This window comes from Anopheles arabiensis, chromosome 2 (genome assembly GCF_016920715.1).
Source record: "Anopheles arabiensis isolate DONGOLA chromosome 2, AaraD3, whole genome shotgun sequence".
Taxonomy (NCBI): Eukaryota; Metazoa; Arthropoda; class Insecta; order Diptera; family Culicidae; genus Anopheles; species Anopheles arabiensis.
The window spans coordinates 58,330,509-58,474,687 of NC_053517.1; the positions used below are offsets into that span (position 1 = coordinate 58,330,509).

At 42.1% G+C, this 144,179-nt stretch overlaps 5 protein-coding genes and 4 long non-coding RNA genes across 12 annotated transcripts; 5 read left to right on the forward strand and 4 right to left on the reverse strand.

The window, feature by feature from the left end:
* The first annotated feature begins 32,303 nt into the window (after positions 1-32,303).
* LOC120897846 (proline-rich receptor-like protein kinase PERK13) lies at positions 32,304-33,987 on the forward strand. Of its 3 annotated transcripts, none has more exons than XM_040302983.1 (3): positions 32,304-32,772; positions 32,849-33,228; positions 33,367-33,987. In XM_040302983.1, the coding sequence occupies exons 2-3, from the start codon at positions 32,853-32,855 to the stop codon at positions 33,978-33,980; spliced, it is 990 nt and encodes a 329-aa protein (XP_040158917.1). In that variant the 5' UTR covers positions 32,304-32,772; positions 32,849-32,852; the 3' UTR covers positions 33,981-33,987. The 3 variants fall into 3 exon arrangements, with proteins under 3 accessions (XP_040158917.1, XP_040158919.1, XP_040158918.1); XM_040302985.1 differs by having other exon boundaries at positions 33,380-33,987; XM_040302984.1 differs by lacking the exon at positions 32,304-32,772 and having other exon boundaries at positions 32,779-33,228.
* A 1,514-nt stretch (positions 33,988-35,501) lies between these two features.
* On the reverse strand, positions 35,502-37,320 carry LOC120908634. Its single transcript, XM_040319848.1, has 3 exons — positions 37,148-37,320; positions 36,215-36,434; positions 35,502-35,508 (listed from the first exon to the last, which is right to left on the reverse strand). Exons 1-3 carry the CDS (start codon positions 37,287-37,289, stop codon positions 35,502-35,504), a joined length of 369 nt encoding a protein of 122 aa, XP_040175782.1. The 5' UTR covers positions 37,290-37,320.
* Positions 37,321-43,887: 6,567 nt separating this feature from the next.
* Positions 43,888-45,543, reverse strand: LOC120897850. Its single transcript, XM_040302987.1, has 2 exons — positions 44,574-45,543; positions 43,888-44,494 (listed from the first exon to the last, which is right to left on the reverse strand). Exons 1-2 carry the CDS (start codon positions 44,748-44,750, stop codon positions 44,390-44,392), a joined length of 282 nt encoding a protein of 93 aa, XP_040158921.1. The 5' UTR covers positions 44,751-45,543; the 3' UTR covers positions 43,888-44,389.
* Positions 45,544-45,651: 108 nt separating this feature from the next.
* Positions 45,652-87,806, reverse strand: LOC120897845 (chitooligosaccharidolytic beta-N-acetylglucosaminidase). 2 transcript variants are annotated; one of them, XM_040302982.1, is made up of 6 exons: positions 87,580-87,806; positions 72,641-72,773; positions 48,819-49,118; positions 48,103-48,755; positions 47,712-48,028; positions 45,652-46,259 (listed from the first exon to the last, which is right to left on the reverse strand). In XM_040302982.1, the coding sequence occupies exons 3-6, from the start codon at positions 49,097-49,099 to the stop codon at positions 45,693-45,695; spliced, it is 1,818 nt and encodes a 605-aa protein (XP_040158916.1). In that variant the 5' UTR covers positions 49,100-49,118; positions 72,641-72,773; positions 87,580-87,806; the 3' UTR covers positions 45,652-45,692. The 2 variants fall into 2 exon arrangements, with proteins under 2 accessions (XP_040158916.1, XP_040158915.1); XM_040302981.1 differs by lacking the exon at positions 72,641-72,773.
* Positions 52,490-53,055, forward strand: LOC120897855. Its single transcript, XR_005738586.1, has 3 exons — positions 52,490-52,612; positions 52,679-52,776; positions 52,855-53,055. It is a non-coding gene; the product is annotated as an uncharacterized LOC120897855 (long non-coding RNA).
* LOC120897856 lies at positions 59,355-60,153 on the forward strand. Its single transcript, XR_005738587.1, has 3 exons — positions 59,355-59,635; positions 59,702-59,799; positions 59,878-60,153. It is a non-coding gene; the product is annotated as an uncharacterized LOC120897856 (long non-coding RNA).
* A 37,803-nt stretch (positions 87,807-125,609) lies between the features above and the next one.
* Positions 125,610-126,168, forward strand: LOC120908641. The gene is made up of 2 exons (XM_040319861.1): positions 125,610-125,793; positions 125,896-126,168. The coding sequence occupies exons 1-2, from the start codon at positions 125,755-125,757 to the stop codon at positions 126,166-126,168; spliced, it is 312 nt and encodes a 103-aa protein (XP_040175795.1). The 5' UTR covers positions 125,610-125,754.
* Positions 126,169-136,301: 10,133 nt separating this feature from the next.
* On the forward strand, positions 136,302-138,525 carry LOC120897852. Its single transcript, XR_005738582.1, has 5 exons — positions 136,302-136,738; positions 136,805-136,902; positions 136,981-137,926; positions 137,993-138,090; positions 138,169-138,525. It is a non-coding gene; the product is annotated as an uncharacterized LOC120897852 (long non-coding RNA).
* A 274-nt stretch (positions 138,526-138,799) lies between these two features.
* Positions 138,800-139,499, reverse strand: LOC120897854. The gene is made up of 3 exons (XR_005738585.1): positions 139,268-139,499; positions 139,104-139,201; positions 138,800-139,025 (listed from the first exon to the last, which is right to left on the reverse strand). It is a non-coding gene; the product is annotated as an uncharacterized LOC120897854 (long non-coding RNA).
* Positions 139,500-144,179: the final 4,680 nt, after the last annotated feature.

Here is a 144,179-nt window from a genome sequence, read left to right on the forward strand (position 1 = left end):
CTTATGGCAACTAGACTTATTTATGTATTTGTTTCGTTTTTAATTATCACTTTGATTAAATTTTAGCTGCATCCAATCTTTTAATGTTTATCCGAGCAATTGCCTCCTAATTCTTGTATAACTAGTACTATATTGTTATATTTACACAAAGGTATTTTATCTCCTACTTTTGCTCTTCCTGTCCACGAACATAGCAACAAAATGTTAGGCCCTAGGATAAGTGAAGAGCGTCACAAGCACGTTGTTTATAATCGCCTAATCTAGTGAACAATACAATCAAACAATACACATCAGGACGAAGGAGTAAATTAACGGCAACTAACTTACATTTAATAGACTTAAGGTCAAGTGTCACCATAGTAGATGGTGAATAAAATTTAGTTTATGAATGTTCAGTTCACTAGACTGTATCTCTAAAGTCTCTACTAGACTGTACTCCAACTACCTGTCATAAACGGGACGTTTTAAAACGAGCGACCAGTACACGAACAAGGCATGAAGCGTAACAGGAAAAAAGCGTTAAAAAGGGCCGCAAGATAGGAACGAGCCCTTTTCTAAACCAATCGCGGAAAAACGGACACATTTTTTTGGCGCATAATAAGATAATAAATCCTTTTTTTGGCAAGAGATTTCATCCACTTTGGTTTTAGTTCCCAACATTCCAAAAAATTTGGTTCGATAAATCCAAACACATGTTGGTTCGATAAATCCAAAATAAATTGGATTTGGAAATTCGTCAAACGATTTCGTGTACGGCATTCCTCGTTCGTCGTGTAGTTTCGCGAGTCGAAAAAATAAATCACGCGCGGTGTGTGTCGAAGTGCCTGTGACCAAAAAGTGCAATGGAGCAGCAGCAATTGCGTGGTATGCCAAGGGCAGAGCCGGCTACCGCAGGGACTGTCCAAGGGACAGAACGTGTCAACGTTTACACTAGCCCCGCGGAGCATCGTCCACCCCAGGAGCATTGCGTGAGACTCTCTCCCCGTCGGAAGGTTCCACTGTGGAATATGTGTACGAGTGGGCAGCGAGTAAGGCGGAAAAATTGCAGCAGTACCAGCCAACCTCGTTCGAAGATGACGCCCGGAGGCGCGTTCCTCAAGAAGGAAGTAAGACCCCTCAACAAGGAGCGTCGAGTAAGACAGGTGAGGCAAGTGGTAACGGTCCGACAAATCCAGATCGCGACGAGGAAGAGACGCTGTCAGCGTTAGAAAGTGCACGATGGGAAAGTGAGGAGCGGCACAGACGGCGTATTGTGCTTGAACGCGAGCTGCTAAAGCTCGATATTGCGGAAGCGCAAACTGGCGAGACCGCCATCGCGCAGCCCCCGAACACTTTGGGACGAAAAGAGAAAGAATTTCAAGAGTGGGTCCGCGACATGGAGAATTCCATGCGCCAGCCCATTCGCGACAAGGATGGCCGTTCGCGGGGTCAACATCCTGTGGTTCAACACCCCGACGCGAGAATCACACGCAAATCCTCACACGATACAATATGGCCACGGCATGTACGCAACACAACAGGATGCAGGGTACGCGACACACATGCAGCACCCAACCGGCATTATCGCGCGATTTTTATGTGTATCTATCATTTTTCTCATTCTAACATTCAGAAAAATTTTCGTTCTGCCTCTCTCTTCTGGGTGTTGGTCTGGTTTTGCTTGCAACTTTTCTGTGTCACATCAAACATTCTCATGTTTCATATGGCTCTTCTCTTTCCATCGTTAGAGAGAAACTCTTGCGTCTCGCTTTTCTGGGACTTATCCAATTTCGCTTCCTACACCAATCGTTCACGCAAGCGTTCTCTCTCCCGCTCTTTGTATCATTGTACAGGTACTCCCCGATATACGCTATCAATGCGGACCGGAGGCAATAGCGTATCTCGAGTATTATCGAAAGTCAAATTTCGAGGTTTTCAGTCAAATTATAGCTTATTTTCGTATAATTTTGCATGAAGTGGTAGGTTTTAGCCACTAAATTAGTTATTTGATCTGATTTCAACTGAAGATTACAATGTTATACCTTTTGAAATGGTTTTTAATATTCAACCAAAGGGAATTTATTTTCCATTTCACATTCCATTTCTCAAATTAGTACAATTTGCTCAAAGAACTGTCAAATTAAAAAAAAAGCGTATAGCGAAATCACGTATTTCGAGTCTGGCGTATATCGAGGAATACCTGTATATCCACACGAGGAAGGCGCTGCTTCGCGTTCTCATGAAAAAGTGGTAGTGTGAAATCAAGTTTGCAAGCAGAAGAACCGCTTGAAATCAAGTTTGCCAGTCGATGCGTGGTCGTTTTTTCTCTCGCGAAACCACTACGAAAAAACTATTTGGTAAATACAGCCTTTAAGTAAGAGTTACATCAATCTTTATCAAACTAAATGGTATTAATAATTGTGATATCAAATAATATTCGTTTTCTATAGAAATCCACGAAATTCTATAGAACACACGCACGAACGTAAGTGAGCACGGACCACGATAGAAACAATATTCAATTGATTGGTAAGTATTGCGCTTCGCGTGAAGTCGGAACAGCTGTTGGCAAAATATTTAATATTTCCCTCTATCCCTAGGAGTGCCGAAAACAACAAAACAAGAGAGGAAAGAAGGCAGGAACGATCCTCCAACGTGCTAGCGCCTGGTAGAGGAGAAGCGGCAGGAAGGTAGAGGCGATCATCCAGCGCGCTAGAGCAGCATGTGAGAGCAGCGAGAGGGATTCAAGCAGGAAGAATTTTTAACGTGTGGACACCATTCGACGAAGACAACGCTGGATTAAAGGAAGAACGAGGGCAGGCAAGACGGGTACGTGTGTATCTCGCACGGGTTTTCGGCAGTGTGAATTGTGTGAGTATTGAAAAGTGTATGTGTGAGTAGAGGTAAAGAGGTAAAATAAAGAGCGAATGTGTAGAACGGAAAAATGAGAGAGAGTCTGTGTTTGTTTTGGGAGAGAGGAGAGAATGAAAGAAATTGAACAATAATGTAGCATACAGAAACTACATGTATGATACACGCTGTCGCACCGTTGCAGAAACGTGCTCTTTAGTGCTGCTAATGAGCACGATTTGAGAACATTTGAGCCCGTTTTTTCTTATACAAAATTTTTAAATGTCGCGCGATAATGTCGGTTGGGCATGCAGGATACGCGACGCATCCGCGAGATATTGCATCGTACGAGACACAACCGAATGCGACACAGTACGGGTACACTACGCATCAAGCGTACGCGAACCGCCCGGAAAACTCACTGCACTTTGGGAATACGGAGCACTTGGGTCACACAACACTGCAACACCCCACGACCACAGATACACGGCACTTTCTTAAGCCAGAGCCAGGTAGCAGCACGCCAACCTGTACCTCGAGATTTGCCACCCTTCTCTGGGAATGTGGATGATTGGGCGGTTTTTATCACCGCGTATGAACGTACTACCGCTGCTTGTGGCTATACGGATGATGAGAACGTAATCCGGCTGCAACACGCGTTAAAAGGGCCCGCGTTGGAGGCGGTTGGACACCTCTTATCCTTCCCGGACGGGTTGAACGAAGCGATCGAGACCCTCAAGTCTCGCTATCGAAGGCCCGACTTGATTGTTGAGTCCGTCATACGGAAAATAAGGTGTATGGCTGCTCCCAAAATGAACGATTTGCCCAGCTTGTTGGAGTTTGGGTTTGCTGTGAAACGTTTGCTCGGAGCAGTTAGGGCGTCGGGGCTGCATGCCTATATGTACGACGTAACGTTGTTGAAGGAACTTGTGAAGAAGCTGCCACCAGTCACCTATATCGATTGGGCGAGGACCACAAGAAGGATGTGTGAGGTAACGTTGATGGAGTTTGGACGGTGGATTGGTGAGCTGGCGAGCGATTTGTGCCGTGTCATTGATATGACGCCCGTCCTGGGGGGGACACGATGCGGCACCTCGACATCCTGACCCGCTCCCGAAACGACAGCAGTTCCAACCCCAACCGTTCCAGAATCGTCGAAGTCCGCCTGATCGATTCCAGCCCTCTCGACCAATCCAGATGGAATCGAACGGCACGGGGCGAGCACATCCGGCCTACTGCAACGTGACAGTCCTGCAAGAGATGAACGTTAGTGACCGGACGCCAGAGATCGACATACCTGTGTCGATGCCAGCGTGCGTCGTCTGCGGTGAGAGCTGCGGATCGCTGTTACAGTGCGAGAAGTTCCTGGGAACTACAGTAGCAGCAAGGAGAGCATTTGTGAACGAGCGAAGGATGTGCAGGAAATGCCTCGGTTACCACGCTGGCAATGCGGTGCTCCACCGTGTGGAGTAGATGGATGCAGCGTTCAACATCACGAGCTGTTGCACGGGGAGGACACATCATCCGGTATCAGCCGCCACCAGGATCAACAAACTGAGCCAACAGGTAACAACCCGGGGTCTTTCGCTAACGTTCTAACCCATGCAGGAACAAATGATGGGGCGATCCTCAAATATGTGCCGGTGTCTCTTCATGGACCAGCTGGACGTGTAGATACGTACGCCTTTCTTGATGATGGGTCTACATCGAAACTCATGGATGAAGGACTGAGGGACGAACTTGGTCTAACTGGCACACCTCATGCGCTGAGTCTAAAATGGACGGGAGGAGTGACCAGAGAAGAGGATGATTCGGAGAGGCTGCAAATACGTCTGTGCGGCTACGACGAGTCACCGACGGATGAATTGACACACGTGCACACCGTGAAGCAACTCGCGCTACCAGGACAGTCAGTCGACGTGGTTCAACTGGCCGACAAGTACCCCCACCTGAGGGACCTACCTGAATAAATAAATGCATTTTCAGTAATTTGTTTTACAAATATTCAGTGAAACTACAAAACCATGTATTACTCAATAGCTTTCAGTACAAAATGTAACTGCAGCAAACTTAGAAAATTTGCAGTGCATGATTTCACACCATTTCACAACCACCCCCGTCACCTCCCCTCCCCCCCTCCCGTCGATGGATTTGGTAAAGGGGCCCCGTCTACCGTTACGCCTAGGGCCTCGGAGAGGCTTGACCCGCCACTGATTTGGACTTATTACTACATTTTAACGACAATGCCAATCTTTAAAACAAATTATCCAATCAACCTGTGATCCATAAGTAGTGTAAGATCCACGACAGTTATAACTTAAATTTTAGAACAGTTGATTGATCGTATGGTATCTTTTGATCATTCCGTACAAACACTAATCTCCAACATCTATTTTTTTATCTAATACTGCTCAACGTGTTTCGCATCCCATACGAGGATACATCGAGGAAAAGCTATCCCCTTACGTAACACAACACGACGTGACTGCGCTTAATATGGCATTTCTTCCAGTCTCAACAGTTCCGCTTGTTTTTTTAGATAAGAAGTAAGTTAACATTTATTGTTTCATTTCTACAATTTATTTCAATTACTATATATTTAGTAATAATGCAATCTTATCACTTTTTTTTACAGCTCTTTCGAACATTGCTCAAAGCAATTTTAAGCTCCCACTAATTTTAAGAACTATAATCTAATTATCTTCTACTATTTACACACTAATTGATCTCGGCTTATGGCAACTAGACTTATTTATGTATTTGTTTCGTTTTTAATTATCACTTTGATTAAATTTTAGCTGCATCCAATCTTTTAATGTTTATCCGAGCAATTACCTCCTAATTCTTGTATAACTAGTACTATATTGTTATATTTACACAAAGGTATTTTATCTCCTACTTTTGCTCTTCCTGTCCACGAACATAGCAACAAAATGTTAGGCCCTAGGATAAGTGAAGAGCGTCACAAGCACGTTGTTTATAATCGCCTAATCTAGTGAACAATACAATCAAACAATACACATCAGGACGAAGGAGTAAATTAACGGCAACTAACTTACATTTAATAGACTTAAGGTCAAGTGTCACCATAGTAGATGGTGAATAAAATTTAGTTTATGAATGTTCAGTTCACTAGACTGTATCTCTAAAGTCTCTACTAGACTGTACTCCAACTACCTGTCATAAACGGGACGTTTTAAAACGAGCGACCAGTACACGAACAAGGCACGAAGCGTAACAGGAAAAAAGCGTTAAAAAGGGCCGCAAGATAGGAACGAGCCCTTTTCTAAACCAATCGCGGAAAAACGGACACATTTTTGGCGCATAATAAGATAATAAATCCTTTTTGGCAAGAGATTTCATCCACTTTGGTTTTAGTTCCCAACATTCCAAAAATTTGGTTCGATAAATCCAAACACATGTTGGTTCGATAAATCCAAAATAAATTGGATTTGGAAATTCGTCAAACGATTTCGTGTACGGCATTCCTCGTTCGTCGTGTAGTTTCGCGAGTCGAAAAAATAAATCACGCGCGGTGTGTGTCGAAGTGCCTGTGACCAAAAAGTGCAATGGAGCAGCAGCAATTGCGTGGTATGCCAAGGGCAGAGCCGGCTACCGCAGGGACTGTCCAAGGGACAGAACGTGTCAACGTTTACACTAGCCCCGCGGAGCATCGTCCACCCCAGGAGCATTGCGTGAGACTCTCTCCCCGTCGGAAGGTTCCACTGTGGAATATGTGTACGAGTGGGCAGCGAGTAAGGCGGAAAAATTGCAGCAGTACCAGCCAACCTCGTTCGAAGATGACGCCCGGAGGCGCGTTCCTCAAGAAGGAAGTAAGACCCCTCAACAAGGAGCGTCGAGTAAGACAGGTGAGGCAAGTGGTAACGGTCCGACAAATCCAGATCGCGACGAGGAAGAGACGCTGTCAGCGTTAGAAAGTGCACGATGGGAAAGTGAGGAGCGGCACAGACGGCGTATTGTGCTTGAACGCGAGCTGCTAAAGCTCGATATTGCGGAAGCGCAAACTGGCGAGACCGCCATCGCGCAGCCCCCGAACACTTTGGGACGAAAAGAGAAAGAATTTCAAGAGTGGGTCCGCGACATGGAGAATTCCATGCGCCAGCCCATTCGCGACAAGGATGGCCGTTCGCGGGGTCAACATCCTGTGGTTCAACACCCCGACGCGAGAATCACACGCAAATCCTCACACGATACAATATGGCCACGGCATGTACGCAACACAACAGGATGCAGGGTACGCGACACACATGCAGCACCCAACCGGCATTATCGCGCGATTTTTATGTGTATCTATCATTTTTCTCATTCTAACATTCAGAAAAATTTTCGTTCTGCCTCGCTCTTCTGGGTGTTGGTCTGGTTTTGCTTGCAACTTTTCTGTGTCACATCAAACATTCTCATGTTTCATATGGCTCTTCTCTTTCCATCGTTAGAGAGAAACTCTTGCGTCTCGCTTTTCTGGGACTTATCCAATTTCGCTTCCTACACCAATCGTTCACGCAAGCGTTCTCTCTCCCGCTCTTTGTATCATTGTACAGGTACTCCCCGATATACGCTATCAATGCGGACCGGAGGCAATAGCGTATCTCGAGTATTATCGAAAGTCAAATTTCGAGGTTTTCAGTCAAATTATAGCTTATTTTCGTATAATTTTGCATGAAGTGGTAGGTTTTAGCCACTAAATTAGTTATTTGATCTGATTTCAACTGAAGATTACAATGTTATACCTTTTGAAATGGTTTTAATATTCAACCAAAGGGAATTTATTTTCCATTTCACATTCCATTTCTCAAATTAGTACAATTTGCTCAAAGAACTGTCAAATTAAAAAAAAAGCGTATAGCGAAATCACGTATTTCGAGTCTGGCGTATATCGAGGAATACCTGTATATCCACACGAGGAAGGCGCTGCTTCGCGTTCTCATGAAAAAGTGGTAGTGTGAAATCAAGTTTGCAAGCAGAAGAACCGCTTGAAATCAAGTTTGCCAGTCGATGCGTGGTCGTTTTTTCTCTCGCGAAACCACTACGAAAAAACTATTTGGTAAATACAGCCTTTAAGTAAGAGTTACATCAATCTTTATCAAACTAAATGGTATTAATAATTGTGATATCAAATAATATTCGTTTTCTATAGAAATCCACGAAATTCTATAGAACACACGCACGAACGTAAGTGAGCACGGACCACGATAGAAACAATATTCAATTGATTGGTAAGTATTGCGCTTCGCGTGAAGTCGGAACAGCTGTTGGCAAAATATTTAATATTTCCCTCTATCCCTAGGAGTGCCGAAAACAACAAAACAAGAGAGGAAAGAAGGCAGGAACGATCCTCCAACGTGCTAGCGCCTGGTAGAGGAGAAGCGGCAGGAAGGTAGAGGCGATCATCCAGCGCGCTAGCGCAGCATGTGAGAGCAGCGAGAGGGATTCAAGCAGGAAGAATTTTTAACGTGTGGACACCATTCGACGAAGACAACGCTGGATTAAAGGAAGAACGAGGGCAGGCAAGACGGGTACGTGTGTATCTCGCACGGGTTTTCGGCAGTGTGAATTGTGTGAGTATTGAAAAGTGTATGTGTGAGTAGAGGTAAAGAGGTAAAATAAAGAGCGAATGTGTAGAACGGAAAAATGAGAGAGAGTCTGTGTTTGTTTTGGGAGAGAGGAGAGAATGAAAGAAATTGAACAATAATGTAGCATACAGAAACTACATGTATGATACACGCTGTCGCACCGTTGCAGAAACGTGCTCTTTAGTGCTGCTAATGAGCACGATTTGAGAACATTTGAGCCCGTTTTTTCTTATACAAAATTTTTAAATGTCGCGCGATAATGTCGGTTGGGCATGCAGGATACGCGACGCATCCGCGAGATATTGCATCGTACGAGACACAACTGAATGCGACACAGTACGGGTACACTACGCATCAAGCGTACGCGAACCGCCCGGAAAACTCACTGCACTTTGGGAATACGGAGCACTTGGGTCACACAACACTGCAACACCCCACGACCACAGATACACGGCACTTTCTTAAGCCAGAGCCAGGTAGCAGCACGCCAACCTGTACCTCGAGATTTGCCACCCTTCTCTGGGAATGTGGATGATTGGGCGGTTTTTATCACCGCGTATGAACGTACTACCGCTGCTTGTGGCTATACGGATGATGAGAACGTAATCCGGCTGCAACACGCGTTAAAAGGGCCCGCGTTGGAGGCGGTTGGACACCTCTTATCCTTCCCGGACGGGTTGAACGAAGCGATCGAGACCCTCAAGTCTCGCTATCGAAGGCCCGACTTGATTGTTGAGTCCGTCATACGGAAAATAAGGTGTATGGCTGCTCCCAAAATGAACGATTTGCCCAGCTTGTTGGAGTTTGGGTTTGCTGTGAAACGTTTGCTCGGAGCAGTTAGGGCGTCGGGGCTGCATGCCTATATGTACGACGTAACGTTGTTGAAGGAACTTGTGAAGAAGCTGCCACCAGTCACCTATATCGATTGGGCGAGGACCACAAGAAGGATGTGTGAGGTAACGTTGATGGAGTTTGGACGGTGGATTGGTTAGCTGGCGAGCGATTTGTGCCGTGTCATTGATATGACGCCCGTCCTGGGGGGACACGATGCGGCACCTCGACATCCTGACCCGCTCCCGAAACGACAGCAGTTCCAACCCCAACCGTTCCAGAATCGTCGAAGTCCGCCTGATCGATTCCAGCCCTCTCGACCAATCCAGATGGAATCGAACGGCACGGGGCGAGCACATCCGGCCTACTGCAACGTGACAGTCCTGCAAGAGATGAACGTTAGTGACCGGACGCCAGAGATCGACATACCTGTGTCGATGCCAGCGTGCGTCGTCTGCGGTGAGAGCTGCGGATCGCTGTTACAGTGCGAGAAGTTCCTGGGAACTACAGTAGCAGCAAGGAGAGCATTTGTGAACGAGCGAAGGATGTGCAGGAAATGCCTCGGTTACCACGCTGGCAATGCGGTGCTCCACCGTGTGGAGTAGATGGATGCAGCGTTCAACATCACGAGCTGTTGCACGGGGAGGACACATCATCCGGTATCAGCCGCCACCAGGATCAACAAACTGAGCCAACAGGTAACAACCCGGGGTCTTTCGCTAACGTTCTAACCCATGCAGGAACAAATGATGGGGCGATCCTCAAATATGTGCCGGTGTCTCTTCATGGACCAGCTGGACGTGTAGATACGTACGCCTTTCTTGATGATGGGTCTACATCGAAACTCATGGATGAAGGACTGAGGGACGAACTTGGTCTAACTGGCACACCTCATGCGCTGAGTCTAAAATGGACGGGAGGAGTGACCAGAGAAGAGGATGATTCGGAGAGGCTGCAAATACGTCTGTGCGGCTACGACGAGTCACCGACGGATGAATTGACACACGTGCACACCGTGAAGCAACTCGCGCTACCAGGACAGTCAGTCGACGTGGTTCAACTGGCCGACAAGTACCCCCACCTGAGGGACCTACCTGAATAAATAAATGCATTTTCAGTAATTTGTTTTACAAATATTCAGTGAAACTACAAAACCATGTATTACTCAATAGCTTTCAGTACAAAATGTAACTGCAGCAAACTTAGAAAATTTGCAGTGCATGATTTCACACCATTTCACAACCACCCCCGTCACCTCCCCTCCCCCCCCTCCCGTCGATGGATTTGGTAAAGGGGCCCCGTCTACCGTTACGCCTAGGGCCTCGGAGAGGCTTGACCCGCCACTGATTTGGACTTATTACTACATTTTAACGACAATGCCAATCTTTAAAACAAATTATCCAATCAACCTGTGATCCATAAGTAGTGTAAGATCCACGACAGTTATAACTTAAATTTTAGAACAGTTGATTGATCGTATGGTATCTTTTGATCATTCCGTACAAACACTAATCTCCAACATCTATTTTTTTATCTAATACTGCTCAACGTGTTTCGCATCCCATACGAGGATACATCGAGGAAAAGCTATCCCCTTACGTAACACAACACGACGTGACTGCGCTTAATATGGCATTTCTTCCAGTCTCAACAGTTCCGCTTGTTTTTTAGATAAGAAGTAAGTTAACATTTATTGTTTCATTTCTACAATTTATTTCAATTACTATATATTTAGTAATAATGCAATCTTATCACTTTTTTTTACAGCTCTTTCGAACATTGCTCAAAGCAATTTTAAGCTCCCACTAATTTTAAGAACTATAATCTAATTATCTTCTACTATTTACACACTAATTGATCTCGGCTTATGGCAACTAGACTTATTTATGTATTTGTTTCGTTTTTAATTATCACTTTGATTAAATTTTAGCTGCATCCAATCTTTTAATGTTTATCCGAGCAATTGCCTCCTAATTCTTGTATAACTAGTACTATATTGTTATATTTACACAAAGGTATTTTATCTCCTACTTTTGCTCTTCCTGTCCACGAACATAGCAACAAAATGTTAGGCCCTAGGATAAGTGAAGAGCGTCACAAGCACGTTGTTTATAATCGCCTAATCTAGTGAACAATACAATCAAACAATACACATCAGGACGAAGGAGTAAATTAACGGCAACTAACTTACATTTAATAGACTTAAGGTCAAGTGTCACCATAGTAGATGGTGAATAAAATTTAGTTTATGAATGTTCAGTTCACTAGACTGTATCTCTAAAGTCTCTACTAGACTGTACTCCAACTACCTGTCATAAACGGGACGTTTTAAAACGAGCGACCAGTACACGAACAAGGCACGAAGCGTAACAGGAAAAAAGCGTTAAAAAGGGCCGCAAGATAGGAACGAGCCCTTTTCTAAACCAATCGCGGAAAAACGGACACATTTTTTGGCGCATAATAAGATAATAAATCATTTTTTGGCAAGAGATTTCATCCACTTTGGTTTTAGTTCCCAACATTCCAAAAAATTTGGTTCGATAAATCCAAACACATGTTGGTTCGATAAATCCAAAATAAAATGGATTTGGAAATTCGTCACACGATTTCGTGTACGGCATTCCTCGTTCGTCGTGTAGTTTCGCGAGTCGAAAAAATAAATCACGCGCGGTGTGTGTCGAAGTGCCTGTGACCAAAAAGTGCAATGGAGCAGCAGCAATTGCGTGGTATGCCAAGGGCAGAGCCGGCTACCGCAGGGACTGTCCAAGGGACAGAACGTGTCAACGTTTACACTAGCCCCCGCGGAGCATCGTCCACCCCAGGAGCATTGCGTGAGACTCTCTCCCCGTCGGAAGGTTCCACTGTGGAATATGTGTACGAGTGGGCAGCGAGTAAGGCGGAAAAATTGCAGCAGTACCAGCCAACCTCGTTCGAAGATGACGCCCGGAGGCGCGTTCCTCAAGAAGGAAGTAAGACCCCTCAACAAGGAGCGTCGAGTAAGACAGGTGAGGCAAGTGGTAACGGTCCGACAAATCCAGATCGCGACGAGGAAGAGACGCTGTCAGCGTTAGAAAGTGCACGATGGGAAAGTGAGGAGCGGCACAGACGGCGTATTGTGCTTGAACGCGAGCTGCTAAAGCTCGATATTGCGGAAGCGCAAACTGGCGAGACCGCCATCGCGCAGCCCCCGAACACTTTGGGACGAAAAGAGAAAGAATTTCAAGAGTGGGTCCGCGACATGGAGAATTCCATGCGCCAGCCCATTCGCGACAAGGATGGCCGTTCGCGGGGTCAACATCCTGTGGTTCAACACCCCGACGCGAGAATCACACGCAAATCCTCACACGATACAATATGGCCACGGCATGTACGCAACACAACAGGATGCAGGGTACGCGACACACATGCAGCACCCAACCGGCATTATCGCGCGATTTTTATGTGTATCTATCATTTTTCTCATTCTAACATTCAGAAAAATTTTCGTTCTGCCTCGCTCTTCTGGGTGTTGGTCTGGTTTTGCTTGCAACTTTTCTGTGTCACATCAAACATTCTCATGTTTCATATGGCTCTTCTCTTTCCATCGTTAGAGAGAAACTCTTGCGTCTCGCTTTTCTGGGACTTATCCAATTTCGCTTCCTACACCAATCGTTCACGCAAGCGTTCTCTCTCCCGCTCTTTGTATCATTGTACGGTACTCCCCGATATACGCTATCAATGCGGACCGGAGGCAATAGCGTATCTCGAGTATTATCGAAAGTCAAATTTCGAGGTTTTCAGTCAAATTATAGCTTATTTTCGTATAATTTTGCATGAAGTGGTAGGTTTTAGCCACTAAATTAGTTATTTGATCTGATTTCAACTGAAGATTACAATGTTATACCTTTTGAAATGGTTTTTAATATTCAACCAAAGGGAATTTATTTTCCATTTCACATTCCATTTCTCAAATTAGTACAATTTGCTCAAAGAACTGTCAAATTAAAAAAGCGTATAGCGAAATCACGTATTTCGAGTCTGGCGTATATCGAGGAATACCTGTATATCCACACGAGGAAGGCGCTGCTTCGCGTTCTCATGAAAAAGTGGTAGTGTGAAATCAAGTTTGCAAGCAGAAGAACCGCTTGAAATCAAGTTTGCCAGTCGATGCGTGGTCGTTTTTTCTCTCGCGAAACCACTACGAAAAAACTATTTGGTAAATACAGCCTTTAAGTAAGAGTTACATCAATCTTTATCAAACTAAATGGTATTAATAATTGTGATATCAAATAATATTCGTTTTCTATAGAAATCCACGAAATTCTATAGAACACACGCACGAACGTAAGTGAGCACGGACCACGATAGAAACAATATTCAATTGATTGGTAAGTATTGCGCTTCGCGTGAAGTCGGAACAGCTGTTGGCAAAATATTTAATATTTCCCTCTATCCCTAGGAGTGCCGAAAACAACAAAACAAGAGAGGAAAGAAGGCAGGAACGATCCTCCAACGTGCTAGCGCCTGGTAGAGGAGAAGCGGCAGGAAGGTAGAGGCGATCATCCAGCGCGCTAGAGCAGCATGTGAGAGCAGCGAGAGGGATTCAAGCAGGAAGAATTTTTAACGTGTGGACACCATTCGACGAAGACAACGCTGGATTAAAGGAAGAACGAGGGCAGGCAAGACGGGTACGTGTGTATCTCGCACGGGTTTTCGGCAGTGTGAATTGTGTGAGTATTGAAAAGTGTATGTGTGAGTAGAGGTAAAGAGGTAAAATAAAGAGCGAATGTGTAGAACGGAAAAATGAGAGAGAGTCTGTGTTTGTTTTGGGAGAGAGGAGAGAATGAAAGAAATTGAACAATAATGTAGCATACAGAAACTACATGTATGATACACGCTGTCGCACCGTTGCAGAAACGTGCTCTTTAGTGCTGCTAATGAGCACGATTTGAGAACATTTGAGCCCGTTTTTTCTTATACAAAATTTTTAAATGTCGCGCGATAATGTCGGTTGGGCATGCAGGATACGCGACGCATCCGCGAGATATTGCATCGTACGAGACACAACCGAATGCGACACAGTACGGGTACACTACGCATCAAGCGTACGCGAACCGCCCGGAAAACTCACTGCACTTTGGGAATACGGAGCACTTGGGTCACACAACACTGCAACACCCCACGACCACAGATACACGGCACTTTCTTAAGCCAGAGCCAGGTAGCAGCACGCCAACCTGTACCTCGAGATTTGCCACCCTTCTCTGGGAATGTGGATGATTGGGCGGTTTTTATCACCGCGTATGAACGTACTACCGCTGCTTGTGGCTATACGGATGATGAGAACGTAATCCGGCTGCAACACGCGTTAAAAGGGCCCGCGTTGGAGGCGGTTGGACACCTCTTATCCTTCCCGGACGGGTTGAACGAAGCGATCGAGACCCTCAAGTCTCGCTATCGAAGGCCCGACTTGATTGTTGAGTCCGTCATACGGAAAATAAGGTGTATGGCTGCTCCCAAAATGAACGATTTGCCCAGCTTGTTGGAGTTTGGGTTTGCTGTGAAACGTTTGCTCGGAGCAGTTAGGGCGTCGGGGCTGCATGCCTATATGTACGACGTAACGTTGTTGAAGGAACTTGTGAAGAAGCTGCCACCAGTCACCTATATCGATTGGGCGAGGACCACAAGAAGGATGCGTGAGGTAACGTTGATGGAGTTTGGACGGTGGATTGGTGAGCTGGCGAGCGATTTGTGCCGTGTCATTGATATGACGCCCGTCCTGGGGGGACACGATGCGGCACCTCGACATCCTGACCCGCTCCCGAAACGACAGCAGTTCCAACCCCAACCGTTCCAGAATCGTCGAAGTCCGCCTGATCGATTCCAGCCCTCTCGACCAATCCAGATGGAATCGAACGGCACGGGGCGAGCACATCCGGCCTACTGCAACGTGACAGTCCTGCAAGAGATGAACGTTAGTGACCGGACGCCAGAGATCGACATACCTGTGTCGATGCCAGCGTGCGTCGTCTGCGGTGAGAGCTGCGGATCGCTGTTACAGTGCGAGAAGTTCCTGGGAACTACAGTAGCAGCAAGGAGAGCATTTGTGAACGAGCGAAGGATGTGCAGGAAATGCCTCGGTTACCACGCTGGCAAATGCGGTGCTCCACCGTGTGGAGTAGATGGATGCAGCGTTCAACATCACGAGCTGTTGCACGGGGAGGACACATCATCCGGTATCAGCCGCCACCAGGATCAACAAACTGAGCCAACAGGTAACAACCCGGGGTCTTTCGCTAACGTTCTAACCCATGCAGGAACAAATGATGGGGCGATCCTCAAATACGTGCCGGTGTCTCTTCATGGACCAGCTGGACGTGTAGATACGTACGCCTTTCTTGATGATGGGTCTACATCGAAACTCATGGATGAAGGACTGAGGGACGAACTTGGTCTAACTGGCACACCTCATGCGCTGAGTCTAAAATGGACGGGAGGAGTGACCAGAGAAGAGGATGATTCGGAGAGGCTGCAAATACGTCTGTGCGGCTACGACGAGTCACCGACGGATGAATTGACACACGTGCATACCGTGAAGCAACTCGCGCTACCAGCACAGTCAGTCGACGTGGTTCAACTGGCCGACAAGTACCCCCACCTGAGGGACCTACCTGAATAAATAAATGCATTTTCAGTAATTTGTTTTACAAATATTCAGTGAAACTACAAAACCATGTATTACTCAATAGCTTTCAGTACAAAATGTAACTGCAGCAAACTTAGAAAATTTGCAGTGCATGATTTCACACCATTTCACAACCACCCCCGTCACCTCCCCTCCCCCCCCTCCCGTCGATGGATTTGGTAAAGGGGCCCCGTCTACCGTTACGCCTAGGGCCTCGGAGAGGCTTGACCCGCCACTGATTTGGACTTATTACTACATTTTAACGACAATGCCAATCTTTAAAACAAATTATCCAATCAACCTGTGATCCATAAGTAGTGTAAGATCCACGACAGTTATAACTTAAATTTTAGAACAGTTGATTGATCGTATGGTATCTTTTGATCATTCCGTACAAACACTAATCTCCAACATCTATTTTTTATCTAATACTGCTCAACGTGTTTCGCATCCCATACGAGGATACATCGAGGAAAAGCTATCCCCTTACGTAACACAACACGACGTGACTGCGCTTAATATGGCATTTCTTCCAGTCTCAACAGTTCCGCTTGTTTTTTAGATAAGAAGTAAGTTAACATTTATTGTTTCATTTCTACAATTTATTTCAATTACTATATATTCAGTAATAATGCAATCTTATCACTTTTTTTACAGCTCTTTCGAACATTGCTCAAAGCAATTTTAAGCTCCCACTAATTTTAAGAACTATAATCTAATTATCTTCTACTATTTACACACTAATTGATCTCGGCTTATGGTAACTAGACTTATTTATGTATTTGTTTCGTTTTTAATTATCACTTTGATTAAATTTTAGCTGCATCCAATCTTTTAATGTTTATCCGAGCAATTACCTCCTAATTCTTGTATAACTAGTACTATATTGTTATATTTACACAAAGGTATTTTATCTCCTACTTTTGCTCTTCCTGTCCACGAACATAGCAACAAAATGTTAGGCCCTAGGATAAGTGAAGAGCGTCACAAGCACGTTGTTTATAATCGCCTAATCTAGTGAACAATACAATCAAACAATACACATCAGGACGAAGGAGTAAATTAACGGCAACTAACTTACATTTAATAGACTTAAGGTCAAGTGTCACCATAGTAGATGGTGAATAAAATTTAGTTTATGAATGTTCAGTTCACTAGACTGTATCTCTACAAAAGATACTGTTGGAATCTCGCGTTCCAACTACCTGTCATAAACGGGACGTTTTAAAACGAGCGACCAGTACACGAACAAGGCACGAAGCGTAACAGGAAAAAAGCGTTAAAAAGGGCCGCAAGATAGGAACGAGCCCTTTTCTAAACCAATCGCGGAAAAACGGACACATTTTTTGGCGCATAATAAGATAATAAATCCTTTTTTGGCAAGAGATTTCATCCACTTTGGTTTTAGTTCCCAACATTCCAAAAAATTTGGTTCGATAAATCCAAACACATGTTGGTTCGATAAATCCAAAATAAATTGGATTTGGAAATTCGTCAAACGATTTCGTGTACGGCATTCCTCGTTCGTCGTGTAGTTTCGCGAGTCGAAAAAATAAATCACGCGCGGTGTGTGTCGAAGTGCCTGTGACCAAAAAGTGCAATGGAGCAGCAGCAATTGCGTGGTATGCCAAGGGCAGAGCCGGCTACCGCAGGGACTGTCCAAGGGACAGAACGTGTCAACGTTTACACTAGCCCCCGCGGAGCATCGTCCACCCCAGGAGCATTGCGTGAGACTCTCTCCCCGTCGGAAGGTTCCACTGTGGAATATGTGTACGAGTGGGCAGCAAGTAAGGCGGAAAAATTGCAGCAGTACCAGCCAACCTCATTCGAAGATGACGCCCGGAGGCGTGTTCCTCAAGAAGGAAGTAAGACCCCTCAACAAGGAGCGTCGAGTAAGACAGGTGAGGCAAGTGGTAACGGTCCGACAAATCCAGATCGCGACGAGGAAGAGACGCTGTCAGCGTTAGAAAGTGCACGATGGGAAAGTGAGGAGCGGCACAGACGGCGTATTGTGCTTGAACGCGAGCTGCTAAAGCTCGATATTGCGGAAGCGCAAACTGGCGAGACCGCCATCGCGCAGCCCCCGAACACTTTGGGACGAAAAGAGAAAGAATTTCAAGAGTGGGTCCGCGACATGGAGAATTCCATGCGCCAGCCCATTCGCGACAAGGATGGCCGTTCGCGGGGTCAACATCCTGTGGTTCAACACCCCGACGCGAGAATCACACGCAAATCCTCACACGATACAATATGACCACGGCATGTACGCAACACAACATGATGCAGGGTACGCGACACACATGCAGCACCCAACCGGCATTATCGCGCGATTTTTATGTGTATCTATCATTTTTCTCATTCTAACATTCAGAAAAATTTTCGTTCTGCCTCGCTCTTCTGGGTGTTGGTCTGGTTTTGCTTGCAACTTTTCTGTGTCACATCAAACATTCTCATGTTTCATATGGCTCTTCTCTTTCCATCGTTAGAGAGAAACTCTTGCGTCTCGCTTTTCTGGGACTTATCCAATTTCGCTTCCTACACCAATCGTTCACGCAAGCGTTCTCTCTCCCGCTCTTTGTATCATTGTACAGGTACTCCCCGATATACGCTATCAATGCGGACCGGAGGCAATAGCGTATCTCGAGTATTATCGAAAGTCAAATTTCGAGGTTTTCAGTCAAATTATAGCTTATTTTCGTATAATTTTGCATGAAGTGGTAGGTTTTAGCCACTAAATTAGTTATTTGATCTGATTTCAACTGAAGATTACAATGTTATACCTTTTGAAATGGTTTTTAATATTCAACCAAAGGGAATTTATTTTCCATTTCACATTCCATTTCTCAAATTAGTACAATTTGCTCAAAGAACTGTCAAATTAAAAAAAAAGCGTATAGCGAAATCACGTATTTCGAGTCTGGCGTATATCGAGGAATACCTGTATATCCACACGAGGAAGGCGCTGCTTCGCGTTCTCATGAAAAAGTGGTAGTGTGAAATCAAGTTTGCAAGCAGAAGAACCGCTTGAAATCAAGTTTGCCAGTCGATGCGTGGTCGTTTTTTCTCTCGCGAAACCACTACGAAAAAACTATTTGGTAAATACAGCCTTTAAGTAAGAGTTACATCAATCTTTATCAAACTAAATGGTATTAATAATTGTGATATCAAATAATATTCGTTTTCTATAGAAATCCACGAAATTCTATAGAACACACGCACGAACGGAAGTGAGCACGGACCACGATAGAAACAATATTCAATTGATTGGTAAGTATTGCGCTTCGCGTGAAGTCGGAACAGCTGTTGGCAAAATATTTAATATTTCCCTCTATCCCTAGGAGTGCCGAAAACAACAAAACAAGAGAGGAAAGAAGGCAGGAACGATCCTCCAACGTGCTAGCGCCTGGTAGAGGAGAAGCGGCAGGAAGGTAGAGGCGATCATCCAGCGCGCTAGCGCAGCATGTGGAGCAGCGAGAGGGAGGCAAGCAGGAAGAATTTTTAACGTGTGGACACCATTCAACGAAGACAACGCTGGATTAAAGGAAGAACGAGGGCAGGTAAGACGGGTACGTGTGTATCTCGCACGGGTGTTCGGCAGTGTGAATTGTGTGAGTATTGAAAAGTGTATGTGTGAGTAGAGGTAAAGAGGTAAAATAAAGAGCGAATGTGTAGAACGGAAAAATGAGAGAGAGTCTGTGTTTGTTTTGGGAGAGAGGAGAGAATGAAAGATCGCGATTTAGTTTTAAGCGTCGATGTGTTCCAAACTAATTTTTTGGAATGTTAGAAACTGGCGCTCTAACCAAAAAAAAGAGAACAAAGTGAATTTGTTAGGTAAGCACTGAGGGTGCACCAAAAAATTAGTTTTTTTTCTTTATTCTCTGTTATCTTCGCTCTTGGGTGTTTTTATCGCAATTGATCGTTTCCGCGGTTTTTCTGCCTTTTTAACTGCTTGCGCACACACAAAACATCGCCTTAGCTGACAGTTTGTTGGAACCTTATAACAGTTTCCAACATGAAGAGAAGGGGACATGGGACATGGCGAGAGGGGGGGGGGGTGATGGGCATGTGTGGTATGAATGTGTGAAAGCGATTGACCTTTGATTCGCCCCGACTTGAACTCGTTGCACCAACGGATCGGAGTCGCTAATGCTATCTGATGCTAATGCTAAAGGGCGGTTATATTTGCAATATATGCTTGCACTGTGCGAAGTGTGCTCGCACAGTAAGAAGTGTGCTCGCACTGTGCGTTGTGCGAAAAGTGCCCGCACTGTGCGAAGTGTGCGTAAAGTGCGGAAAGCACACGCACTGTGCGAAAAGTGCGCGCACCATGCGGAGTGTGCTCGCACTGTGCGAAAAGTGCGAATTGCGCGCACTGTGCGAAGTGCGCGCACTGTGTGAAGTGCGCGCACTGTGTGAAGTGCGCGCACTGTGTGAAGTGCGCGCACTGTGCGAAGTGCGCGCACTGTGCGAAGTGCGGGCACAGTGCGGAGTGCGCGCACAGTGCGGAGAACGCGCACAGTGCGAAATGTGCACCGCACACTAAGATGTGCGTGCGTGTACGCACAGCACACTCAATTGTGCTATTTTACCCAACACTAGTTGGAACCTTACAACAGCAAAATAGGATGGTTCCAACGACCTGTCAACATATGTGTTAAGAATTGGTGAGAGAAGAAAAGAGATGGGAAAAGTGAAAATAGTTGTAAGGAAATAGGATAAAAAGACTCGACTCTTGAGTGGTGTACGAATCATACACCGCAAATTTTCTAAGATTGCTTCAGTAATGTTTTTTTTACTGAAAGCTACCTTAGAGTGATATTATCGTAAAGATACTGCCGTCCTTCTCAAACCTGTGTTGGGGTAAGAGGCGGGACTTATCATAATCATGAAAGCTATTGAGTAATAGATAGTTTTGCTGAATTAAACATATTGCAGTACAGCAAATTTTACTGAAATTCAGCTATGTAGTGTCAAATTTGTCGTTTCACTAAATATGAGTAAAACAAATTACTCAAAATGTAGCTATTCATTCTGTCAAAACGACATGTCAGTCAGTCTGAGCAATAAAAGAAAACATATTGCAGTGCCAGCTTGCTCGGGATGAACAAAAAGTTGATTTGGTAAGCGCTTACAGACACCTCCATAAAATTTTAGGTGAGAATTCGGCTTGCGGGATTAATGTAAAATAATGTTTTGGTTGAGAAAAATCTTCACACCACTGCGTTGTTCTTGCTGAAATTTCGTGGTAACTGTTGGAATCTCGCGTTCCAACTACCTGTCATAAACGGGACGTTTTAAAACGAGCGACCAGTACACGAACAAGGCACGAAGCGTAACAGGAAAAAAGCGTTAAAAAGGGCCGCAAGATAGGAACGAGCCCTTTTCTAAACCAATCGCGGAAAAACGGACAAATTTTTTGGCGCGTAATAAGATAATAAATCGTTCTTGGCAAGAGATTTCATCCGCTTTGGTTTTAGTTCCCAACAGATACATTATCTTTAAATGTAGCTGTAAAATAATTTTCCTTATTATCATACTTGATTCCAATGATAACCAACGAATTCTGCGGAGAGATTTCTGCTCTCAAAAATTTCACAATACCATTTGATTTTTGTTAAAAACCATTGATCCCGAAATTTTGGTTTTAAAACAAAGCTTTCAGTTACATGCACTCCACAGCCATCTATAGTCAAACAGGGATATTTCTTTTCTTTGAGATCATGATGCACATTAATTGAGGCATATAACTTGCATCTGCCCGCTACTTGTTCCACACATTTTGAACCTGTCTTAACATCTCGTTTAATAAACTGTAAAAAGTTTTCATAATCATAAGAAGACCAATCGTCCAATGGACCAAGTTCTTCAACGTCATCAAATACGTGGAGAAGATTGTGTACATTACTGCTCATATGGGTGCGACCATAGCACAGTGGGAAATCAACAACAAATTTTTGAAGCAATCTTTTTGCAAGCGGGTTTAAATGTTTATATACTGACGAAGAGAAAATAGTTATGCCACAAAAGTGGAGCAAATAATGGTTAAAGCCCTCACTGTGCATAAAATCTTTATGTATAACAGGGCTAATATAGTGTAGAAAAGACCTAAATTCATTTGCTTTCCAATACTGAAGAGTGTCAAGAGATCGAAATGGTCGATCTATTTCAGAAGGCAGTTTCGTTTTCATCAAAAAGTGAGAGGCATTTTTCTTGTGTTTACTAGACCATATTACAAAACTTAGAAATTTATGATGAAAAAGGCCGTACAAAAATTTACGAGTGTTGCCAATATCAATAAGATGAAGTCGATCAGAAGTGGGAAAACTTTTGATCATATCTAATCCACCAAACTCTTCTAAAGGAGATCGAATTTGTGTATGATGCTCTATATCGTGTCTTTGTCGAAAACTTTCATCTGTACGTGGCGGAGCAGGTTGTGGTGAACAAAATATTACTTTGCGCTCCGGTTTTAAATACTCTCCAACGAGAGTACACTTCGTGCACCCATGTTTTGCCGGAAAGTACATTACCGATTTTATAAAGGCCCGCGCAGGGGTATCGTTGACAAAAGCTTTGGCAAATTTTTTGCTTTCCTCCAAACAGCATGCCTATTACTTGCAAGTTGTTTAATTCATCTACGAGCTGTTGCAATTAAGGCTCTAAGTCGGTAGGTTTTTTCTAACCACAAAATACACCTGCGATCATTACCGGGCAATCCGGAATTTATTTTACTTTAAAAAGAATTGGCCAAAATTGTGTTGCACTACTTTTGAAGAGAGGAAACCCATCAATAAAAATACGTAACGAAAACTGATTTTCCTCTGGAACATAATTCCTAAAATAATTTCGAAGGCCAACTTCTATCCCTGAGTACCACATTTGTCCACCTGCTATATGCTGAATCTCTTGGCTAACTTTAGGAATTTTTAGTAAAGTACGACCATCTTTAGGAAGTCCAGGATGACCCAATTTTATTAAAATTGCAAGAAGCAAGTTGAGAAAGTTGCGAGAAAGATGACCCATTATTGCCAAATATCTCAAAGCTTCTTTTAAACTTTGAAAATCATTCAAATAGTTATAAGCATCATACAAATCTTCAGCACATTCTTCCAGTTCATTTTCTATATCATCCAAATTATTTTCGTCAACAGTTGCAGCGCTGTCATTGTTAGTATTGTTAGTATCTACATCTATGCTAAAGCTACACTCTACATTCCCACCTAAGTTGCTATCAGTACTATGCAATTCGTCTGTAAAGAAACAAAAGAGAAAACCATAGCATTAATTAAATTAAAAACATATATATGACACAAATAGTCAGTTAACAATAAAATGAAATTAGCACCTTCCGTCAGCGACTGGCATTAACACGGAGACACGACCTTTCATCTGGCCCTGGCACAGGCTTAAACAGGTCTGGACAGGGTTTTTTTTTACGAGGTAGCTCGTTGTTTTGATATTGTTTGGTGCATCTAATATGATATCGTGCCAACAAGGCTCGAATAGAAATGACAGTGCCCAATTGAGGGTTTACGTCGCCCGAAAAAAGTATTTACGGCGACCGATAATGCTTTGACGATGCCGGATTGGCTAGGTAAACCCTGTATAGATTAATACACTTCTGCTTTATTTTTCAAACACCGGCTCCTTTACACTTGTCTATCCTTTGCCGACGAACTTGCAATGTCAACCAATACATGCATACATTTGTAAGCCACTGTGTATATACATGGTAGCTGTGTTTATACTTCATGATATGGAGTGAAAATCGTTGTTGGTACCTGTCGTGATCTGGCCAAGCCACCATCCTTTAAAGCAACCTTTCGGATTCAAGAAATTAAGGAACACACGGTGTCATGCTCTTCCGTTGATTAATCCAACACGACTGACGTTTATTCGCATTTCCTGTCATCTCGAATGATCTTTCACGCTCGTCCTATCTCTCTCTATCTATCACTTCCTTGTCTATCCTAAACCCTACAATCTACTTCTTCCGTACTCTCAACAGTGCAATAAATTCAAAAATGTATCTTAAGTAATAAAATAATTTTACTAATAACTATCACTGCATATATTTAATTGAGTTTGAAAAAAAATATTAATATGTATAAGGAAAGAAATTGTGGCACCTAATACATCTCCATGTCGTCCCACCAAGCAGGTTTACAACGATTTCTCTGTGGTCTTGATGAGGCAGCAGATGTACTTGTTGCGTTAGGGGCCTGAGTATCATTATCTGTCGCTTCATTGTGATTGTTTACATTACTGGGGTATAACTTGAAATCTTGTATATTCCTAGCAAATTGATTCCCGTTTTCACCACGAACAACAATCTTTGCTCCTTCTCTTGTTAAAACAGTAAAGGTCTCTTCAGAGAATAATCGATCAGTTTTAGTCCTTTGGGGTACAGCTACTACCACTTTATCTCCTACGTTTATACTGCTTTCCTTCGCGCCTCGTCTATCATCAGCATATTTTTTGCTAATTAATTTAGCATGTGCATTGTCTTCTCTTATGTCCATTCTATCTACACCGGTTTTTCTCTCCCACAAACCAGGAAACGTCCCTCTATAACGCCATCCAACAAGAAGCTCAAATGGAGTCGCGTTTAACCTAGAGTGATGTTTACGCGTGTTATGTATCTGTACGTATTCCTGAAGCGCTTCATTCCAATTCTTTTTTTCTACTTTCGCCGCTGAAACTGCCTTTATTATTCCCTGGTTCTGACGTTCGACGGCCCCGTTAGATTGTGCACTTAACGGAATCGACTTATGTATTTTAACTCCTTTTTTGTTCCCAAAACTCTATGAATTCTTTGCTTTTGAATGGTGGCCCATTATCGCTTTGAATCACACTAGGTAATCCCCATTGCTTAAATATATTACAAAGCGCTATATTAGTTGACTTGGCATCAGTGGATTTCAAATGTACGACATGTAAGAATCTAGAGTAGGTACACTGGTGGACATAAAAATAGGAACTTTTTTTCTGTGACCGAAAGACATAGTTCTTGTCAGAAATATTTGGTAGCCCTGAAAAGGACTGTTTAAGTGGTTGTTGGGAGGAGGTGTTGCGGTGTTCCACTGAGCGAAAACACATTCTAACGGTCAATCTGGTGACCGTTATTCGCTATCACTTCCTGACAGCGTTTGGCCATATCGCCGATGAGATTACGGCATTCGCTTCTGTCTATGCGTTCCCACATAAACTTGCAGCGTGTCCATAGATCATCGGCTGAACGTGCAGGCTGGTTCTTAAGCTGACGCTTGAGAGTTGACCACAGATTTTCAATCGGGTTGAGGTCAGGACTCAACGCAGGCCACGGTAGAACTTGCACATCCTGGTTTGCCAAATAACATTTAACTGTTCGCGATGTGTGCTTAGAGTCGTTATCATGCTGAAAGATGTAATGCTCTTCGTCTCCGAATTGTTGTCGGGCGTATGGCAACATCTCACGACTAAGTATTTTTCTATACCCTTCCGAGTTCAGTGTCCCGTTGATACGGAACAAAGGACCCGTGCCGTGCCAGGAGAAGCAACCCCACACCATTACGTGGCCGCCTCCGTGACTAAGGGTTTTTATCGTATTTTTCGGATGATACGCCTGATTAGGAAAGCGCCAGACGTATTTAATGCCGTCCGAACCATCCAGATTGATTCTGGACTCATCCGAAAAAAATATTTTGCTCCACCAAAAGATGGATGCAGCTAAATGTTCTTCGGCAAACCGAATGCGCGCTTCTACGTGGTGCGGCTGCAGCTTACGAACCTTCCTCGGTCTCCGGGCACAGAACCCAGCGGCGTGTAAACGGCGAGACACCGTTTTCGCCGAAACTTGCAAACCAAGCTCCTGCTTGATACGAGTGCAAGTTTTGAAAGGATCCGCCCTGATCATCTCAACAATCCGCGCGTCAACGTCGGCCGTTGTTTTTCGCGGACGACCTGTCGATTTACCCGTAGCCTCGCTACGAATGGCGTTGTCCACAAACGTCCGCGAACGGCCGAACGCCTTGCAGATTGTCTTGATTGGCACGTTCTCACGATACAGCCCCTGAATGTGTTTTCGCTCCTCTGGTGTGCAGTGCTTTCCGCGACCCATGATGATTTTGTGGAATTTTTAAACAGCAACCTTTCACCTTGACCACTGATGGAAGAATGAAGCACAACACGGTTTGGCTCTCCTTTTATACTGCCGCAAAACGCTGCCGGCACTCAAAACTCAGATAAGTAGCGCACCAAAAATGAGAGTATAAAAGGCAAAATTCGGCTATTACAAATTCAGTACGCCTCGAACTGTTGGCGATGACACACCTAGTGTATGCAAAAAAAAACACACAAATTTTTTTTTCCTATTTTAATGTCCACCAGTGTATCTACACAGACCAAGAAATGTTCCGAACCACATCCTTGTAAAGATAAAAAATCGATTTGTAATTTCTCCCATGGCCCTTCTGGAAGCTCTCGACTGGATAAAGGAACAGGAGGATTTCTTTTGGAAATTGCTAGACAAGTAGCACAATTACTGACGAATTCTTGGGCCTCTTTAGACATATTGGGCCACCAGAAATGTTCGCGTAAAATTCTTTTAGTAGCTCCACATCCAACATGTCCTTCGTGAGATGTTTCGATTGCCCTTTTCCGGAGATATTTAGGTAATACAATCAAGTTGTTTTTGAAAACTAGAGCATCAAGACTTCTCAATTGTTTTTCAAGACATTCGTACCTTCTTAGATGACGAGGCAAATGACCTGTTTGAATTGCCAAACGCACTTCAGCTAACTCCTTGTCTCCTTCTGAAGCCAGTTGGATTTCTGACCATGTCATACTCATGTTAAATGCATCAACCGTGTATAATATGTGCTTATCATCGTTTTCATCGAAGGGTTCATCCGCTTGACAATTGCTAATCAATCGTGAAACAACGTCTGCAATATTCTGATCACCAGGAACACATCGGGTTTCAAAGTTAAATGGTTGTAACCGCAGAGCCCACGACTCGGCACGAGTAATAGATCTTTTTCCGGATCGATATTGTCCGCCGAAGATAAACATATTCGCCACCGAGTCGGTCCAAACGGTAAAGTTAATGCTCGTTAAGTAGTATTTGAACCGTTCAACTGACCATACTATGGCTAAGGCCTCTTTTTGGGTATGAGGGTATCGTTGTTCTGTTACCGTCAATGATTTGGAAATACATGCTATTACACGAGGTACACCTGCAGAATTGAATTGGGCAAGAACTGCTCCGAGACCGAATGGTGACGCATCCACGAATAATTCTGTTCTGTCCTTGTGATCAAAATAACCCAATTTGTCGATTGAATTTATAGCTGCGTTCTTTATATCAATGAACTCAAATTCTTCTAATTCAGTCCAATAAAATGATGATGAATTTGCAAGAGCTCTTAAATGTTTAGTTCTCTCTGCTCTATGAAGAGTGAATCTTTCGAGGAAATTAATGAGGCCTAAGAAGCTCTTTACTTCTGATAATGTTTCTGGCCGTCAAAACCCATCAATGGCTTTTCTCTTGTCTTCGTCGACTCGCCACCCATCGTGAGAAAGTAAGAAACCTAAGAATTTAACCGTTTGTTTACCGAAAACGCATTTACTGGAGTTTAATAACACGTTGTGTTTCTGTAGACGTGAAAGTGTATAGCGAAGATTATCGTCGTGTTCTTCCTTCGTATTGCCGAATACAAGGATATCATCAAGATAGTTTACCGTTCCGGGGCAATCTGCAAGTACAACTGTCTGAAGTATTTCTTGAAAGATATCAGGTGCATTGCATAATCCAAAGGGTAATCGAATGAAGCGGTAAGTATTGTTACCTGAGAAGAAATTGGTTAAATGTCTGCATGATTCATCTAGCACAATATGGTAGAATGCATTAGTCAGATCTATAGTAGAGAACCAACTAGCTCCATTAAGTTTTGATAGAATTTCTTCCAACGTAGGCATTCTAAATGGGGTCCTCATTATACATTTGTTCGGGCCCCGTAAATCGACTACCAAATGAATGTCTTGTTTACCTTTCGGAACAACTAACAGCGATGAGCAAAAAGTTTTATCCATGCCGCTAGTCACCTTTTCAATTATATTAGATGATAGAAGTCGATTTTCAACTTCGGTTATGAATGCGGGGGGAATATTTGTATATACCTTTCTAGATGGTGGCAAGCTTTTATCATAAAAAAGCATAACTGGAGGTACATTGAATTTTGAAAAATGTTTCAACACACCTACAGCATTTACATCTCCCGACTCTAATTTGTGTCCTGTCCTATGATATTCAAATGATACAATGGGAACGCTTAAGCCAAGCTGTAATACACTATATCTTGTCGCAGTCGAACGTCCTAAAAGTGGTTTTGCTCCTGGTATGACATAAAAATTTTCAATGGCGGAAGGCCGATCAGGGGAAATAAACAGTTCAGCGAGGAATGTAGCGATAACTGAAATAGGTTTACTTGTAGCATATGCCCTCAACGGTTTATCCGTGCCGTTTTTCAATTCATAAATTGGATGAGAAATGGTATCTCTCATTATTTGATCAAAAATATTATCACCGACAGTATTCACTTCGGCCCCAGAATCTATCAAAAACTTAACCTCAACACCCGCTACTGTACATGTAATTGATCCTGTGCTTTCTATTCCCTTGAAATTCAAGGAACACATCACGTACGAATCCAACCCGCACATTGATACCTTTGTTGGGCTGACGAAAATATTTGGCTCCGATAGCTTACTTGAGCTAGTTGGTATTGAAGAATTGCTCGTACGCATGTTGATATTATAAACTGCTGGAATTAGTTGAAGAGTTGTCTAAAATGATAAAAAAATGCCGATTAATGTCTTATTCAAATCCATCAAGTTAAAAGTTTATTAATTTCTTCTGTGCACCACTACTATGTCATTAATTCATTTCTTTGATCAAAACTTACAGCTTCCTCTTCTTGGTCGTTGGACGCAACTGCTGCAATTTTCCTAATTTTAGAAGCGGGCGAACCATCTCGATCTCTACCGGTTTCACGTTTAGCACGAGATGACGTACATGCTCTTTGAATATGCCCTTTAGCTCGGCACAAATGGCAAAACTTCGCAATGGCAAAACAGTGATCCGGTTGATGACCTGTGCTCGTACAACGCCAGCACGGTTTAGATGAAGACGAAACGGGTCCACTCATGCGTGAATATCCTCCGCGGCTACGCGGAAAATATCCTCTGCCTCTGTAGCCGAATGTTGATGTTCGAATCTCTCCTCGGCTCGAACCCGGAACACCATACGACACCGCCAATACATTTGAAGCTTCTTCCGTAGGATACTTCTTGCTAAAATTTTCCTCTGCTTGTTGTTCAATCTCGAGCGTACGCACACGGTCCAATAACTCTTGTAAAGAGTTCCCTTTACGGGCAGCTTTTCGGGCTACTTCGCGGACTTTACGGTTTCTGGCATGGTTCTGTAAAACATCTGCTACAGTCTCGACAAGTTGGTCATGAACATAACCGCAAAGTTTGGCAATAGTTGACACACGACGCACATATTTTAGGTCAGATTCGTCCTTATTCTGCGGCAACGATCGAAGTTTCTGCCGCTGGAATAGCAAATAATTCCTTGAACCAAAATACTCCTCAAGGCGTAAATTGCACTGGAATATGGCTGGGTAAGTGCATCAGGCCCGCCTTTATTAGATGTGTTGTCCAAGATGTCAAGCAATTTTGAGCCCGCTTTCATTTTAAAAATGTTTGCCTTCGTCGACTCTTCCTTTATTCCTGCTAATGCCATACCCGATTCGAGGATCTCACGCCATCTATTGAAGGAAATTTTGTCAATTTTCTCCTCTCCGTCTAAGGCTTTGCATTCCCCAACTTGTAGCGTAGAAAATGAAAGCGAGGGAAATGCTGAAGCTTCCTCTATTCCTGGTTTGAACGAACACACACTATGCTCGTCGTCATCCTCCACCGTCCACCCGGAATCCCGCAAGTTTCTTGGCATGATTGTAACTTTATAAATGTTATCTGCGTAGTTTAATTGACAAGCCGTAATTAAACAATATGCAAGTAGATTAACAACACGACTTTTGTGTAATCAGGAACCTTTGTTCAGTTAACACGTTGATTCACGTTTCCGCCATTTCATCGCGTCGCTTGACATTACTCACACAAACAAGTGTGATCTCCCTTCAGAAACGGTGAAAACTGCTGAACCGGTTCGCTGATGATAAACTTAACCCTTACCACCGTGTGTAACATGAACGTGGGCTAACCCTACACATTGTAACGATCATCATTATTTGATTATTTATTATTATAATTATAAACTGAAGTATTACTTATTTTTGTTGTATATATATATGTATATATATATATATATATATATATATATATATATATATATATATATATATATATATATATATATATATATATATATATATTTATATTTATTAATTCCTATTGGAATGTGTCTTAATATTTACGATTGCATCAATCCTATTGAAGGATATGCTTTAACACTTATAACACTGTTGCATCGATTTTCGTTGAAATGTGCATTAATGTGGTCTATTCCATCGATCCTCACGAAGGATTGCTTCGATACGTATACTGCCATTTTTTTTTTTTTTAATTTGCATCGATTCTTGTTGGAATGTGCTTTAATGTGGTCTATTGCATCGATCCTCATGGAGGATGTGCCTTAACATTTAATTTCATTTTTTTTTTTTTTTGTGTAACATCAATTCCTGGTGGAATGTGCTTTAATGTGGTCTATTGCATCGGTCCTCTTGAAGGATGTGCTTTAACTCTTCATCTCTGATTATTAATATTATTCTTATTATTATTATTTTTTTTTTTTTGTAACATCGATTCCTGGTGGAATGTGCTTTAATGTGGTCTATTGCATCGATTCTCTTGGAGGATGTGCCTTAACATTTAATTTCATTTTTTTTTTGTAACATCAATTCCTGGTGGAATGTGCTTTAATGTGGTCTATTGCATCGGTCCTCTTGAAGGATGTGCCTTAACTCTTCATCTCTGATTATTAATATTATTATTATTATAATTTTTTTTTTGTTACATCGATTCCTGGTGGAATGTGCTTTAATGTGGTCTATTGCATCAATTCATACAAGTATGACCGTTTTATAAGTAAGATTATGCGTCAGCACTATAAGGCACTGAGTAGGAAAATTATTATGTAAATGACTTTATTAATTTAATTGTTTAAATTATGCATGTTATTATTATTAATAATAAGTTAACTTATTGATTGATTTATTTATTTATAAATTTATTATTTAATTCATTTTATTATATTTTGTTTATTTCATATCGTTTTATTTATTTTATTTCTTATAAACATTTTAAGAAATAATTTATTATTTTATTTATGAAGTATTATTTTTTTTTGTTTTATTTTGTTCATTGTTCCTAATTTATGTCTTGTTTTACTATGATAGTAAATACTACTTGTATTTAATGCTCATTAATCACTTACAACGTGTTCCTCAAGTAACTTTTTTTTTATTCTTTTATTTTTTTTTTTTTGTAACAGACCCCTTCAGGAACGTCGGTAAAAACCCAATTCCGCGCTGTAAATAAACCAGTGACAGTTCGAACATGCGACCTGGGCACTGTGGGCCGCTCCACACTCTTTTTGTCAGTTTAAATTGGTGTTGTTTTCATTTATGGCGGTTTGTTTACAGTTCGTTGCGGTTATCATCAGGTTCCCGTGGTTCGATATTCGGTCGAGTTTTCTTTTCGTCAACCTTATCGTGACGATCGTGGTGCTCGGTGGACTGCTGGCAACCAGTGTTGCGAACGGTGACGTTCATCGACATAAAATTGTAAACATTCATTCGATTTGAAGCTTCCCATTCCCATCTCTCTCTGTCATTTGACATTCCCGTCAAAAAATGTCATTTGACATGAAGACATTTTCAAGATACATTCATTTGACATTCGCCAACTTGTATGAATCGTGAACTGTGTCGTATTGCAAACGGCCGTATTCATGTCAAACTACAACAGAGCGTGCGGTGCAAAGGCTTTCATTTCACTAGTTTTTGCTATTTCACTAGAATCCCCATATTCAGCGTCGATACACTTCATAATCCTCCGATCGTATCGATTTGTGTTGTTCAAAAATGTCAAATGACATTCAGACTACATTGTTTACATTTCATGTCATTGCATCAGCCCTGACGGTAGCAACACGAATGAATTTCGTTTAATGACAGTCGTGTCGTGGAAGCATTGAATGTCATCAGCCAAAAATTATTTTGACCGGCTGTTTACGGTGACTGTCATGAAAAATGTCAACAGTTAACAACACTGCTGGCAACGATCGAAAAGCATCTGCCGACTGCCATCCGGCAGACCCGAGCCGCAATGATGGGTGATTTTTGACAGCTCTACGGTGACATCCCCCGAAATGCTATTTCGCGGGGGAACTCAGTGGTACTCAAGTTGAAGCCATCTTGGGCACTCAATTTCCATCATGGCTGCCGCTAGTTCCAAAAAACGACAGTTGGTATAAAAAAATGCTCTAGTGCAAAAAAACATAGTCCTACCTACCCCCCATCTTTTTGCACTTTTGCTTTTGTACGTTGCATATGTGCTTTATCTCTTTCACACAAGTAGGCACACATAGGCCCCACCGTGACGTCATATTCACCCCATCAAGCATGACCTGTCTATATGTGCCGACTGTTAATTCTGCATTGTTCTGTTCTACCGCATTTGAATTCTGTGAATAGAGGAAATTTTGTTAAGGTATTTTTTTATCAAGAGGCATACTTACGAAAACTCCACTCCGTACCGGCTTTGTGACTGTCCAGAAGCTTATACGCTCAGGTAAGTTGATGAGATGCTTTCAATCATGTTAGAATCTAATATTAATCAAACGCCAACGTAACAATTATCTTTTTAGGAAAATGCAAAACATTTATCATGATCATCGATATGCAACATTCGCATCACAGCCGATTCTGGAAACCGAAATGATGGAAATTAGCACCTCCAATCCATCGGATTTATCTGCTCCACCGTCTGTTCTATCGGTCGTCCCCGCTGTTATTCTTGATTCGACATTCTTGGCTGTCTCATCGTCACCACCACCTATATTCGTTTCGTCAGATATGTTGACCATCCCATCGTCACCGCCACCCATCACTGATGTTTCCGGTACAGTTCTTTTCGGTGGATCTATGCCCAGTTCGTCAGGTGGATCCATGCCGGGACAGCGATCCTCCTCCGGACCGTCATTGTTGACCATCTCATCGTCACCGCCACCCATCTGTGATGTTTCCGGTAAGTTTCTTTTCGATGGAACTATGCCCGGTTCGTCAGCCATACCGGGACAGAAATCCTCTTCCGGACCGTCATTGTTGACCATCCCATCGTCACCGCCACCCATCACTGATGTTCTCGGTACATTTCTTTTCAAAGGATCTCTGCCCAGTTCGTCAGCCATGCCGGGACAGCGATCCTCTTCCGGACCGTCATCCTCACCCAGTCTGACATCTGTACCTGGTTCATCTTCATCATCCGGCGCGTATAATAATTCACTTGATAAAAAAGTGGACATTCTTATAAAACTATCGAAGCAGACTGCGGCTGAGGTCAAAATTATGTTTAATGCAATGAATCCGAGAGCTGGGACAACCTCACGCAATACAGTCATCACTGCCATTGAAACAAAAGAAGAGTTAGAAGCCTTTAATGCTAACTTAGAGGTTCATACGTATATGGCTGAGATGTTATGCTCGCTTTTGTATGCAATTGACCATATAAAATATGTTAAAGAAAGACTTGACAAAATAATAGATCTATTGTTTACTAGGGAATTTCTTTCAAAATGTAGTTGGTCAGGGATTGGTCGTCCCAATCAAAAAGTCGCATTTGCTGCGTTTGAAAATGTATTCGTTTTAATCAAATTTGCTGGAGGAAACAAATTTCTTCAATTGAATGACGACTACGTGAAGAAGATTTTAGTGAGTAAAATAGATCATGGGAAGGGAAGAAATGAAACAAAAACGTTGCGGGAAATCGTTTCACTTTAGAAGCTTAGAATATTATAAGTAAATTTGTAAAGATTCACAGAAATACAAAAAATGTAAACAATTATTAATCAATGAAATCAAGTAATACATTTATTTATGAACCAAATTTAGTAACATATAAAAAGTTCCTCCATCCCTATTAGTTAATAATTGTGAAGCAATACATCTGCATTCTTCAATTATAATCCAGCTAGCACCACGAGGAGGTTGGGATAGGAGTTAAAGATACGCATGAAGTATCTTAGCATTTGCTAGCCAGCTGAAAAAGAAAAATAATACAAACAAAATTTTTAATATTGAAAAAAGCTCCTCTTTGCCTATTTCTATTGCACTATCTAACTAGCTAGCTACTCTTGAGACGTGTGCGTTAAAGGACTAAAATGAAAAGATACTCCTCCATCTAACGATATCGCTACAAACTTACATTTAACATCCCTAACATTTATCCTAACTATTTCAGATGATAAATCATCTACGCTAGCTATGTAATTAAATATTACTTCTGAACTACATGGATACGTGAAAGCTGCCCTTTTCTTTAAAATCTGGTGCCCCTCAATAACGAACGTTCCTGATAATTCGGTTGCCCTGATGTAACGAACTATTTCATTATTTCTTGTTAAAAACCATGCGTTTCTATTTCCCTGTCTTAAAACAAAATCTGACCTCACGTGTAAAATTGCCTCTTCCTGTCTTAATTTTATATATGGATAAGTTAATTTTGTTTTCTGTGTACTTGTTTCAATTCTACTAAGTTCGCCTATCCTACCTACGACTTGGCTCAAGCAATTATTCCCTGTCCTGACAAATCTTTTAATTTGCTGATATTTGTTTTCGGCTGGGAACGTTGAAGTTGTTGGAAGGGGTCCTATATTTTCTACATCTTCTTGTACATGCAATAGAGTATGAACATTGTAAGTCATAAACTTACGGTCATAAATTGAACTTAATTCTGAAACAAATTGATCTAATAATGACCCTGCGTACTTCCAATAGTCTTGATAAATTTTAGAGGAAAACATTGTAATACCTACAACCAACAGTTTAAAATGGTGATATGCCCTGTCACTTATTCTGCCTTTTAGAAGAGGAACGCTGATGTGATGTAGGAAGGTTCGGTATTCGGACGCCTTCCAAAATTTTAAACATTTAAGGGACCTTACTGCTCTCTGAAATTCTGCTGGTAATTTAATTTGAACTAGAAGCCCTGAAATTTCATCCTGCTCATCTAAATTCCATTTCTCGTTTACAAAACATCCTGTCGTAAAACCTATCACTAATTTCCTCAACACTCCATAATATACTAAATGTAAATCGTCCGAAGTAGGTAGTCTTAATACTATGTTTAAGTGTTTAATATCTAACAACGGCGATGGGCGTATCTGATGTCCTATGGAGTAATCTCAATTTCTAAATTCTTCGTTCGTTCGTGCTTCTACTGTTCCCTCGAAGATCATCCTTCCCATGTAGCTTCTACCCAAAATTTTGCATTTATGGCATCCTTGTATGCCATTGTGGATTTTAACACCTAAAATCGATGGAATACAATGTTAATGTGTTAGATATCTTTCCTTTTCATGAAATCGTACAATCGTGAATACTTACATTTGATGAACGCTATAGCAGGGGCGTCTGCAAGTATCGCTCTTAGTGAGATGGAAATACGTTTTCCATTTATAACTACTCCGATGTCCTGGACATCATTTATTTCTGTTACCAGACGGCGCAGATAATCCTCTGCATTATCCGGTTTAGAAGTTCCACAAAATATTCCAACAGTCATTATTGGAACGTCAGGAATACCATGCAGCTGCATCAAAATGGGCCAGAACTGGGTAGTTCCGCTATTATGTAGAGGAATACCATCCATAGAAATATTCAATTCAAATGAATCTACAGGTGGCGGAGTAGTGCTGAAATAAACAAAAACATTAATGGCTAGTAAAATAAGGTAACAGTTGAATTGATGTTACTACCGAAACTGTTCTTTCAGAGATTTATCTATTCCTTTGTACCACATTTGTCCACCAGCCAAATTTTCAATTTCTTTTCCCACGCCTACAGGAGTCTTCAGAAATCTCCTGGAATCTTTAGAAACATAAAAATCAGTTGTTTTTAGTATTGCTTCTAAGAAATCATTAATAGCGGCATGCGTGATTTGATGTTTCAGAGCCCACAATCGCATCGTTTCAACAAATACTTGATTCTTGTGGGCTCTATCAAATTCACTATACTCATCCTGATCTTCAATGTCACTTTCGTCCGACATTTGGTGGCAGCTGTGACCGTCCTCTTCTTCTTCCAACCATTCAACAAATTGTTCCTCATCATGGGAGTCATTCAACACATCAGGTTGAGATATGCAAAGGCGGTAGATACGGACGTCCTCATCATCTTCCAACCATTCAATTGATGGATCTTCATCAAAGCATACGTTTGATATATCCGGTTGACCTGTGTAAAGTAAACGCAATAAAATAAATATAATAAAATTTGATATATTAATTAAGTCAAGATTTAAAAAAAATATCCGAAAATTCACCCTTATATTAAGAAATTCTACTTGAATGGCTCTAATCAGACCTTCTAATTATCTGGCGAATTTTAAATTTCAGTCATGTAACAACTAAGTAAGAGAAAAGCAGGGAGGATGCTCATTTTGGTTACTTGTTTGTGCCTCTTTTATGTCAGCGGTGGGGGAAGGGTCTGAGAGGCTAAATTAATTCAAGAGGATATCATCACGCATAGGGTGCCTCTTTGATGACGGCAGCAGCTAACACTAAAATAAATTAACATACTTTCTCCGAGGTCTCCTTATTCTATTTGGCGAAACGTCCTACGCGGACATACCGGGCTTTTCAGGTTCTCGAGACTTATTCACTACCAAGCAAACGGATTGTCATTCCGTGGGATGGGGGGTCAAATGAGGCTTAAAATCACAACGGGCATGCTGTTAAGTTGTGCAGGCTGACGATCTTCCCCGTGACCCCTAAATTCCCCTTGGAAAGCATTGAGCATCGTTCTAATAAAGTAGTTTTCTCTATTGGTTGGTGGATTGCACCGTCCCACACACTACACATTTGTGCAATTAACTATCGTATGATAGCTTGCACAATTCACTACTTTCACTGCACTATATTAAAAACTATAGCACCAAATGTACTCACCATGAACTTCCTGGCTTGAAGTCGATATAGAAGCTGTTGCTAAATTGTTTTCTGCTTCCCATTCCTGTTCCAAACGCGTCCATATTGCTTTGCCGGTTGTATATTTTTTCCGAATGGTATGTACTTGTTGGGCCTTATCCATGATGATAATAACCTAAAAATAAACAAATAAAACAAAATTGTGCCGCAAAATCACGAATTGTGCTTGCAACGCAAGGAAAATTGGGTTGTATTTCTTTATTGGTCAAATAAAGAAGGGTTTTCAATGCGTTTTTGGCAGTAATGCGTGCTGATGCGTTAAGAGTGATTATAAAAATCGGTTTGTTTTGGCGCTTTTCTATTTTGTTTACTTTTTCTCACGTCACATACGAATTTGGCAACCATTCTTCCACCCCGCATCCAGGCGCTTCATACGTCTCGGCCTGTTGTCTGCCAAAATGACATTCGAAGCAGGCTCATGTGCTATCTCTTTCCCTCATTTCCTTCAGAAGTCGCTCAGCTCTGCGGCTCGGGTCGTGCAAGCCGATCGCTATGATCTAGAATTACTTACCGCAGGGGAAAACCCCCGATAAAAAAAATCGATGTTTTCAACTGCGCTGCCTTAAAATCTTAGAAAGGGATTTGTTTTAAAATTTAATTTCTTTTTTTTTTTACAAGGAGGAAATGTAGAATGCACCTTAGCAAGGTGCCATCAAAACCTCCTCCTTGGGTCCGTTTCGCAGCTAAGCTTCTCTGGACCAAATGAGAATCTGCTTTGAGTGTACCTGCTTAAAAAAGAAAACTAATTATTAAAAATGTTCGATTTGGTTCCCCAAGGCATCTATCAAGGCGACAAACACATCATCATTGCATTTCCGGAAGATATGCTCAGCAAAATATTTGTCCATGTTGCTTTTAATATTAGTGCCTAGTTTTCTCAAAAATGCCTTCAACCATCTCCAAACATTCTCAATCCGTTGTGTGTTGATATTGTTATCATCTGGATTGAGGAAATTTCTGGAGTGGTTGACACATTCGTGGGGATATCCAAGCTCCTCCAGCCCATTATAACCTTTCCAGAGATCGGTCATAATTTTCGTTCCGGGTTCAACATGCCGAACCACCAGATCGCTCAAAACGGCAAGCGAGCGTTTCGGGACACGCTCCAGGAAAATGGCCTTATTTTCCCGGCATATCCCACCCACAAGCCACTGAGGACCGGAACTACCGACCCGGCCGACGTTGTACTTTCGACGAGTGATGACAGTTTCGTCGATTTCCACCGTCATGCCAGGGCCTTCTCTCGTGTACGATCGAATGTTTCCCAAAGAAAACTTCGGATCGTATCGTACCACGAGAGAACCGTGTTGTGGGAGAGGCCAGTCTCCAACGCACAACGAGTTGAGTTGGCCCATTGGCCTCAACAACACGCACAAGGCTCCTAAGCGAAGCCTTGTGGTTGGCAAATATGGACCTGGCCCGATGCTGCTGGTCCCGCCGCATTTGTAGTCGGGACATACATACCTGTAGCCGTCGATGCTTTTGTAGGGAGTTAGCTTCATTTCCTTTGGACATCTCGGGCACAATTGAACCGGCTGCAGAAGAGCCCGCTTTTGCATCCACTCGATCGCTTGTTCACGGTCCTGAAAAATATCAGAAAGCATATCAGTATTGTAAGCCATTTTCAATTGCCTCTTTGCGCTTTGCAAAATATGCACAAGTGGCGCCAAATATTGTGTATGTGTGCGGTATATCGATGGGGATACAAACCAGGGTTAAGATATGGGTGAACAACGGTAGCACTGCTTAAATTTGCAAATGTAGGAGCTGGTTTAAAATATAATATTTATTGCGGATACACATTGAAAGGGATTCATAATTAATGCAGAACATAAATGTATTTACTCAAATATACTTTCGTTATATTTTTATTTATGAGTTTTCAAATATTTTCATTTCATGAACACTGTCCGTCCCACAGTTACCTTTGCAATTACCGTTATTTTTAAAAATTCACATACGCACGCAGGCAATCAATGATATCGTAGTTAGTGATGGGTAAAGTTGACAAAAATTCGGAGTCGACTCCGATCCGACTCCGATAAATTCGGAATAGACTCCGGAAGGTAGGTCCGCGCTGCAATATCCGGAGTCGTTCGAAGTCGTCCGGAGTCGTCCGGAGTTGCCCGGAGTCGCCCGGAGTCGGAGTCGTTCGGAGTCGTTTGGAGTCGACCGGAGTCGTCCGGAGTCGTCCGGAGTCGTCCGGAGTTGCCCGGAGTCGCCCGGAGTCGGAGTCGTTCGAAGTCGTCCGGAGTCGTCCGGAGTTGCCCGGAGTCGCCCGGAGTCGGAGTCGTTCGGAGTCGTCGTCCGGAGTCGACGACTCCGAACGACTCCGACCCGAACGACTCCGAACGACTCCGGACGACTCCGAATGACTCCGAACGACTCCGAATGACTCCGAACGACTTCGAACGACTCCGAACGACTTCGAACGACTCCGACTCCGGGCGACTCCGGGCAACTCCGGACGACTCCGGACGATTCCGAATGACTCCGAACGACTCCCAACGACTCCGGATGACTCCGGATGACTCCGAACGACTTCGAACGACTCCGACTCCGGGCGACTCCGGGCAACTCCGGACGACTCCGGACGACTCCGGACGACTCCGGTCGACTCCAAACGACTCCGAACGACTCCGACTCCGGGCGACTCCGGGCAACTCCGGACGACTCCGGACGACTTCGAACGACTCCGGATATTGCAGCGCGGACCTACCTTCCGGAGTCTATTCCGAATTTATCGGAGTCGGATCGGAGTCGACTCCGAATTTTTGTCAACTTTACCCATCACTAACTACGATATCATTGATTGCCTGCGTGCGTATGTGAATTTTTAAAAATAACGGTAATTGCAAAGGTAACTGTGGGACGGACAGTGTTCATGAAATGAAAATATTTGAAAACTCATAAATAAAAATATAACGAAAGTATATTTGAGTAAATACATTTATGTTCTGCATTAATTATGAATCCCTTTCAATGTGTATCCGCAATAAATATTATATTTTAAACCAGCTCCTACATTTGCAAATTTAAGCAGTGCTACCGTTGTTCACCCATATCTTAACCCTGGTTTGTATCCCCATCGATATACCGCACACATACACAATATTTGGCGCCACTTGTGCATATTTTGCAAAGCGCAAAGAGGCAATTGAAAATGGCTTACAATACTGATATGCTTTCTGATATTTTTCAGGACCGTGAACAAGCGATCGAGTGGATGCAAAAGCGGGCTCTTCTGCAGCCGGTTCAATTGTGCCCGAGATGTCCAAAGGAAATGAAGCTAACTCCCTACAAAAGCATCGACGGCTACAGGTATGTATGTCCCGACTACAAATGCGGCGGGACCAGCAGCATCCGGGCCAGGTCCATATTTGCCAACCACAAGGCTTCGCTTAGGAGCCTTGTGCGTTGTTGTTACGAGTGGGCCAATGGGGCCAACTCAACTCGTTGTGCGTTGGAGACTGGCCTCTCCCACAACACGGTTCTCTCGTGGTACGATACGATCCGAAGTTTTCTTTGGGAAACATTCGATCGTACACGAGAGAAGATTGGGGGCCCTGGCATGACGGTGGAAATCGACGAAACTGTCATCACTCGTCGAAAGTACAACGTCGGCCGGGTCGGTAGTTCCGGTCCTCAGTGGCTTGTGGGTGGGATATGCCGGGAAAATAAGGCCATTTTCCTGGAGCGTGTCCCGAAACGCTCGCTTGCCGTTTTGAGCGATCTGGTGGTTCGGCATGTTGAACCCGGAACGAAAATTATGACCGATCTCTGGAAAGGTTATAATGGGCTGGAGGAGCTTGGATATCCCCACGAATGTGTCAACCACTCCAGAAATTTCCTCAATCCAGATGATAACAATATCAACACACAACGGATTGAGAATGTTTGGAGATGGTTGAAGGCATTTTTGAGAAAACTAGGCACTAATATTAAAAGCAACATGGACAAATATTTTGCTGAGCATATCTTCCGGAAATGCAATGATGATGTGTTTGTCGCCTTGATAGATGCCTTGGGGAACCAAATCGAACATTTTTAATAATTAGTTTTCTTTTTTTTAAGCAGGTACACTCAAAGCAGATTCTCATTTGGTCCAGAGAAGCTTAGCTGCGAAACGGACCCAAGGAGGAGGTTTTGATGGCACCTTGCTAAGGTGCATTCTACATTTCCCCTCCTTGTAAAAAAAAAAGAAATTAAATTTTAAAACAAATCCCTTTCTAAGATTTTAAGGCAGCGCAGTTGAAAACATCGATTTTTTTTATCGGGGGTTTTCCCCTGCGGTAAGTAATTCTAGATCATAGCGATCGGCTTGCACGAGATGATAACACAATTTCCTTCCTTTCCTAACACTTTCTATTTGCATGCCTCCTGCCGTACGAGCTCGCCGACATACGCGTCGATCCGGTTTTAAGTGGCAAGCGGGACCGATTTCCGCAATCGGTACCACACCTCACTAGTCGAGGGGGTTTCCCCTGCGGTAAGTATTGATACATCATAGCGATCGGTTTGCAAGAGACAATGTAGGCAGTTTATTAATATTTTTTTTTTATTTTTCTTCCTATTTGCATGCCTCTTGCCGCACGAGCTCGCCGACCTACGCGTCGATCCGGATTTAAGTGGCAGCGGGAAAAGGAATCTACAACGCCAACCATCCGACAGTGTTCACGATAAGAAAGGAAACGTCTCTTATCGTGGGGTTTCCCCTGCGGTAAGTTATTTCACATCACCAGTACAAGACGGTAACAAAATTTGTAAACTTAAATGTTTCTTTTTTTTTTTGCATGTTCCCTACCGCATGAGTTCGTGCTACATGTTGGAATTACACGCGAAATGATATAGAATCGTTTTTCAGTACACATGCCACAACACACTATCGGTAAGTAACCACATGCTCATTTACTTTTTACTGTATCTCTTATGTTTTTTTTAAACGTTATTTTGTTTGTTTTACATTCTTTTTCATTTTCTAAGGTATTCGTTTTCCTTCATCTAACTGTAAGAAACAGTCACTGCACAACATCCTACGATAGCCAAGCATATAGACGAAACATTAATGTTGTATTATGCTAACCCGTGACAGGCACGTGACTCAGTAACTCACGCACGTCCGCATGCACACATCATGAAACATCTGGTGAATGAGATTGCTGAGCAAAACACTCACCAAACGGAATAGAATGGCTGAGTTTATTTTATGCATCATGTACCTCCCTTTTTGCCTTGTAATGTGACCAGTGCCTTATTTTTTTTGTTTTACGTTAGCATAGGATTAGTATTAGTATTAGTTTGGTTTAATTAGATATAAGATTTTATTGTGCTAATATACGCATGGACTATTGAAACATATAATTATGTGTTTGTTGAGCAACACCATTTGGGTAGAAAAAAAAAAATACGTGTACTCGTGAGGAAGCACGCACTTTGAGAAATAATTAACATCAGATTTGCTAATCATAAAACCAAACGTTGTGTTAGAGCGTATGTGAGGCCGTTGTTTGTTACGCTCGTTGTGTTGGCTGCGGTTCTCGGGTCGAACAAAATGCGGACAAGACAATTGGTTATAGACAATCGATCCTAGCACTTGCCGCAGGTGCGTAATCCATAGAACAGTATTTCTTCTTGGTCGCGATCGTCCGATGTTCTCCGCTTGTTCAGCGGATCAATGGTTAATTCAAGCGGTGAGGTGAGCCTTGCGTGTCACTATGGTGCACGTAACTATATATTAACAACATCTAGGAGTATTATTAAGGGCCATGGTTCCGTTATAGTTAAAACCACGCAACAAGCATAAGGAAACTGTAATTGAAATTTGAATCAGTTAACAAATTATCTAATGGAACAGATAATGAAGCTGATTTGGAACTGTGTACACAATCATGCACACAATCGTGACACTATCGCAAGTGTTTATTGCACTATAACGTTATTTACATGTTAAAATTATTCATTATACAAACACAAATATAATTATTGCATCAAATATACTACTCATTTTTTAACTGAAATTGTATAAATATATCGCATTACTCACCAATTGATAGCCTATTTGTTTTTCTTTCGTTTGGCAATAGGGTGTAGTAGCCACATTTGGAATATGTAATGTAATCATATTTTTTATTCTACTGGGTTCGGTCGGTTCGATCGGTAACAACATAGGAAAAATAAAATAGGTACACATAATAATATGCACGCACCACTAACAAATACTTTTACTAGACCCGTTCCAAACAGAGTCCAGTGTATGTTTAGTGCACCTTGTATATTGTTCATTTGATTCTGAAAATTTGAAAAAGAAACAAAGATATTAGCATTCTTTACACTTATTAAACGTACAGAAACTATATGTATACTTGCCTTGCGTTATACTGCCGTCAAGATATACCGAGCGGGAGACCGTCACCATCCTACCCGAGCAGGATGACGTTGTACATATTCACGGCTGCGCCATAATGATTTGGTGTGGTATGGATGATACGTGGGAGCTGTGCCAAAAACATCAAACCATTCTCGCCTCCTCCTGATAAGCTTTAGCGCATTAGCTCCTTGGTGATGTCATCATCTGGTTCCTGCGGACAGTATATTCATTCCTTACAATCCAATATCCCCAGCGACTCCGGCAAACGTTGCGACCGAAAGAGCCAAATCTTCTAAACATGTTCGTAGATTTGCACTTGAAGAGGCAACTAGATTAACCAAAAGAGAACATGTATGAAAATTATTGAAAATGTGTGAACGATAAAGAGCCTCCACCTAGTCAACAAATAGCCACATGCGGGTCGCGAGCCGTACTATGCCGATCGTTGTCCTAACCGATCCGATCTGTGTCCTGCCAGCCGATTGGAACGCACCCTCCCCTTCGCTAGAGCCACCGACCGTGCGCCGATAGTCATGCCAGTTGTTGATGAAAAGGTGTCTGTGAACAAAAAAGAAACAAACATGAAGCTCAATCGCACACCCGGAACATACAGTGCATCGCACCACAATAGACGACGCAACTTAACTTCCGCTATGCTTCTAGTCGCGATGGCCGGACACACTCGGCATCGTTACACAGTTTGATCGTGCGCGTAGCGAATATATCGAACGTATGCAGCCGGCTCTTGACCGCCCTCATTCGGCGTGAATGGCTCACCGAGAACCGGCTTCGCTGCCAGCTCGGCCGCGCCGATTGCATCCTGCTACTGCCGCTCGTCAATGCGGTGCGCCTCGAGTGCATCGACGACCGGTCCGTGGAACAAGGCATTCACAGAAGATCCAGGAAAACCAGCTGAATCCCATCAGCCGGGAACCAGCAACCTAAAAAAAGCCGGACACCAACCATACCATTTTTTCGATCCTAAAAAAAGCCCAACAACCGGAACGATATTATCCGCACCCGCACCGTCGATCTCACAAAACGAACGGGACGAGTGTTTTCCTGACGAGCTTGCTTCGGATAGTTGTGAAAGTGTTCCACGTACAACTGGTGGGTGATTTTCAGCTTGCTCGAGAACACCTGCACGAACCAGGTCTTGTGGAACCGGCGCAAACACTGCAGCGTGATCAGCGTCATGGCATGCCGTCATGCCATCGTCTCGGTAGGCGTGGTGCGCACCATACGCTTGTTGGTTGCCAACGTATCGAGGAAGGCGATTACGTAGTCCCGCGCTGGCTACATCATGACGGCAAATCCGGCCACCGACCAGAGGGCAGCAAACGTCTGCCGGATGGCAGTGGGCAGATGCTTTTCGATCGTTGCCAACAGTCCACCGAGCACCACGATCGTCACGATGAGGTTGACGAAAAGAAAGCTCGACCGAATATCGAACCACGGGAACTGATGATAACCGCAACGAAATGTAAACAAACCGCCATAAATGAAAACAACACCAATTGAAACTGACACAAAGAGTGTGGAGCGACCCACAGTTCCCAGGTCGCATGTTCGAACTGTCACTGGTTTATTTACAGCGCGGTATTGGGTTTTTACCAAGAACACAAAGTAAATGGCACTATGTACAAGTGTTGATCATATGGTCAAAATAAAGTATAATGGAATTTATTTTACTTCAAATGAATTGATTTTATTCTGATTTACATTTCAACTATTGTTATCAGCCTAGTTGTTAATGTTTAAAATTTTGATGAAGTGAAAACATCATTACCAGATAAATGAAACGATAATCGACGCATCTTGACCATATCGAATTATGATCGTCTTTACACATAGTGTCATCTCTTGCGCTTCAGGGTCTCACGCTCAGAGCAAAAATTCTCCCATCTTCGCAACGGTGGGAGCGTTCAGCTGTGAAGGGCTGGAGGAGTGCGAGTGTGTGTCTCATGCACACAGCGAAATTTTGGTCAACACCTAGATGGTGGGAGCGTTTTTCCATGGGATGGGGTAGTGGAGTGCGAGTGTGTCGCATGATTCCTTCAAAACTAGGGCCAGGGGTAGCGAGAGGCATCAAAATGGGTTACTCTTTGCCAAGCGGGTATGTTTCCTTTTATTTCAACTTTAATGACATTGTTTTTCATTTTGTTCACACCATCGCGGAGCTAGAGCTTCCGGTTGTATTCCACGGATGATAAGCCGTTCGCGGTGGCAAAAAAAACGTGATTCGGCATCTATAGCTTTTGTTTCCGGATTTGACCATAGTCGCTCTGCAGCTGCTGCCGCTCTTGGCCAAGTGCGTCCGTCAATTGAATATTCATCAATATACTCAGTCCATACACAAACTTCTCCTCCTAAAATACCATTTCCTTTTGGTAACTGGTTATCATATACTTTCTTCCAGGTGTAATAGGTTGTTACTCCCCAAAACCCATGATCAAGATACCAAGCATCCTTGGTCGAAACAATAAGCTTGTAGCCTAACTTTTGTAATTCTTTAGGTATAGTACTGCTTGACGGAAGCCATGTCTGTATAACATATCGGTTTTTTGACAAAAAATTTTCAATTACCAACGGATCTGTTAAGCGACTGGACCACAAAATAACTGGACTTGAATGCTCGTTTGTAGATGCAGAACAGGCTGAGCCATTTGCTCTTCTAGCATTGTCCCAAAGATTTAAAACTTTTTTCTGAAAAGATAAAAAGCATAATTATAATTAAAGTGATTTTTAAAATTACAATACCAGCTGATTATTTTGTTGATTTTTTGTGTGTTCTCCATCACCATCTTTGCGTTTTCCTAAGCAGTCTTATGTTATTATTTTATAGTGATAATAATAAGACTACTAATAATAATATAATAATAATAATAATAATAATAATAATAATAATAATAATAATAATAATAATAATAATACAAATAATAATAATAATAATAACAACAATAATTATTATTATTATTAGTATTATTGTTATTATTATTATTATTATTATTATTATTATTATTATTATTTTATTATTATTATATTATTATTATTATTATTATTATTATTATTATTTTTGTTATTCTTATTTTTATATTATTATTATTATTATTATTATTATCATTTTTATTATTATTATTAATAATATTATTATTGTTGTTGTTATTATTATTATTATTATTATTATTATTATTATTATTATTATTATTATTATTATTATTATTATTATTATTATTATTATTATTATTATTATTATTATTATTATTATTATTGTAACGTCCGGACTAATATCGCCCACTGTGCACTCAACCCGAACCCCAAACGCAGCGGTATATACGCATTATACCTTGACCGCTGGAGCACCCGGTGTGCTAGATGAACTGTCATAGAATAAAGCTTTCTTCTTGGCGCGACATTGAACTGAACAGACGTAAGCCACTGACTTCTGCGTATAATTATTTGTGTGCTTTTCCGAATTGTGCTAAATCTTATTAAAACGGCCAATTAACCTTCCGCCAACCGTAACACGCTTGGTCGTTACAATATTAATATTATTATTGGTATTATTATTATTATTATTATTATTATTATAATTACAATAATAATAATCATCATAATAATAATAATAATAATTGTTGCGAAATGAAAACTAACGCGGTGTAAATTCTTTGCCGAAACGATTTATTTTTCTACGTTTGCCAAAAAATTAGTCTTCGATTCCCGCTTTTGATTTAGAGGCCTTCTGCGTGTCCTGTCGCCCTTTTTATCCTTTTCTTGCCGAACCGAACGCGATCGGTTGAAACCCGAACCGATTACTTATATATTTCAAAACGTGCGTTTACGACAGGTCGTTGGGTCCCTTGCGAAAAGGCTATTAATAATAATAATAATAATAATAATTATTATTATTATTATTATTATTATAACTATTATTATAATTATTATTATTATTATTATTATTATTATTATTATTATTATTATTATTATTCATGGCTTTTATATTACAATCTTATTGTAACGGAATTTCAATTTCATTTTTCCCTTTTTTCAAGCGAAATTCATTTTTAAGTGAGAAAATAGATGTAAATGCTTAATGAGGTACACTTTTCCCAAATTCCGCTAATGATTTTATTCACTAAAATCAATAAAGCTACTTACTTGAAACTTACTCCACATTGTAAGAAAATCTTGCTCAGTTCGACCTAAGTTATGATCCATCAAGTAATTTATGATTTCTGCCGTCGCATTCCAGCAACCGAAGAATACTTCATCTCCTCCCATATGAATAACACTTTCTTCCTTATTCATTTCGGCTATATCTTTATAGATTTGTTGCAGTACAGTATATAAGTTGGGATTTATAGGATTTAGTTGGCCACATGGTGGTTCTATACAAAAATTACGCCAGGGTTTCTGATTTACACAGACGGCCAAATTGCCGAGGTCCTTCTCAGGACCCCATTGCCAGCCATTACCTGAAAGGATGGAGGAAGGAGTATTATAGGATTATGTTGATGAGTTATCAACTGCCATATAAAAAAAATCTTACCCGCGTGGGCAGGAGCATCAAGCTCAAGAATGACTCGTATTCCACGATATTTCGCATACTTAATTATGCTTTTAATGTCATTTTGGCAATAAACTTCTTCTTTTGAGTAGGCGCCGTAAAAAATCATTTCAGGAACTGTATCGAACTGCATTGGAAAACTTTGTGTATCGGTAATATGCCAATGAAAAACATTTAATTTGCTAGCGGCCATTGCATCTATTTGTCTTTTTAAACATTTTATTGGTATATAATTTCTCGCAGTGTCGATTAGGAGCCCACGATGGGTGTAGATGGGTTGGTCAATAATGTTTGCCTGCGACAGTATATTTACAGAAGAATTGACTGTCGTAAACAATTGCAATAGCGTTTCGAAACCATGACGTGTACCGAATATTGTTTTTGCTTCTATTGTTGTAACTACTGTTGTTAAGTTTTCTATAGATATTTTTAATTTATAACTTTCATCCACATACCAAGATAGATTAGTTTCATTTGAAGTAATCTGAATTTTTATAATTATTGGCATCCCAGGTGTACTTTCATGTAAAATTTGGGTTTGAAATGCTTTTCGCAAATTGCGCAAAAAATACATTTTTATTTCTCTTAATATTGTTGTGCCTTCAGTTGTTTGGTTGATAAAATCTTGTTCAAATCTGCAGGATACATGAAAAAATATTCAACAAAATTTAACAAAAAAAAACCAAATCAAAACTTACCGCAGATTTAAGAGATTGACTACAGTTGTTTCTTTTCCAAGAATCACATGGCCTGTAGGTCTGGGCCACAAAGGACCATATTTTCCGCACAGTAAACGACAGTTGCTTAAAGTAGAGAAAACATGTGACTCGCTGGCACTTTTGGTATTACCGTACACTCTAACACATTGTTCTTCATTTGTGCATTTGTAAGATATGTCATTTAGGCAGCTAACAGCGTATTGAAATGCATGAAACAATACTAATACGACTATTCCATACTTTGACATTGCACAAAACATTTTCCTTTATTTCGTAGATCTGTGAATGTAACACGTAATGGATTGGTTTATATATGTATATATACAGGGTTTTGATTAATGATATTACAAATTATATGTTTGCCATAAAAAAACAATATTTAGTTATAATCATCTAAAATAATAAAACAAATAATTATAGCTAGCATACTGGAAGCCGGTCTGTATGGTACTGTCTTCAACTCTTCGTTATTGAGCTAATAGAAGAAGAAAAAGCATACTGACAACATGGTCGAAACCATCAACAGTTTCGTGCTTTTTGAAACGACTCGGCTCGTTCTCTTTCTTCTCCGACGCTCGTGCGACAAAGATAATTTTTCTGCCCAATATTTTTTGTTAGGTTGGAGACAGGTTACAATAAGTTAGATGAGATGTAGATTAAGTTAAATTAATAAATTATAATTGGCGCTGTAGACAGTTCAGAAAGTGTTTTAAACCAGTGGAAAAGAATAGGACTAATAGTCCTTCCTTAGGTGGTTCCCGCATTTTGCACCAGCATCTGAAGGATTCGCAATCCCCGGCACGACCTGTTGTCATTCCCACATATGAGTAAAACTTTTTTTTCTACAATTTTTGCTAAAGTTTAATCGATACTACCAGATAGGTGGATTTCGCTACAGTGTTTTTATATTGTTATGTTATTATGTTATTATAAACACGTGGTGTGAGACAATTTATCGAGACTCCTCTACACACACATCTAATCAATATTGCTAGATAGGTTGAGCAGTCATTGGCGTTAACAATATCACTCGTGATAGTAAATGCCGAAAATAAGTGAGTAAGAGAACGTGCATTGCAATCAACGCGCTAACTGGCGATCAACTACCGTTAGCTCGGAATCAGATTTTGATATAGACTAGTCAATTTGGCCCGATTGCAGGTTTATGCAAGATAATTTCTGGGGTATATAATAACCTAAGAATATATGCAACGGATTTCTTAACAGACAACGCAAATTAAATGTGGTTTTAATTCCAAGTGATTAAAAGAAAATGATTTATAAATCATATCCCTTCTGGGACAAATCCCAAACCCTGGGACGAATCCCGAAAATTGGGCCATTCCATTATAATCACAGAAAAACCCCATATTGTATGAAATGTGTTAATATTTTCCTGAATCCTTAGGATATCATAACGAAACTCATATTTTTGTCAACGCTTTAAATGACAACATAACAACGCAATTTTTATTGTTTTATCAATTCCTAGATGAAATGTTAATGATTTTCTAAAATCCATTACCATTTGACCATATTTTCGCATTTTTATGAGTTTTTTGCCATAGTGCCATTATAGGTACACAAAATAGGGATGTTTTTATAGTGACCATAGTTATGAAATTAGTAAAAATAGTTCATTTTAGATATTTTTTGGGATATTGTTAACATTTTGTATCTTTTTTTTTAAATAAGCAACAGAAATAAGTTGCTCCTGTAAGTAATTTACCAAAAAAGGCCAAAATTCGCATATCTAACTGAGTGAAAATTTCGCTTCGAATGAAGCACTGTTTTTAACACTTAATACTGTTTTTAGTCAATATTTTTATCTCATAAAAATAAATACATTTTTTACGGTCAAATTATGTAAGAAATCAATATTATGGATGTGATTCTTGCTATTTATACGAAAACAGCATCAAAACTAAGTTTCATATATATTATACACAGTTTTTGAGGAATCTTTCTTTACCACCATTATAGTAACACAATACGACGACTATAGGAACCATACTATTATTATAGGTACTACGAAGTCGTCACAGAAATATGCCTTTTTCGTAAATTTGTTGTGATTGATGGTAAAAATGGTTGTGATTGCAAAGATAAAACATATTCCAATTGTTATGTACTAAAATATTCGTAATTTTACCTCCCTGATAATTTAAATCTATTAAAGCACATCTGTACTCCTACAAATTGTACCACTATTGCTACATTTAGCCTACCGGTACTGAAATTGTATATATACCGGCAAAATGGCTCCAAAAAGCGTACCGGTCTTGAAATTGATACCAGAACTTACACTGAACAGGATCATGAAACAGATCTTAGTTACGGTCCCTGATACTGCTTCCTTTTATATTTCGGGACCTATGAATGTTTTCGCCACGTTTTCATACATCCGCATTTACAGTGGTGGCCACCCAGAGTATGCCACCTATCTTCTGACGTTGAGGCTTGCTGGATAGTTCTTTGAACCACTTTTTGGAAAACTTAACATACACGTCGTAGAACACATTCTTTAGCTATGCTTCGATCAAAAATTAAGCACATGTAAGGCAATATCTCGAAAGATCACGGAAAACGTTCAATTATTAAATTGTGCCTGTAATTTGTATCATTCTTCTCCATACCTTTCAAAACACTAAACACTAATTCGGCGTTGCGTTTTCTATAGTCGACCCTACGGACAAAGAGCGGGTAATTTTTATCATGGTGTGCGTAAAAACCTAGAGTTAAGCCGATGGAAGATTTCCTAGGCTTAAAAAAGGGGGCGGGAACGGTTACCACGGTTCTCTCCCGCTCCAATACAAAATACACGGTGCGCTCTCTCAATGCTCGCGCCCATGCGCGAGCATCCTTTCGTGTGCTTGTGTTTGTTTCTTTCGTGTTGCGCTGTGTGCGTTTCTTTCGTCCAGCAATCGCTCACACTCGCTGCGTATTTTTTTGTTATCTAAAGCTAAACAAAAACACAAACACTTTCATCACTTTATTGGAACATTTACATTTTAACTTTACACGATTTCACACATTTACGTAAGTTGATACACAACATTTGACTAAAATAAAATTGATCGCTCCATCGATGCAAACGTTGAAGTTGTCGAATATCTGCGTAGATCCTGTTGCACACGTTGATTACTGTAAAAAAGGTACGAAATGAAGCTGCGCGATGTACATAACATGCATTACTAATCATTCGCGCAGCTTCATTTGAATTTGCACAACACTTGAACACTTGAACACTTTACAAAATCATAACATCCAGGACTTAGGCTGACGCACGTGCGGCCGCTCGCTTCCGATCCTTGAGCTGTACTGACGATTTCGTGTGGTAGCAAGAACGACCCAAGTAGCAGAGCCGAAGTTGTTGAGAGATTTTGCTGTGTGCCAAATCGAGAGGCCCTATCTTCTCTCTCTAGATTTTGGACGGCAAACCGCCGCCCATGTAGAGGTGTGTGCGTGTGACGTATTTCATCCATAAATACGGGGGAAGCGGGGTTTGAAGTCTTTCGTTCGTCACACACACATGCATTTACCAGCGGATATCGCTGGACCGAGTCTACCCATCTCTCTCGATCTACCATGATTTTTTTTCTGCTATCGCGCTCATCCGGGTGTTAGGAATCCTCAGTCTGTCCAGAACTTTCCCTGTGGAAGGATGTACTTAAGTAAGGTGCGATTTCTTGTGCGACGTACTTTGCTCATTTACGTTTTGTGCCGGGTTCCTTCCTCAGTTATGGAATGATTTATCCTAGCAAATTGTTGAGGTAAGTTTCTTGCTGTGTGCTTGTGCAGGTACATTCAACTAACCCTTGGTGTCTAAAAAGTCACAGGTGTGTGCGCTATTTATCAACGACTACCTGCTAGCCTCGTCAACAATCTTCAAAGTGAGCGACGGAAAGAAAACGTTTTCCAGTTTTAAAATATTAAGGTAAGTTTTTATCTAATCCTATGCGCTAAACTCTCCATAGTAATACATACTACATACATTCGTTATTGCTTCATTCAGCCCCCGGTGAGGACGTCATTACTTAACAGAAGCCGGTTCAACACGCGCAGCACGGATGGTACCACGAGCGCAGTAGGAGGAAGGAAGAACGAGAGGAAGAAGAACGGTAAATTTGGAAGGGGGTAAGCGTTCTGCCGTCTACACAGCGGGAGTATCCCAAAACACATGTGGGAAGGGAGAGGGATATTATTCAATAAACACCATGCGAATGTGTGCATAAAGCAAATGTGGACAGCCTCATCATTTCTATAAGCAATCCGAAAAAGGGGGTGGAGCAAACACATTGGTATGCGTGAGCGGCTGAAGAAACCAGAACGTTTAGATGTGTGAGTGACGGATGGTTCGGGCGCCTGTGGCGAAGCTCTCGACAAGCCTGCAAACGAGAGCTTTGTGGAGAGCTTTTTAGGGAGTTCAGATTACATAGGCCGCCGTCGGTTTTTGCGTCCTTGGGGAGAGCACACAGAGGAACTTTCGGTACAGCAGTGCAAGCGAGACACCGACATCAGCACAGCGCTGCGAGCAGATCAAACTGAGCGAGCTGGCCGAAAATGAACGCACACATTTCCACATGTGTAACTGTGTTAGTGCCAAAACTGTGTCGAAACCAAAACGCGCTCTCGCCTCCGTGTATTTCACACCGATTCTTCGCTTAACTCTAGGTTTTTACACACACCATGATAAAATATCCCGCTCGTTGTTTGTAGGGGATGTGGTTGCTATTGTATGGATGTAAACTAAGCATAAAACATCCAAGCTACAGTATCGGACAGAAAGATAGAACCCTGGTGTTTTCAACGCACCATGCACCCGTTGGGCCAGGTTTATGTGTGATTTGTGTGTGTGTGTGTGTGTGTGTGTGTGTGTGTGTGTGTGTGTTTGTGTGTGTGTGTGTGTGTGTGTGTGTGTGTGTGTGTGTGTGTGTGTGTGTGTGTGTGTGTGTGTGTGTGTGTGTGTGTGTGTGTGTGTGTGTGTGTGTGTGTGTGTGTGTGTGTGTGTGTGTGTGTGTTTGCATGTGTATTGGTGTGTGTGTTTGTTTCACAAGTATGTCGTTTCGGATAGATTTGTTAGTGGTTTGTTTGTGTTTTGGGTTACTTTTTTGTTGTAATTAGCAGGACCACCGCCCTTGCGAGCAGTGATCCCTATTCAAAAATGCAATAAGCTCAGTTCTTGATCTTATTGCCGTCGCCAACAATGACATTAATCATGCGTTGACGCTTCGACATCACCAGTTTCTGGATCGTTTTTGGTGGAATTTTTCTCCACACCTTTTGCATGTGATCGAAGAGGTGATCCAGATCTTCCGGTATGTTTTTACCCAGCCTCTTCTTGAATATTGCCCAGAGGTTCTTAATGGGATTGAGATCCGGGCTAAGGGCAGGCCACTTCATTGTTTTGATATTGTTGTCAGCAAGCCAAGTTTGGACAGTCCCAGAAGTATGCTTAGAATCGTTATCTTGCATAAACATCCAAGACCGAGGAAGGTTTCTCCTAGCATGCGATAGCAAATGAGTATCAAGAATGTCTCGATAGCCAAAACGATTTAAATTACCGTGGATTCGAACCAACGGACCCATCCCATAGTAGGAGAAGCATCCCCACACCATGAGACTACCACCGCCATGCTTGAAAGTTTTGAAGCAGTACTTCGGATCAAGAGCACAATTAACAGGGCGCCGAACCAACCTGCGTCCGTCCGACCCCTGTCGATTGAATTTCGACTCGTCTGACCACAAAACCCTGCGCCAATCCTCCTCATCGAAGAACATGTGCTCAATTGCAAATACCACCCGTGCGTTTTTATGCGCAGGTGTTAAATTGGGCACTTTGCGTGGCACTCGCGCGAGTAGCCCGGCACTGACCAATCTTCGCTGAACTGTTCTCGGCGTCACCGCCAATTTCAGTCTGCCTCGGATCTCTGGTGCCGAGCTAAACGGATGTTTCTTCGATATGTTTACGATCTTACGGTCTTCCTCCGCCGTGGTCTTCCGAGGACGCCCGGGTGACTTGCGCGTTTCGGTTGTCCGAAGCGCGTTTGCCACAAACGTGCGCGATCGTTCCATCACGAACTCGATCGTTCTGCGCTTAATGCCAGCAGCCGCCATTCGCTTTATCATATGGCGCTGATAATCGGTACAATGTTTACCTCGACCCATTGTAATAAAAATTGCTTGCTAAGACCGTCTAGAACACACTGGTTAAAAACTTGGACACGACTGATGCCGTGCTCTGCCTGCATTCTGCTTTTATACGCGATGAATCACATCGTTGTCGAGCAGCAAAAAAAAGCGTATGGATAAAAACAATCAATGAGTAATCGAGCGAGCATCTACCCATTCAAAACCAGAACAGGTTACTGCCGCGCTCATGAAACAAAACACCCGTTGAAAAGAACACCTGCGCGCTTGCTCAATGCACACACAAAGTTTCCCATGCGCACACAACGTTCAACGCAGAGATGCACGCAGGCCTTTCAATGGCGTGCACTGGCGAAACACCTGTGAGGGAATGCCGAGTTCATTGGTATTGTGCGCGTTTCCATTTCGCACCGGTGTCGCATTCACATTCATGAAACAGCACACCTGCGTTCTCGTCCGAGGAACAAGCGCTGCTATCGATGCAAACTTTAGCTTTTATCCAAGTGTGAACGCACGCTGTTTCACATGATAACACACATTATCAGAATACTTTCAACGCAATATGACATCACGGCAAGCTATGTTTTTCAGACACAAACCCGCGCACTTGCAAATACACATTAAAAAGCACACTCTCTTTCTACTACTACTACTACTACTACTACTACTACTACTACTACTACTACTACTACTACTAGACCTACTACACACACACACACACACACACACACACACACACACACACACACACACACACACACACACACACACACACACACACACACACACACACACACACACACACACACACACACACACACACACACACACACACACACACACACACACACACACACACACACACACACACACACACACACACACACACACACACACACACATACACACACACACACACACACACACACACACACACACACACACACACACACACACACACACACACACACACACACACACACACACACACACACACACACACACACACACTCACACACACACATACACACACACACATACACACACACACATACACAAACACAAGTAACGTGGCAAAACAAGTGCACGGTGCGTTGAAAAAAAAGGGTCCTATCTTTCTGTCCGAAACTGTACCAATGGAAAGTAACGCTGATCAGCCTTTACTAGAATTTTATAATAAAGATAGAATTTTATAATAGAGATTCAGACAGTTCTTTAAATTCCTTAAAGGCTGGGCTACATTGATCGTACTCCCAAGTGTAACCCTATCCGCAAAAGGCGGTTTTTGCCGCGATTTCCGACCAAGCGAAAATGTTTTTTTGACGATTTGTATGGAGCGAAGACACACACCCAAATTATGGTCACAAATTATGGATGGGAAGTTTATGGTTCTGACTTCTGTTTCACTCTCGCTTACAGACGATGATCTCCCGTCGCATTCTTACAATCCCACTGGCTCTACGGTTTGTTCGTTGCTGCCCTTTCTCGCACGTGAGGGAGTTTTCTTTCTCCTTGTTTTTCCCGTTTGTGGCATTGGCTGCGAACGATCAGTATTCTCATGATCCGTTAGTTAGTTAAAGGTAAATTGTTAGAAGCAATGACTGTGGCACACCAAATTCTGCACAAATTCGTGCCCGTTTATGTGCCATGCTGTACGGAAAGCGTTTTGTGATTAGCACAACCACAAACACAGTGTCATGATGCGTGTAGATTTGGAAAACATGGTGGTAAACTTTTTATGCGGATGAGCAACAATTAAATGCCGCATATTGTATGCCCTTTAAACCAAACGGCAGAATGCTTTTAATCGTCACTCTGTTGCTCTATTCAACATGCATAGCGACTCATTTGACGCGGTCGATCATCACAACGAGACCGGTTCCTACGAGGCCATACGAGATCGATTCTCATCCGGACCATTCCCCCGATAGCAAGAACCGGCTATCCGATAGCGTGAAAAAAGAAGAAAATTTGTACGGGGAGGCAATTGGCTTGGTATGCAGATGGCAGGAAGCTGTGGGGTCTTATCGGCCACGGGCTGTAATCGACTACGTGGTTCCAAGGAGCGCTAATATGTGGTCAGCGGGGCGCCAAGTTGTTTGGAAGGTACCATTCTGGCTCGTGAGAGCAGCGATTTGGAATGGAATCGCACCTCCCAAATGATCCGGATGGTTCAGACCCGTTAGGTCGACCCGCATCCAGTGGCGTATTAGCACGAGTGGAGTGCTAAGCGGACACACGAAAGTTTACCATTCGGATGTGTCGAGCGAGAAGTTGTAAGAGGAATTCTAAAGCAGAGAAGGATTGCGAAGCACTTTAACTTCCGAGTGGGGGGGATGGGTTCCTCTCCTCGGGGAACCACGCGGCCGCTTAGTTTGCGTACTGGTTGAACCGCCCCTGCCCGCACCATACTATTGTTGGCCTCAGGCACGGCAAATATTGTTTACATTTTACATTTAGTTTACATTTACATCCTAACCCATACTAGCTTTATTGAACAGCAATACGGTCAGAAAGGAAAGAAGGGGGAAAGGAGTGAGGAAAAGGGGAGCAAACAAGAGCGGAAGGAGGAGCGGGAAGGGTGATAGTCGAAGAGGTGAGATGAGAAGATGAAGGCGTGGGTTGCGTGCAGCAGCGTGCATTGTTCTGGAGCGACAATGAGTTCTAAACAATGGAGGACGAGAGCGAAGCACGCTGAAGGGAGCATACAGGAACGGGAAGGACATACCGGAAGGGAGCAATATGCATTTTTTGTAGGTCGATGTTCTTCCTTCCAGCCATTATTTGGAAAGAAATTTCGGATAGTTAGCCCTTGCTACGAGAGATAGTCCATACGAGGATTGAACCGAAAACGACCATGTTGTTAATTCGTGCGAGTTAACTTTACCTGTTACTAATTGGTTTCCTGCGATAGCAGAATAGCCAGTCCTGAGCCACTATGACCATACGGAGCTTGAACCTAGGACGGGCATGTTGTTGTGTTATGTTCGGGCAGCACGATAACGAGCGGCCCGAAACCAGCTAAGTTTTATAGAATGCGGGGACGCGTAGAGCAGCTTGGCGCGTGGCTCCGGCTGCACCATCGGCATTTGAGGCTCCCGGGGGGCCGGTCGCCACAGCCAATCCCCGACCGCAGCCGCAGCGCTATCGACAATGCATGCAGCATAAACGTCCCTTACGCATGCTGCGTCAATGGCGAGTGCAGCGACGGGCTAGAACACAACTCTCTATGCCACCCTCCAGATAGCGATATGGCCGCGCAGCACCATCCGCAACGATGATGCGTCTTCAAAAAAGCGAGAGAAAGAACAAGCTAGGCAACGCGAGCGAGAGAAGCGTGTGCCAGCTAAGCCGAGGTGGGCCTCCCGACAGACAAAGAGAACGAAATTTTCAGGCGAGGGGTAGGTAGAAACAAGCGGTGGGGGTCCGGCCCAAGCACGGATCCGAAGTCCGTTGTTTTGGGCTCGAAATTAAAAATGGCGGATGGAGCGCTACCACGGAGAGAATGCGCTCTCTTGCTTGCCTTTAAAATACACGAGGCGCTCTCGCTGTAAAGAACGCTCGCTCGCGCTGTTTCATCGTATTTTCCTCATACCCCTTCCTTCCCGTTTCTTTCGGCTTGCGCAGCGCTGAACTGGTACCCCCTCCCACTTGATTCCAGCGAATTGCGCTGCGCTGGACTGACACCCCCTCCCGCTCGTTTCTTTCGTAGCGCGCTGTGCGCTTCCCTTCATTCGGACTTGGTGCACCCGAATCAAAAAAAAACTTGAACACATCAAACTTGGTTTACATTTTATCACATTTATTGCAAATAAAAGCACATTTAAATACATTGCTTCACACAATCTTGCTTCAAACCACACACATTCATTATATAAAAAAATCGTCGTATTTTAAATAGCCGTCTAACTGCGTACATCCCGTAGTTGATGTTCAAAACAGCAAAAAAACTTTGAAATAAAGCAGCGCAAATCACACATTTCAGTTTAATGGTGAAAGAAAAGCGCAGCTTCATTTCAATGTGCACAACACTTCAACACTTAGCGAAACTTCGATCGCCCGGGACTTAGGCTAACACGCGCGCAGCCTTTCACGGCGAACGCTTGAGCTGAACTGACGATTTCGTGTGGTGGCAAGAAGGGGAGCGCACAGAGGAACACTCGCTGCACTAGTGCGAGCGAGACACCGATACCCGCATGCCGCTGCGAGAAAACCAAACTGCCCAAGTAGCAGAGCCGAAGTTGTTGAGAGATTTTGCTGTGTGCCAAAGCGAGAGGCCCTGTCTTCTCTCTCTAGATTTTGGACGGCAAACCGCCGCCCATGTAGAGGTGTGTGCGTGTGACAAAAAATTATGGATGAAAAACGCGAGGAGCGGGGTCTGAAGTCTTTGGTTGGTCACACACACATGCATCTACCGTTGGATTGCGTTGAACCGAATCTACACATCTCTCTCGATCCACCATGATTTTTCTGCTATCGCGCTCATCCGGGTGTTAGACATCCTCAGTCTGTCCAGAACTGTCCCTATGGAAGGATGTACTGAAGTAAGGTGTGGTTTCTTGTGCGACGTTCTTTGTTCATTTACGTTTTGTGCCGGGTTCCTTCTTGCTCAGTAATGGAATGATTTATCCTAGCAAATTGTTGAGGTAAGTTTCTGGCTGTGTGCTTGTGCAGGTACATTCAACTAACCCTTGGCGTCTAAAAAGTTACAGGTGTGTGCGCTATTTATCAACGACTACCTGCTAGCCTCGTCAACAATCTTCGAAGTGAGCGACGGAAAGAAAACGTTTTCCAGTTTTAAAATATTAAGGTAAGTTTTGATCTAATCCTATGCGCTAAACTCTCCATAGTAATACATACTACATACATTCATTATTGCTTCATTCAGCCCCCGGTGAGGACATCATTACTTAACAGAAGCCGATTCAACACGCGCAGCTCCTGTTCATGACGTCATCACGAAACTGAAGCCAGCTGAACACGCGCAGCACGGATGGTACCCCGAGCGCGGTAGGAGGAAGGAAGAACGAGAGGAGGAAGAACGGTAAATTTGGAAGGGGGTAAGCGTTCTGCCGTCTACACAGCGGGAGTATCCCAAAACACATGTGGTAAGGGAGAGGGATATTATTCAATAAACAGCATGCGAATGTGTGCATAAAGCAAATGTGAACAGCCTCATCATTTCTATAAGCAATCCGAAAAAGGGGGTGGAGCAAACACATTGGTATGCGTGAGCGGCTGAAGAAACCAGAACGTTTAGATGTGTGCGTGACGGATGGTTCGGGCGCCTGTGGCGAAGCCTGAACAAGCCTGCAAAGGAGAGCTTTGTGGAGAGCTTTGTAGGGAGCTCAGATTACACAGGCCGCTGTCGGTTTTTGCGTCCTTGGGTGAGCGCGCAGGCTGAAAGTGAACGCACACATTCACACATGTGTAATTGTGTGAGTGCAAAAACTGTGTAGAAACCAAAACACGCTCGCGCCTCCGAGCAATTCCGCGAATTTCCAACCGTCTCCCCATGCTTCTACATGCCCCTCGCCTGAAAGTCGCACACTTTTTCATTCTCATTGCTAGTAGGGCTTGCTCGCTTACAGCATCTAGCGAGAGGCAGGGGAGACGTGCATTTCTCTCTTCCGGATGGGAGCCCCCGTTAATTAGGAAGAAGACGGTACAATATGGTGTTTAAATCCTTATCTGCATTCCCGATTGTGTGGGAAGGATGGAGAGGGGGGGGGGGTTTGAGGAATTGTGCATTTTTGAATAAAAACAATAAAAAATGAAAAGAAAAATGTAATCATCCCTCATTTGAATATTTGACAATTTTAAGCATTGGTTGGCTTCACATGTGTGTGCTAGTGCATTGATGATCGTCCTTTGATTGATTATTTTTTTCTCACAAGTGCAACTAATTGCACTAACAAACAATATAAAACCCGTGCGCTGCATGCGTCCGATCGATCCGGCAAATAGCTCCAACAGTAAATCTATTCATACATCCACACGACAACTTGCACGCTGATCAAATCCAGATTCGAACGACGGCTCTAGCCAACGCGCAATGCATCAAGCAGTCAAAAAAACGGGAAGAAAAAAAACAATAACCACCAAGTCAAACACACAAGGCAAGGTCAAGCATTCGCCAATAACTGCTGTGAGAGAAAGGTGGGAATGAAGGAGGTGGACGTCACTCAAAGCGAATCCACGCAAACAATGAGACCCCAAATTTTGAGTGATACAGGCCGAGGGGTATGAGGAAGCTTAAGGAAGCAAGGAGAAACGCGCTGCGATGAGAGTTCGCATTCTGTTTTACACGCGCGCTTCACTAACACCAATACAAATACCGTGCTTTGACGAGCCGTCTGTGAATGTGTGTGTGTCTTCTTTCAGCGAGCTCAACTTGGAGCTGCTCGTCACATCGTGTTGTCTCGCTTACACTACAGCATCGAACCATCGCTCCGTATGTCCCCCCCTCCTACGCGTACAAAACCACCAGTACAGCGCGACGCTTTGACGGAGATGGTTGTGCGCGTTTTGTTCTCCCGCGCGCAGTGTTTGTGCATTGATGCGCATTTCGTTATAAGTCTCGTGCGCCGGTGTGTTTTGGCGAAGTGTGCAGTGAATAAACAGTGTGCACAGACACACATGCAGTGCGTGGATCGACAGGTAAGAATTTGCTGAACAGAGGCAACGCAGATTGTCGACAAGTTTCCCGCAGCCTGGCTCGACCCGGTATGACGTCATTCGTGAGTATGAAGGATTCTAAATGTGTACTTTAGTGTGTACTTTATTTTTCAATAAAGTGTTTAATGTAATAAAAAATGACAGTTTTTGTGTTTAGTTTTAGAATAAGTGCATGAAAGAAAGAGAAAAACGAAAGAAACAACTATCTTTACATGTGTTGGTAGCATGGCTCGAAAGAACACAAACACATTGAGAACTGCAGAGCGCACCGTGCGTTACGGGTGGGGAGGGGGAGGGCTCGCGCGAGGGTGTAACTCATTCGTCGAAGGGGCACTGTATTTCGACAGCGTCACTCAAATCACTCAAAAAATACACTCATTTTGCCGGACGGGAATACGCTCTGGGTGAACGGATAAAGAAGACACCCACCGGTCACCAGCACTCAGAGATCCGCTGAGATTGAAGCTGGCTTTGAAGCTGAGTTGGCGAAATTATTCAACCGATCCGTCGGGTCCCGAAGCCGAAGCAAACCCGAAGTCGAAGCAAAACCCGAACGGGGTTCGGCACGACCCTTCGTTAAAATAGCCCCCTCCCCCTTTTTTGCCAGGATTTCTTTCCGAAATGATACAGTGCGAACCATTAACCATTATAATATAACCATTATATTATTATATTAATATGATTCGATTTATTGAATATTTTATATAACATAAATACAAAAAAAAACACAACACATGCACAATAACCACTGCACTTAATTCTAAATTAACGCACATAATTTAACAAACACTTTTTACACTCGCACAGAGAAAAATTAGCACAGCACTTTCTGCTCCACATCGCTGTCGCGCCTAGTTCTTCTCGCTGCACTGTACGGGCCACCATCTCCAACACCACGACACTGCCACAGGTTTTGTTGTCTCCGTTCGCCGTGAAACACACATGAAATGGAAGAAAAATTATATTAATTAGAAGGGGGGATGTTGGTTGATAATTTTAATCACTTTTACTTACCTTAAATTAGAATGATCTCCATTTTTACGGGGTTTATCCGCTGACCACCAAGAGCTGAAACACCACACAAGCACCAACCTCACTGGACTGAAAGTAAAGCCTACTGCGTGAATGTGTGTATGCGCTTCTGCCAAGCCAACCGCGCCGTACTGCGTGTGTAGCCAAGTACGTGTGTGTGTGTATTTGCACCACTGGACACAGAACACAAATCTCACCGCACAGCAGAGCGTGTGTCGCCAAGTGTATGCATGTGTGTATTTGCACCACTGAATTCTGAACGTCCACCACACAGCGTGTATCGCCAAGTGCGTGGCTGTGTGTAGTATCACCGTGGACTGCAGAAAACTACCTGCACTAGAACAGAGCGCTGGTGTGGCCAAATGTGTGCATGTGTGTACTTGCTCCACTGAAAGCCGGTATCGCACCAGATTTCGGGTGTCGCCTTGTGCGTGTGTGTGTGTTATTGTCACAGCACACTCGTTCGTCATTTTTTCGTTTTTTCGCTTGAGCCACTCGATTTCGTTCTTCGCTGATTTTGGCAGCGCACGAAGGGGGTTCGGTTTCAACTTCCAACAACAACAACCACACGAGGAGGCTCGGGGACACTCATCAGGGGAAAATCGCTCAAATTAGAGCGAGAGACAGATAGAAAAAACGAAAGGTCAATATAAAATCTTCGGCTTTTGACTGTTGGGTATGCAACAAAATCGAAGGCAAGGCGAAGGACGCTATTTGCGTAGTCGGAAATCCAAAAGATTCCGAAGAGATAACAATAATTTTTATTTGAAAATTTTTAGCACACTGTAGAGTACAAAGTAGACAAAACAAATTTCGTTGCTGATGCGCTGTCGTTGCTGATGCGCTGTCGTTGCCAACAAATGTCGTTGCCGGAAGGTCCAAGGCGAGGCACAAGAAAACGAAACTAATTCACACAATATTGTAGATATATAAACATCTCATTTAGCAGATACATCGGATAATTATTACGTAAAGTCAACTAATCGATCAATGAACTAGAAACATGCGAAATTTGCCACACAAATAAGTACGAACGAAAACTGTACAATATAGAAATATCACCAAGGCCAGCATCAGAAAAGCCTATTGAGAGAATGCTTTAAATCTTGTACTGGCGAGGTGGAAGGTGTTGATGGATCGAAAGGAATCGATAGTTGCCGTTTTCTTGGATCTAAAACGAGCATTTGAGACTATATCAAGACCGTTATTGCTGCAGACCTTAAGGCGTTTTGGTATTGTGGGGAAAGAGCTCAATTGGTTCGAAAATTATTTAAAAGACAGAACTCAGAGAACAGTTTTTGGAAACTCTATATCAGAGCCTATAGAAAATACCCTTGGAGTTCCGCAAGGAAGTGTTCTTGGACCAATTTTGTTTATAATGTATATCAATGACATGAAACAGGTTTTGAAGTCTTGTGAGATCAATCTTTTTGCCGATGATACTGTTTTGTTTATCTCGCACAAAGACATCAAGCAAGCAGAGTCTCTGATTAATTTCGATTTAAACGCTCTGGATGGTTGGCTTAGGTACAAAAAGCTAGCATTAAACGTTAAGAAGACTAGTTACATGGTAATGACTGCTGGTGTATTAGACAGTCCCCCATCCATCGTGATAAATAAGGAACCAATCGAAAGAGTCCGTCAGGTTAAATATCTGGGGGTTATTTTAGACGACAGATTGAAGTTCAACACTCACATAGACTGGGTCATCGCTAAAGTGGCATCAAAGTGTGGGGTTATTAGTAGGCTGGCAAAAGATCTCGATTTTTTTGGGTTAGTTAACCTCTATAAGTCACTGATTTCACCACATTTTGATTTTTGCTCGTCGATTCTGTTTCTTGGCAATAAGGGACAAATTAAAAGGCTTCAGAGATTGCAAAATCGTATTATGCGGTTAGCTTTAGGGTGTGGCCGACGTACGTCGTCTTTTGTTATGCTAGATATTCTTCAGTGGATGTCTGTAGAGCAGAGGATTGTGTATCAAACCATGACCTTTATATTTAAACTTTTGGGGGGCCTTTTGCCAGGGTATTTAGGGGAACGCATTGTTCGAGGATCTGATGTTCATCGGCACTGTACACGCAGAGCAAATGAGCCGAGGGTTCCCAACTTAATTTCACATGGTGCCAGAAACTCTTTGTTTTTCAAGGGGATTCAATTGTACAACAGATTACCCGGAGAAATCAAGAATGCGAGTAACTTGCCAGACTTCAAACGTAGGTGTGCGGCATATGTTAAACAAACTGTGTAATGTCATATTTGTGTAGAAGTCCTATGTCACTATGTTATGTACAACTGCACTTGTCATCATGAGCTTGATGATGATGATAAGATTTTTCTTGATATATGAAATCAAATTAGAAAAAATATATAAGAAAGAGACAACATAAGTTTGAGACACGCGCGCGTACAAGTGGACAATCGGATTTAGTTTGGGAGAGCTTGCTGTCTGCATGTCTGGGAGGTCACAGCGAGATTCACTCATTGATGATTGTAAGTGGCCAATTCCAGATACATTAGGTTCTCCTGCATCGGAAGGTAGTGCCCTGGTGCCATCGTTGGTACCAGCGGAACTGGCCATATGCATGTTGCAGTGTGCCCTGATAATTTCCAATACATTAGGTTCTGCTGCTTCGGAAGGTAGTGCCCTGGAGCCGGTGTGGCACCAGTGGAACTGGCCATATGCATGTCGCAGTTATGTCCTGATGTGTTCGATGGAGTTGACCCGTTTTTTCTTGATGAAACTACGTCGGTCGTCTTGGGTGTGTGTATGACTTGGTGATTTCTTTTGAATGACGTCCGATGCCACCACTTGCTCGTAAATTTTTATTTTATTCAAAAAACTACCTTAGAGTAATATTATCGTAAAGATACTTCCGTCCTTCTCAAACCTGTGTTGGGGTAAGAGGTGGGACTTATCATCATCATCAATTCATGTGGGTATCTCCTAAATTAACTCTTGCAGTTTTCTTTCGTTGGTAGACTCATTTTGAAAGTTCGCGGAAATGATTGAAATACCGACCAGCAGCGAACGAAATATTTTGGAATAATATTATTTATCTTCATCGGAAAGGATACAAACAAGTGCTCTTCGAGGTGTTATTACAATATATTCCAAACGTTAGTATTTCGTGCAATGAAGATAGCACATTTATCGGCATTATTTACGTTAGCACAATTTACAACGCTCAGCGATGCAATCTGTTCAGTGAGAAGTGTAATGCCATTTTCTCCAAGGGAGCAAATCCTACAGGCAGGGCAGAGCAACTATGCAGGGCAGAGCAATCAGTCAGGACGTAATAATACGATGCATAATTCTACAAACTATAATTCAGCCAAATTTCGTAAGCCAGTATTGCGTTCGTATAGAAATAGGAAGCACTGACTGTTAAGATCGAACCAAACCAGGAAGAGTGTTCGTAGGGCTCACGAACACTGGGGGTAATGTTAATAATAATTAACTTTAGATTCGATCTGTCGGTGTTATCTACCGTGATTCCCGACAGAGCGCGGTACAAACACGTAGTGTGGGAAGCATCCGATACCGATCGAGCCGAATATTCCCGATCGCTCAAGCGATTGATTTTTAGCATCGCAATAATAAAATAATATAAGACTGCTTAAGAAAACGCTTGTTATTTAATACGTAATACTACTACGGGCGAAAGAAAGAATGCTGTTGCAATAGTTTGCAATAAGCTTACATAGAAAAGATAAAATTTAGTGAATTACATACTAAGGGCGTTAATAGGGCAGAAACTAAGGTTATAGGTTAAGTAGGGTCTGCGGATATTATAATTAGATATGTGCAGACTTTACGCTAGAGGTTACGTGCGACCTTGCAACTCTAGAAAGGTCCTCTTTTGATACCTGGAGCTCGATAAATAAAGTCCTTAAATTACAACTTGTAATTATATATATACTATATACTAGCTGATTTACCCGGTTTCACACGGGATAAAATCAGTGTCTCGTTTCAATAAAAAATAGAAAAATTTGCAATCCAAGGAGTATAAAACAACGATTGCCAGGAGTCATAACAACAATAGGTAATTAAGATCTGCAATCATCCGCTTGGGTACTACTGAGTTTTTGGTTTACCACGGAGTTTATTGGACCCATATATACCATATGTCATATACAGGCAATCCATGTTATATGCTATTAACGCGGACTGGAGGCAATCGCGTATCTCTACAGGGTTTACCAGCATAATAAACAACTGTCCATTTGTTTATAACAATAGTCGTTTTGAATAGACACCGCTGTCTACCACTTGCTCACACGTCAGATGGTGTAAGCTACTCTGTCCAATTCAATAACACAATTTTCGCCTTAGATTAGCAACTGTCAGATTCGGCACAGTTTGTTTTGCTGGGAAAAATTTTGCAAAAACAAAACATTTTCAAACACGTTTCTTTTATTCAAGCAATATGGAGTATAAACCATACATTTCAATAAATCAAAACATTACAAAACAACATAATATGTCCAAATTGCTCAGCTTTCCCATATTCTGATATTTAATCACCTGTTTACAACATGGTTCAATTCTTACAGATAAGTGATACACGTTCCAGACCCGTGCCGCATCTGACGTGTGTTTTCGAAGACGACAATTGTGAAATTGAAATGGACTGTGTACCAAAAACGACTTGACTTGTTTGTAAGTGGTAGACAATAGTGTTTTTCAAATCGAAGATTGCTAGTAGACAGTGGACAGTTGGTGGGTTTATTTATTAATTTGTGTGTGACCTTGAGACGCTGTGGGAGAAGCTGGATTGGGATTCAATGTGTTATCGGTGTATTGATGGTTTATTTTATTTCGTGCCGCTGCTGATGAGACCATTCGATGCCCCTGCCAATTGAGGGTGAAGAAGCCTATTTAAAACAAGCGTAGGAGAACGTTTAACACTAATCTAATATTATTTAATTTGAACATGTTTGATGCTTCAACGACCTTCTAAGCATCATGTAGCACAGTGTATAGTGGCAATAATTTTTTTTTTTAATGTGCCGAATTCTGTCTCGCGTTTTCGGGTATCGTCACACACACGCACACACACAGCGCGGGGAAAGTGACCGTTCACTCTATCATGTCGCGATTCCCCACCCCGCCCGGCGCTAGGGATGAGGATGCGCTATATGATAGCTGATGATTGCGGAAGGGGAGGGGGGGTTTGGTGGAGGGTGCGTGCTTGCGTACGCGCTTTCGTAGGTGCGTTCTCGCGTGCGCGCGTTCGTAGGTGCCTTATCTCGTGCGCGCGCGCGTGTCTGTGTGTGTGTGTGTGTGTGTGTGTGTGTGTGTGTGTGTGTGTGTGTGTGTGTGTGTGTGTGTGTGTGTGTGTGTGTGTGTGTGTGTTTGTGTGTGCGTTTGGAAACCCCAAAACTATTTGATTCTGATGCGTACATTTTCTTCCGCTGCGGCTACAACGTCCATGCATTTTCGATCTCGCTACCTGAGAGACAACACAACCATTGGCATTGGCATCTTTGCGATCGGCTCTGTTGTTGGGGGTATTAAAAAGACACACGATCTAAGCAAACGTGCGTGTGATATGTTGCACATTTATTTCTAATTCAGCTAGCGGACGCTAGTGGAAACAACATTTTGAATTGATTCCATACAAAAGAGGATTCTGGATTTGTTTATTACGGTGCGCGTATGGTGCTGCACCTGTCCGTCCAGAATCTGGTGGCTTTTTGGTTTGGAGTAGGGGAAAGCGGGGCAAAATGGGCATGTGGGGCAAAATGGGCACCCTCTATTTAAGCATTATTTGACTACAAAGATACTTTCCAATGCTCAAAATGTATTCATTCTATGAACACCATGTAAGTTTCATAACCCTTACATGACAAAAAACCAAGAAAAATGCAAAATAAGGTTTAGTAGCATATTGATGTAATTTTTGCCACTGCGAAAATAAGCTTAAACCAGTGTCACAGGGATGCGTTGAAGTTGTACATGATATATTTTTAAAGTGTAAAACCTCGAATTTTACCAATTTGAATTAAACGTTCTAGTTAAAACAAAGGCACAAAATCGCAAAGTAGAAGAATAAACAGAAGGCTGAAGGTGTTGTCAGTACAACGATCCGTAAACGAATGATCTTTATTTTGACATTCAGATTATCGCACAGTTGTCACGGTGATGGTCATATTCTGATCCAGCATATTGAGACTATGGTCTTATCAGGGGACAAATCTCCAGGATATTACAGCTCGGCTATCCTGACAAACAAATTGACCTCAATTTGAGCGGCTTTACTGTAGAAATCTTCAATACTTATTGAACAGAACTGGCATGAGAATAACTCACATACTTTCAATCACAACTGCTTTTCTGACCAACATCTCCTCCGGAAGTCTTGCTGAAGTTTACGGAAGTTACAGCCAAGCATAAGGACGATGATGATATCGAAAGGTGTTGATCCGGAATGATGTCGTCATATGATGCGTGAAGTTGGGTCAATTTCAAGGTGGGTGTCAATTTCAATCACAGCTGCTTTTCTGACCAACATCTCCTCCGAAAGTCTTGCTGAAGTTTACGGAAGTTACAGCCAAGCATGAGGACGATGCTGATATCAAAAAGAACTGATCCTGAATGAAGTCGTTATGTGATGCGTTGAATCAATCTCATAGTGGGTGTAAGTACTGCTGCCGCTGATCGGCATCTCCTTGAGAAATCTTGCTGACGTTTACAGAAGTTACAGCCAAGTATAAAGACAATATCGATCAGGATGAATCTGAATACTGAACGACACCACGATGATTGTTGTTCAACAGCTCAGTAGGCTACAACCGATGCCACAGCACTCGAACATGACGCGGAGGTAGAGGGTGATAGCGGGGTCAATCCATAAAGTGGCGGAAGGTAAAGCACACGGTGAATCGGAGGTGATGACAACACGGCATGCGGTGCACATGCAATGACAGAAGTGATGCACGAAGCTTTTCCAGTATTCCAAGTATGAGCGATGATAAAAGAATAGCCAGCAGCCGTATTCATACTAAATGGCGGCGTCGTCATTGTCGTGCAACATGAACAAGATGGCGGCCACACAAAATGCAAATGCTGGATGGCTGGATGATCTATGCGGTTGCAGGGATCGAGATCGTTGCGGCTGGTGAATCTGGCCATCTAGCCATGAGGCAAATCGTGCCTAATCATCGAATTTGCTGCCTATACCGGCAAGCACACACAGAAGCTTCTCGTTTTTGCGCATCGCAATGGCAGATCGTAGTGTAGCAGATTTACTGCTAACAGTAGGTCACATCTAACTTAGCATTGCCAAAAGCCAGGTAAAAAGACGTAAACCACCAGAAGCGCAAGCGCATAGCCAGCAGCCAGGTAAAGAAACGTTAAACACCAGAAGCGTAAACGTTCTCGTGTTTTACCCCAGAACATAAATAAGGAAAACGCGCCACAGATAAGCAATTAAACTTCCGTAAAACCCAGGCATAAACAGGAAAACGTTCGCTACATCCACAATGCACGGATAGTTGATAAAACACAGGCACGCTAGGTATAATTTAAGAACACCTGTAAAAACCCAAACCCGGAAAACCAATGAAAGCTCACATTTGACAAACATCTGGTTGCCAAATGTGAAACCACTTTCACACCATCTTTCTTATAAATAAAGCTCGAATTGATGGCGAAGTCAGTTCATCTTCCATAGACACGTAGATCACTCGTGTTCTGGTGCACCTCACCAATTTGCAGATTCCGCCGAAGGCTCTGCTCAATTTGATAATCATTTTTGGTTATCAGCTGTTCAGTCAGTTGACCGATCAGCATTACCCTCATCGAAATAAAGTGCACATTTGCACTAGTTCCACCCAACTTCTCCCACGGTGTCCGATTCCGCCTCGGTCATCAACTCGACGCGCAAGGTCGATCCAGTCCGCGATTCCGCCGACGTAAGCAAGTGCTTCTTTTCGGACTTAGCGTAAGTGTGAACTTTCACTGTGCTCCGCGCATTGACTCACCGAAACGGTTTGAGAAGCGCGGCCGAACCTACCACATGGCGACCGTGACAGCGTAGCAAAAACAAAGCTACAAGAACAATAAAGTGCAGTGAAAAAGCAAAAGTGCAGTGCTGTGTAAAAACTCTTGTTGTGAGTACTTACCTTACCACATGCCTCAAAAATCTAAAAAGTAACAGTGCCAGTTAAGTGCAAATACACATTGTTGTGAAAATCTATCTCAAAATGCAAAAGTGATCAATGCCTAAATAATCAGTTTTAGACCTTTTAGAATCTATCTCAAAATGCAAAAGTGATCAATGCCTAAATAATCAGTTTTAGACCTTGAATTTCAACTCTAAATGATACATCAAAACGCTAACTTAGCAAAACAAATACAAAGTGCAACCAAGTTGAAGAAAAATGGGTAACGATGTTTCGAACCCGAAAGCAAATACGAAGGGTGATAATGACCTTTCAATTATTCAGACCCAAAATGTTCACTCAGAGCAACACGAAAGCCACGAAATGAAACTGCACATTGTGCTTATATTGCTTTCAATCATACTCAACCAAAAGATCGTAAAAGTAATCTTCAGAATAGTGAAAATACAATCTCAAAACGAGGCAATGAATAAATTACAACTGCTTAAATAGTTTGCGTTTTGACAATCAAAACATGTCTTATTGCAAGTGATACAAATTTAAAATAAAAGATAATAGAGTGGATGGAAGAACCACGAACCACGAGAGGTGGCCAGCGTGATTTTATGGAAAAGTAGTTCCCAACGTGGAAGACAAATGACCAAGGCGAGCTTACTGCCCGATCTGGAATGACAGGCGAGAATGGACAGGAGTCCCAACCCAGAAGTTACACCGAGTGATATCAACTGATGACATTGTAAGAAAATACTTCAAGCTCCGAGTTTATACCAAGCCCCGAGTATACAACATGCGCCGAAAGATGATCAGCGAGCAGCATCATCAGCAGCAACGAAAACAAATACATGTTATATATTCAAAGAAGGTATTGTAAACCATATCCTCATATCAAAATCATCATCAAAATCAAATCAGGAGTAGACTACCTTTGCCTATTAGAAACAGACAAACTATCTGAACCAACATCAAAAATAATCATTAGCACAAGTTCCATGTTTTACAACATAATTTCATTTACACCAGAAATGAGACGCTAAATGCAACCTCAAACGACTTACGAAAGCAAGTCAGACTTTAGAGTTTGCGCTGCATAAAATATGCGAAATTTCAAAATAAACATAAAAGAAACAAGAATTATCAACAACTATAATCAAATTATCTATTGCCAACAATGAAAGAATTAGTGAATATATCTATTTCCGACAAATTGTTGTAAATAATCCAACTAGATGGATTGCGTAACAGGCAAAAAGGTTTAGATTAATTCGAGATATGACTCTTTCAAACCTCTCTTTTACCATATGAGTGCAATACAGATAATACAACAAATAGAGAGACAATATTAATGACGAGAAATACTTTTTATAAGTTAACAAGAATGAATTAGAAATTTCGAAAATAAAATATCGTTCAAACTTAGAATGTAGAACGTCAAGAAAACTAATACCAAAATGAACTCTCTAGAAATTTTGAAGACGGCAACAAGCCTCATACCATCTTTCAATGGTAGAGAAGACGAAACTGAAGCCATGCTAGTAGCATTAGAAACTCTTAAAGAAGCTGTAGATGAACAACATCACCACCTTATCATGAGAATCGTTCAATCGAAATTAAAAGGACAAGGAAGAAAGATTGTAGGGAAATTGGTAAACAGCATTGACGACGTTTTGATAAGAATCAATCCACATTTTAAGAAAACTGAACTACCCGAAGACATTGTAATTGCCATCTATGCTCTGAAGCAAAAATTCACAGTGAAGGATTTTGGAGAAAAAATTCAAGACTTAGCAGAAGAACTAGAGCAGGCTTACCTAAACGAAAATGTCGCCCCAGAGTTGGCTAGCGAATAAACCAACAGGATAGCAATGAAAGCTTTTGGAAAAGGGTTAAAAAACGAGATCCATCAGGCAATAGTTCTGTCACGTATGATTCCTACCTTAGACGCTGCAATTAAGGCAATTAAAAATTAAAAAATTAAAAAATTAAAAAATTAAAAAATTAAAAAATCACATTTACAATCAAAATGGTAGAGAATATAAAAACATTGATGAAAATAACAATCAAGTGCAATTTGTACAAGATTATGTAGAGTTCAACAGCAGAACAAGTTATGAAACTAAATCTTATGAACCTATGAACGATCAAATAATTTATGAAGTAAAAAGGCCAAGTAATGACTCAGAAAGAATTATTAAAGAAAATGAAGAGATAGCTAACGAAAATCGCGAAGAACATATAAACAATCAGTATGAGAAAGAATACGAAAATTGTATGCAAACTATACTCATTAATGAAGTTATTAAGAGAAATATTGTTGAGAAACCAATGAACGACCCAACAGAGGTTATAAAACTGCTAGATAGCGTAGAAAGAAATAATGAGACGAATTGTAAAGACAGCCATGCAACTGAGCTGAATAATGCAAAGAAAAGAAAACTTAGCATCAAATCAAAGAAGAAGAAAATTGAAGTAAGTAATCAATCATATTACCAGGATATAGAGGCTGAGAAAAATAAAAAAGTCACATTTAGTGAACCAAGAAATATTGTTGCTTACGAAAAGTATCTCAAAGAACTTTTAGAACATTTGCATCATACTATCTCAATGATAACAATTAAAAAATCTATAATCGTAGAATCCTCAAGAAATGAACCTAACAAACGTATCAACGCGATATCAAACTGTTACAATCCCCATTAAACTATCAACGATATTGTATCTCTAGACAATCAATCAATGTACATAAAATATTACCCACCTTAACGATATGAAATGTCAATAAGTTTTTTCAAACAAAAATATTAAACTTACACAAAAAACGTATAAGAAAAAAAAATCAACAAAAATCGAGCAATTAAAATATGACAGAATAACTTCATTTCATTACGTTATTCTTCCGAAGGGTGGAGGTGTAGCAGATTTACTGCTAACAGTAGGTCACATCAAACTTAGCATTGCCAAAAGCCAGGTAAAAAGACGTAAACCACCAGAAGCGCAAGCGCATAGCCAGCAGCCAGGTAAAAAGACGTAAACCACCAGAAGCGCAAGCGCATAGCCAGCAGCCAGGTAAAGAAACGTTAAACACCAGAAGCGTAAACGTTCTCGTGTTTTACCCCAGAACATAAATAAGGAAAACGCGCCACAGATAAGCAATTAAACTTCCGTAAAACCCAGGCATAAACAGGAAAACGTTCGCTACATCCACAATGCACGGATAGTTGATAAAACACAGGCACGCTAGGTATAATTTAAGAACACCTGTAAAAACCCAAACCCGGAAAACCAAATGAAAGCTCACATTTGACAAACATCTGGTTGCCAAATGTGAAACCACTTTCACACCATCTTTCTTATAAATAAAGCTCGAATTGATGGCGAAGTCAGTTCATCTTCCATAGACACGTAGATCACTCGTGTTCTGGTGCACCTCACCAATTTGCAGATTCCGCCGAAGGCTCTGCTCAATTTGATAATCATTTTTGGTTATCAGCTGTTCAGTCAGTTGACCGATCAGCATTACCCTCATCGAAATAAAGTGCACATTTGCACTAGTTCCACCCAACTTCTCCCACGGTGTCCGATTCCGCCTCGGTCATCAACTCGACGCGCAAGGTCGATCCAGTCCGCGATTCCGCCGACGTAAGCAAGTGCTTCTTTTCGGACTTAGCGTAAGTGTGAACAGGTTGACGTAACCGATACGCGACAAATGTGTTTACATTTTGGTGTCGCGTTCCGTACGATCCCCTTCCTCGTCCCACACCCTTTCACTGTGCTCCGCGCATTGACTCACCGAAACGGTTTGAGAAGCGCGGCCGAACCTACCACAGTAGCGTCATCTCACACACAAACTCTTTGTTACACAATCTTGTGCCGTGCTGGATTAGACAGCAAAGTGAGTGCAGGCGATAAGATGTAGCACACTTCTGAGATGTAATGATTAGAACTAATTTGAATTAATTCAATCAACCGATGAACTCAAACTGAGCACAATCCGAAGGCAGAAGAATAAAGGCAGAAGAAATAAACCGACACAGAAGAAGACTGAAGATGTTGCCGGTACGACGATCCGTAAACGAATTATCTTTATTTTGACATTCAGATTATCGCACAGTTGTCACGGTGATGGTCATATTCTGATCCAGCATATTGAGCACTATGGTCTTATCAGGGGTCAAATCTCCAGGATATTACAAAAGATATGATTTTTCTATATAATTTGTCTGAAGAAAGCAAGGCGATTGAATGCGTATTTTTACTAATATAACAAAAAATACAAAAATGCTTCACGTGGGGCAAAATGGGCAGTTACGCTTAGGGCAACATGGGCAGATGCTTTTGACATACGGCGCTTGGTGAGGCTATGGGGTTGTATTTGTCGCCTCAATAGTGATATCAGGCATAGATTAAAAACATTGAATTTAGTAGATTTAAACGTGTAAAATCTGTTTTAATTTTGATAACATATTTTTGGAAGAATTTTAAGGGCTTTTCTGACCAGCAAAACAAAAGATAGAACGAAAATACATTTCACGAAACGTGCGCAAAACCATAGACCATTACCTAAGCGCAGTTGTTGTGGCCCATTTTGCCCCAGTGTTTTGACGTTTCACAGTTTGTTTACATATGCCCATTTTGCCCCAGGGATATGCCCATTTTACCCCGCGTGTCAAAAATGCTTCTCGTAAAACATCAACTTTTATTTTACATTATTTACATGTTTTTAAGTTGATTTCATTCTATGTGGCAATTTAAATCCATAGACAAATGGTGGAGGCATGCAATAATGAAAGAAAAATTGTGTTTTATGGCATATTCAAAGGAATATTCAGTAAACTGCTTAACATGCCCATTTTGCCCCGCTTTCCCCTAGTTATCATGACGCCGATTGACCGGCAATGCCTTGGAATGGGTTCGGATCGGTAGGTTCATGTTTTGGTCGAGTGCATTCCGTGCATTTGTCGCGCCACAGCAGTAGACCCGGCAGCACCAAAGTCAAAACAAAAACCTTCCCCGAGTGTGGACTGCTATGCTAATTTCTTCTTCTTCTTATTATTATTATTATTGGCGTAATAGCCAACGCGATCATGCCGGCCTTTTCAGGACTTGAGTACCACGTAGCCGGATAGTCACCTCTTGCTACGGCGGACGGTTCATACGCGGTTAGAACCCACGACGGGGTACTGTCACACTGTCTCCTGCTCGATGTATACGCTGCAGGCAGGGGGAAGGATGCACCTCCACGATAAAAAAACACCGTCATGAACCAGCGGCGGATCTAACGGTAGGCGGACTAGGCGGTCGCCGATTATCTCTACAAGTGGACAGAGTATTAACGACAAGGGCCCCCGGAAAGATGGTCGTTAGGGCTCCGTGGCTGGAGAAACATTTGCACCTCCCCTCCCCAATGGCGACAACAATTTTAGGGCCTGTGACTAATGATCGTAGGGGTCCCATGGCCACCCCCCTCCCCCCCATCCGCCGGCAATTTAAGTATACCGTTCAATCTTCCAACAGCTGTGTGCCAGTACCCCCTGCTCCCGGTCATCAGTTACCATTGACAGGGGCCTCAATTCGTCTTTCCGCCTTTCATGAACACCTTCCTTTCTTTGACCGATGGATCATAACATTCCGGAAGAAAACACATTTGGCGAAAGTGTTGCACACACATGCACGCTCACACCCACGCGCAGATGGCTCAGGATATCTATGTAATCTACAGCATACGAAAGCAAAAGCTTAGGGTAACAAAGTTATGCTTAATGCTTAACACGTTCAGCACGATGACATGTCCCAGGGACTACCAGTGAACTTTCCAGGATGCTGGTTTCACAATCAGCTTGCGTTCTTGATGCTGGTGGAACGGAAAGTTGATGAAAATCAGCGCCGGGCTGAACGTGTCAATGCGAATTAGGGTTCAGCGCGTTGCACAGCAAACCCTCCAACGTAAACTAGCGATTCCTTGGTCATTTTTATATTGCAGTATTTGAACTCATTGCGATTTTTTGGTTTGATTTGTGAAAATGCAACTTCATCGCCGCAATGTTTGTTAACGGCATTTTTGGCGCCACAACAGCTCGCGAGCATTGACCACACGCGAGAAAGAGATGGCGCTATGGAGGGAAAAAGCACGGACGACGGCTGACAGCGATTGGCCGTCTGACACACCAACACATCCAAACCTTCGACAGCGCGGTCAGGCGAGGGGTATGAGGCGGAGCCAGGGGCGGGTAGCTCGACGAGCTGCTCGACAAATTTGCCGTTGGAGAGAAAAGGAAGGCATGATAAAATTCTCAGAACTCCATGATTTCTTCCGTCGCTTTGCGCAGCGGAGGGGTAGATCGACGAGCTGCTTGACAAATTTGCCGTTGGAGAGAAAAGGAAGGCATGATAAAATTCTCCGAACGCCATGATTTCTTCCGTCGCTTTGCGCAGCGGGTCTTTAAGCTTCCAGCAACTCGAAAAACGCTAACAATCTGCTCGAAAATGTCATTTGGGCAATCACAGGGAAGGAGACCCCAACGACCAAAACGCGATGAATGGGTAAAACTACCCAAACGACCAAAACGCGATGAATGGGTAAAACTATCGACCTGAAATGGAGCCCTATCTCAGTACCCATACTGAGATAGGGCTCCATTTCAGGTCCATAGTACCCATACCCAAAGGCAGACAATTTTGGACTTTGAGAGAGAGCAAAAAGCTAATCCTCCTTACTCTCTCCCACTTCTCTCTCGAATTTCATTTATATGAGTTCTAGGAGAAGGAGAAAGGGGAGGAGATGTAACAAGTGAGTTAAATTGATCAGGAGAGGGGTGGACACATTCACCATTCACCGCCAATATCGAGAATTTGATATTTGCCGGTGGTGTTTGAGGTATCGGCGTTCCGTGTGGACCACGGACGCTAAATGAAAACGTTGTGTATATTTTCGTACAGTATCTCATTACCACGGAACGTGTTACTGCGCGGTTGAATCAGGAATCGCGCATCGAATCGATGGAAGAAGGGAGTACGAACGAGGGGAGGAGAAGAGGAAGGACAGAGAAAAACGATGCACATTCACTCATACATTCTTACAGCAGCAGGCAATTCGCGAGAACATGAAATCGGGAGAGTATATTTTAACGCTCGCAAATGAGAGCAAGCAGGTGCGGCATAGAAGATAAAGCAAGACAGCCGAGTTTTTGTTCAAGATAAGTCCAAAATGTCTCATTGGGTAGGGCCCACGGAAATAGTGTAAAGTGAAGTGACAATTACTTGCAACAAAATTGCGAGTGTACAAGTTTAAAAGTTGATGTTTAAGCGCACTACCAGATAGACATGACATATTGATTCGTTAAAGTTTGTGAAATTCACGTCCTTGCACTACCAGATAGACCGTGCAAGTAGCAAAGTATACATACTACTAGATAGGTGTTACTTTTACACAATTTTCGCACTAGAAGATAGACGAAATTTGTGACGTCGTAGGGTGTACTACCAGATAGGGCCCGGATACCAAAACCAAATAAAACAAAATTTGTTAAAGACAAAGTTACCCAAAAAACAAAACGCTTTAAAGAAAGCAAGGGAACTGTTCATTAGTGATGGGTAATCCGGAGTGGAGTCATGGATCAATTCCGACTCCGGTGCGCAAAATATGACTCCGACTCCGGATCATAACCGGATTTGACTCCGGATCAGTCCGGATCAATCCGGATCAATCTGGATGAGTCCTGATGGACTGATCCGGACTGATCCGGATTATCCGGATTGATCCGGACTGATCCGGACTGATCCGGACTGATCCGAACTCAGAGTCGATGAGTCCGAGGGTTTTCCCGTGCGGACCCCCCCCCCTCCCCCCTCGCTAAACAGTCCGGAGCAACTCCGAGTCCGACTCCGAGGGGTGCCAGAGGATCGATCCGACTCCGGAAAAAAATTGTATTTACCCATCACTTCTTCTTCTTCTTCTTTGGCTCAACAACCGATGTCGGTAAAGGCCTGCCTGTACCCACTTGTGGGCTTGGCTTTCAGTTACTAATTGATTCCCCCCCATAACAGGATAGTCAGTCCTACGTATGGCGGCACGGTCTATTTGGGGATTGAACCCATGACGGGCATGTTGTAAAGTCGCACGAGTTGACGACTGTAGTCCGAGACCGGATTCACATATTCCACTTAAATCCGATATTCCATGAGTCAATTCGTTGAATTTAAACGAAATGGTACTGGAATCATTGCAAAGTGAAATTCTTGCTCTGCGACAAGTTGTGCAGAATCTGCAAGATAATTAATTTGGACAAACGACAGGATAATTAAGATTGGACTTATACAAATCCCTATGCAAAATCCCTGACCCGATAAAATCATTACCGAAGTTCGACGGTATTAGAAAACCATTAGCATCATGGCTAAACACAGCCGAAAGCACCTTACAAATTTGTCATGGCATCGTGTCAGAACAACAGGAGTCAATATTTATTACAGCAGTAATAATTAAAATAGAAGGAAGAGCAAAAGATACAATTTGTCTGGCTGGAAACCCTAACACCTTTCTCGAAATAAAAGAGATTCTCTTAAACGCCTTAGGAGATCGTCAAGAGTTTACCTATTATAAAAGTTAACTTTGGCAAACTAAAATGAGTGATAATATGAGCATTCACAAATATTACAATAAAATCAATGAGATCATGCAAAGTACAAAAACCCAAGCTAAACAAAACGAAAAATATCGAAAAAAATGGGACGCTATAAATGATTGTATTGAAGAGTATGGCTTAGCAGCATTTTTAGTTGGCCTAAAACAACCTTATTTTGGTTATGAGCAAGCAGCTACTCCCAAAGATTTGGAAGTATAATTCGAAAAAGAACATTAGTATCGAATTGTGGTGTTCGCCTGTTCAAATTAAGTGAATTGGGAAGGACAGCTTTTTCTCATCACTTGAGGTCTGCGATATTAAGGGTTAATTAGGGTCTCAAGTAGACAGTTAAAGAGCTTAGAAGATAACGGGAGAGTTGGGCAGGACACGCATAATGAGCGCGAGAAATGCGTAGCCTCGCGAGAGTGCGTAGGTGCGTGAGAAAGGACAGGTGCGTGAGAAGGAATAGGCGAGCGAGCGTAAGGCGAGAGAGAGAAGGTATAAAAAGGAGCATCCGATCGGATAAGCTCTCTTTCTTAATACTCCGGTATACCGCGACAATACTGTTCTCCTTCGCACGATTAAGATAATAAAGTGAATATAATTGTAGAAACTTACAGAATCATTCTAGAAAACAACAAAGTTTTACTGCGCGATAACGAAAAGTTGACCTGCAGTACAGCTATAAAACACAAAATTATCACTAAAGATAATATGCCGACCTATATAAAATCTTACAAATATCCTCACCACTTTAAAAATGATGTAGAGGAACAAATCCAGTAAATGTTACAAACAGATGTAATTCAACCCTCATCAAGTCCATATTCTTCACCAATTTGGGTTGTACCAAAAAAAATAGACGCTTCTGGTAAAAAGAAAATTAGAGTCGTTATATATTATCGTAAACTTAACGAAAAAACTAACGCTGATAAATTTTCTATTCCACAGATCGAAGATATTTTACATAGTCTAGGAAAATCACAATATTTCACAACACTAGATATAAAATCTGGACTTCACCAAATCGAAATGGATCCAAAACACAGTGAAAAAACAGCTTTTTATGTGGACAAAGGTCATTTTGAATTTTCAAGAATGCCTTTTGGTCTTAAAAACGCTCCTGCCACATACCAAAGAGCGACGAATAATATACTTCAAGAATTTATAGCACAAATTTGTTATGTCTATTTAGATGACATAATAATCATTGGTAAAAATTAAAACATCATTTGCCAAATATTTCAATTATATTGAAACGGTTATTTGAATTTAATTTAAAAATTTAGCTTGATAAATGTGAATTCTTAAAAAAAGAAACAGATTTCTTCGGACATGTAATAACAGCAGAAGGGATAAAACCAGACCCAACTAAATTAGAAAGAAATAAAAAACTGGAAACTCTCAACCAACCAGAAATAAATAAAACAATTCCTTGGACTGACAGGATATTACAGACGTTTTATCAAAGACTTTTCAAAACTTGCCAAGCCTTTGGCACAATACCTAAAAAAGAAGAAACGCTTAATGTTAAAGATACAACATACACACAAGCATTCGAAAAACTTAAAAGCATCTTGACATCAGACCAAATACTTTCGTACCCTAACTTCAATCTACCATTTATCCTAACGACGGATGCAAGCAACTATGCATTAGGAGCAGTACTATCACAAGTCCTATATAACAAATTTTACAAAAAGGTTCTCATTTTCAATCTCTCACTATAGAGCGTTACTTTTTCACTCTATAGTGAGACGAAATTGGTTAGTGAGTTGATGTTAGGGGCGGATAGCTTGGATGATTTCTGTAGCGTGTTGGTTTTCTTGCAAACTTTGTACCGACATAGCGATTCATCGATGTAGGCGTTGGACGAAAGACAACAAGGATGTTTTCGTCAAACGAACAGACGAATATCGCCCTCACGTATGTGAAATTGTGTAATATTTATGAAGTGATCTAAACAGCATAAAGATTCAAAAGTACAGTTAAGCTTAAAATTAATTGCAGCAGCTTCCGTGGTATGTTGGTACGGATAACCAGTGGATCGCGAGCCACCGCCAGACTGATTGGCTGATCGTTATTGGCCGTATAGTGTACTGTTGATGTCTGGATGCTGAGGAAATGTCGCATTATCCTCTCTTATTGTGAACGTGAAACGTGAACCACTTTTGTGAAGATTTACACTCGCAAAATCAAGATCAGTACACCGTCGAAGACTCCGAACAGAATCAGATACTGTGAGCTTTCGAGAACCTCAAAGCGCTGGGAATCATTGATTAGTATCTGTGAGAAATGACGCCGCGGAAGGCGCTAACGATATTTCCGTCCATGCTGCATTTAGACGACTTTGTGCAAATACTGCCAGACTTTCTACAATGCGCCTTATCCGCAGCCGAAATATTTTCCGTGGTGGATGCGGAACACTCTTATGCTATCGATGAGCTGGACAACATATTAGTAAACGTGAACCGATTGAACAACGAACAATGAACGGGGTGCGATGAAATTACCGCAGTAGTGGACAGCTACGATTTGACAGAACAATCCAGAGGAGACACACAATGGACAGGTTTTTTCCTTGATTGACCTGGTGGCATCGGAAATCCGTTTATGCTCGAAACTATTCTTGCATTTAATCGAAAATTACAATCGCAGTGGCTTCGAGTGGAATTGCTACTCTGCTGCTGACCATGGAAAGAACGCTACACTCTACATTCAGGCTATCGCTCATCCTGGACGCTCACAGTTCCTATAATATCCGTGTACAGTAAAGGTCTGAAGCAGTGTATTCGGCGGAGCATGATTTGGGGCAAATTTAGGGTATTGCATTTGCGGGAAAACATGCGTGTGAAGTAGTGATGGGAATAGTTCCGAAAATTGAGGAACGGAACGAACCTGCCAATCTGGAGAAAAAGAACGGAACGCGGAACGCAGGTTCAAGATGACCTGCGATGGTTACGCTTTTTTCAGTTGCTCACTTCATATATGGTGAACTTGAAAGTAGTCATTGAATATTGTGTAATATATTTTTTGTGCAGTAATCACACCGTTTCAATTAAACAAAGCTAAATAATAGTTTACTGAATGTGTAAAACTATTATTCTACTAAAATATAAACGCTTAACTTAAGTTTTGTTGTTTTTGTTTTTACTAAAATTAATCATTATTCCCTTTTTATACTTCTAAATAAAGAAGTAAATCAGAAATTTGTTGCAATGCATATGAAATTTTGATGCAAAATCAAAAAGCTTATAAGTTTAATCGGATTTTTAAATTTCGTATGTACGGATGTACGGTGAACTACCGGTGTGAAAGTGCCCGGCAGTGCACTTTAATTGTCCATATGAATAGCGCTGTTTCATGGGGCGATAAATGGCGTTAAAGAAATTATTGCGGAAGGCTAAACGTGTCATGCACCCTCAATATTTAGTTGCACAAAGAAGATTTCAGGTAAAAATTCAAACTAGTTCATTGGACATGCATGCGCATCGAAGCAGCTTAGCACCAGACACATAGCAATTCATCGACTACCACAATGCAGTCCAAATAACGCACCTATACTGATAACATCCATATGGCAGAAGAGAAACATTTCATTCATTGCGCTTACCGCTAGTGCAGGATTGTATCTTTAAATTTTGGCGATTAGCTTCCCACCAATCACAAATCTCTATCCTTCACTGGCTTCACGGCTCAGGTGTTGTACTGTTATCTCTTTGACTGAGAGAGTATGGCTTGCACTGTTATCACTCACATAAACAGAATTTGTGTGTGTGTGTGTGTGTGTGTGTGTGTGTGTGTGTGTGTGTGTGTGTGTGTGTGTGTGTGTGTGTCCATACTAGAAAGAAGCAAAAGAGAAGAGAACGCCGTTCTTTACCGGAACGAAAAGAACGCTGAGAGAAACAGGTTCAGACTTTACCTGCTTTCTTTGTACGTACCAAATCGGCCCATCGTATGAAAGAGAGCAGATGATCGTGCGTTCCAGACTGGATCGAAAAGAACGCTGCGAGAAACAGGTTTAAATTGAACCGGCAAACCGGCTCATCAATACAAAGAGAGTAGAATGTCTTGCGTTCTAGGCCGGATCGCAATAAGCACTGAGAGCAACCGGCCCAGCACAAATAGCCGAGAACGCTGAGAGCAGCCGGTTCAGATCGGATCGATAAGATCGTTGATAACAGTCGGTTCAGGTCGGATCGCAAAGAACGGTGGGAGCAACAGGTTCAGTTTGAACCTGCTTGGGTTAAAAATAAGGATCGCGGTCCGGATGCTTGCATGCTGGAACGGATCGCACCTGGCAGGTTCGGAACGCAACGCGCATCACTAGTGTGAAGAAAGCTAGACTATTCGAGATGCTGAAGAGCGGAAAGAGTTCGTAGAATTTCTGCTCTGCATCGGCGAAAGTCATACGACATACGGCATGAGACATTCCCGGGGTTCGGTAAGGCATACCCCCAGGACAATCGCATGGCAATCGGATTGAACGCGCAACATTTTCCATACAATCCGTAGTGTTGCGTTTTCTTCGCGCCAACTTTGCCTGTATTTTCAATGAGCCAAGCGATTTTACCCCCTCCTACACGCATTGTATCCTACAGCACGCTTGACGCGGCAACGTTCACCACATACACACACACATCTCCACACTCAGGGTACGACATCTTCCCTGTTGCTGTTCTGGACTCAGACAAAATTTGTGTTTCTACACTTATTGTTCAAAAAAGTAGTAGCTCTTAGGATCTGAATTTACAAACAAATATCAAAATGTTATGTTCTGCTAATGATATTGCACTAAATTTAATTGCACTACATTAAGTTTTTACATATCTTTCGTAAAAGTTCGTCAGAGTATGAAAATGTCGATTCAATTTGTCATGAATAACTTGAATTTTAAGATTTTCGCGCATAAAATTATGACGCGCGCTGTCTGTGCGGCGGCGTAAGTCGCTACTCGTATAGCCGTCTCGCTTCTTCTTGTGTGTGCTTTACCGTTGCTCACCGCTTCAAGAACATTGCTGCTCACACACACGTCAGTCTGTGGCAAACAATTGGAGGGGGAGGATGTGTCGGTTTGCTCCAGAAATCGTGTGTGATTTTGGTGTTCTGGATTTGGTTCCATCGCTGTTTGTTTTGGTGAATTTGAAAAGGTAAGAATCATCAACCGATGTAAAAGTGTGAGAGTAAGATGATGCTGATGGTGACTGATGCTTTTCTTTGTTTCTTTTCCTGCTTTCATCCACTGATGGCGTCGAGCATCGCCGAGGATGTGATCGAATTCGGAATATTTTAAACGAGGAGCTTCATTCCGGATTTTGTTTGCAATAAGGTAAGTTATGATAACACACAAAGCATACCAAAAAAGAGTGAGTAATCTTATTCTTAACTTTCATTTCTTCAACAGCGCTGAACTCATCCTCCAGCTTACAACGAACGGTCAACGGATGATGAAGGAGAGGAGGGACGGCAAAGGTACACGCACAAACGTGCACACCTCAGCCTTGTCGGAGAACGAGAAAACGGGAGGGGGAGACCGGCAACGTAGGTTCTATACGTTCTTCATTTACGCTCCCTCGTGCGTTCGTGCGTGCGTGCACGCGCGCGTCTGTGTGTGTGTATGTGTGTGCATGCCTGCGTGCGTGGCTGTGTGTGTTTTTGCCGCTTCGCTTAACGAGATCCTACGGGATCACCTTGCGAAAAACACCAAGAGAGGGGGAGGGGTAGGTGTATGTGTGTGTATGTGTGCTTGCATGCGTACGTGGTTGTGAGTGTGTTTTTTGCTGTTTCGCGATCTCCTACGGAATCAAAAGGGGGTGGGGGGGAAACACGAGGGGGGGAGGAGTGAGGTGTGTGTTTGTGTGCTAGCCTGCATGCGTGCGTGGCTTTGTCTGTGTGTGTTTTTGCGTTCGCGTTCTCCTACGGGATCACCTTGCGAAAAACACCATGGGGAGAAGAAGGTGTGTGTGTGTGTTTTCTCTTCTTTGTCGTTTCACACTCTCCCGTGGGTCTCCTTGTGTGCGTTAGTTTTTTTGTTTTTCAAGAAGAAAAAAAAATACTTCGAAAAATACCAGTGGGGAGGGTGTGTGTATGAATGAAAGAATGTGCTTAGAAAAAGAAAGTAGAAAATAAAAAAAAATATTGAACAACGGATTCGTAAGTGTGTTTGAACTCATTGCTATCCGAAAAAAAGCGAGGGGGGGCTCTTGAAATGTAGTACACATGTATGCAACATGTATCGTGTCGCCGCGACGGTGTATCTCGCTCAATCCGTTAAGCCTGAAAAGTGCTTCTATCGGATCGTCTAATCGGGCGCCATTTAATCAATCCGTTAGCGAAAAGTCGCATGGATTTTGGTACCGGGGATGCCAAGATACCACGGAACTTTATATTACCTGGAACATCTGATCCGAAAGGTTACGTAAATTTATCGCAAACAATGTGAATTTTGATACATAAATTATGTATTTCAAGGGGTACACGATCCACAATTTATCTATATATATATAAACATCGTGTCACGGTGTTTGTTGCGAGCAACCTCCGAAACGGCTGGATCATTTTCAACGAAACTTCGCACACACCTTATGGTGGTATGAGAATAGGTTTTAAGATTTAAAAATCGTCCAGATGTTACACTAAACTTAATTTAATAATGATTTTCTAACTCCCATACAAAGAGCAGGATTGTTGTTGTGTTGTATACGGCACTTTGACACTTGGTGTGAGGTGCCTGGCGGTTTACACTCGATGATCGGATCCTGAGGGATATGGGCACGATACAACAATCCCAAGTAACAAAGCAATAATGGAATATTTTAGTTTTTTTTGGAATGATTCAGTTTGTCGGGCCAGCTAGTTAGTTAATAAAATATTAAGTAAAAGAAAATTTAAAAAAATCATGCATCAATATACTGCAATATATGTTATAAATAATATAAGCACACAAAAAAAATCTTTCACAAAGGATCCAAAAACAAAATGGTTAATTGAAGTGCAATTTTTATATGCCCTCCGATAAACGTTGCGTAGCCCTGTAACCTGGCCATTTTAACTAGTACAAGACAAAATAGAACGACCAATTGCATTAGCTAACAGATCACTAAATAAAACAGAAAATATTTATTCTACAACAGAAAAAGAAGCTTTAGTAATAATTTTAGCAGTAAATGAATACTATCCATATCTCTATGGTCTAAAATTCATATTGATAACGGATCACAAACCGTTGACATTTATCAAAACTTCCACCAAAAATTCAAAAATTCTTAGATGGAGATTGGAACTCAAAAACTTTGACTGGGATAAACAATACAAAGAAGGAAAAGCAAGCGTTGTCGAAGACGCTTTGAGTTGAAAAGATGAAACTAATAAATATATCTTGTCTTTCAGAAACAAAAAACAAGGCACCATTTGAAGAACGGAAGAACCATCTAGAAACGAAACAAATTTCATTTCAGATTCTCTACATAATAACCCACCAACATCTGAAAATGATTCAGACACAGTTCATTCAGCTGAAATTTCTGACAACTATTACATTCACTTTTTAGAAAGACCTATGAATAATTATCGTAAAAACATAATATTTAAAAATTCGAATATTGATTCAACAATTACAGAAAGTCCCTTTCCTAATTTTCGAAGAGTAGTCATCCGTAATATACTAGCCTTTCATAAATAAAACTGTGCTGTATATATACTCTATCAACAAGAAAAACTACTAACGGCACGTGAATTATTGAAATTTGTCAGTACTTTACAAATTGATTTAATACAACAATATATTACTACCACGATGCAAGAGCTTATACCGAAGCTTAGAGTCCAATGGTGTGGTTCATTTTGTCTCTTTGTTTTGATGTGTTTTTACATTTCGTGTAAGATCATTTTGCCTCATAGCAAGATCATTTTACCCCGTACAATACATTTTCACGACTTTTGACGTTGACTTCTAAAATTCATTTCAAACATGTATTTAATTGATATATTTTTGAGCGCCAAGTTAAAACATGAATAATAAATGCTTTTCTTTGTTAACCATTTGGGGCTTACTATTCTATAAGTAAGAGTTATCCCTTTTATTCTAGTGATTATTTTATTCTATGCAGTTCTATGCTGTTAATACTTACGTATTTAGCTAAAATAGTGTACACTTCATTTACGATACTAGTAACCATCCACATCACTGGTTCAAGTGCAACTGACAGCAAATTCACCACAGTAGCCGCAAGATAGTAAAACATTGTGATTATCTAACAGTATACAATTTATTTCCCTTTTTTCAAACCCCTGGTGTGCTGATAACGATAGAATGAGGTCAAACAAATAATCACAGAATGGCTGCTTCTGCGGTTTTCTACCCAACCGCTCAATTGAAACTAACCCACTTTCTTTATTGAGCACCTGCTATCCTGCAATCGGCAACAGAAAACGGGTAGTCATAATTTTACACCGACCTTAGCGTTGCCTTTGATACCGTAAATCAGGGGTCTTCAAACTTTTCAGCTCACCGCAATTGCTTCGTATATAACGTTGTTGAGGACCATTTTGACGGTACTTTTGGTAATGTGAACGTTTGAATTTCGATTTGATTTAAAAATACTTAATTAATATTTTAAATTTCTACATTTTTCGTTTATACTAACTTGCTTTTTGTCTTGGTTTAGTGCAAATAAAAAATTGATGAAAATTTTCGAAATAATATGATATTTACATAATCCTTTAAAATATCATCGCGGGCCGCATGCGACCCGCGGGCCGTAGTTTGGAGACCCCTGCCGTAAATCACTCAATGCTAATCTCAAAACTATCAAGCTACGGAGTAAATGGGGCGTTAGTTCAATGGTTCTTCTGTTATTTAAGTGATAGGCGCATTACAGTCAATATTTCCTCTTGTCTATCTACAACATTCATCAAAACGTCCGGGGTTCAATAAAGCAATATTCTCGGCCCTTTTCTTTTTAACATTTTCATAAATGTTATTATATACGCCATAGCAGATTACGTTGTTTATCATAGATGATATCAAAATTTTACTTAACCGGTCAAACCAGTTGCTTAACTCTCTAAAACTATTTGACAGTTTTACAAATCGATTTAACTCGTTGTGTAATTTCAATAGTATGCGTCTAAGCATATCAAAATGCTCTGTTATATCGTTCACTAGGAAAAGATTCAACCCATTATTGGGGGCCTTTCCGTTTTAAGCTCGTAGGCTGAAATTTCAGCCTGTCAGCTGTTTGCATTGTATATCAGTTTTCGAGTAGCTATCTTATTGAGTATAATATACAGGTGGGCTTATCCCAAGGTGTATGAATTTTGAAGACTGATTTTTATCGCTTCTGTTGCTGAATGAAGATTTTAAGAGTGTTTTGTGTATTCGTCATGCCTTCAGAAAGCTTGTTTGAACAAAAGTTTTACCCATCCTGTCAAAAGTGATATTCAAATTTGGTTATAAAACATGCTATGAGACCACCTGGGCTACATACACTTTGATTCTGGATTCCACCACGTGATCTCTTTAATGCACCTTGGGATAAATGTAAACAAACCTGTGTTTTCGAGCAGGTACTCGAATCTAATTCTAGCTTTGTGGCTAGAATAATCTAGACTGAAAATTGCAGGCTAGTTTTTTGTGTGGTTTTGTATGGAGTGTTTACATGATTTCAGCCTCCAACTGTCAAACTCCATACAAAAAACTAACTAGAATCGTGAAGGCCCCCATTTACGGTAAAAATTGATGATGGATCAGTGCCGCGTACAAATTAATTCCGCGATTAAAGCGTTCATTTGCATAGCAGACTAAAGTTTTAGAACCTCTATGAAGCAATATTATCAAAAGCTTTCCATTTATTAGGCTTCGTTTTGCGTGTTGCGAAATACTTCAAGCTTCCATCTAGTGTAAAATCTCTACAGGAAAAGTAACAACTGTGTTCAAATTAGGAAATTTATGTTTCTTTGAACGACGCATCCGGACCATCTTTGGCGGTGTGTTCGAGCATAGAGCGTGGAGGAGAAGGATGAACCACTGTAGAATGCATCTTCTCGAGTAAGCCGTTACTTTCCGATGATGATGTATAATTTAAATCTTTGCACAATGTACACAAGAAGTTCTTAAGTTGTATTGACTTAAATGTTGTTTCATGGTCAGTGATTACCCTTTAAACATTGCGAGGGATGCAATTGGTGTCATCTGCTCCAAATTTTAAGGTTTTTAAAATAATATTTCCTGTAAATTCACAGTAAAAAAATGACGTCCTTTAATGCTGCTTATCGTTAATTTTGCTAAACTTCTTCTGTAGTGTTTCAAAAATAACTTTGAATTTAATAATGAAGATAAAAAAACGTACTCTTAACGACAACCAAAATAATTTTCCAAAACTGTTGTACGAAAATTATTTTTGAAAAATATGCTTTAGAACTATTCTAGTTTCATTCCCACACTTAGCGTTGCCCGAAACAGACGTGTTTTTTTTGTTTGCGGAGCTCGAGTGGCGTATACAAATCGTTCAGAGTTGTAACAGTGCTAGTGTCCGTGCAGAACAAGGCACTACATTGCCGAGCTTTAAAAACAAATCGCTCACCCGATCCATCGTCATGGATTGTGGTAAAAAGCGACGTGGAAGACCACCAAAAGCATCAACAATACGTCACAATATTGGCAACAACAATGTGACGGTAGAAACCAGAAATTCGTTCGAGTTACTAAGTGATAGTGAAGATCTTCCTCTCTCCTCGTACAATGCGAGAGCAAGTGTGCGTAAAACCGAACGTGTACCTCCAATCGTCGTGACCCGCACATCTGTAGGCGATGTCCATCGTAAAATAACTGGTGTTGGTGTAGTTAATTACACAACAAATACTACCGTGAAAGGTATCGTAGTGCATGCTACAAACACGAGTGATTTTCGTAAAATAATCGAGGAATTCAAAAAAAACTTCGACGCACTTCTACACACATCAGCTTAATGACGAAAAAACCACAAAAATTGTCATCTTTGGCCTCCCAGATTATCGTTTGGAAGAAATCAAAACAGCACTGGAAGAAGTGCATGTAAAACCAACGGCGATAAAAAATTGCAGATTTGTAGAAAGAAATTCGACGATCAGATGATGTATCTATTACATTTTGTGAAGGGTTCAATAACCCTTAGTGAACTCAAAAATATTCGAGCAGTGAACCACTATCGCGTATTTTTTGAATATTATACATCTGCAAGCGGGCCAATGCAGTGTAAAAATTGCCAGCGTTATGGTCACGGTAACGCAAACTGCCACCGCCCACCTGTGTGCGTGAAATGCGCTGGTTCACACGCATCCAAATCCTGTCCGCTTAGCGTAATTACTACTAGCCCAGACGGTAAAATAGCGCCGACAAAGCTGCGCTGCGCTAATTGCGGTGACCACCACACAGCCAATTATTCAGGCTGTCCTACACGTGTAAGCGTAACTAAAACAACTAAAGCGCCACCTAAGACGAAAGAATTCAAATACAACGAAAACAGTTTCCCCTCAATAGGAAATCCGCCCAAGCTATGCCAAGTGCCGATTAACTATTCAAATGTGTTCAATTCAAAGAAAAACACTTCTACAGGAGATTTCGACATAAATTTTGAAGAAATAGGCCAAATTGTCGAAGACGTATTTACACATTTAAGCGAATGTCGCAACAAAAAAAGATTTAATTTCCGTAATAGTACAGATAACAGCTAAATATTGTTTCTCCAATGGCAAATAAAAAGGGTTTAAAAATCATGTATTGGAATGCCAATGGCATAGCCAGCAAACAACATGAATTTTTCAACTTCATGGATGCAAATAAGATACAAATAGCAGCTCTTAATGAAACATTCCTTAAATGTAATATGCGTTTTTCACATTGCAATTATATTATACATAGACTAGATAGAGAAACTACAACAAAAGGTGGTGTAGCTATAGTAGTCAGTCAAAATATCACCCATAAATTACTTCCTTCATTCAAATTAAAATCACTAGAAGCCATAGGCATACAGTTACAAACTGATAGAGGAAAAATAAGTATAATATCAGTATATAATCCTGGAGCAAACAGAGATTGTGAGAGTTTTAAAGCAGACGTTAACCTATTGAGTGCTATCCCAAACAGTTATTTCCTTTGTGGCGACTTTAACGCTAGGCACAGGCTATGGAATTGCCAAAGTGCAAATCGGATGGGAAAAACCCTTTTTTGAAACTTTACAAAGAGGAAATTTTTCGATTCACCATCCACAAAACCCTACATACTTTCCCAGTGATGAAAATCGAAACCCATCCACTATTGATCTCGTTCTCACAAACAATTTACACCAGATAACATCACCACGAACAATAACCGAATTTACATCCGACCATCTTCCGGTTATCTTTGAAATTTCCTTAACCAATAGCTTTAAACCATGTGGCAACAGTATTCCAAACTACTCCAAAGCAAATTGGACAGGGTATCTGTTGGGAGCCACCCTGTACAAGCCTTGACAGAGTTCGTCATGCGCCCGATGTTAGGCGACCGTATGCGTGAAAGCACGATCGACGCTCTTCGGGATAGAGAGATCGTTCTCTTCTCTCCCGACCGGCTAAGGCAAAGGACGTATCGTTTGGTCCGTGTGTAAAATATTACATTATATTAATAAAAGTTATTGTTGTAGATCGAAGATACAAAAGTGGCGACGAGAATAATTCTGGCGAGCTGTTTCCCGTGATTTTATCGATTTTGATTTCTATTTTACCCGTTTTCTGTGTAAACGGAGGATCCGTGTCTTTGACCTGATGGAACGAAAGCTTCAATTGGATCGCGACAACCTGTGGGAAATGAACACATTATTGATGCTCTAGCAAAACACATACAAGAGTTCCACTATGATCCGGAGGATGCTGTTACATTCAGTGCTTGGTTTGCGCGATACGAAGATCTCTTCGAAAGGGATGCGGAACGTCTGGACGATGTCGCGCGAGTGCGTCTTTTGTTGCGGAAGCTGGGTGCAGCGGAACACGAGCGATATGTAAGTCACATTCTTCCAGCTAAACTAAATGATTTCGATTTTAGATCGACGACTGGCAAGCTGAGAAAATTATTCGGTTCTCCTGAATCCGTCATCGCCAAACGGTACCGATGCTTGCAGATGTGTAAATTGCAGGAAGAAGACTACATGACTTACTCGTGCCGCGTGAACAAGGCTGTTATAGAATCCGAGCTGGGAAAGTTATCCGAAGAGGAACTAAAATGTCTAATTTTTGTATGTGGTCTGAAAGACGACAGTTATTCCGAGATTCGCATAAGGCTCCTAAATCGACTAGAGAAGAAAAAGCGATAAAACGGTAACGGATATGGCCAGTGGCGTATTTAACGGTAAGCAAAGTAAGCAATTGTGGGGGCCCCGTCAATGAGGGGCCCCGGAATCTTTAGTCCATTATCCATAACAGTTGATAGAATATGGCACTGTAGTAGCAAGGAGGGCCCCGTGGGTGATGGACGTTGGGGCCCCGCGCTAGACGAACCCTAAGCACCCCCCCCCCCCCCCGGCAGCAAGCAAATTTAAGTTGAAATGTTACATAATCAAAGACAGATGCCGAGTACCCCCCCAGTAATCATGTACAAAGGGGCCTCAACGCTTCTTACTGCTTAGGGCCCCCGACACTGTAAACCCGCTGCTGGATATGGCAGAAGAGTGTAAACGGATGGTGAACTTGAAGCGTGATACGGCAATGATAGGCGAGGGAGAGAAGAGTGTGAGCATCGTTCGTGGATCCCGTGAAAAATACCCTAAGAAGGAGCACCAAGCGTGGAAACAGCCGAATAAGCTAAATGCAATAAAATGCTGGCTGTGTGGCGAAGGGCACCATGCGCGAAAGTGTTTCCACAAGTCCTATAAGTGCAATAATTGCCATAGATACGGACACAAGGAAGGGTACTGCGAGTCAGCTTTGAGATGGGCCAATAGAAAGAAGCGATGCGTGAAATCGGTGATCGTGAATAGGGTGAATAGTGCTAGCCGTGGCCGTGTAAATTTATTTTTGAATAACACCCAGATCCCGATGATGGTAGATACCGGAGCCGATATAAGCATAATTTCGAGCAAGCAGTGGCACGCAATCGGTAGCCCTGCATTAATTCCTGCAAGCGTGAAAGCGAGGACGGCGTCTGGTGATCCTTTACACATTTTGGGCGAGTTCCAATGTGATATAACAATTGGCCAGCAGTGCAAGTGTTGTACAATACGGGTGACAGAAGCTGACCTAATGTTGCTGGGAGCGGATTTAATGGACACATTTGGTCTTTGGAATGTTCCTTTGGCATCAATATGCAGTGAGATAAATGTCGTAGAAGCAAGCGAGAATACGAAGACCCTGCAAAAAGCTTTTCCTGCATTATTTTCGTCGAAGCTAGGGCGATGTACGAAAGGTTGTGTGAAGTTGATGCTGAAAGGAGTGACACCAGTGTTCAGACCCAAGCGACCCAAGCGTATGCGATGTTGCAAGCAGTCGACGATGAGCTTCTGAGGCTGGAAAATGATGGCATTATTACACGAGTGGAATATTCGGGTTTGGCAGCACCCATTGTAGTGATACGCAAGGCGAATGGAACCATCAGCATCTGCGGAGATTATTCAACGGGTTTGAATAATGCTCTAATGGCGCACCAGTACCCACTGCCATTACCCGAGGAAATTTTTGCCAACTTGAGTAATTGTGTTGTGTTTAGCCAGATTGACCTCTCTGATGCATTTTTGCAGGTAGAGGTAGATGAAAATCATCGCGGAATTTTAACGGTCAACACGCATCGAGGTTTATTCCGATATAACCGTTTACCACCCGGAGTCAAGGCAGCGCCGGGAGCGTTCCAGCAGTTAATCGACACAATGTTAGCTGGCTTGGATGGTGTCGCAGCATATATGGACGACATCGTAGTTGGAGGCAAGGACATGGCAACCCATAATGGCAACCTGCGAGCGGTTTTGGAGAAGCTGCAAGAGTATGGATTTACCATACGCGCAAGTAAGTGCAATTTTTATAAATCCCAGATTAAATACTTGGGCCATCTATTAGATGGAAAAGGGTTACGTCCAGATCCGGACAAGATTAAGGCAATTTTAAAATTGCTGCCCCCTACTGATGTGCCGGGAGTGCGGTCATTCCTAGGAGCCATAAATTTTTACGGCAAATTTGTCCATAATATGTGAATACTGCGACATCCTCTTGATGATTTGCTCAAGGAAGGAAAGGTTTTTTGCTGGACGCCACAATGTCAGCATGCCTTTGAGCAATTCAAGAAGATTTTATCTTCAGATTTGTTATTAACGCATTATAACCCACGGCTCGACATAATTGTTTCGGCAGACGCTTCATCGATTGGATTAGGAGCTACTATATCGCATAGGTGGCCGGATGGAAAGATAAAAGTAGTCCAACACGCATCGCGAGCACTTACAGCAGCTGAGCAGCGTTATAGCCAACCTGATCGTGAAGAGCTAGCGATTATTTTTGCCGTAACTAAATTTCACCGTATGCTGTTTGGATGACATTTTCTTCTACAAACAGACCATCAACCATTGCTCCGAATCTTTGGTTCGAAAAAGGGTATACCTGTATATACCGCAAACCGTCTACAGCGTTTCGCTTTGACATTACTGCTTTATGATTTTGAAATAGAGTACGTACCAACTGAGAAGTTCGGAAATGCAGATGTGCTATCCCGGTTGATGGATAAACATGAAAAACCGGAACAAGATTTTATAATTGCCAGTATTGAACTAGATAATGATGTCGGAGCCCTTGTGAAAAATGCAGCGAAGAGTTTACCGCTGGCATTTGAACATGTAGCGCGCGAGTCGCATAACGACCCTTTGCTTCAGGTCGTGTATAACTACATACAAAGTGGGTGGCCAAAGAATATAGATAATGCGGAATTGAAATACTTCTACGCGAGACGAGAGTCCCTTTCAACAATTGAGAATTGTATTTGTTTTGGAGACCGGTTAGTGATTCCTGCGTCGCAGCGTCGGCGGGTGCTAGAAATGATGCACTGTGGTCATTCAGGAATCGATCGTATGAAAGCTATAGCACGAAGTTATGTTTATTGGCCATTGATAGACGCGGATGTTGAGAAACTTGTAAAGTTATGCAAATCGTGTGCTTTAGCAGCTAAATCGCCAATTCATAGCTCTCCAATATCATGGCCGAAAACTGATGTACCATGGCAGCGTGTTCATATAGATTACGCTGGACCTGTAGATGGTGTCTACTTTCTTCTGGTGATTGATTCTTTTTTCTAAGTGGCCTGAAATTATTTCGACTTCAAGTATATCCACTAATGCAACCGTCACTATGTTGAGAGGATTGTGTGTTAGATTTGGCATGCCTAACACGATAGTGAGCGACAATGGTAGGCAGTTTACCAGTGCAATTTTTGCCGATTTTTTTAACACTAATATAATCGAGCATATTAAGACTGCCCCATATCACCCTCAGTCGAATGGGCAAGCAGAAAGGTTTGTTGATTCCTTTAAAAGAGCGCCCAAAAAGATAAAGGTGGGGAAGGTGTCATTACAGGAAGCCTTAGATACGTTTCTCCTGACCTACAGAAGTACACCGAACAAGCAGCTAGAAGGAATGCGTACTCCAGCAGAGGTCATGTTTGAACGAAAAATCCGTACTTGCTTGGAACTGCTGCGTCCCCCAGTACAAGTTGAATCAATGAGCAGGCAGATGCCACCCAGAAAGTTACACGTTGGTGAAACGGTTTATGCTAAGGAGTACCGAAATAATTCCTGGAGTTGGATTCCTGGTGAGATCACCAAACGGCGTGGAAACGTAATGTATGAAGTACAGAACGCAGCCCGAAAGAAGTGGCGTTCACATATCAACCAGCTACGACCACGATTGTATATCGGTACACATACTGTCCAACCAGACGCTACGGAAACTTCAATGGCTTTGAACATTTTATTGAATGAATGTCGAAGCACTGTTAGTGACAGCTTTACCTCGGCGGTGTTACCTCCTGGGATTTCTGTGCCATCGTCATCGTCATCGTCTTTAATGTCAGCGTCTTCGTCATCGTCGTATTCGTCTTCGACGTCGTCTCCGTCGTCTTCATCGTCATCCCCGTCACTGTTACCTTTCATGTCTGAATCGTCTCCGTCCCTTTTGTTATCGTCAAATAATACGGATGTTCTAAGTTCTCCAGATTTCGCTACAGCTGACAGTGCATCATCGCCTTCACCGGTGCAGCCCCTACGTCGTTCTACGCGTGTTCGAAGATCGCCACAGTGGATGCGGTCGTACCAGAGAAATTGAAGAGGAGGGATGTTGGGAGCCACCCTGTACAAGCCTTGACAGAGTTCGTCATGCGCCCGATGTTAGGCGACCGTATGCGTGAAAGCACGATCGACGCTCTTCGGGATAGAGAGATCGTTCTCTCCCCGACCGGCTAAGGCAAAGGACGTATCGTTTGGTCCGTGTGTAAAATATTACATTATATTAATAAAAGTTGTTGTTGTAGATCGAAGATACAAAGTATCAAAAATACATTTCCCAACACATAGAGCTGTCAAACTTGAATTTAGCTAAAATTAACAATGAAAAACAAATTGATCTCATGGTAGCCTTTTTTTCTAAACTAATCAGCACTGCACATAGCAAATTTGTACCACTAACTAAAATAGACCGATATAAATTACACCTGTTCTCACTTTCCTCTGAATCTTTATCCGGTTGCTATGGATCGCAATCCATGAGATTGGATCGCAATCAACTACGTCTGAATCGTTTGCAACTACGTCTGAATCGTTTTCAGTTACGTTTGGATCGCTCTCAGCTACCTCTGGATTTTACGGTAGCTCGCACAAATTTCGTTTTAGCACACCGTTTATTTGGTGACCGCGGGACACATTTGCACCCCAAGAAAAGAACTGAACAATTAATGCATTCAATTATAAAATCTTATCGTATTTTTGGTTATTAGACCAAGTCTTCCAAACAAACCAGCACAATCTTCTTCTTTTTAGCGTAACGACCTACGTGGTCATTTAGTCTTGTTCAGCGTTTCGAGGTATAGCCGGATATTCCATCTTTAGAATGGAGGAAATCTGTTCTGATGCGTAGAAGCAGACAAATCTGTCAAATGTTCTTTATAGCTCAAAAATGGGGTTTTAACACATATTCTCAATTGGGTTCAAACATAGAACAATACGAAATTGTTGCTTTTCAAATTGTCTGTCATGAGGAGAATCGTGAGGTACGCCGAATGGTCACTAAATAAACTTTGCGCTGCAACGAGATTTACGCGAGCTACCGTAAAATCCAAAGGTAGCTGAGAGCGATCCAAACGTTGCTGAAAATGATCCAAACGTAGCTGCAAACGATTCAGACGTAGTTGATTGCGATCCAATCTCATGGATTGCGATCCATAGCAACTGGATAAAGATTCAGAGGAAAGTGAGAACAGGTGTAATAATCCCTGAGGCTACACTAAACAAAATGAAATACAGAAACCAATTAAGGCGCCGATGGCAAAGAAATAGGTGGAACCATGCTTTAAAAAATGTGTAAAAAACCTTAGCAAAACAAGTTGAAGAGGAAATATCCCTGATCAGAAACAATGCTTGGTCTACCAACTTATAAAAAATGAACAAAACACGTAATAATACTAGGCTATGGAGATTTGTTCGGATCATGAATGGAGACAGTAAAACTATACCCCCAATGAAAGAACATGGAAATTTCTTACTAACAAATCCTGAGAAATGTGAAGCCTTAAAAGCTCACTTTGAAAACGCTAACAATACCACCATACAAACAAAAAGCTCTCAGGAGCGCTTAGTTAAAAAAAAACACTAGATGAATTCAACAACTTTCACTCCTTACCAGCTAACTTAGATAAAGAATTAATTAAACCAAAAAACTTTGTCAAATAATTAAGAAACTACAATCAAAAAAACCAGTAGGTATTGATAACATTAATAACACGGCTAAAAAGAAAATACCGATGCAGGGAATAATTTACTTGACATTTATCTTAAATGCATGCTTAAAATTATGCTACTTCCCTAATGATTGGAAAAAAGCAAAAATAATTCCTATTCCAAAACCAAACAAAGATCCCAGCGATACTAAAAACTAAAGACCGATAAGCCTCTTGAGTTCCCTGGGAAAAATCTTTGAAAAACAAATTGCTGATCGCATAAAAAAACACATTGACATTCACAACATTATCCCAAAGTACCAATTTGGTTTCCAAGCTGGACTATCCACAACTCACCAATTACACAGATTAACAAACACTATAAAATCACAAAGAGACAATAAGAAGTCAACAGGATTAGCATTACTAGACCTAGAAAAGGCTTTTGATACGGTTTGGCATGAAAGATTGTTATTCAAACTTGTATCCTTCAATTTTCCTCCAAATCTGATTCGACTTATCACTTCATTTCTCTCAGGCTCGGTTCACATAAATAATTTTACCTCCACACCGTTCTACCCATTAGCAGGTCTTCCTCAAGGAAGCGTACTGTCACCGATTCTGTTTAATATTTACACATGCGATATTCCAAAAATGAAAAATGTCAAACAATACTGTTTTGCCGATGACTTTGCGATTAGTTCCTCTGCCAAATGTCCAAGAACAATTATAAAAAGCCTAAACAAAGGACTAAATGAGTATGTAAGATACTGCAAAACATGGAAGCTGAAAGTAAATGAATCTAAAACGGAAGCTATTTTTTTCTCGCGTTGCACAAGTAGAAGAGAGTTGCCAGATAGAAAATTAAACATTAATAATAATGAAGTGGAATGGAAAAATGAAATTAAATATTTGGGGGTTACACTCGACAAAAGGTTAACATTCAAAAAACATATTGAAAATAGAATACTCTCTGCAACAAAAACCTCATTATCTCTATATAGCTTTACTAACAGGAATTCAAAACTAAACTTAAAAAATAAGCTTTTGCTTTATAAACAAATCCTACGACCTATATTATTATATGCATACCCATTTTGGGAAAAAAGTGCCTCTACGCACTTGAAGAAAATCCAAGTGTTCCAAAACAAATTTCTTAAACGAATCCTAAATTTACCACTTTGGCATAGTACTAGTGACATTCATCAAAGAACAAATATGATAAAAATAATACAATATGCTGATCTACTATTAGAAAAGTATAAAACAAATTGTACGTCCAGCCCGTGGCGATTTGTAAATAGGTTATATTAAAGTAAATAGACTAGATTATAAATTTATGCAATAGAGAAAAGAGTAGTGTGGATAAGGTTGAGACTAGATTCTCTTTCGTTATCATTTTTTCTTAGACTATAAGTGCTCAATGTGACCAGGGTTTTTTCAATAAAACGTTTCCCTGCAGAAGAACTCCATGATGAACTCATAATGAACCTTTGACTGCGATGGCTATTAGATTTAATGCACATTATGACTCTTTTGACTGGAATTCCCTAAGTTAACCTGTTTTTCTTGCTGTGATACTCTGTGTTATTTATTTTGTGCTGATGTTACATTGTACCTTGCTTTATGTTTACATGCTTTACATGCTTTATGTTATTATAAGTTTAGTTTATAAGATCAGTGATAAGGCCAATGATGGCCAATCACTTAACATTTACAAATAAACAAATAAACTCCACTCTAACGCGATGGCTGAAACATGATCTATATCATGACGTGCAAACTGTTAAATTTATCCAGTATATTGTGTAAAAGGCACAAAAGGTCTAATATCAATCAGAGCTCCACTATATTGTAAATAAAAATAGTAAACAATGACAAAATAAATAATAATAATAATAATAATAATAACACTATCCTAGTTAAGGTTAAAATCAAGAGGGTAAAACTACAATGAAAAAAATAACCCCTATGTCTGCATGTCAACTACTGTGCGTAAAAGTCGCCGATACAGCCATTGGTCAACACGACATCGGGCACCGTCAACAGATTACAGAACGCATCCCAGTTAATTAGTTTCCAGTTAGATCGAGTTAAATAGTTAGTTTCCAGTTAATTTAAGACTTATATGTATATTTACACATATATATAATTATAGTAACTGTTGGAAACTCGTGAGTGCCCAACAGTCTGTCAGGTGACAACGCTAGAGAAGAGAGTGAGAGGGAGGATAAAAACGGTAAATTAGGAGATAAGGAGGAGGGTTGGTCCGCCCCTAACCAGTTAGTTGAAATTCGACAATCGGTACATGTGGACTAATTTTTTGATTTAACCTCATACCACAGTAAATAAAGTGTTTTCTCTAAAAAAATCCACCGCGTTTTTCAACAGTAACACTATGGGCGCACATAGATTACCATAGTTAGAAGCAAGATGACGAAGCTGTGAAGTATTTGACAGAGTAATACAAACGCGTCTCACGGACTGCTCGAACTCGTTATGCCCGGAGGAATAACGTAGCCTATCGTGCACTCTATAAGTGTTCGGAATGCGTTCAACAAGAACAATATATAAATGTTCTGTTCGTTATCTAATGTGTATTGTAAACAAATTTTGACTCGAGAGGGCTTCATAGTCTATCGATTAATTAATAAACTAAACTAAACTATATCAATCTTTGCGTTCAACCTTCACCCAGTACGGTTCGATAATAAAGTGTGTTTAAAATAAATAACGACACATAATTGGCGCAGCCAGTAGTAGTCTGGTGTTAGTAAGATTAAAAAACAGTGCAAGTGTAGAGAAGTGAAAATCTCACAATAAGAGTATCCGGAATTCGTTCCGTCCCATAGCGATCTTTAAAGCTACGGCGATTGGCGATACCGCCGTTTCTTATCACCCGGACGATAACGACCTCACACACACTAGTGATGGGTAACCGGAATCGCACCCACGGCTCGGAATCGCTTCCGAGCATTGCTACTCCGGCTCCGATTCCGAAAAATTCAAATCGTCGATTCCGTCCAGAGCCGTCGGAGCCGTCCGGAGCCGTCGGAGCCGTCCGGAGCCGTCCGGAGCCGTCCGGAGCCGCTAGTCGGCAGCTGGAGCCGTCGGAGCCGTCGGAGCCGTCCGGAGCCGTCGGAGCCGTCCGGAGCCGTCGGAGCCGTTGGAGCCGTCGGAGCCGCTAGTCGGCAGCTGGAGCCGGTTGGAGCCGTCCGGAGCCGACGGAGCCGACGGAGCCGTCCGGAGCCGGTCGGAACCGTCGTAGTCGTTGGAGCCGACAGAGCCGTCGTAGTCGATGGAGCCAACGGAACCGGTTGGAGACGTTGGGGTCGTCGGTGCCGTCGAAGCCGACGGAGCCAGTTCGAGCCGTAGGAGTCGTTGTAATAGTCGGAAGTCTTCTGAAGCGCTTTAATTTCCCGATATCAGCGATGATTTCATTTAAAAAACAGCTTACGAGTAAAAAAATAGTCTTCTTCATTTATTGCTCTGAAGTTTTTTTGTATTTTTTTAAACAATAGAGTCAAAAACAATTGTTTGCTCCGTATATATAGGGAAAAATTATGAATCAAACTTTTATTGATCTTTATTTTCATAAAAGATGGACGGATGATTGATAGTTATATTCTTTGTCTTGTCCATGTGCCATCATGTTATGTGCTCCGGACAGCTCCGACGGCTCCGGACGGCTCCGACGGCTCCAACGGCTCCGCCGGCTCCGGACGGCTCCGGCTGCCGACTAGCGGCTCCGGACGGCTCCAAACGGCTCCAGACGGCTCCGAGGTCGGAGTTTTGCACCTACCTTCCGGAACCGCTTCCAATTTTGGCGGAGTTATTCGGAAGCGATTCCGGATTTTTGTTGAATTTACCCATCACTAACACACACAAGCGAACGGAACGGTAAGGTAAGCTTTTAACAGCACGTGTTAAGCGCTAACAAAAGTGAACAAAGAGCCGGGCAATTAACCTGTCCGCTCCTAATGTGGAGAAGCAATTCTGAAATAACTACAGTCTGTTCCCGAGTTACACGGTTCTCGACTTACGCGGATTTGGATATACGCGGTTTTTGGAATTTGACAGATTAAATGTCAAATCAGTACAATTTGCTTCAAGTTCGGTAGAAATTGCCTTTTGCTAACAAATTGAAACCGCTTAAAAGCCTGAAATATTAGAATTTTCTGTACGAATCATATCAAATAAATGATAAAGTGTATAAAAGTACTAAATTAAATAAAAAAAACTCCGAGCAATCAATAGTATTTTAGTCAAAAAAAGGGAAATTCGACTTACGCGGATATTCGAGTTACGCGGATTCGTCGGGAACGCATAAACCGCGTAACTCGGGACAGACAGACTGTATTGCTGATAATTCAACGGAAGAATAATCGCAAAGTTAATTAACTTTCGATCCTATTTCTATCGATATCGACATCGAAAATCTTTTATTGGAAAGCAACATGACAAATGAAGCTGAACTCACGGAACAGATTAAAAATCTTTCTATTGTGATAAACCATATGGCAGAAAAAATAACCCAGCACGAAAAACGTTTAAATAACACGGTTCATGTGCCCGAACAAATTGTAGAAATTGCAACTCAACCAACAGCGTCAACTGATTTTGGAAGTACAGTAGAACGTCGATTATCCGGGGACGGATTAACCGGCGGGCGGCTTAACCGTGCGCATAAATCTGACAGCTGTTCATACGTACGGCGAAAGTTTGCAGCGATAATCAATTGGGTAACCAGTTTCTTGTGCAGCTCTGTAGTGTCTAGGGGTATTTTTGATTCGTATTCATTTTTGTTCATGAACAGTTGTTAAACCTACAGTAATTGATTAAAATAATATTCTACTAACGATTAATCGATTGATTCTAGGTGAATTAATAATAAAACTGGTGAATTTCATTAGTTTTATATTCGTTTGACATTTATTGGACCATTATCCATGCAAATCGATTAACCGGCAACCGTCCGGTCCCGAGCTGCCCGGATAATCGACACTCTACTGTATGTTTAAAATACCCGATCCCATAAAAATGTTACCATTATTTAACGGGAATAAAAAACAATTAACGTGTTGATTAGTTACAGCTGTGGAAACATTAAAAATATTTGAAAGTATTGTGCCATCAAATACTTTTCGAATTTATTTCACTGCAGTACTCAATAAAATAGAAGGTCATGCAAAAGACGTATTGTGTGTTAATGGCACTCCTTCTAATTTAAGTGAAGTTAAAGCTATTTTAATAGACGCTCTTCTTCTTCTTCTTCTTCTTTGGGTGATGGGGTTTGTCCTCCTATGATGTTGTGGGACACCATCATCAGAGGTTGACCATCTTAATAGTTAGAGAGACCTTGCAGTCTATTTCTCTTTATTTTTTTTGTTTTTTTTCTCTTCGACGCTCTAGGAGACAAAAAAGAACTGTCATCTTGTAATTGTCAATTATGGCATAACCGTATGGAAGGAAGTGTTGACGAATATTATAAAAAAAACTAAACAGATAGTGGGGTCCTTTCCGTTTGAAGCTCGTAGGCTGAAATTTCAGCCTGTCAGCTGTTTGCATTGCATAGCAGTTTTCGAGCAGCTATCTAATTGAATATAATATACAGGTGGGTTTATCCCAAGGTGTTTGAATTTTGAAGGCTGATTTTTATCGCTTCTGCTTCTGAATGAAGATTGTAAGAGTGTTTTGAGTATTCGTCAAGCCTCCAGAAAGCTTGTTTGAGCAAAATTTTGCACCCGTTCTGTCAAAAAGTGATGTTCAAAATTGGTTATGAAAAAATGTTATGAGACCACCTGGACTACATACACTTTGATTCCAGATTCCACCACCTGATCTCTTTAATGCACCTTGGGATAAATGTAAACAAACCCGTGTTTTTGAGCAGGTACTCGAATCTAATTCTAGCTTTTAGGCTAAAATTTTCTAGACTGAAAATCGCAGGCTAGTTTTTTGTGTGGTTTTGTATGGAGTTATATGATTTCAGCCTCCAACTGTCAAACTCCATACAAAAAACTGACTAGAATTGTGAAGGCCCCCAGTGTTGGTAAACAGAGGAACACTAAACAGAGCAAAATACAGCGCACAATGGGAGGTAATTAATGATTTTATAGTGAGTATAGTTTAGCAGCATGCATAAGCGGATTACGCAAGCCCTATTTTGGCTATGCACAAGCCGCTCGTCCAAAAAAGCATCAAGGAAGCGCATGCTTTCTTGTGCACATTCACGTCTAACGAAAACAATAGAAACTTCGATACAGGAACTGGGTAATTTAAGGCAAATGATTTTTCAAACAATAAAATAATAAAAACACAATCATTAGCTATCAACAAACCTAATTCATATAAAATGGAACCAGGGAATAGTAAAATAGAACCGATGGAACTGAATGATGAAACTACTAAGAGCAGGTTGACGCGAAATAAGAGAAGCATCTCTTTATAACAATGAGATTGTTACCAATTCGGAAGATGACGAATTATTGGTAAATTTTTTTAAGGCACAAGGAAACCTCATGAAAAAATAGTAAATTATATTTCTTACATAGAATGCAAAAATTTAAAATCTGGCATTGGGGGCCTTCACGATTCTAGTTAGTTTTTTGTATGGAGTTTGACAGTTGGAGGCTAAAATCATGTAAACAACCCTACTAGCAATGAGAATGAAAAAGTGTGCGACTTTCAGGCGAGGGGCATGTAGAAGCATGGGGAGACGGTTGGAAATTCGCGGAATTGCTCGGAGGCGCGAGCGTGTTTTGATTTCTACACAGTTTTTGCACTCACACAATTACACATGTGTTAATGTGTGCGTTCACTTTCAGCCTGCGCGCTCAGTTTGGTTTTCTCGCAGCGGCATGCGGGTATCGGTGTCTCGCTCGCACTAGTGCAGCGAGTGTTCCTCTGTGCGCTCCCCTTCTTGCCACCACACGAAATCGTCAGTTCAGCTCAAGCGTTCGCCGTGAAAGGCTGCGCGCGTGTTAGCCTAAGTCCCGGGCGATCGAAGTTTCGCTAAGTGTTGAAGTGTTGTGCACATTGAAATGAAGCTGCGCTTATTTTTTATCATTTATCCTAAATGTGTGATTTGCGTTGCTTCATTTTAATATTTGTTTGCTGTATTGAACATCAACAACGGTATCCATGCAGTTAGGCGACTATTTTAAATACGACGATTTTTTTTTATATAAATAATGTGTGTGATTTTGTGGCAATATTGTGTGAAGCTATGTGTGAAAATGCCCCTTTATTTGCAATAAAAGTGATAAAATATAAACCAAGTTTGATGTGTTCAAGTTTTTGTTTTGATTCGGGTGCACCAAGTCCGAATGAAGGGAAGCGCACAGCGCGCTACGACAGAAACGAGCGGGAGGGGGTGTCAGTCCAGCGCAGCGCAATTCGCTGGAATCAAGTGGGAGGGGGTACCAGTTCAGCGCAGTGCAAGCCGAAAGAAACGGGAAGGAAGGGGTATGAGGAAAATACGATGAAACAGCGCGAGCGAGCGTTCTTTACAGCGAGAGCGCCTCGTGTATTTTAAAGGCAAGCAAGAGAGCGCATTCTCTCCGTGGTAGCGCTCCATCCGCCATTTTTAATTTCGAGCCCAAAACAACGGACTTTGGATCCGATCTTGGGCCGGGCCCCCACCGCGTGTTTCTACCTACCCCTCACCTGAAAATTTCGTTCTCTTTGTCTGTCGGGAATCCATACAAAACCACACAAAAAACTAGCCTGCAATTTTCAGTCTAGATTATTCTAGCCACAAAGCTAGAATTAGATTCGAGTACCTGCTCGAAAACACAGGTTTGTTTACATTTATCCCAAGGTGCATTAAAGAGATCACGTGGTGGAATCTGGAATCAAAGTGTATGTAGTCCAATTCGACTTACGCGGATATTCGAGTTACGCGTATTCGTCGGGAACGCATAAACCGCGTAACTCGGGAACAGACTGTATGGCTGATAATTCAACGGAAGAATAATCGCAAAGTTAATTAACTTTCGATTCTATTTCTATCGATATCGACATCGAAAATCTTTCATTGGAAAGCAACATGACAAATGAAGCTGAACTCACGGAACAGATTAAAAATCTTTCTATTGTGATAAACCATATGGCAGAAAAAATAACCCAGCACGAAAAACGTTTAAATAACACGGTTCATGTGCCCGAACAAATTGTAGAAATTGCAACTCAACCAACAGCGTCAACTGATTGGAACTGAACTGAACCAGGGAATAGTAAAATAGAACCGATGGAACTGAATGATGAAACTACTAAGAGCAGGTTGACGCGAAATAAGAGAAGCATCTCTTTATAACAATGAGATTGTTACCAATTCGGAAGATGACGAATTATTGGTAAATTTTTTTAAGGCACAAGGAAGCCTCATGAAAAAATAGTAAATTATATTTCTTACATAGAATGCAAAAATTTAAAATCTGGCATTGGGGGCCTTCACGATTCTAGTTAGTTTTTTGTATGGAGTTTGACAGTTGGAGGCTAAAATCATGTAAACAACCCTACTAGCAATGAGAATGAAAAAGTGTGCGACTTTCAGGCGAGGGGCATGTAGAAGCATGGGGAGACGGTTGGAAATTCGCGGAATTGCTCGGAGGCGCGAGCGTGTTTTGATTTCTACACAGTTTTTGCACTCACACAATTACACATGTGTTAATGTGTGCGTTCACTTTCAGCCTGCGCGCTCAGTTTGGTTTTCTCGCAGCGGCATGCGGGTATCGGTGTCTCGCTCGCACTAGTGCAGCGAGTGTTCCTCTGTGCGCTCCCCTTCTTGCCACCACACGAAATCGTCAGTTCAGCTCAAGCGTTCGCCGTGAAAGGCTGCGCGCGTGTTAGCCTAAGTCCCGGGCGATCGAAGTTTCGCTAAGTGTTGAAGTGTTGTGCACATTGAAATGAAGCTGCGCTTATTTTTTATCATTTATCCTAAATGTGTGATTTGCGTTGCTTCATTTTAATATTTGTTTGCTGTATTGAACATCAACAACGGTATCCATGCAGTTAGGCGACTATTTTAAATACGACGATTTTTTTTTATATAAATAATGTGTGTGATTTTGTGGCAATATTGTGTGAAGCTATGTGTGAAAATGCCCCTTTATTTGCAATAAAAGTGATAAAATATAAACCAAGTTTGATGTGTTCAAGTTTTTGTTTTGATTCGGGTGCACCAAGTCCGAATGAAGGGAAGCGCACAGCGCGCTACGACAGAAACGAGCGGGAGGGGGTGTCAGTCCAGCGCAGCGCAATTCGCTGGAATCAAGTGGGAGGGGGTACCAGTTCAGCGCAGTGCAAGCCGAAAGAAACGGGAAGGAAGGGGTATGAGGAAAATACGATGAAACAGCGCGAGCGAGCGTTCTTTACAGCGAGAGCGCCTCGTGTATTTTAAAGGCAAGCAAGAGAGCGCATTCTCTCCGTGGTAGCGCTCCATCCGCCATTTTTAATTTCGAGCCCAAAACAACGGACTTTGGATCCGATCTTGGGCCGGGCCCCCACCGCGTGTTTCTACCTACCCCTCACCTGAAAATTTCGTTCTCTTTGTCTGTCGGGAATCCATACAAAACCACACAAAAAACTAGCCTGCAATTTTCAGTCTAGATTATTCTAGCCACAAAGCTAGAATTAGATTCGAGTACCTGCTCGAAAACACAGGTTTGTTTACATTTATCCCAAGGTGCATTAAAGAGATCACGTGGTGGAATCTGGAATCAAAGTGTATGTAGTCCAGGTGGTCTCATAACATTTTTTCATAACCAATTTTGAACATCACTTTTTGACAGAACGGGTGCAAAATTTTGCTCAAACAAGCTTTCTGGAGGCTTGACGAATACTCAAAACACTCTTACAATCTTCATTCAGAAGCAGAAGCGATAAAAATCAGCCTTCAAAATTCATACACCTTAGGATAAGCCCACCTGTATATTATACTCAATAAGATAGCTGCTCGAAAACTGCTATACAATGCAAACAGCTGACAGGCTGAAATTTCAGCCTACGAATTTCAAACGGAAAGGGCCCCATTATCATAAAATTGCATAATGACTCGGGAGCAAATAAAAACCTCCTGAGGCCCGGAATAATCAAAATTAATATGAAAACTAAATTATCCCAGTTAAACAATATAAATGGTTCTATTATCATAGAGAAAGAAGGAAAAGCAAATCTTATAGGGTTCCACGCAAACAATGAGACCCCAAATTTTGAGTGATTCAGGCCGAGGGGTATGAGGAAGCTTGAGGAAGCAAGGAGAAACGCGCTGCGATGAGAGTTCGCATTCTGTTTTACACGCGCGCTTCACTAATACCAATACAAATACCGTGCTTTGACGAGCCGTCTGTGAATGTGTGTGTCTTCTTTCAGCGAGCTCACCAACTTGGATCTGCTCGTCACATCGTGTTGTCTCGCTTACACTACAGCATCGAACCATCGCTCCGTATATCCCCCCCTCCTACGCGTACAAAACCACCAGTACAGCGCGACGCTTTGTCGGAGATGGTTGTGCGCAAGATGGCGTGGAGGCGTCCGCCATTAAGGCCGGGATAACGGACTGGCAGACGAAGGCGCGAGACCGTGAGCGGTTTCGGACACTCCTGAGGCAGGCCAAGACCGCAAAGCGGTTGTAGCGCCGGATAAGTAAGTAAGTAAGTAAGTATAAGCGTGGCGAAGGTCTACATCATTCGGGTTTCGAGGTTGTCTATTCCAGTTCAGTGTTCCAAATGGCATTGCGGGGGTCTGTATCGTGTGGATTCCAGGCATTTCGTTAAATCCATCCATCCGAAGTGGTCCGAGTGTAGTCCAGTTTAGTGGCCCAAATCACATTGCGAGGGTCTGTATCGTTGTAGTCCTTTCCATCAGTGGTCCAAGTGACATGGCGGGGGTTTGTATTGTTCCAGTTATCTAATAAATCCTTGCAAGAACATCGTTCAAGCAACGATCTTCTGTCTGCCGTCAATGCCGATTACTCAGCCATACACATTGCACTCATTCATTCTTACATTCATGCATACATTCATCCATCACAAACATGCAAGCGATGTACAACATGTAACACATAGACAAACAAGAGGAAGTAACATAGGATGCAAGATTGCTGATGCCAACAATGTTGGTTGGTTCACAGACATTTTGCTTAAGGAAAGTCACACAGTTAAGCCGTTCTCTCTACAGAAATCGAATATGGCCTTCAGGTATTCCCAGTCCGATGCCGCTAATATATCCCGAATCGGAATATCAGTACATTTTCCTAGTCTTTCGACCGCGTCCAGCAAAGCAGGTCGAGCAGACTCGTATTCCACGCAGGACCACAAAAGGTGATCCATGTCGTGGAATCCAAGCCCGTAGCCACATACCTTGGAGTCGACCAGTCCTATACGCTGGAGATGTGCGCCTAATGCGAAATGATTAGACCTAAGTCTAGACATCATTCGAATGATCGCACGATCGCCAGGGGTGTTATGGAACCAAGGCTTCAAGCTTACACGAGGAGTGATTGTATACAGAAACCTTCCGAGTTCATCCGAGTCCCACAGATTTTGCCAACGTGCCATGCAAAACGCCTGTGGGGCCTGCAAGAACTCATGCGGAAGGATAGGCCTATCAAAGAAAGACCCTTCTGCAGCTCCCCTTTTGGCCAAATGGTCTGCCTGTTCATTTCCTGGTATACCACAATGAGCAGGTAACCATACTAACGATATGCGAAACGACTTTTCAAACAGTGAGCTTAAAACCTTTACAATTTCTTTCACAAAATGGTCTGGGCTCTTAACAGCCTTTACGGATTTTAATGCTTCAATAGCGCTTAAGCTGTCTGAAAAAATTACATATTGATCCGCTGGGCATGCACTTATCAATAATAAGGCATAAAAGATTGCGGCGAGCTCCACTACATATACTGAGCATGGTTGGCGTAATTTAAAGAATGCTTCGGAGCACGTGTTGTATACACCAAATCCAATGCCCTGCTCTGATGAGGATCCGTCAGTATAAAAATGGTTACTGTTAGCATGGCCATGTTTCTCCACAAATTTGCTGGGAATTGTCATTCGGCGAAGGTTATCGGGGATACCTTTAATTTCCTCCTTCAATGAGGTATCTACACTTAAAATGGAACTGCAGGACTCTGGTAAGCTGGCACTAGTTATACTTTGAGAAGTACTAGGGTGCACCTGTAAGGAAACAAAATCATGATAGACCTTCATGATTTTGCATTTAGAACCTATCTCTTGCAGTGTTTCAAAGTTCTCGATTATCAAGGGATTTGATACTGTAGAGCGGACGAAAAGGCGAAGCGATAGTAGCTCAAAACGTAGCTTTAGCGGCATCACTCCGGACATCACTTCGAGTGACATGTTATGAGTCGACTTCATGCTACCTAGCGCGATTCTAAGACAGCGATACTGAATCCTCTCAAGTCGGATTAAATGCGACTTGGCTGCCCAGTGGAAGCATATGCAACCATACTCCAAGACGGACAGTATCGTAGTCTTATATAGGTTAAGGACGTCTTTGGGGTGTGCACCCCACCAGAGTCCGGTAATCGTTCTGAGAAAATTGATTCTTCTTGTACATTTCTGTACCAGATAGTCAATATGTGTCCTCCATACATTTTTGCTATCAAACCAAACCCCTAGGTATCGAAAAGATCTGGCAATGGATATCTTTTTACCATATAAAAAGATATCGACCTTTGGGTCAACCAAATTCAAGCGTCTATTACTCTCAGTGTTGTAAAAGAAAGAGAATATCAGCATTTCCGTTTTCTCTGGAGAAAACTCGATACCTAGGTTTGTGGCCCACACTTCTAAATTGTTGAGTGTGGTTTGCAAAGGACTTTGAAGGTCGGCGATGTTGTTGCTGGCGACTGATACAACACCGTCGTCCGCCAATTGCCTAAGGCTACAGCCAGGTGCAAGGCAAGTATCTATATCGTTGACATAAAAATTGTACAACAAGGGGCTCAAACAGGACCCTTGTGGTAGTCCATAAAAGCTGACTCTCCGAATTTTCATGAAGCCATTGTCGAAATTCATTGCCTTTTCCGAAAGGAGGTTGAATAAGACGTTATTCAGTCTTGGGGTTAAGCCCGCAGATTCTAACTTTTGACACAGAACATTGACTGATACTGAGTCAAAAGCCCCCTTGATGTCAAGAAATGCAGATGCCATCATTTCTTTACGAGAATGAGCCATCTCGATTTCGGACACAAGCAGCGCCAAGCAATCGTTGGTACCCTTGCCTTTGCGAAAGCCAAATTGGGTACTTGACAAGAGGCCTTTGGATTCAAGCCAATTGTCCAGTCTAAAAAGAATCATTTTCTCAAATAATTTTCGCAGACAAGATAACATTGCTATCGGTCGATATGAGTTATATTCTGATGCCGGTTTACCAGGTTTCAAAAGGGTGACTACTTTCACTTCTCTCCACTCCAACGGGACGGTGTTAAGCTCCAACATAATGTTGAATAATCTCAACAGCCGTTTCCTCGCCAGATCTGGCAGATTATGGAGCAATTTGTTCCGAATCTGATCCAGTCCTGGAGACGAATTGTTGCTGGAGTACAGAACAAGCGATAGCTCAACCATTGAGAACGGTGAATCCATTTGCGGATCACTCCCATGAGCACTCTGTTGATATGGTGGTGCTTGAGCGAAATCAGGGCAGACTTTTTGTGCAAATGGCTCTAGCCATGCCCCAGAAACCCTTTCGCTCTCGTTTGTTGCTTTGCTGTTGCGCATCCTTCTCGCCATGCTCTGAAGCTCCGTTAGCGAAGTGGAAGGCTTGAGGTTTTTGACATACCTCGGCCAGTATGACCTTTTTTTTGCTTTAAGCAAGTTTTTGCACCTACGCTCCAGGCGTCTATAATGAACGTATAGATCCATGGAACCGGTGTCTCTATACCTGGCAAAAGCCTTCCGCTTCGCTGAGAATGCCGCTTTACAATCCGCGTCCCACCAAGGAGTGGGTGGTCTTTTAAAAAACCTTGCCTGGGGGGGCGGCCTCGTTTGGGCACCGAGGGCGCACTCGTTTATCGCCATAACGAGATTTGCATACTCCTCATTTACGGAGAAACTGGGTTCTACGCGGTTTAGCAAAGCGGTCATTTGGTCGCCGTATTTCGTCCAGTCGATGTTCCTCGTTAAGTCACAATTACCGGGGACTTGATCGACTGTGCGACTCCTCTTGATAATCGAGATCTTTATTGGCAGATGGTCGCTACCAAGCGGGTCTTGGATTACCTTCCACATAGAATCCAGCCCTAAAGACGACGAACAAAGAGAAAGGTCTATTGCGCTGGGTCGTGCCATAGGTGAGGGCACCCTAGTTGCTTCACCAGAGTTTAGAATTGTCAAACTGTGTGTGTCGCAAATATCCCTAATGATTGGTGCACGATTATCGTCATGCGTGCAACCCCAATCTGATTCATGGGCGTTAAAGTCGCCCAGGATGAAAAATGGTTTTGGTAGTACCGTTACTACTGTCTCAAGATCCTTGTTGATCTTCTTTGGATCCAGATTGGCTCCCGGTGGGATATAAATTGAGGCAATAGAAACGTCAAGATCCCCTAGCTTTGCCTGGATCGCGACGTATTCGATTACCTCGGGTGTGGGGAGGGGTATTCTGCTGAAGCTGTGAATGCTACGAATACCAATTAACACTCCCCCACCACGCCTATCGCTAGTTGGGTCATGTCGATCTTGACGAATAATATTATATCCCGGGAAGGTAATATTTTTATCGGGTGAGAGCCAAGTTTCACTTAGGGCAAATGCATTACAATTATATTGCCCTAGTAATACCTTAAAAGAATCTATTTTTCCCAAAAAACTTCTGCAGTTCCATTGTAGTATAGTAGTCATTGGAGGCATTAATCATCCAAGCGGACCATCATACTTAGACATGGCCATTTTGATAACCATTGCTTGACCATTCCTCTTAGGAAAGGAAATGCCAGGGGAATCAATCCGGTAAGGGGTTCCGGGAGGTGGAGGGAGTCAAGGAGAGAGTGTAAAATCTCTGTCAGGCTTGGGAGGGATGGCCTGGAGAAAGATCTGGGTTCGCTAGGGAACGCCAGATTGCTGGGATTGGAAGGGTTACGGGAACGTGGATGAGTGCGAGCGTCACGGGGGGGTTTGGAGCCCTGGGGTTGGCGTGGGGTCGCGTTGTTGTGACGTCGAGGTGCTTTTTTGGGTGAAGCTTTAATAATTTTTTTTATTGTCTTTTTGTTCGGTACCCGTGTTGTATGCAATCTTTTAACTCCATTTAATGGTGCCAGATTGGGCAACGGTTCATTACCCTCCAATAGGGAAAGGTTATCGAACGGATTCACACTTGAGGTCGACTTCAAAACATCGGCGTACTATCCTCTTGTATTCTGCAAGACGGCCCGTTTGTGTTCTGATTGTTTTTTTTCGGTACACAGCACACAACGACATTTCGTGCCATTCCTGCTTGCAGTGAATGCATTTCTGGGTTTCGGCCTTGCATTCGGATGTTGAATGCGATCCCTTGCATTTGCCACACTTCACGGAGTTTGTGCAGTAAGGCTCTGAATGTCCAATCTGGCTACATTTTGTGCAGCATGCTATTTTTTGCACAAATGGTCGACGGATGGGCACTCTGAGTCCTTCAATGTACAGCGTGTTTGGCAGGACTGTACCCTTGAAGGTGATCCGGAGTGAGGAAGTCTCACGGAACACCTTCTTTCCATCGACCGCACTTGAAGCGTAAAGTTGTTTAACTTCAAGGACCTTTACCCGAGGGGAAGATTGGTGCAGAAAAGCCCCTTGTCCGTACTTTAGGATGTCCTCTAAGGGGTAATCTAAGTCATCAATGCCACCGACGACTTCCACCAATCCACCGGGAATATATACCCGGTAATCCTCCGTATAGGACGGATCGGCCGCTGTAGCATGCACATGCACATGCTATACTGTCTATAATCAATTCACACACAATTCTCATCACACTCAAGAACACACAAATTGTCAACACCACACAACACACAAAAAAGGATAAAATAACCACTCAAGAAATTAACACAACCCAAACCACATAAATAACCTTACGCCAGGAATTGTAAGTCAGCAGAAAAACCCTTGTCCAAAAACACTTAAACCACACAACCCGCACACAGCCCCGTAGGTGCGAAAACAGCAGAAAAACATTACCCAGCACAAAAACGTTTCAAGTGCGTAAAGCGTAAAAACAATAACATTGCATAATAGCAACCACCAGTTCATAAATAATGAAATAGGAGACAACGTACCCTCGTGTGTACAAACAGAACCGTTAATCGTAAGCGTAGGAAACAAAACACCACGTAAGCGCCAGAACCCAGAACTGACCTTACAGAATAATTGCAACCATATGTAAACCAGAAAAACCTAACCCTCAGCATAACCGACACAAAGCGAAAGTAAAACGCAAAATCGAATTGAAGAAAGGTACCGTATAAATAAAGATGTAAGATGAGACCAGACACAGACGTACGGAGACAGTTAGAGTCACAGTTACGCACAGTACGTGCAGTCGTGAAGTGATACTGCTAAGTCTTGGTCGGTCAAGTCTCGATTTTTAAACAAAGTGAAATGTGTATTTAATTCAGTTGTGTTTGTCCGAAACCTCCACCATCGTGCTTACAATTATACCTAAAAGGGTGATGTCTATAGTATGGCATTGTTGAACTATCCGTCGCGTCCGAACCAAACTTATTACACCGCAATAGCATTGGCTTGCATCCGGTCTTTTGCGGTGACCCGCAGCTTGTTTGGACGCGGGCGAATAATGTCTAAGACACCAGGATATTTTTTATAAACAGATGCCGTAATTGCTCTTACATCGAGCTGTTTATTTTTCGGCATGAAAAATACATCATGTATCCCGTTATAAGATGCGGGATACGCTCGGAATCTGGGATTCCCCTTCAAAGATTGACCCATCAATTGATCACGGGACGTTGAAGGTAAGGGCTCGTTATTAGCCTTTTTTTTCGCATTCTGTCCTGGATCAGAACTTTTTCGCTTCACTGTAGTAAAGCCCTCCTCCGATTCATCCATCGGCTCCGCCTCCATGAGAGAGTCGGAGCGAGAGAAAGAAACCCAACTGTGTGACGAGAAAGGATAGGTAAACAAGAGAGGATCACTTCGCTGAGAATTAAAAATGGCGGATGGAGCGCTACCACGGAGAGAATGCGCTCTCTTGCTTGCCTTTAAAATACACGAGGCGCTCTCGCTGTAAAGAACGCTCGCTCGCGCTGTTTCATCGTATTTTCCTCATACCCCTTCCTTCCCGTTTCTTTCGGCTTGCGCTGCGCTGAACTGGTACCCCCTCCCACTTGATTCCAGCGAATTGCGCTGCGCTGGACTGACACCCCCTCCCGCTCGTTTCTGTCGTAGCGCGCTGTGCGCTTCCCTTCATTCGGACTTGGTGCACCCGAATCAAAACAAAAACTTGAACACATCAAACTTGGTTTATATTTTATCACTTTTATTGCAAATAAAGGGGCATTTTCACACATAGCTTCACACAATATTGCCACAAAATCACACACATTATTTATATAAAAAAAAATCGTCGTATTTAAAATAGTCGCCTAACTGCATGGATACCGTTGTTGATGTTCAATACAGCAAACAAATATTAAAATGAAGCAACGCAAATCACACATTTAGGATAAATGATAAAAAATAAGCGCAGCTTCATTTCAATGTGCACAACACTTCAACACTTAGCGAAACTTCGATCGCCCGGGACTTAGGCTAACACGCGCGCAGCCTTTCACGGCGAACGCTTGAGCTGAACTGACGATTTCGTGTGGTGGCAAGAAGGGGAGCGCACAGAGGAACACTCGCTGCACTAGTGCGAGCGAGACACCGATACCCGCATGCCGCTGCGAGAAAACCAAACTGAGCGCGCAGACTGAAAGTGAACGCACACATTCACACATGTGTAATTGTGTGAGTGCAAAAACTGTGTAGAAATCAAAACACGCTCGCGCCTCCGAGCAATTCCGCGAATTTCCAACCGTCTCCCCATGCTTCTACATGCCCCTCGCCTGAAAGTCGCACACTTTTTCATTCTCATTGCTAGTAGGGTCTTCCATCAACTTGACTCTAGGTTTTTACGCACACCATGATAAAAATTACCCGCTATTTGCTTGTAAGGCTGAGAGCAACCGGCCCAGCACAGATAGCCGAGAACGCTGATAGCAGCCGGTTCAGATCGGATCGGTAAGATCGTTGATAACAGTCGGTTAAGGTCGGATCGCAAAGAACGGTGGGAGCAACAGGTTCAGTTTGGGTTAAAAATAAGGATCGCGGACCGGATGCTTGCATGCTGAAACGGATCGCACCTGGCAGGTTCGGAACGCAACACGCATCATTAATGGTGTGGCGACCACGGTGTGGCCCTACCACTGTTCGGAGCTGACCTCCGGTTATACACACCGCACACGGATAATCCAGGAAACGTCAGCCTGACCGTCCAAATAGACATAGAGCGACAACGTCGCGCGCGACGAAAAATAGCTCAAAATTTCACTCGGTGTAGATCAAAGTAGCTCATTTGACTCAGTCAACCAACTTGTTTTTTATTTGAAAACAGACAAAAATAGGTTAAAATGTGTTCAAATCTATTTTTTTTTGCGTTTGGCATTAATCTGGCTTTTAAAAAAACTAGATAATTTAATTATTTAGGATGAAGCAAAATTGTCGCGCGCGACGAGTGCTCTGTTTGCAAAATTGAGCTACTTTTTTCACGCGCGAAGTCGTCGCGCGCGACGTTGTCGCTGTATGTCTATTTGGACGGTGACATACACCGCGCACGGATTTACCAAATATGTCAACGTGACATAAGCCACGAGGCCGCGCAATACACTTCCGTCTCAGCGTCTTATAAAAACCCAGCGAACACTACACGCGATCTCTTTTCAATTTATTCTCAAACACAAAAATGGTCTACCGTTTATTCTGGTAGCCAAAATGGGAAGGTCGCTCAAAGCAATCGTACTTCTGTAAACATTGCTTGTTGGGCATCAACTGTTCAATTTTCATGTCGTGAACAACAACAGCAGAGCAGAACGATCAAAATGATGCCGATGCAACACTCACACAAATACGTGGCGCTAATGTCAAACCAGCAGGGTTTGCCTCCACTATTTTTCGACAAAATTATTCTTGCATATCTGAGCTTTCCGTGTATTACCAAAACACCCGAGGTCTACGGACAAAACTCTTCATTGTTTCAAAGTTCAAAGTTTCTTCAGTGCATCTTCAAGCTGTTCTTTAGATATCATCGCGATCACAGAAACCTGGCTCAAGGATGATATTGCCTCGTCTGCACTCTTCGATGACCGATATGATGTTTTCCGAATGGATCGTAACTCCTCAAATAGCCAGAAAACCCGAGGGGGAGGGGTACTGATTGCGGCTAAAACCATGCATCGTCCCTCAGTAATCACTGTTGCGAGCTCATCAACCGAAAGTATCTGTATCCGCATGCGTGTTGGCACTTCATTCGTAATAATCGGTACCGTTTACGTTCCACCGATTCTTAGTAATAATACCGAATATATTGCCGCTTACTGTTCATCACTTATGGAAATTTCTGAGAAATATCCACAAGACTCGATCCTCGTGTTGGGAGACTTCAATCAACCAGGCCTTTCTTGGCTATGTGACACTTACGGTTCTCTACATGTCAACATTCCGAGATCCCGTGTATCCCCAGCCTGCTCCCAACTGCTTGATACTCTCAGCTTTGTGGGACTATCTCAGGTCAATAATAATGTAAACAATCATGGGTCTTTACTTGATCTTATATTCGTGAGCCCGCGTATAATTGAGAATGGTATGAGAATTTTCCGTTCCATAGATTGTTTAACTGAGGAAGACCGATATCATCCAAGCTTGCTGGTCAATATTACACTTCCATCTACAACCCAGACTGCTACGGAAGTCACTGGATCGAACAGCTTGAGACATCTCGATTTTAGAAAAGCTGATTTCCCAAAAATAATTGACGCTTTTGCCAATACTGACTGGTCATTCCTTAATTCTGATAGCAATCCCACCTTATCAATCGATTCAACAATCGACTCCTTTCAAATTAAGGTTGGTCTAGTCCTTCACAAATGCTGCCCTACTTTACAAGAGCGCGCAGCTTCCGGTCCCCCGTGGGGCAATAGAGAGTTAAAAAGACTTAAATCTGCGAAAAATAGAGCTTTACATTGTCTCGTAAAGTCTAATCTTCACTCCGACAGACTATTGTTTAACACTGTTAGTGGCAACTATAGAAGATTCAACAGGCATCTGTATAGAATCTATATCAACAAACTTCAACGATCCGTATATAAGTATAAGTATATCCAACGATCCGACTAAAATATTTTCTTTCGTTTACCGTAAGAGGAATAATGCAAAAATCCCGTCAGTAATGTCACTAGACACCGAGAAAGCCTCAAGTGAACTTGAAATCAGTCAGCTCTTTGCCAAAAAATTTAGTTCAGTTTTCGACCTTCAATCTTCGTCACCAATTAATATTGCAACTGCCCTGCAGCACACACCCGCGGATGTTCTAGATATGTCTATAAATGATATTGTCATCACAAATGAATCGGTAGAAAATGCAATCAAACAAATTAAACCCTCATTTATCCAGGGTCCGAACGGGATTCCAGCAATAGTCTTACAGAAGTGCTCAACTTATCTTTCAGAGCCACTGGTTCATCTGTTTAAGCTTTCTCTGCACAGTTCTACATATTCTACTATGTGGAAGTCTTCGTGGATGACACCCGTTCATAAAAAAGGTCCGAGACATGTGTAATAACTCGGACCTTTGTGATATTATGCTCAACACTGAACAGAACCTTCTTGTTTGTTTCTTAGTTCATCACTGTCCTAGTTCCGGACACGATGCGTTCTATTTATTAATTTCATTAGTTTCACGTCAGGCGAGATACCTGAAGCCGTTTTGCCAAAGTTGCATTTTGTTGTGGGAACCGAAATTGTCATCGGTTCCCTGTTATTTTGTAAGGTGGCAAAATGTGGGAACCATCCGATAAAGTCGCGGACACGCGTCTCTTATTGCATACTGCAGCCGCAGTCCGTTTTGGCGTTAGCTATTCCGGTAGGCAGTGCGTGTGCGTATCGAAATTAGACCTGTCTAGACGGTGTGGAATGTTCGTCACACCTCACCCCTTTTTAAAGACGAATTTTTGATTTTTGAAAATTTGGCTTCAGATACCTTTCCTTGTTTCTGGAATTTATACTTAAGTATATGAGTACATTATATTGTTATGTTTATTTTATAGTTTTCTTATCTCTTAACTAGTCTGGATATGTGTACTACTTGTTCTTTGCTATTTTTATCTTTTATAGTGGCGTTAGCTTGATTTATTTTTGTTACTATGTAGGGTCCACTATAGACTGGTTCTAATTTATGTCTATTTTCTATCTTAAAGGCCGGGCTACATTGATCGTACTCCTGAGTGTAATTTTTGTGAACGCGTACGCCATCTAGCGGCGGCGGGTCGAAGCTAGAGGCTGGGTTAATTTATCTGTCAAAAAGTGTTTTGGGTCCAGGAGGCTATAATTTTACCCAATGATGGAAAGATGTTGGAAGATGGGGAAAAATGTTGCCTAGCGCTTTGTATGAATGACGATTTATCCACAAACAACAATTAACGGCCTATTTTGTTGCAATTTATGGACGTTTATAAACATTTCATACGGCATACAAGTAGCCTGCTGGAAACTTGATGAGACACCAAGTATGAATAATTTTGACACATAAATTATACCGACATCTAGCTTGCGCTGGTCGTCGCCAGATGCGCTAGTGAAAATAAAAATTACACTTGCGAGTACGACCAATGTAGCCCGGCCTTAAGATATACTATATCGTTTATCTCTACGCTTATGTTCCTTTCATCTAGTAGGCTGTTTAATAGTATTGTTCTTTTTATTTTTTCTTGTTCTAAAGTTTTTCTTACTGTATCATGGGCAATTTGAAGGCGATATTTCAACTCTTTTTCATATGCATCTATGTTGTATAATGGTTCCGTTTTGTTAATATTGCAGAATTCAAATGCATTCAGCTTTTTCGCGAAAACAAGTTCAAGTGGCGTATAATCGTGTAGGTTATTTGGTGTGGTATTATAGCAAAAACAGTAAAAAGATAGCCACTCATCCCAATCGTTACTACGCTCGTTTCCAAAATTTCTTAAATACTCATTAAGGCACTTGTGGTTTCGCTCTAAGGCTCCGATCGTTTGGGGGAAGCTGGTCTGGTAAGCTGTTGAACATTTGCGATCAATTTTAAGCAATTTACAAACCTCTTCAAAAACACCTTTATATTCTGTTCCTTGATCAGTTTTAATACATTTCATGGGTCCGTATATAAGTATGCATTTATTCACAATTTCTTTAGCGATTGTAGAAGCTGATTTGTCTGGTACTGGAAAAGCCATAACATATTTTGAAAGATCGCATTGCAGGGTAATAGCGTAGCGATTTCCTGATTCTGTTATAGGAAAAGGTCCTATAGTGTCTATAGATACTACCTCGAATGGTTTATTTGGCGTTGTTGTAACGATTGCAGGGGTTCTCAATGGTATGGCATGTTTGTTTATTTTGCAGCTTAAACATTGTTTAACATAGTCTGTAATTGTTTTTTTCATGTTCGGCCATGAATAAATCGATTTTAGTTTTTTATATAGTTTGTTGATTCCGACGTGATCTCCCGTAGGCATGTCGTGGTATCTTTTAATCAACATGTCAATATCAGTTTTCTTATAAACCTCGACGGGTTTGTCATAGATTATTACGGCAGTGTTCTTAAGAACAGCGTTGCCAATGTTTTTAAAATCTTCTTTACTAACGTATTTAAAAATGTCATCATTAGCTTGTATTGCGACATATGTTTTACCTCTCGAAGGGTTATATTTTTCATTATTCTTGCATCTTTCAGCAATTTTATTTTTTTGGGCAGGCCTGCCATCAATGATTTTTAATACCCTTTCTAATTCTTCGTTCATGTTCGTATTTATTGCGAGTACTTCCTCTTCGGCAAGTCTCTTACGAAATCTTTTATCGTAGATATTCAAAAATAGGGTTTTTCTATTTTTGTCCAGGTGAAACGTTAGTTTAGGTAGATCGAATGCTTCTAAACTATTTGTTGCATCATATACATGGAGTTGATCAGGCTCCTTGATGTGAATTAACTCAGTTTCTTGTTTCTTTTGTTTCATAGCCCTGGTAACTATGTGCATAGCGTTCAATCTTTCCGATGTGACCGGAATTCTTGATAAAGCATCTGATACAACGTTTGATTTACCCGGGACGTATTCAACTTCGTAATCGTACTCCTCTAGATCCCATCTCATTCGTGTTAGTCTTGATGAGGGGTTTTTCATTGAAAATAAGTACACCAACGGGCGATGGTCTGTACGAATTTTAAATTTCCTACCATATATGTATGGTCTGAAATGCTGAACTGCCCAATGTATCGCAGTTAGCTCTTGTTCTATAGTTGACTTGTTGGATTCTCCTTTCGTGAAAGCTTTGCTAGCGAAAGCTATGGGGAGTTCCATATCATCGTATTTTTGAGCTAGTACGGCTCCACAAGCTATTTTAGAGGCGTCGGTTATAATAACAAAGTCTTTAGTATAATCCGGAAATTTTAAAATGTGTGGTGATAGTAATTGGTTCTTAAGGGTATCGAAAGCTTGTTGACAAATTTCGTTCCAGTGGAATGTGGCGTTTTTTCTTAACAGTTGATTTAAAGGGTGTGTTATTTCTGCGAAGTTTTTGATAAATCGGCGGTAGTAATTACAAAAAGCGACCAATCTTCGTACTTCGTCACTATTTTGTGGTACAGGATATTTTAGGATTATCGAGTACTTTTCCTTGTCTGGTTGTATACCTTCCTTTGAAATGTTGTGTCCTAAAAATGTCACTTCGTTTTTGAAAAAATTGCATTTGGAGGGGTTAAGCTTTAGATTATAATCACGCAATGTTTCAAACACTTTGCGTAATTTTTCTATATGTTGATTAATAGAGCACCCCACGACGATGATATCGTCTATGTACAAGAAAGCACATTGTGGTGGTAGTCCGCTTAAAGCGATGGACATCATACGTTGAAAAGAATTTGGACTAATATTGAGCCCGAAAGGTAGCCTATTAAATTCGTAGTGCCCTGTATCTGTTGAAAATGTAGTGTATTTTTTTGAATCCTTGTTTAACGGAATTTGGTGGAATCCTGATTTTAGGTCTAACGTTGAGAAGTATTTTGCACGGCCTAATTTATCTAAAATATCATCTATGCGTGGTAAAAGAAATTTATCGGGGCTAATTATTTTGTTCAGCTGACGATAGTCTATGACCAACCTCCATTTGTTGTCGTTACCGGTTCGTTTTGGTACTAAAACGATGGGCGAATTATATGGTGAAACAGAATTTTGAATTATGTTTTCATCAACCATTGATTTTATTTGTTTGTTTATTTCATCTTTTTGAGATTCTGGTATTCTGTAATTTTTGACATAAATTTGTTTATTGTCATTTACCGTTATATTCTGTTCATAAAAATTATTGCAAGTTAAAACGTCATCTTTTAAGCAAAAAATGATATTATACTGTGAGCAAAGCTCTATTAGTTTTTTAGTTACTTCAGTATCTTTAGTGTTGATGGTTATTTGCTCTTGAAGTTTTTGATTTCTGTTGTTGTTGCTGTGATTGTTGTTGTTATTGTTTGCCTCTTTAATGGAAACGTAATAAAAATTCTTCAGTGGTTCCAAACTGGGGAGAAATGATTTAGGTAATACAAAATCATTTTCGGTTGTATTGATGAACTTTACGAATGGACGGTTTATATTTATGATTGAATTAGCACAGAAAATTCCGGGGGCTATCTCTTGAGATAGTATTACACTATCCTCATCTATTTTGATTTTATTTATGTATTTTATGCTTTCACATCTAGCAGGGATAATTATTTTATTTCTTTTGTTGTTCGCGATAGGAATAGAAATTCTTTCAAAATTTATTGTTTAATCTCACTATTTCGGATAATTTATTTTCCGCGTTTCGGTGTAACCTTCAAACCTTTAATATTTACCAGCAGTTATTCGTTGTGCAGCAAAATTGGAAGAGAGAGTTTATTCGCGACATACACTGTTATTTATAAACTACTCGATCGAGCCGAACACTCGATATTGAACGAAGAATGTTCGTGTTTCGTTAAGCACGATATGAAGTGACAGGGCTGTGCCTGAACATCCTCCCCCCCTTGACGCAAGTCAACAAACAAAACAAAAACAATCAAAATAAACAGAAATTAGGTGCATGTGCTCTCGTCGGCCTCTGCCACAGGTAAGATACAAATTTTTGTTATCGGACGAGTTACGATACCTTTTGATGTTTTCAGTGTTACTACCCGTGTCAGCTTGTCGTCTCCGGTGTGCACCTGTACGATACGTGCGAGTGGCCAACGGGTTGGGGGGAGGAAATCATCCTTCAGGATAACCAGTCTGCCAGGTAAGATGCTGTCGTTCCTCTTCGCCATGGTGTTATCACGTTGCATCTCTTGCAGGTATTCCGTCGTCCAGTGCTTCCAAAAGCGCTGCACCATTACTTGCCACTTCTGCAAGTCGCTGAGGGTGCAGGAACGAAGATGGGTGTAGTCCGGCTCGGGGACAGCATGCATCGATGTGCCCACGAGGAAATGCGCTGGGGTAAGTGCCGATAGCTCGTTAGGTTCGTCTGACATAGGTAGGAGAGGACGCGAGTTCATCGCCGCCTCAATCTGATGTAGGACAGTTGTGTAGCCTTCGTAGGATAGTCGCGTGCTGCCTAACTGCCGAAAAAGGTGTCGCTTGGCGGTCTTCACAGCTGCTTCCCACAATCCGCCGAAATGTGGTGCCTTGGGAGGGGTGAAGTGCCAATTGATGCCACGGTTAGTGCAATCTGTCACAATTAGATGTAGCTGCTGTTCATCGCGAAACATTTCGCGCTCGTGAAGCTCCCTCGCCGCGCCTTCGAAGTTTTTCCCGTTGTCCGAATGTATGTGTGCCGGTAAACCGCGTCGTGCTGTGAATCTGTGTAATGCAGCTAAAAAACCAGCAGTAGTTAGATCACTTACCAGCTCCAAGTGTACGGCCTTAGTGGAAAAACACACAAACACGCAGAGGTAGCATTTTCCCGGGGCGGCTCGTTTATGGGCTGGCTTCAGGTATAATGGACCGGCGTAATCCACTCCGGTAACACTAAAAGGCCGGCTGGGAGTGATGCGCTGCGCTGGAAGCTGTCCAAGTTGTTGCTGTTCAAGTGTCGGTCGCTGTCGAATGCACCGAAAACAATTCTGCACAATGTGCTTAACAAGATGCCTTCCATCTAACGGCCAAAACTCTTCGCGAATTCGAGATAAGAGCAGCCTTCCTCCTCCATGACGAAGCTCCTCGTGTTGATACTTTGCGATCAATTGCGCGAACGGATGTTTCTTGGGAAGCAAAACAGGATGCTTCGCTTGGTAGGGAAGTTGAGATAGTCGTAAACGTCCACCTACACGGATGATCCCTTGTTCGTCAAGGAATGGACTTAGTGCACGTAAAGGTGATTGCCTCATTACTTCGTTTCCCTTTTTGAGCTGCCCGAGTTCAGCTGAAAATGCATCCTGCTGTGCTAGGCGGCTTAACACAGTGTTTGCTGTTTCCATGTACTCGGGTGTGACGATTAAAGGTGCGGGGTGCTGTGCTGCTGTTCGCTGAGTGCGTGCCTTTTCCTTAGCGTTACGTGTGAAGCGAATGCAGTATGATACGATACGCAGCAATCGCTTGTAGCTAGAACACAACGCAAACCAAGGGTGATTAGTGGTTGTGTTTACAACGGCAGCACTCACCTGGCGAATCTCTAGATTCGTTTCGTTGGCTGGTTCCGGGTTAGAGTTGGGCCAGATGGAAGCGGGCAAAGATAGCCAATCCGGACCGAAGCTCCACAGTTTGCTTTTCAGGAAATCAGCGGCTGACATGCCTCGTGAAACCAGGTCAGCAGGATTAGACGCGCCGGGTACATGTCTCCACTGCCGCGGGTGTGAGTAATGCTGCACTTCAGATACCCGGTTAGCCACAAACGTTGCCCATGTGTTGGGTGTGGCGCTGATTCAGGTTAAGGTGATGGTGGAATCCGACCAAAAGAAAGATTCTGCAACGTTGGTCCCCATCGCCTTCTTTACTCGGTGATGCAGGTGTGCTCCTAATACAGCAGCGCATAGTTCAAGGCGGGGTAGTGTGACGCGCTTGAGCGGTGCCACACGCGATTTGGAAGAAAGCAACGTTATGCGAATCTGCCCACCTTCGCCTTCACAACGCGCATAAATGCAGGCTCCATATGCTGCCTCCGATGCATCACAGAAGGTATGTAGCTGAATACGCGCACCAGGTAGAAGCGCATAACGACTAACCTTGAATTTAGAGATGAGTTGCCAATCCTCTTGTATTGTTTTCCATTTCTTACAGATAGTATCTGGAACATACTCGTCCCAACCAGCTTTCTGCAACCATAATTCCTGCATCATCATCTTGGCCCGAATGACAATCGGGGAGATCAGGCCCAGCGGATCGAACATGCGAGCTACGTTGGATAGAATGGATCGCTTTGTCGGAATGGACAAATCACTGGATATTGCGGATTCGAAGGATAAAACGTCATGCTCTGGCTCCCATGAAACACCAAGAGCCTTTACCGTCTCGTGTGGTAAGAATTGCCGCGCTGACTGTGTGCCGATTTGATCCGCATTTAAACCGGCAAGCACCTCGAGCTGATTGGATGTCCACTTTCGCAGCTCGAAGCCGCCTTTGGCGAGCAATTGAGAAAGCTCGATTCGCAACTGGCGAGCATTTCCGATGGAATCAGCACCACCGATGAAATCGTCAACGTAGAAGTTAGCTTTCAAAGCAGCTGCAGCATTGGGACAAGAGGCGCCCTCATCGTTTGCAAGCTGCAGCAATGTTCTGGTTGCCAAGAATGATGAGGGGGCTAAGCCATAAGTAACCGTATTCAGCTCAAAATATTCGATTGGCGAGTGAGGCGAAAATCGAAAGCAAATGCGTACAAATTTCCGGTCGTTAGGATGGAGCAATACTTGTCGATACATTTTCGCAATATCTCCAACAACGGCTACCTTATATGTGCGGAAGCGCAAAATTATGTCGAGCAGATCGTCCTGCACGACAGGGCCGACGCATAACGCCTCGTTTAGCGAAAAGCCGGTGGACGTCTTAGCTGAACCATCAAATACCACGCGAACCTTTGTTGTGGAGCTAGCGGCTTTGAACACGGGATGGTGAGGCAGATAATACGCGCGTTCGTCGTCGGAGGGATTTTTTATGCGTGACATGTGCCCAAGCTCCAGATACTCACGCATGAAATCATGGTACGCCGCTTTTACGTTTGGATCTCGTTCTAACCTCCTTTCTAACAAACTAAACCGCCTTAATGCTGCTGCCTTCGAAAGGCCAAGCTTAACATCGAAGTCTGCTTGTTTAGGTAAGCATACCATATAACGACCAGCTTCATCTCGCTGTGTTGTATCCTTGTAAAATTGCTCACATTTGCGATCCTCGGGAGAATAGCCATCGTTAACCTGTAGTTCTTCTACTTTCCAGAAACGCTCTATTGATTCTTCTAGTGAAACCATACACACCACGGATGAAGTGTGAAAAGTATTGGATGTTGCTGGCTGAGAGGTAGATGCTGATCCACTCACGACCCAGCCAAATACGCTCTCCATCAGGACTGGTAGATTCGATGACATTTTGTATTGCGCCCCGCTTACAAAGAACGTGTGATAGTGCCGGGCACCGAGAATAATGTCGATCGGTGCCGACTTCTCGAAATGGGGGTCGGCGAATATGATATGTGGCGGTAATTTCCAGCCGCTGGTGGGCACATCATGTGCGGGCAGGTCAGCAATAAGCTTCTCGACTATCAAAAACTCAACGTTAATCGCATAAGGGCTCGCTCTGGATGATACCGTGGTGCGCATCGATTTCCGCACCGGGGTGGACGATTGACCAGCACCAATCAGCGTGATATCGACCGTGCCCGATTTGATACCTAGCCGGTTAGCAAAACGGCTACTCATCAAATCTGGCTGGGAGGCACTATCTAAAAGTGCGCGTGCAGGATGCATTATGCCATGTGCATCAACAATGTTTACTAGTGCAGTTTGAAGCAGAACTTGTTCCGTAGTTTGCCTCAATGCTGCTGCATAAGTGCGTTGCGTGTTAGCCGTGTGATCGTCTGTGTTGTGTGTGTTGCGTACGGAAGCATTTTGCGCAGCTGACGTGTTTGCAGTGGAAAATGCGCCGTAATTTTGTGAAGAGTGTAAAAGCGAGTGGTGTGTTGAATTGCAGTGTCTGCACTTGTATTGCGATGAGCAATCACGCACACGGTGATTGTCGCGCAAGCAATTCAAGCACAATTTCAGTGTCATTGTGTTTCGGTACCGTTCCTCCGGTGACATTTGCATGAAACGGGGGCATTTCGTTAAATTGTGATCGGAGTGGCATAAAGGGCATGTGCGTGTGTCGTGTGATGTTGACGGAAAGCTTGCTAAGCGCATAGGCGGAGCATGTTTATGTGCGTAGTGCGTTTGGTTCACGGTAGGGGGAGCTTCGGTAATGTTTACCTGTAGGGTTTCCAACACTCGCATACGGCGCTGTAAAAATGCGATTAATCCTTCGTAACTAGGATTTTGGCTAGTTGAGGCATTTTCCTCCCAATCTCTTAATGTGGAGGTAGGCAATTTTGTGCACATTAAGTGTTCTAACAAGCAGCTCCATGCCTCCGTTTTTTCGCCTAGATGATTGAGCGTTTTCTTGTGACGTTCGAACTCGTCCACAAGATGGTGAAGGGTTGATGCACTCTCCTTCTTAACGGTGGCCATACCAAAAAGTGCTTGAAGATGCCGTTTCTTTAACAAATACTCATTCGAGTATCGTTCGGTGAGCATTTGCCATGCTAGCTCGTAATTGGCTGCGCTGATCGTGATTGCTTCGATCACCTTTGCGGCCTCGCCTTTCACGGAAGCTCGTAAATAATGAAACTTTTGTATCGGTGGTAGTTCCATGTTTTCGTGAATTAATCCCTCAAAAGTGTCCCTATACGTGAGCCATTGCATGTAATCACCATCGAACTCAGGAAGTGAGATGGTGGGAAGCTTTATCCCTGCCAACGGGTTAGTGTTTGGTGTTGTGCTTGCGGATCGCGGAGCGTGCACCCGTTTAGCCTTCAAATGGGCTTCAAGGCGTATTAAACGCGAGCCAAAATCGTCTCGTAACGCGGCATTGTGACTTATCACTTCCTCGGTGGCCGCCGCATCTTCCAATTTGGCCTGAATTGCTTCCAAATCAACGGAAAGCTTCTGGACCTTTGCAATGCGAATGTTGATTTCGATTGCATCCCGTTCCGGGTCAAATTCTGCCAAAAATTGTTCGTGCTTAGCCAATACTGCTAGTAAAACTGTCCTTCTGGACGACAAAACGTTTATCAGAGCAGTCATAGTGCGGTTTGACAAAAAACGCTAAATTTCGCACAGTTACACGCGCGCAAACAGTGATTATCGCGAGAATAATTAAGATTCAGAAAACCAGAATCGTCTTAATCCTGGTCACGGCACCAATGTTTAATCTCACTATTTCGGATAATTTATTTTCCGCGTTTCGGTATAACCTTCAAACCTTTAATATTTACCAGCAGTTATTCGTTATGCAGCAAAATTGGAAGAGAGAGTTTATTCGCGACATACACTGTTATTTATAAACTACTCGATCGAGCCGAACACTCGATATTGAACGAAGAATGTTCGTGTTTCGTTAAGCACGATATGAAGTGACAGGGCTGTGCCTGAACATTTATCTTAATATGAAGAAGCCATGATTCATAGTCTATGTGAGAATTATTGTTTTCAAAAAAATCTCTGCCAAGTATGCCATCTACCTGTATTGGGAAATTTTCGTCAACTATATGAAAAGTTTCAGCAATGTTATATCCACCTATTTGTAGAAAGCCGTTTGTTGTTCCTATTGTTGTAAACGACCCTTTTCCAATGCCTTGTATGTAGCTTTGTTCGTTAGGGTTGTATGCTTTGTTGTTTTTTATACTGTTAACTTTGATTATTGATATATCTGAACCGCTGTCTACCATCAGTGATAGCGCGCTCGTCGACATATCACTCCTAAGTAATACGTAGTTGTCAGTGGTTCCGTTTATGGTGTATACTATTTTGGTGTGGTTTCTAAAAAAATATTCGTGTCATTTTGTTGGTTTGGGGCTTCAACTGGCCTTGATTCTTGTAGGTAAGCGTTGAACTGTGGTCTGTTATTCAGACTCGTACTTCTATAGCCCGGATTTCTTTGGAATCTCTGGCTTTGATACTGGCCGTTGTTTTGGTATTGGTTTCTTTGGGAATTTCCTCGAAAATTTCCGCGATAATTTCCTCGAAAATTTCCTCTATTATTGTTTCCTCTTCCGTTGTATCGGCTGTTATACCTGCCTCTCTGCTGAAAGTTTTGGTTGAAGTATTGTGGCTTTGCGTAGAGCACCTGCGCTGGTGTGTAATTAATCTCATTTTCCTGAAATTTTGTTACTGCTTCGCTTAGCTTCGAGAAGGATCCTGCTTTTAGGATTATTTTTGTTTCATTGTTTCTTGATTTATTTATTAAAGTTTCTATCCCTGCTTTTGTGGCCATTCGATTTGCAGTCTCTACAGGAATGTTTTCGGTGATATATAGGGATCGTAGTTGGTTTGTTATTTTGCTAATATTGTCGCAAAGTTCGGCTACGTTCCCTTTTGACTGTATTGATTTAAGGTTGGAAATTAATTGGTCAGTTGTGACCGTAGATACGCAATGTTGCTTGAGTGTTGTTATAATTTCTGAGAGATTTTGGTTATCGTTTACTATTTGTCTAACCGTACCCGAGAGTCGTGTCTTGACTAAACGCGAAATTATATTTTCTGCCATATTTTTTTGTTCCTGGGTAGCTGATGCAAATTCATCGTTAGTGATAGAATTGAATAGTTCAATTGCGTCGATGAAGGAATGCAGTGTTTCTGGGGACCCATCATACATCGGTATGAGGGTTGTTCCTAATTTAATGTCTACTTTAGCCATTTTGGTATTGATTTTCGCCTTTAATTTTGATGTAAATTTTAATGCATACACAATAGCTGGTAAACTAATTTTATGTGCATATGCTTGTTCTAATTTTGTTGCTATGATTGTATGGATCTCTCCAAAAATATTCCTTGAGCAGTTTAGGAAGAATTTTATTTCCTCGCTTGAAATTGTATGCTCCAAACTAGCCAAATTATCTGTTATATTTTTATAGATTGATTTAGTCTGCTCTAATTTGTTAAGCAGTGTATCCTTTTTATATCTCCTATTTGGGGCCTTTTTTAAATTTCTTAAGACATTATTAAGGTTCTTGATATATAATTCTATTTCTTCTCTTATTACTGATGCTGACATTTCCCAGTCATTTTTTTTGATGACGGTTGAGTACGTTTGCGACTCATTTTAGTATTACTTATTATTGATATGTCATTATTACTAACAATATATTGTTATATTGTCATTAACCTGTATATATTACTCTACTGTTATTATACATTTGTTGTTATACTGTATATTAGTGTATATTTGTATTTATATATTTTATAGTAAATATTGTTCACTTACAGTACCTTTAATATGCATCGATGTATTCAGGAATGCTTCTTAGAGTCAGGAAAAGTTTTTACGCACACCATGATAAAAATTACCCGCTCTTTGCTTGTAAGGCTGAGAGCAACCGGCCCAGCACAGATAGCCGAGAACGCTGATAGCAGCCGGTTCAGATCGGATCGGTAAGATCGTTGATAACAGTTGGTTAAGGTCGGATCGCAAAGAACGGTGGGAGCAACAGGTTCAGTTTGGGTTAAAAATAAGGATCGCGGACCGGATGCTTGCATGCTGAAACGGATCGCACCTGGCAGGTTCGGAACGCAACGCGCATCATTAATGGTGTGGCGACCACGGTGTGGCCCTACCACTGTTCGGAGCTGACCTCCGGTTATACACACCGCACACGGATAATCCAGGAAACGTCAGCCTGACCGTCCAAATAGACATAGAGCGACAACGTCGCGCGCGACGAAAAATAGCTCAAAATTTCACTCGGTGTAGATCAAAGTAGCTCATTTGACTCAGTCAACCAACTTGTTTTTTATTTGAAAACAGACAAAAATAGGTTAAAATGTGTTCAAATCTATTTTTTTTTGCGTTTGGCATTAATCTGGCTTTTAAAAAAACTAGATAATTTAATTATTTAGGATGAAGCAAAATTGTCGCGCGCGACGAGTAGCTCTGTTTGCAAAATTGAGCTACTTTTTTCACGCGCGAAGTCGTCGCGCGCGACGTTGTCGCTGTATGTCTATTTGGACGGTGACATACACCGCGCACGGATTTACCAAATATGTCAACGTGACATAAGCCACGAGGCCGCGCAATACACTTCCGTCTCAGCGTCTTATAAAAACCCAGCGAACACTACACGCGATCTCTTTTCAATTTATTCTCAAACACAAAAATGGTCTACCGTTTATTCTGGTAGCCAAAATGGGAAGGTCGCTCAAAGCAATCGTACTTCTGTAAACATTGCTTGTTGGGCATCAACTGTTCAATTTTCATGTCGTGAACAACAACAGCAGAGCAGAACGATCAAAATGATGCCGATGCAACACTCACACAAATACGTGGCGCTAATGTCAAACCAGCAGGGTTTGCCTCCACTATTTTTCGACAAAATTATTCTTGCATATCTGAGCTTTCCGTGTATTACCAAAACACCCGAGGTCTACGGACAAAACTCTTCATTGTTTCAAAGTTCAAAGTTTCTTCAGTGCATCTTCAAGCTGTTCTTTAGATATCATCGCGATCACAGAAACCTGGCTCAAGGATGATATTGCCTCGTCTGCACTCTTCGATGACCGATATGATGTTTTCCGAATGGATCGTAACTCCTCAAATAGCCAGAAAACCCGAGGGGGAGGGGTACTGATTGCGGCTAAAACCATGCATCGTACCTCAGTAATCACTGTTGCGAGCTCATCAACCGAAAGTATCTGTATCCGCATGCGTGTTGGCACTTCATTCGTAATAATCGGTACCGTTTACGTTCCACCGATTCTTAGTAATAATACCGAATATATTGCCGCTTACTGTTCATCACTTATGGAAATTTCTGAGAAATATCCACAAGACTCGATCCTCGTGTTGGGAGACTTCAATCAACCAGGCCTTTCTTGGCTATGTGACACTTACGGTTCTCTACATGTCAACATTCCGAGATCCCGTGTATCCCCAGCCTGCTCCCAACTGCTTGATACTCTCAGCTTTGTGGGACTATCTCAGGTCAATAATAATGTAAACAATCATGGGTCTTTACTTGATCTTATATTAGTGAGCCCGCGTATAATTGAGAATGGTATGAGAATTTTCCGTTCCATAGATTGTTTAACTGAGGAAGACCGATATCATCCAAGCTTGCTGGTCAATATTACACTTCCATCTACAACCCAGACTGCTACGGAAGTCACTGGATCGAACAGCTTGAGACATCTCGATTTTAGAAAAGCTGATTTCCCAAAAATAATTGACGCTTTTGCCAATACTGACTGGTCATTCCTTAATTCTGATAGCAATCCCACCTTATCAATCGATTCAACAATCGACTCCTTTCAAATTAAGGTTGGTCTAGTCCTTCACAAATGCTGCCCTACTTTACAAGAGCGCGCAGCTTCCGGTCCCCCGTGGGGCAATAGAGAGTTAAAAAGACTTAAATCTGCGAAAAATAGAGCTTTACATTGTCTCGTAAAGTCTAATCTTCACTCCGACAGACTATTGTTTAACACTGTTAGTGGCAACTATAGAAGATTCAACAGGCATCTGTATAGAATCTATATCAACAAACTTCAACGAAGTATATCCAACGATCCGACTAAAATATTTTCTTTCGTTAACCGTAAGAGGAATAATGCAAAAATCCCGTCAGTAATGTCACTAGACACCGAGAAAGCCTCAAGTGAACTTGAAATCAGTCAGCTCTTTGCCAAAAAATTTAGTTCAGTTTTCGACCTTCAATCTTCGTCACCAATTAATATTGCAACTGCCCTGCAGCACACACCCGCGGATGTTCTAGATATGTCTATAAATGATATTGTCATCACAAATGAATCGGTAGAAAATGCAATCAAACAAATTAAACCCTCATTTATCCAGGGTCCGAACGGGATTCCAGCAATAGTCTTACAGAAGTGCTCAACTTATCTTTCAGAGCCACTGGTTCATCTGTTTAAGCTTTCTCTGCACAGTTCTACATATTCTACTATGTGGAAGTCTTCGTGGATGACACCCGTTCATAAAAAAGGTCCGAGACATGTGTAATAACTCGGACCTTTGTGATATTATGCTCAACACTGAACAGAACCTTCTTGTTTGTTTCTTAGTTCAGCACTGTCCTAGTTCCGGACACGATGCGTTCTATTTATTAATTTCATTAGTTTCACGTCAGGCGAGATACCTGAAGCCGTTTTGCCAAAGTTGCATTTTGTTGTGGGAACCGAAATTGTCATCGGTTCCCTGTTATTTTGTAAGGTGGCAAAATGTGGGAACCATCCGATAAAGTCGCGGACACGCGTCTCTTATTGCATACTGCAGCCGCAGTCCGTTTTGGCGTTAGCTATTCCGGTAGGCAGTGCGTGTGCGTATCGAAATTAGACCTGTCTAGACGGTGTGGAATGTTCGTCACACATGTTATATCTAATTATCGTGGCGTAACTTCCCTATGTGCATCAGCAAAAATACTCGAAATTCTTGTCAAGGAAGCGTTAGTCAGGGGTGGCTTGAATTATATCAGCCCAAGCCAGCACGGATTTGTTCCCAAACGATCGGTGTCGACCAATCTCGTTCAATTCGTGTCTGAATGCCTTACGGCAATGGACGGCAAGTCACAGATTGATGCAATTTATACTGATTTCATGTCAGCATTTGATCGGATTAACCATGACATACAGGCCTATTATATTGCGTTCGGCATTAGAGAAGATTCACTCGCACGTTCATTATGTTCATTTTCGTATCGTTTTGCTAGCGACGTCCCGCTTCGAGTAACTCATCGGCAGATTCGAGTCGACGAAGTAAAAATCGGTACCGTATTGCTCGAACAGGAAGGTGCATTCGAGAGATTTTCTGCCGACAGCTCAAGCTGTCGGAAACGCGCAAATTTAACCTCACAAATAATTTAAGCCACTGTCTATGTGTGTAATTAAGTTTAACATAAGTTTTTCAACATTCTCATCACTCATATTTTCCCCATTTCCAACAATATTATGAAAAAAATGATTTTAAAGAAGTGCTGAATCCGTTTGTTTACACTCACTCCGACCGCCGGTTGCTTTGACCAACTGTCAAACACACAGATGCTAGAACAAAAATGTCGACGAAACCTTCATCGATTCGAATGGCGAAAACGATACCAATTTTTCTCCCGTTCGACTGGAGTGCTTCCGACGGAATCAAAAGTCATTCGAGTAAAATAATAGGCCTGATACTCCTTGCGAAACTGAGCCGGCTTGGCTTTCATAATAATCTAGTCATATGGTTAAAATCATATTTAAACCAAAGATCATACTGTGTTAAAATCAATAAGTGCTTGTCCAACGTGTTCGTTAGTTCGTCCGGTGTCCCACAGGGAAGTAACATTGGCCCAGTATTGTTTATCCTATTTATTAATGATGTTGTATTTGCGCTCCCAAATCAATGTTTGCTTATGTATGCGGACGATATCAAGATTTATGCGACCATTAGAAATGATTCGTACAGCTCGACACTCCAGCACAGCCTAGACGAATTTAGCAATTGGTGCTCTGCGAACTCGCTATCCTTGTGTGTCAATAAGTGTTGCGTGATTAGTTTTACTCGTAAAAAAGACCCTATCAAGCGAGACTATAATCTTGACTCGTGTATAATCCCACGTAACATAGAAACCAAGGACCTCGGCACTATTCTTGACTCATCACTCTCCTTCCGTCAACAATATTCGTACGTCATCGACAAAGCAAATCGGCAGCTTGGTTTTATTCATCGTCTGACATCTGATTTTAATGACCCTTTCTGTTTAAAACAACTGTTTGTCGCCTTAGTCCGGTCCGTACTTGAATTTAATGTTGTAACATGGTCTCCGCACACTAACAACTGGTCCACACGAATTGAGCGAATTCAGAAAAAAATCACAAAAATAGCTATAAGAACCTTACGGCGGAACATGGACCAGCCTCTAACCTATCAAACTAGACGGCTTCTTCTAGGATTGCAGTCCTTAGAGAGACGTAGGGAGGTAGCACAAGCAGTTTTTGTAGCAAAATTAATAAAAGGCGAAATTGATGCTCCCGGGCTTCTTCTTAAAATAAATTTGTACGCCCCTGACCACGCACTACGTCCTCGAAATTTTCTGATCAAAATAGACCGGGCCCGTACTTCCAGAGGAGCTCATGATCCAATTATTTCAATGTGTAAAGCTTTCAATAAGTTCTACTGCTTTTTTTGACTTCAACATTACAGTTGCCACGTTTAAATGTTCATGTCTGTTTTCAAATATATAGCAAGTAAGGTTATTTTAAGTATTACTTTATTTTAATATTGCAAAGGCCCCTGCGCGCGCCACGCAATTATCTTCAATAAATAAATAAAAACAAGCAATTTTCTCATTTTTTTTTTTGTTTCTATGCCGACAAAGCAAGCGCGTCCAGAGAGAGCGAGAGAGAATAAAACTAGAAACACGAGAGAAGGCCACACGGAGCGCTTTCGGGTTTTTTCGCCTTCGCGCACATTTTCCCAAGTAGCAGAGCCGAAGTTGTTGAGAGGTTTTTCTGTGAGCCAAAGCGAGAGGCCCTGTCTTCTCTCTCTAGATTTTGGACGGCAAACCGCCGCCCGTGCAGAGGTGTGTACGTGTGACGAAAAATTATGGATGAAATACGGGGGAAGCGGGGTCTGAAGTTTTTCGTTCGTCACACACACATGCATTTACCAGCGGATATCGCTGGACCGAGTCTACCCATCTCTCTCGATCCACCATGATTTTTCTGCTATCGCGCTCATCCGGGTGTTAGGAATCCTCAGTCTGTCCAGAACTTTCGTTGTGGAAGGATGTACTGAAGTGAGGTGCGATTTCTTGTGCAACGTACTTTGCTCATTTACGTTTTGTGCCGTGTTCCTTCTTCCTCAGTTATGGAATGATTTATCCTAGCAAATTGTTGAGGTAAGTTTCTTGCTGTGTGCTTGTGCAGGTACATTCAACTAACCCTTGGTGTCTTAAAAGTAACAGGTGTGTGCGCTATTTATCAACGACTACCTGCTAGCCTCGTCAACAATCTTCAAAGTGAGCGACGGAAAGAAAACGTTTTCCAGTTTTAAAATATTAAGGTAAGTTTTGATCTAATCCTCTGCGCTAAACTCTCCATAGTAACACATACTACATACATTCATTATTGCTTCATTCAGCCCCCGGTGAGGACGTCATTACTTAACAGAAGCCGATTCAACACGCGCAGCTCCTGTTCATGACGTCATCACGAAACTGAAGCCAGCTGAACACGCGCAGCACGGATGGTACCCCGAGCGCGGTAGGAGGAAGGAAGAACGAGAGGAGGAAGAACGGTAAATTTGGAAGGGGGTAAGCGTTCTGCCGTCTACACAGCGGGAGTATCCCAAAACACATGTGGTAAGGGAGAGGGATATTATTCAATAAACAGCATGCGAATGTGTGCATAAAGCAAATGTGAACAGCCTCATCATTTCTATAAGCAATCCGAAAAAGGGGGTGGAGCAAATACATTGGTATGCGTGAGCGGCTGAAGAAACCAGAACGTTTAGATGTGTGCGTGACGGATGGTTCGGGCGCCTGTGGCGAAGCTCTCGACAAGCCTGCAAACGAGAGCTTTGTGGAGAGCTTTGTAGGGAGCTCAGATTACACAGGCCGCCGTCGGTTTTTGCGTCCTTGGGTTGCTTTATGCGCGCGACCACCCAAGTAGCAGAGCCGAAGTTGTTGAGAGGTTTTTCTGTGAGCCAAAGCGAGAGGCCCTGTCTTCTCTCTCTAGATTTTGGACGGCAAACCGCCGCCCGTGCAGAGGTGTGTGCGTGTGACGAAAAATTATGGATGAAATACGGGGGAAGCGGGGTCTGAAGTTTTTCGTTCGTCACACACACATGCATTTACCAGCGGATATCGCTGGACCGAGTCTACCCATCTCTCTCGATCCACCATGATTTTTCTGCTATCGCGCTCATCCGGGTGTTAGGAATCCTCAGTCTGTCCAGAACTTTCGTTGTGGAAGGATGTACTGAAGTGAGGTGCGATTTCTTGTGCAACGTACTTTGCTCATTTACGTTTTGTGCCGTGTTCCTTCTTCCTCAGTTATGGAATGATTTATCCTAGCAAATTGTTGAGGTAAGTTTCTTGCTGTGTGCTTGTGCAGGTACATTCAACTAACCCTTGGTGTCTTAAAAGTAACAGGTGTGTGCGCTATTTATCAACGACTACCTGCTAGCCTCGTCAACAATCTTCAAAGTGAGCGACGGAAAGAAAACGTTTTCCAGTTTTAAAATATTAAGGTAAGTTTTGATCTAATCCTATGCGCTAAACTCTCCATAGTAATACATACTACTTACATTCATTATTGCTTCATTCAGCCCCCGGTGAGGACGTCATTACTTAACAGAAGCCGGTTCAACACGCGCAGCTCCTGTTCATGACGTCATCACTAAACTGAAGCCAGCTGAACACGCGCAGCACGGATGGTACCCCGAGCGCGGTAGGAGGAAGGAAGAACGAGAGGAGGAAGAACGGTAAATTTGGAAGGGGGAAAGCGTTCTGCGGTCTACACAGCGGGAGTATGCCAAAACACTTGTGGGAAGGGAGAGGGATATTATTCAATAAACAGCATGCGAATGTGTGCATAAAGCAAATGTGAACAGCCTCATCATTTCTATAAGCAATCCGAAAAAGGGGGTGGAGCAAACACATTGGTATGCGTGAGCGGCTGAAGAAACCAGAACGTTTAGATGTTTAGGCTGAAGAAACCAGAACGGGTAGGGACCCAAGGACGCAAAAACCGACGGCGGCCTATGTAATCTGAACTCCCTAAAAAGCTCTCCACAAAGCTCTCGTTTGCAGGCTTGTCGAGAGCTTCGCCACAGGCGCCCGAACCATCCGTCACTCACACATCTAAACGTTCTGGTTTCTTCAGCCGCTCACGCATACCAATGTGTTTGCTCCACCCCCTTTTTCGGATTGCTTATAGAAATGATGAGGCTGTTCACATTTGCTTTATGCACACATTCGCATGCTGTTTATTGAATAATATCCCTCTCCCTTCCCACATGTGTTTTGGGATACTCCCGCTGTGTAGACGGCAGAACGCTTACCCCCTTCCAAATTTACCGTTCTTCCTCCTCTCGTTCTTCCTTCCTCCTACTGCGCTCGTGGTACCATCCATGCTGCGCGTGTTGAACCGGCTTCTGTTAAGTAATGACGTCCTCACCGGGGGCTGAATGAAGCAATAACGAATGTATGTAGTATGTATTACTATGGAGAGTTTAGCGCATAGGATTAGATCAAAACTTACCTTAATATTTTAAAACTGGAAAACGTTTTCTTTCCGTCGCTCACTTTGAAGATTGTTGACGAGGCTAGCAGGTAGTCGTTGATAAATAGCGCACACACCTGTTACTTTTAAGACACCAAGGGTTAGTTGAATGTACCTGCACAAGCACACAGCAAGAAACTTACCTCAACAATTTGCTAGGATAAATCATTCCATAACTGAGGAAGAAGGAACACGGCACAAAACGTAAATGAGCAAAGTACGTTGCACAAGAAATCGCACCTCACTTCAGTACATCCTTCCACAACGAAAGTTCTGGACAGACTGAGGATTCCTAACACCCGGATGAGCGCGATAGCAGAAAAATCATGGTGGATCGAGAGAGATGGGTAGACTCGGTCCAGCGATATCCGCTGGTAAATGCATGTGTGTGTGACGAACGAAAACTTCAGACCCCGCTTCCCCGTATTTCATCCATAATTTTTCGTCACACGCACACACCTCTGCACGGGCGGCGGTTTGCCGTCCAAAATCTAGAGAGAGAAGACAGGGCCTCTCGCTTTGGCTCACAGAAAAACCTCTCAACAACTTCGGCTCTGCTACTTGGGGAGCTCAGATTACACAGGCCGCCGTCGGTTTTTGCGTCCTTGGGTCGTCACATCGTGTTGTCTCGATTACACTACAGCATCGAACCATCGCTCCGTATGTCCCCCCTCCTACGCGTACAAAACCACCAGTACAGCGCGACGCTTTGCCGAAGATGGTTGTGCGCATTTCGTTCAAAGTCTCGTGCGCCGGTGTATTTTGGTAGTGTGAAATGAATAAACAGTGTGCACAGACGCACATGCAGTGCGTGGATTGACAGGTAAGAATTTACTAAACAGAGGCATCGCAGATTGTCGACAAGTTTCCCGCAGCCTGGCTCGACCCGGTACTTTACACTATGACGCCATTCGTGAGTATAAAGGATTCTAAATGTGTTGTGAAAGTGTACTTTATAGGCCCGATTATTAAACACAAACGGAAATGACACAAGACAAGTGCGTCAAGACAAACGAAAAATAGGTATGCATTTTGAAACCGTTCTTGTGACAGACAAGTTTCGTTAAATTTTTTCTTTCGTTAAAGCTGTGTCGATGTGTCAAAATGTTCAAAATCAAAACAAAAAACGTAAACAAGTTTATTTGAGACACGATCGTTTATCAAGCAACAATCCTTGTTTAAAATATCGAAATGATTTTATCCCACTTCGTAAGTGACGATAGCGGCAGTGAAGAAGAAACAACGGTAGATTTGGCAAAACAGCACCGACTGCTTCGAAGTATTTTCGACACGTTAAAGCTTTATAACCAAGCGTGAGTTAAGCATACGGATCATTTGTGCAAACCGTGTTATACATGTTTCATTTCGTGGTTGTTAATTTAAGATTTAAGAAAAAAATTCGTGTGTCGAAGGAAATTTTCCTTGACATTCTGGCGGAGATCGAGCCCTCCGAATATTTGTTATAACTAAAAGTGTATGCAGTTAGATGTGATAATTTCATGTGCGTATGCTGTTGGTTGTTGAAGCAGCCACTCGCTGAAGAAGTTTCTGGAATCCAATGCTGTTGAACACAAACCAGGTGCGTGAGCCCTTCATCTTTCGACTACCATCGAAGAACAACAGAGGAAGGAAATAACAGCAGCTTCTTAATCCAAAACAGCAGCACGTTACCAGTATCTCCAGCTTATCGCCATTTGTATGGATATGGCAGTACACATATTTTTATTTAAAATGATAAAATTTGATTATTTCTGAAATAAAATACTTATATTTTGTCGTGAATGCAACAGCAACAACTCTGTTGTTGTGTTTTGTCGGTCAAACAATCTGAGATTGGCGCCTTTCCGTGACAAAAAGCTGACGGAAAGCAGTTTGACAATTTTGGATTTCCGTTTGTGTTTCATAATACATATCTTGGCAGTACGCTTGTGAGTTTGTGTTTCGTCAAAAAAAAATTCCAACACACAACACAACCCTCCCGACAATGGCACTCAAATTCTCTCATTTTCTCATGCCCTCTCTGTCACATTCGTAGCTCGATCTCCCTCTTCTGGGACTTAGCGTTCTGAGCATGCGGTTTTTGCAACGGTCATTTCGTGCTGCTTCGATCTCATCACCTTCTTTCCCCTCCCACCCCTCTTTTTGATCATCGCTTTGGGGCTTGCAAATTTTTGACATGTCAAATGAGAATGAAGCGAAAATGTAAACAACAAGTGTTCGCGTGTGCGGTGGTTTTGTAAGTATTTTATGCAAATTATATGATATTTATCATTAAAAACGTTTTGTTTTGTAGAATAAACATAAAATCAACCACGGAAGTATGATTTAGTTGTGGTGGAAGAGAAAAAAAATGCTTGGAGCATGGAATAAAACCGGATGAAATTTCTAGCCTTCACGCACGATGCCGACGCTGAGGTAAGGTGTGCTTGTGTTTAATTTCGATGATTGTTTCATTTTAGGGTGTGATTTTTGAGATATAACTGTTCCTGGCGGGGATAGTCAATAGTCGATACACTCTGCAGCTGTGAAGGGGTGCAGAAAAAGGGGCTCGCTACCACCTTTCCCACACTCGGACGCATTTTCCGTGAATGTAAGATTTGTTCCTGTTTTTTAATTGAATGGTTTTTAATGTATGTGACCTTCCTCCCAGTAGGCTACATGCGCCAAATCTAACGGTGATCCGTATTGTGAAGGAATTGGCATAGGCGGTGCCGGGGACTTGGTGAAAATGGTACACAACGGCATCGAGTACGGTGATATTCAACTGATCTGCGCAGCGTGTCACCTGATGCTGGCGCTGGGCATGGCACGGAAGGAAATGGCACAGGAGTTCGACGTGTCGAACAAGGGCGTATTGGATTCGTTCCTGATCGAGATCCCGCACGATTTTCTGAACCGCGACGTTGAGGGATAGATGCTTGAGCTTATTCGTGACTTGGCCACAAGGATACGGGCAAATTGTCGGCGGTTGCCGCCCTGCGCCATGCCGTTCCGGTGATGCGAATTGATGGAGCGGTCTTTTCCCGCTGCTTATCTGCTCTGAAGGATGAGCATGCTCAGGGCAGCAATCAACCGGCCGGGCCCAGCACGAAAGGTATCGTGTGCGCAGGGCTTCATGTTGCAGCGCGAAGCGGGGGTTCAAGTGGATTTTAAACTACGATGGTATTGTACTGGTGTGGCGCGGCGGTTGAATCATGTCCATCAGCAACTTTCGGAACGCGTTTATGCGCAATCCACATGTTACCACGTGTATTCCATTCTATGCCTCTGCAGCTGTTTAATGACTGTCATTGACTTGCTAAGCTCGTTAGGCTAGCAAAACGAAAATGGATCGAGGTTCATGGAACACAAGTATTTAAACATGCTAGTTCATCCAAATATCAAAAAGCGACATCACGCTACTGAACATAATCGTCTTGTGCAACACAATGAAAGGATTTCTTGCTAGTGCTTTCATGATGTGCTCGGACATATAAACTCGGACATAAACATTAACATCGTCAGGCAAGTACACTTTGGAGACCACGATTCGAAACACACTCTAATGCAAATATGTTTTATGTATTTTCAGGTTGTAGTATAAGTCATGTATGGTTGGATTCCTGTAGAAGTAAGTGGTCTAGCAATCTGTGGCCAGACTATCCGAGTAGATGACATTAATCAATTAAAACTATGAAGCTGGATATGCTTTAAAGGACTCTCTTACAGAAGGTAAAACCTCGAAGGAGTAATTATCTGTTCGGTAATATCTTTTCACAAAACATGATAATCTAAATTGGCCAGTCGCTTTTGTCGCATTACTAGCAATTTCATTAAAAATTTTTGTAAAAGGTCACTTAACTAACATGTCCATATAAAATCGTATATAACACTTATTAATCGCTATAATCAACTCAAAGTATGTTTAAAATATTTCAAATAACTAAATATTATTAAGAAAAAATAATAACACAACCATCGAACGTTTCATAATTCATTTATTATTCTACTTGTCTTCACATTCATAACATTATTCGCTATTCACCTGCAACACCAAACTTAACTGTTAGCAACTGTGAATTAAGTATTACTTAAAATAGTTAACATTTCACAAATTCTTTATCTACACCATCAAAATTAATTTCAACATACTTTCTTACCTATAACTACATTAAGTACTATTTACAATATTAATTCTTTTGAATATTACATATTACAGCTAGTAGCTCCCACATTCGAACCGCTCATGGTAACCTGCAATTATGTTATTTGTAGTTTTTCATTTAGTTTCAATGTAAAGTAATAGTTGAAAAACATAAAATTTGATTTCATCCAACTTACAGGTTTTACAGGTGAACAACAATTAGCAACTCCCGATCGAATTGCACACAACAACCACCCACAATCACAGCTGTAAAAAGTAAGTATATGAGTTTTGCATGTCTTTAAAATGTCTTATTTTTAATATTTATCTCCATACTTACAGAAATCTACACAAAAACTGGGTTTTATAAGCGCACGAAAAGCGACGCGGCTATCTTTGAATAAAAAGTAAACAAAAGAGTTTCGTTTTAATTTAATTTTGACAGCGGGTGTGGTGATGGCTTGAGCGATTTGGAACAATCATTCTCCGGACAGGATTCGATCCGATCCGTAACGTCACTGAGCGCCGGTTCATTTAAAGCTTCTTCTCTGAGTTCTGCTTATACCAAGAAGCAAAACTGAAGCAGAGAAGAAGCTGTGGCGGTTTCCATACAAACTCTCTCTGAGATTGTTGAAAGGGGGGTCTCTTCGACGAATTAGTAACACCCTCGCGCGAGCCCTCCCCCTCCCCACCCGTAACGCACGGTGCGCTCTGCAGTTCTCAATGTGTTTGTGTTCTTTCCAGTCATGCTACGAACACATCTAAAGATAGTTGTTTCTTTCGTTTCTCGTTTTCTTTCATGCATAGACACGATCGCAAATACGCACTTATTCTAACAACAAACACAAACACGGTCATTTTTTATTTCATTAAACACTTTATTGAAACATAAAGTACACTTTCACAACACATTCAGAATCCTTCATACTCAC

Coding starts and splice junctions, on each gene's coding strand:
- LOC120897845 (XM_040302981.1), bottom strand. CDS start 49,099: ATGTTTTGTGCAATGTCAAAGTATGGAATAGTCGTATTAGTATTGTTT. Junction 48,029..48,102: donor TGATGCTCCTGCCCACGCGG/GTAAGATTTTTT, acceptor CCATCCTTTCAG/GTAATGGCTGGCAATGGGGT. Junction 46,260..47,711: donor CAATGTGGAGTAAGTTTCAA/GTAAGTAGCTTT, acceptor TTATCTTTTCAG/AAAAAAGTTTTAAATCTTTG.
- LOC120908634 (XM_040319848.1), bottom strand. CDS start 37,289: ATGGATAAGGCCCAACAAGTACATACCATTCGGAAAAAATATACAACC. Junction 36,435..37,147: donor TTCAAGCCAGGAAGTTCATG/GTGAGTACATTT, acceptor TACTTTACACAG/GTCAACCGGATATATCAAAC.
- LOC120908641 (XM_040319861.1), top strand. CDS start 125,755: ATGCAGGCTCCATATGCTGCCTCCGATGCATCACAGAAG. Junction 125,794..125,895: donor CCTCCGATGCATCACAGAAG/GTATGTAGCTGA, acceptor CATTTCTTACAG/ATAGTATCTGGAACATACTC.
- LOC120897850 (XM_040302987.1), bottom strand. CDS start 44,750: ATGACGCTGATCACGCTGCAGTGTTTGCGCCGGTTCCACAAGACCTGG. Junction 44,495..44,573: donor TTGTGAGATCGACGGTGCGG/GTGCGGATAATA, acceptor GGCTTTTTTTAG/GTTGCTGGTTCCCGGCTGAT.
- LOC120897846 (XM_040302983.1), top strand. CDS start 32,853: ATGCAAAACATTTATCATGATCATCGATATGCAACATTCGCATCACAG. Junction 33,229..33,366: donor ACCCATCTGTGATGTTTCCG/GTAAGTTTCTTT, acceptor TTCTTTTCAAAG/GATCTCTGCCCAGTTCGTCA.